General features: G+C 45.4%; 1 protein-coding gene across 3 annotated transcripts; it reads left to right on the forward strand.

Moving 5' to 3' along the window:
- Positions 1-20875: 20875 nt before the first annotated feature.
- LOC142590404 (tyrosine-protein phosphatase non-receptor type 1-like) lies at positions 20876-117391 on the forward strand. Of its 3 annotated transcripts, none has more exons than XM_075702496.1 (9): positions 20876-21135; positions 21652-21748; positions 26631-26731; positions 27982-28080; positions 29032-29169; positions 34084-34293; positions 46553-46711; positions 46778-47103; positions 117211-117391. In XM_075702496.1, exons 1-9 carry the CDS (start codon positions 21070-21072, stop codon positions 117254-117256), a joined length of 1242 nt encoding a protein of 413 aa, XP_075558611.1. In that variant the 5' UTR covers positions 20876-21069; the 3' UTR covers positions 117257-117391. The 3 variants fall into 3 exon arrangements, with proteins under 3 accessions (XP_075558611.1, XP_075558605.1, XP_075558621.1); XM_075702490.1 differs by lacking the exon at positions 117211-117391 and adding an exon at positions 72970-76373 and having other exon boundaries at positions 46781-47103; XM_075702506.1 differs by lacking the exon at positions 117211-117391 and adding an exon at positions 72970-76373 and having other exon boundaries at positions 20878-21135.
- The last annotated feature ends 13948 nt before the right edge of the window (positions 117392-131339 follow it).

The raw sequence follows: 131339 nt of genomic DNA on the forward strand, positions 1-131339 counted from the left end.
ATATATGAAAACAAGAAAAAACAACAGTGAAGGAGAAGAGAAATGCAGCCATAATGAAGCACAGAGCGCTATGGGGATACAATAGGTACGAGGTGCTCCGAGGTATGTGGAAAGGTGTAATGTATCCAGGCCTTACTTTTGGAAATGCGGTTGTTTGCTTTAAATCAGGGGTACAATAAGGACTCGATGTAAACCAAAGGTCAACGGGTCGCCTCGCATTGGGCGCTCACGGGAAGACTACAAATGAAGCTGTGCAGGGGGACATGGGCTGGGCTATTTTTGAAGTGAGGGAAGCTCGCAGTGAAATTCAGTATGAAGAACGACTGAGGAATATGGAAGAAAGTAAATGGGCTGGGAGAGTGTAGAAGTATCTGTAGAGGAAAAACGTTGATTCACAGTGGAGGAAAAGAACTAGGAAGCTTACCAGCAAGTATGCGGCCTGTAGCGTGGGCAACACAGCAACAAAGACCGTCAAGCGGAAAGTCAGAGAGGCCGAAATAATCTCATGGGTGGCGGCCATGGGAAATAAACCTGCCATGAGTTAATACTTGAGAGGAAAAACGAAATCAGGGAAAAAAAACAATTTATGATAACTCAAAGGGAAGCTCATTAATTTTCGAAGCGAGATCGGGATGCCTTAGAGCACGCACCTATAAAGCGAGATATAAGAAGAAAGAAGAAGCACGTGCTTGCTGCGGTAAAGCTAGGGAAACGACGGAGCATGTTTTATTAGAATGTGAAGACGTCTACCCAGCGGTCAATTTAGGCAACACTGGCCTCCTTGAAGCCCTCGGGTTCAGCGAGAACAGTTGAAAAGTAAACAACTCCGCAATAGGGATTAGTACAAAAGCACAGTTCGCAATAGGGGATCAGAAAATTTGGTTGTGGGAGTTCATATTGTTTTTTTTATTGTTTAACCTAGGTAGGACATTAGGCAGCATAATAGCAAGAGCTTGGTGGCGCAACCCACCGCCCCGTGCCAAAGGGGACGCTCATAACATCCATCCATCCATCCACGTCGCCCGGTGCGAGTCGCGCCGGCTCTGCTGCTTCAGTAACGCCACGCGTCCTGAGCTGTGGGAAGTAGCGCTCGTTTCTTTTTCTGCTGCAGCAATTTCAAAGCGTAGAAGAGCGCACGCACAAGCCACTTGCCGGCTGAAAGTCAAGCTGTCACTTTACACTCAAACTATTCAGAAACTGAAGAGACAAAGTGCATAGCTTGAAGAGGGCGTCATCGCAGACCGGTTACAAGCCCTTTCACCGAAGCAAGGACTTTCTTTTATGCAATGCTTTAAAGTCGCTCGCCGCAAATCAACGAAAGGTATGTAGTACAATCCAGACTGGTTGCTTGATTGCGTAATAATGTGAATGAAAAGCCCGAGGCTTTACGAGCATGTCCGGCGGGAAGGCGTAGTCATCCTGCCAAGCAGAAGCTGCTTGAGGTGCACATGTGGAAATACAAGAATAGGTTTGGCTTCAACCCTGCTGTTATCACAGGGATTGAAAGAAAAACAAAATCCATGGAGGAATTCAAATGCCACGGCGGACTAATTGTCGACGAAATGAAGCTGTCAGATTTCTTGAATGTTGCCGCAGGAGGGAAAGTGGAAGGCCTGGAGGACTTGGACAAAATTCACACTGGAAAACGACAAACATCTTCCCTGCGACCATATTCTCGTGATCACGTTTCAGCCTTTCACTGGTTCCTGGCACCAGATACTCGGTGTTTTCGCTTCGAGAGGAAATGTGAAGGCTGCGCTTTTATGCAAGATCTTAATAGAAGCCGTGTTGCTCGCAGAAGACGCTGTGAAGGTGGATTATATCACGGCGGATGGAGCTTCATGGAACCGTTCAATGTGGCGCCTTTTTTAGATTTCTGGCTCCTCGACGTCCATAAAACCATCTGCACCACATCCTATTGGCTCTGGAAGACGCCTCTTCTTTATTTCGGATTTTCTGCACCTTATAAAATGTGTTCGAAATGGCCTTCTTAAAGCAAGGTACAAAATACCTGAAGGTTCTGTTCATACTGAGCACATCAGAGCAGCACACAAAGAGGATAAGTGTCCACTCATCCTTAAAATGATGCCGAAGATCACTCTTGCTCACGTGAGCCCTAACTTTGAAAAGATGAAGATGAACCTGGCATTGCACCGTTTCAGTCCGCAGGTTCTTCGGGGCCTGTTTTTCTACAAGCAAATAAAGAAGCACTGGGGTGACCCCGCATCAACTCGAGCCTTTGTTCTGCTGATGTGGAAGCTAGTAAAAGCAATGACAGCACGGATTCCATCTCAAGGGTTGAAACCTGACTCTGCACATGAAAGGCACATCAAGGATGTATTAGACTACCTAAACCTATGGGAGGCTCACGCGGGGACTTCACTAGCTGGATTTCTTTCATCAAGCACTGCCAAGGGGCTAAAGGTCACCCTTCAGGCCACGCTTGATCTAATGAAATACCTTCGTGAGAAGCTTGGGTATAAGTAGCTGCTGACGTGCCAGCTCGGCCAAGGCTGCCTGGAGAAATTGTTTGGTGTCATTAGACAATTTTCTCGTTGCAACGACCATGGCACTTCTGCCCAATTCTTGCTCATCGTGAACTGTCTCAGTTTTTACTTGGTCAAAGTGGCACCTGAAGGGGGCGATCTGACCTTTCTCCACAGTAGTGAGGATGCAAGCCATATTGGAAGTTAGAAGAAGCTTCTCACATGATGAAGAAGTCCACAATGCTCCCCGACCATGAGTACCCTTAAAAGATGAGCGATTCGCGCCTTTGTCTTCTACATGACATGGTACACGTTGCACGCAAAACAGTGCTGCAGACTGCGTGCAAGGAATGCTTCGACGAGCTCCTTGTTTCCGCCGACGAAGCCATCGAATAGCTGGCGTTGTGTGGCAAAAGGGTGTAATTCTGCTTAAGAGTGTACACTCTAAAAACCGTTGCACCCTTTGGAATGTATATTTGCCACCTAACAATAATCGTCATCTGTCTTGTCCGCATTTCCTTTGTTTAACGCTGCGAGCCCGGTACTTTCCAGTAACGAACCGCAAGCGCGTTATCAGCATGACATAGCATTCCCGACAGGAAAGTAACGAGCGCAGCGTTTTCAAGAAAGGAAATGCGGGCAAGACAGATGACGATTTTATTTATTTATTTATTTATTTATTTATTTATTTATACATACTGCAGCGCAATTTGCGCTATAGCAGGAGTGGGTTAAGAAAAGGTACAGAAAATGCATTGGAGTACGCAGCGGTAAACACAAGTGAACACTCTTAAAGACCACTGATGAAATAAAAATACACAAGAAGTTATACAAATGCTGCCAGGCATGGGTGAGCACGATTATGCATCTGGGATGGCGGTTGCAAAAATTTGGGATGAGCATGAGCGAATGGACCCAGGTAATGAATTCCAGTCTTCGATTGAGCGGGGAAAAAAAGCTGAATTTGAACACGTTAGTACGTGCGTAGTAGGCTATCAAGTTTAGGTCATGATGTCTTTTCGTTGATGATTCCGGCGCGAAGTTAATGTAATTATCATTTGAGAGCCTAACTAAAGAATTGACAATGCAATGCAAGAATTTTAATGATTCGACACGGCGACGAGAAGAGAGCGTGTTTAGGTTCAAGGAAGAAAGTGTTGAAGAGGGCGAAAAGTCGCGATCGTAACGATGACATATAAATCGCACAGCTTTTTTCTGTATAGCCTCCAGTTTATTAATCTCTAACTGCTTGTGCGAGCTCCATACTACAGATGCATAATCAAGAACAGGGCAGATTAGAGATTTATACATTAGTAACTTTGTGTCTTTAGGAGATCGGGTTAGCGTTCGCCTCAAGTAACCTAATTTTTTTAGTGCTTTACTGCATATGTAATCAATGTGTTTGGACCATGACATGTTATGCGTAAAAATGACACCAAGATACTTATACTCAGAAACTTATATACAGTACGGCCATTGAACGAGTAACTGAAAAGGGAGGGGGAAGATTTGTTGCAGAAAGACATCAGAACGGTTTTATTGAAATTAATGTTCATTTGCCAAGTGTTACACCAATCGCAAAACCTATAAAACGACTCTTGAAGGCGATAATGATCATTAGAAGATTTAATCACTTCGCATAGAACGCAGTCATCAGCATAGAGACGGATGTTAGAAGAGCAGTGAAGTGGCAAATTGTTTATGTATAATAAAAAAAGAAGCGGCCCAAGGACGGAGCCTTGGGGCACACCTGATGTCACATCAACAGTAGCGGAGTCAGTCGAACTGTAAGAGACGAACTGGGAGCGAAATGAGAGAAAGCTTAAAATCCAGTTAACCAAATGAGGATTATTCCGTACAGCATTAAGTTTAGCAATAAGTTTAGAATGTAAAACGGTGTCAAATGCCTTCGAGAAGTGAAATTGGTCTGTAGTTCGTCAAACACTGCTTATCGCCAGATTTATAAAGAGGGAGCACTTTGGCTAACTTCCATGAAGAAGGTACAGTAGAGGATGATAAGGACTTTCTGAATATGACTGACAGATATTTTGATGACCACAACGAATAACGAACAAGGAACGCGTTGTGTATCCCGTCCGGACCGGTGCATTTCTTAACATCCAGGTTTTCTTATGTATGTAAACGACATGGTAGAAGGCATCTCTGTCAACATAAAATTATACGCGGACGACTGTGTTCTATATACGGAGGTTAATGATCAATCTGATCAGGCATTGTTAAACAATGATTTTCAGCGTGTTGCTTCTTGGTGTAAGCGGTGGCAGATGTGTATAAACTTCGACAAGACCGTTTTCATGCGGATCACTCGTAAGAAGAGGCCCTTATCGTTTCCGCATAATTTTAACAATGTGCTTTTGTCTGAAGTGTCTGAATAGAAATATCTTGGGCTATGCATTTCAAACAATCTTAGGTGGAACAAACATATTCACTACGTTACAGCGAATGCTTATAGAAAGTTATTCTTTTTAAGAAGAACGTTAACTTTGGCTACCCCTGCTGTAAGAAGATTAGCATACACATCCATTGTCCTCCCAGTCTTAGACTATGCTGCTATAATATGGGACCCCTATACAAAAGGTAATATTCTGAAACTAGAGAATGTCCAAAAAGAAAAGCCGTACAGTTCATTTATAACAACTTTCGACGTAGCTCAATCACTGAACTACAAGCTCGCGCTAACCTAATCCCGTTATCCGATAGAAACCGCTCATCGCGACTAAAATTTTTATATCAATTAGTTAAAGGGCACTATAAAGTCGACGTTAGCGAATGGATTACATTTTCTTCCGGTTATTCGACACGCCAAAGACATGAACTAACAATAACACCTTTTCGTTCTCATAATGACTCTTTCAAGTATTCATTTTTTCCACGAACAGTCAGAGACTGGAATAATCTCAGCAGCTGTATCGTTCAAGCAGACTCTTTGTCAGCTTTCGCATCCCTTCTTCATGGCTGAAACATAATTGGTTATATTATAGTGACTGTCTATATGACTTATGCGTTGAGTGTTCGTCTATTTCATTTGCACATTTGATAAATGTTTTGCTTAATTTTTCTTTTGTTCTTTCTTGACTGTGACCTAGGCATGTATATATATTTCGTTTGCCATTATGTTGTATTTTCTCTCATGTATTGTAACCCACCCTGCTAAAATCCCGGTGGGGATTGCAGTATCAATAAATAAAAATAAAAATAAATATAATGTTGAGGATGCGTTCGCAGTTTATCTCAACGTCACTGATTGCTTCAGAAGAAACTATATTGGTAAGTGTCGGGATAAAGTTATCGGAAACAAACACGGATTGTAAATACTTGTTGAATGCATCGGATATCACCGCCGGGTCGTTGGTGACGTCATTATCTATTCTGAAAGAAGTGGATGAAGCATCGCGAGGTAAAATAGAAGTCCAAAATTTTCGTGGGTTAGTTCTTAACAAATTGTGCAGGCGAACGCGAAAAAAGAAATCCTTGGCATTATCGTTGTGTGGCAAATATACACTCCAAAGGGTGTAAAGTTTTCTTAGAGTGTAGTGTTTTAACGCGATAGAGCGTTATAGAGCCCGTGTTGCAGAAAATCCGGCATCGCCGGCGGCGGCAAAAAGATTTTCGTATCACACATACCTGGGTCGTTCATCTCACGCAAGGAATTCACTGAACTAATTGAATTTCTCAAGCCAAAATGCGAGGAAAAATCATAAACTATATGACTTGCACACAACCTACAGACATGATAGCTCTCGGATTATAATTTGACTGTACGATAAAACATAATTCTGTTATACGCGCGGTTGGCACTCGCCTCCGTCGCATCGCGGCCCACGCAAGAGGCAGCGTTTCTACAACAAAGCCCGCCTCCATGCATAGTGTTCGCGGGCAGAGTTTCCCGATAAACATTACGACTACACGCTCCAGTTGCCGGGAAGCGTGAGAAGCAGTCAGGGATCTTTGAATGCTATCGCGGTCCACTCTTAAAGGCGAAGCTTAAGCGTCCACCAAATTTTGCTTATGGTTGTCCCAAAGAGGTTAAAGAAGAACTGCTGGAGTGGAGGGAGCGCCCGTTGAGTGAAGCCGCCGCGTCGCCATCTTGCAGGGGTCAAAAACTCGCGAGTCGCCGCAGTTTGTGCGTATCGGGTCGTCATATATACCTTGCCGTGCGCGGTGCTGTGCGGACCCGAAAATGTGGTAGCGCGCTAGGGTGTTCTTAGGAAAGTTTACGTACAAGCAATTGACATGTTAGCGTTATCCTTCGCGTTTAAATAAGGTTGCAGGTTGCAATTGCCTGGCTCTGGAATAAAGAAAAATTTTGTATTTCAGGCTAAAATTGGCCGGTGGACTTTAAAAAATTCCTGTCCACAAACTACTCGTCTAATCGAGAGCAAACATCGCTCACAGGGTAGCATGTTGTAGTCTAAGTTGTTTCAGATGTATTTAAACATCGGTACTTCCCTGTATTTTGTAGAATGAAGCAGAAACTGCTTTCGGCTACAAGCACAGATTTTGCAAACAGGAGCCAAGCTGCTGATCTGACAGGTTGCGCCATCTGGCGGACGGTGAGGGAAACAACTTCTCGGCTCGGGAGATACATAGAGGAAAACTTCAAGGGGGAACTTCGCCTGCGAACAACCGTGTCGTCTGAGATTTCGCACCGTCGACTTTCTACCTGACCAACCCAAACGCGGTCACCGTCGCCGGTAGGGCTCATGCATACTTCGACAGCAAGCTGTAAGTTCTACGCCCTTTTCAGATTGTGATCTCAACGCCGCCTTCACTTAAACGTGCTCGGTAAAGTTGGGACTAGCGTTAGGTCTAACGCTAGGCCTAATCTTGGCCTTGGCCGCTCGACGTCAAACCGTCGTCATGGAGCCACCATCGCAAGTCGACGCATCCTTAGAACGCATGGAAATTGACATTCTGAAATGCAAGGCCGCGCAAAGAGAAGATGACCCCAGCGTCTCTAGTGTTGACCAGCCGCAACCTAAGCAAGCGAAACTCGCCCCAGGCGCGGACGTAGCCGAGACGCAGGCAGCCAGCGCCGGAGCAGCGTTGGCCAGAGATACCACGGAGGCACCCGAGACGCAAGTAGCAAATGACAGCGAGACCCCAGACGCAGCCGAGACGCAGGCAGTCAATGCCACCCAATGGCAAACTGTACCAGGCAAGCGGAAGGCTATTAAGGAGCGGAGGCAGAAAACTTCAAGTACCTTAAAGAATTACCATACCATGTAGTAGTCATTAGGCCCACGGAGAGGCGCAACATCTCGTCATTTCCCCGCGCCACACTAGCCACTGCAGTGAACAAACTTGCGGTTGCCGCGCATTTAGCTAGGCTAGCGGTCTACAAAGCTGACAGCAGAAGCAACACGATCACGGCTATTATGAAAGAACAGCAGCATGCTGTGAACGTTTCGAGGCATGTCAAGACGCTATCCGATCCGAAGTGGGGTACTGTCAATGTCACTAGCTACATGACATCTCCAAAGAACACCGTGCGGTTTGTTATACACCAGGTTGAGCCTGGTAGCACCAACCGGGATCTCACGGAAAACATTTTCTCCCCGCATGGCACAGTTCTTGCAGCGAGGATGTTAGGCAAAACCAGCACAGTCCTCGTCATGTTAGAGGCACCTAGCATTCCGCATGCCTTTCTTGTCACAAAAGTGGCCACATGCAAACATTTTGTCCAAACCAACCGGTGTGTTCCCAGTGTGGAGTCGACCATGACCAAGACACCCAGTGCGGAGTGCCTTCTTGTGTCACATGCCAAAAAGAAGGCCATATGGCAACAAGCTCCACGTGTCCGTACAGAGCATCCCAGGCGCCTTCGCCTCCATCAGTATGGTCAAGAAGCCCAACGCGACGATATGAGGACACTAGACGTAATAACAAAAGGTCAGTCACCCCAGCAATGCACAGACAGGAATCGAAGTCACCAGCACCACAACAGGAAGCAAACGGTCAATCCAAGCACCATCCACACAAAATACCAAGTAGGCACCGCAGTCCGTCAAATCAACCGAAGCAACCTCGCCAGTCACTATCCAAGCTTGACCAAGCTATAGCCAAAGCGCAAGCCGATCTAGAGAAGGCACGGTCCTTGATGATTACGACACAACGTGCTTTCAACGAGTTACTAGAAGAAAAGAAAAAAGTCGAAAGCGCAGAGAAGTTTCAGAAGGCATCAGCTAGATTCTGGGCCGACAACCCCCTGACCAGCCCTTCTACTCCTCCAATGCCGGATAAGAGCTCTGCTCCTCCAAACCCATCCCCACAAAAGGTATTCCCGCCGCCCACATCGCAGTCGGCATACGAAAAGCCGGATATGCTTGAGAACGAAAGGATTACGGCAGCATTGGCGGATATCAGGAAAAGACTTGACGCCCGAGAGGAGAAGCAAGCCGAACAGAAAAACGTAACTACCCAACTGGCCACAATCATGACGAAACTGTGTGCACTAGACACGACTAGCAACCAGCTTAGCCAAGTTCATGTAGAACAGCAGAGGCTCCGCCTTGAGCAAGATTACATTTTACAGCGACTGGACGCCCTATAAAACAAGCAGCCACCCCCAACCAAGCACATCTCCGCCGGAAAGCAAAGGTCGGTCCCCTACTAACAGCATAAATATGGCGCCTGTTTCCCCCGAAGATACACCGGACATCCTACAGTGGTATTGTCTAGGTCTTCAAGCCTGTGCATCAGAATTGAATCTTCTATTCGAGCGTATAGGCTACCCCAGCATTCTTCTGCTGCAGGAGACCAAGGGAACATCTCCGGGTCTTCATCACTACAAAGCTCTGTTTTCTCCCAACATCACGCATGCTGATTATGGACAGGAGAAAATACAAGCACAAGCCGCCATTTTTGTACATAAAGACGCACCGCATACGCACCTGGACACCGCCACCTTCTGCACACATCAAGAAACTGTGGCAGCGAGAATACGTTACAACAGCAAGCATATAGTCATCGCTAGCGCAAACTACAGACCATCGGCAAAATCACAGGATACAAATTATGATTGGTTATGGCAGCTGAAACACGCCTACCCAAGGGATGCCATTCTGGTAGGTGGGGACTTCAATGCGCCGCATGAAACATGGGGCTACCGAAACTCAAGCTCAAAAGGAACAAGACTTAATGCAGTCACGGAAAAGGCAGGGCTTTTATTGGCCAATGATATAGACTATCCCACGCGACGCGGTATGCAACCTGGGCAAGGTGGCACGATTCCAGACCTGACCTGGCACTCTGGAAGCATCATTAAGGATTGGCGGTGCGGCCATGAGACAATGGGTAGTCATCATTACCCAATTTGGATTGTGCTGAACTCGACTCTTAGAAAACGAAGACGCACTACTCAAACCGTCAATTGGCAAAAGTTCAGATAGGCACTTGATGAACATCTAGAGGAACTTCCTTTTGAGAACCTCCTGCGCAAGGCCAACGAACAAGCCACCACTACCACACTGGTGACAACAGATGTCCCCACACCAGATACCCACGTCCTCAATCTCTGGGGGAGCAGGAAGCAGGCAGAGCAAGAATACTTATTATCAAGAAAGGATTATAAGAAATTGCTGACTTTGCGCAAAACAACAGCAGAGGCGAGACGATACGCTAAGCAGCTCACCCGGGAGAGATGGCTAGACTTCTGTAGTACTCTGTCACACCGTTCCAGTACAGGGCGCTTGTGGCGCACCTTCCGAGCTATGAATGGTCAAAAGAAGACTAGGAATAACACAGAGAACATCCTGATCCGCACCGGTCAGACCGTCGATGAACTAGAGCATTAGGCAGCATACACATTTTTCCCGCAGCCCGTTCATTTGCCACCATCCGATATTTACACCCCTCTGCCATCTGAGAACTGCGATGGCATCAATGCTCCATTCAGCCTGTTTGAGTTGGAGCTAGCCCTTTCGCAAGTGAAGCGGAACAGTGCCCCAGGAAAAGACGGGATCTCCTGGAGCATGCTCCGCAACGCAGGCACAAATACTAAGCACTTAATTAATTAATTATGAGGTTTTACGTGCCAAAACCACTTTCTGATTATGAGGCACGCCGTAGTGGAGGACTCCGGAAATTTCGACCACCTGGGGTTCTTTAACGTGCACCTAAATCTAAGTACACGGGTGTTTTCGCATTTCGCCCCCATCGAAATGTAGCCGCCCTGGCCGGGATTCGATCCAAATACTAAGCACGAGCTTCTAGAGTTGATAAACAAGCATTGGCAAGACGGCTCCCTTCCTAAGCACTGGAAGCATTCCGTTGTCATACCTATACCGAAACCTGGCAAGCAACCGACGCAACTCGACAATATGCGACCAGTCTCACTTACTCCAACCATTTGTAAGTTAATGGAAAAGATGGTTACTACACGCTTCTCCCACCACCTCGAAGAGTGTGGGTACTTCCACCCCTTCCAGACCGGATTCCGGCCGCAGTTGGGCACACAGGTAAGCCTCTATCTTCTGCATACCACCATCAACCGCGAGAGGAAATTTTGCAGAGGACGACCAGATATTCTAGTAGCAGTTGACTTGAAGAAAGCTTTTGTTACCATTGGCCACCCCTCTATTATCAAAGCAATCGAAAGCACCCGAGCAGGCACCAGAATTGTAAACTTCGTGAAAGCATTCTTAAAAGACAGGACATATGAATTTCAGCTATCTCCAGGTCATTTAGCCAGGCACTTCACCAACTCTGTAGGAGTCCCACAGGGGTAGGTCATCTCCCCTACACTCTTTAATGTCGTCATGGCCAAGATGGCGTGGAAGCTCAACGCAGCTGAAAACCTTTGGTTTACAATGTACGCTGATGACATAACCCTGTAGACGACCTATAGGCTCAGTTCAGCTGAACAAGTAACAACGCTCCAAACTGCACTGGGCATAATTGATCAGGAGCTGAAACCAACAGGCATGAGGCCCTCGCCGGAGAAGACGCACTACAACACGATACATGACAAACATGGAAGGTCCGACGTAACCCTTTACTTCGATGGCCACCAAATTCGCGAACCGGAAGAGGGATACCTCAGAATATTGGGCATCCCAATCAGCAAGGACGTCACGGCAAGCACATGGCTGCAACATTTGAAGCAGCAATGGAAACCAATGGTGCACCTTATCAGGAGGCTAACCCACCTCAGCGGAGGGGCAAGAACAGAGGTTGCACGACGGCTTACGGTAGCTGTTCGCATCGCCAAGATAAGGTACGGAGCCCCACATTACGACCTGACAGCTGCAAACTACAAGCAACTTGACAAGCTACATAACATGACTATGAGGGCATCACCGGCCTACCAATACACGCAAAAATAGAAGACCTGCACAGATATTCCGGCCTCCCGACGGTGGAAGCATTGGTTAAAACCCACAAGGATAACCATGAAACGAGGCTGAAGAACACGTGGAATGGTCAGCGACTGCTATCTGCACTGCATGGCACCAACCTGCACCTGCCAGAGCTGGATCACCTCCTTCCACCCTGGGATGAAATAAGGGTTACGGAACCCAGACCACTACCTACCAACACCAAAGGGGAAGGCAGAGCACACCGACAACAAAGTGTACTAGACGCGCAACAAAAGCATGAAGGAACAAAAATATATACTGATGCTGCGTTACAATACGATGAACATTCAGGAAAAATGTATGCCGCTACCGCTTTTTACAGAGAAAACGGGCAAGCACACGCCGTGAGCCACAGCGGCTATGCTTCCTGGACAGCCACCGATCTTGAACTATTGGCCATCGAAGAAGCCATTCAACTCTGCGAAGCGCGCACCGAAGACACGGTTCACATCTACACCGATAGTCAAGAGGTCGTCAAGCAACTGAACTCCCGATCCTACACGACTACCATAGAGCACCGCATAAAACAAGCCTGCCGCCACCTGCGGGACAATAGACATGCACGCATTTTCGTACACTGGACAGCGGGTCACAACATGAGGGGAGCAGGGAACATGGCGGCCCATGAAGCTGCAGGCGAGAAAATTAGAGAAGACCGCCATCGCAGCCGTGAAGTGAGCCCGTCCCTGCTGGATCATACCTATAGCTCACCGGCATCCGTCGTTGTACCAGATCACCAGATTGCCCGGTTGAAACACGAGAGGAAGGCTCTACTACGGGAGTCCATTCCTAGCATCTTTCCTCCCATTCCCACTCGCCTTCCCAGAACAGCCCAGGTTCTCATCTACAAAGCAAGAGCTAAGGCATCTAGTATTACACCGGGTGTTCTGAGCAAGTGGATAAGAACACAAGTGGAATGCCCCAACTGCCCTGCGATCAACGTCGATCTTAAACATCTGATCTGGTCCTGTCCTGCCACAGCCACCCTCAGGGACAAGCACACCCGACCTCTAAAGGTGGCATCGTACGAAGACTGGGTCGCACCGCAAGCAGATGTCACCAGAAGAATTAACGCTTTGCTGTCCTTTGCGAAGGAGGCAGACATCCTTCCTTTCACCTGATCCCTTACCCCTACTAAGGCCACGCGCCATCCCTTCTAATAAAAGTTTCAATCAATCAATCAGATACATAGAACTCTACGGGAAGATAGGAGAGAAGCGCGCTGGCTTCGAAGATGCAGTTCGTCTACCCGTCGAAATGAAAGCAGATGGCGCAACCTGTCGGATCAGCAGCTTGGCTCCAGTCTGCAAAATCTGTGCTCTCCCCCTCCCCCTCCCCTTTATAGTCGAGATCAGTTTCTGCTTCATTCTACAAAATGCGGGCACGTACCGATGTCTAAATACATTTTAAACAAGCTAGACTACAATATGCTACCCTGTGAGCGATGTGCGCTCTCGATTAGACGAGTTGTTTGTGGACAGGAATTTTTTGAAGTGCACCGGCCAAATACGAAAAACGCAATATTTGGAAACTTTATTTCCCAGGAAGAAACTTTAAGGAGGGGCCGCCACCAAAGTTGCGAGACCCTCCATGCAATGAGGATGTTAAAGTACCGGCAACACCTGATGACAATGAAGATAATGGACACTTATGTTCGTTGCATATACTGCTATTTTTCATGCCACATTTTCAGTTTTTAATTGCTTTTTGTTCTGACAGCTTTCGTGATTGATCAATTTCTACACTGCATTAAAGAACTTGACTAAACGCTAATTATTGCGCGAACATTTTTCTACTTTGTGGCAGCTGCATAATCAAACCGATAAAATGGAAAAAAATGCAAAGAAAGGGGTCAGACAAGGAGACACAATCTCTCCAATGTTATTCTCTGCGTACTTGGAAGGAGTATTCAAGCTATTAAACTGGGAAGGGTTAGGAGTAAGGATCGACGGCGAATACATCGGCAACCTTCGGTTTGCCGATGAGATTGTTCTATTCAGCAACACTGCAGACGACTTACAACAAATGATTGAGGACTTTAACAGAGAGTGTGTAAGAGTGTGCCGGGTTGAAGATTAATATTCAGAAGACAAAAAAGATAATGATGAATAAGTGGGCAACGGAACAAGAGTTCAGGATTGCCAATCAGCCCGTAGAGTCAGTGAAGGAGTACGTTTACCTAGGTCTATTAATCACAGGGAACCCTGATCATGAGAAGGAAATTCATAGAAGAATAAAAATGGGTTGGATCGCATACGGCAGACATTGTCAGCTCCTGACTGGAAGCTTATTATTATCATTGAAAATGAAGGAAGGAAGGAAGGAAGGAAGGAAGGAAGGAAGGAAGGAAGGAAGGAAGGAAGGAAGGAAACTTTATTTCAAAAAGAAAAGTAGGTGAGCGTGGTTGGGCCCTTAGTCCAGGGCTCCACTGGTGCGAGCGGCTCGCTGGGCTTGGTCCAGGAGAGCCAAGTGGCTCTCCTTTCCCTCATCCGCAAGCCATGCCTCCCACTGCCTATTTAACATAAGTGGATGTGCAGTTATGTATGGGCTATTAATATGTGAATGCCTTTCCAGGCACTCCCATGTGATATGTTGTAGTGTGGGTTTATTAGAACACCATGGACAGACGTCCAGAAATATAGTTGGGTTTATTTTACTGAGTTGATGCAGGTTGGGGAAGCTGTTTGTTTGAAAGCGTCGCCAGTCACTACTTTGATGTCTGTTAAGGGCCTTGTGTGGATGACCGTACTCTCTGCGTTCCTCCCGCTGTTGTAGAAGAATGTCACGAGTGCTTGGAAGGAGTCCCGCGCTCGGCTCGGCCGCAGCTCGGTTGTTGAATCCTCGAGCTAAACGGTCTGCCGCACCGTTGCCCTCCAAGCCCTCGTGAGCCGGACACCAAATAATGTCGTGGTGTTCTGTCAGGGTTTGTCCCAGAATTCTACGTACCATTTTGGGTACCGTCCGTCCCTTTGAGAAACAGGCGACACGCTGCCTGCGAGTCTGAGAGTATGACTGCCGATTCGTTTCTGTGTTCCGCGTCTGCAATGGCCACGGCTATTGCAGCCGCTTCAGCCGCACACGTGGATCGAGTTACGACTGTGGCCGTTATGACACGTTGTTTTTGAGTGACTGCTAGCGTGTGAGTCTCTCTACTGGCTCTGCTAGCGTCTGTGTAGTACGCGGTAGAACCTTTCCCAAAACGATTCCGCAAGGTTGCAGCTCGTGCTCGTCTTCTACCTGCATGGTACGTTGAGTGCATATTCTTTGGTATCGGTGCCACCGTGATATGAGATCTCGTGTCCCTGTCCAGTAACACTGTATCCTCGTCGCATTACAGCGGTCGTGGCGTGAAGCCCAGCTTTTCTAGAACTGCACGTCCCTGGTTCGTTGAGGAAAATGAAGGTGTATAATAAGTGCATTTTACCGGTGCTGACATATGGGGCAGCGACTTGGAGACTGACAAAGAAGCTTGAGAACAAGTTAAGGACCGCACAAAGAGCTATGGAACGAAGAATGCTAGGCATAACGTTGACAGATAGAAAGAGAGTAGTTTGGATCGGAGAGCGATATTCTAATTGAAATTAAGAGAAAAAAAATGGTGCTGGGCAGGCCATGTAATGCGCAGGCTAGATAACCGTTGGACCATTATGGTTACAGAATGGGTACCAAAAGAAGGGAAGCGCAGTAGAGGACGGCAGAAGACTAGGTGGTGCAATGAAATTAATAAATTCGCGGGTGCTAGTTGGAATCGGTTGGCGCAGGACAGGGGTAATCGGACATCGCGGGGCGCAGCGAGAGCCCTTCGTCCTGCAGTGGACATAAAATACGGTGCATGCTGCTGCAGACGATGATGACTCGGATATTTGCGATCCGGAGACCTCCAATAGGGCTCGCCTCATAGCCAACAGCGTTGCATTAGAACTTAGAAATCCGTTAAGCAAATAAAAACCGCTGCAACAGCGCTGCGAAGCTCTTAGCAAGCGGCTTCTTGCCCTCCACAAGATGGCCGCCACCTGCTTCATCTGAGCCCATAGGCCCATAGAGTTAGTATAGTAACTCTATGCATAGGCCGGTATAGGCAACTTTTACTTCAGCCAATTGCTCATGACCATGTTCATGCAAAGGCATTGGGCGCGTTAAGTTAGCGCGCTCCGAACTCCAAAGGAGCACGCTCGAGTGCGCTCGAGTGCGACGCCTTCGGAGCTTAACGGCCATTTTCGCAGTTTTTGGGTAGAGTTACTGTATATGCTACCGTATATGTTACTGTATATGCTACCTGTATATGTTACTGTATGTGCTACCTGCGGTAGCACATACAGTAACTCTATTTTTGGGTGCACGATCGCGCCGTCTGGCGAATGTTATGTTGCTGCCGCATCCACTATTGCACGTCGCGCGCTTTTCGAAAATGGCCCTGCCGACCGTACTCCTGCAGTCACGGAGTGCCTGCAGTTCTTGTTAGACGCTGAAGAGGTAGAAGAACTTGACGCGCGGCGACGGAGGCAGCAGCAGCGGCTTACGCCAATGCCCAACACGTTACCGATCTCGCCTGACAGCAGCTTCAGACGCCCGGCTGCGCGGCGGCGAGAGGAACAAGTGGACAAGGAGAACGGACTTGCATCAGTGGAAAGAGTAGGAAACACGTCATTTTTCCGGAAGCCGTAGCAGGCGCGTGCTCTCGCTACAGTGGCTAGAATAGGGAAGTGTGGCGACCAGCACGGAGCGCCTACGAGACGCAGTGAAGCCGCCCACAGGGGAGCCGCGAGGGGGCGCGCGCTGACGTTTACACGTCGCCCGGTGCGAGTTGCGCCGGCTCTGCTGCTTCAGCAACGCCACGCGCCCTGACCTCTGGGAAGTAGTGCTCGTTTCTTTTTCTGTTGCAGCAATTTAAAAACGTAGAAGAGCGCACGCACAAGCCACTTGCCGGCTCAAAGCCTAGCTGTCACTTTACACTCAAACTATTGAGAAACTGAAGAGACAAAAATGCAGAACTTGAAAAGGGCGTCCTCGCAGACCGGTTACACGCCCTTCCACCGAAGCAAAGACTTGCTGTTATGCAATGCTTTCAAGCTGCTCGTCAAAAATCAACGAAAGGTATGTAGTACAATCCGGACTGGTTGCTGGATTGCGTGATAATGCTAATGAAAAACTCTAGGCTCGACGAGCATGTCGGGCGGGAAGGCATACTCATCCTTCCAAGCGGAAGCTGTTTGAAGGTGCACATGCGGAAATACAAGGATGGGTTTGGCCTCAACCCTGCTATTATCACAGGCATTGAAAGAAAAACCAAATCTATGGAGGAATTCAAGTGCCATGGTGGCCTGATTGTGGACGAAATGAAGCTGTCAGAGTTCTTGAATGATGGCGCAGGAGGGAAAGTAGAAGGAGTGGTGGACTTGGGGAAAATTCACATTGGAAAATGACAAACATCTTCCCTGCAATCATGGTCTTGTGATCATGTTTCAACCTTTCACTGGTTCCTAGCTGGCACCAGATATTCGGCGTTTTCGCTTCCAGGGGAGATGTGAAGGCTGCTTTTGTGCAAGATCTTAACAGAAGCCGTGTAGCTCGCAGAAAAGGCTGGGCTGAAGGTAGATTATATCACGGCGGACGGAGCTTCATGGAACCGTTCAATGTGGCGGCTTTTTGTGATTTCTTGCTCCTCGACGTCCATAAAACCATCTGCACCATATCCTGTTGACACTGGAAGACGCCTCTTCATTTCGGATTTTCCGAGCCGGATAACATGCGTTCAAAATGGCCTTCTTAAAGCAAGGTGCAAAAGGCCTGAAGGGTCTGTTTATACTGAGCACATCAGAGCAGCACACATAGAGGATAAGTCTCCACTTCCCCTAAAGTGATGCCGAAGATCACTCTTGCTCACGTGAGACCTAACAACTTTGAAAAGATGAAGGTAAACCTGGCATTGCACCTTTTCATTCCCCAGGTGCTTCGGGGCCTGTTTTTCTACAAGAAGCAATTAAAGGAGCACTGGGGTGACCCCGCACCAAGTCAAGCCTTTGTTCTGCTAATGTGGAAGCTAGTAAAGGCAATGACAGCACGGGTTCCACCTGAGGGATTGAAACCTGACTCTGAACATGAAAGGCACGTCAAGGATGTATGAGACTGCTTAAACCGATGGGAGGCTCACGCGGGAACGTCACCAGCAGGATTTCTTTCAGCAAGCACTGCCAAGGGACTAAGGGTCACCCTTCAGGCCACGCTTGATCTAATGAAGCGCCTTCGTGAGAAACTTCGCTTTAAGTAGCTGCTGACGTGCCGGCTGAGGCAAGACTGTCTAGAGAAATTGTTTGGTATCATTAGACGATTTTCTGGTGGCAACGACCATCCCTCTTCTGCCCAATTCTTGCTCGTTGTGAACTGTTTGAGTTTTTACGAATTGGTCAAAGCGCCCAGGAGTGGCAACTGTGAAGAGGGCGATCTGACCTTTCTCCTCAGTGGTTAGGATGCAAGCCATAGCGGGAAGGTAGAAGAAGCTTCTCACGTGATAAAGTCCGCAATGCTTCCATACCATGAGTACCTTGAAAAGATGAGCGATTCGCGGCTAGTCTTCTACATGGCAGGGCATGTTGTACACGAAACAATCCTGAGGACTGCGTGCAAGGAATGCTTTGACGAGCTCCTTGTTTTCGCCGACGAAGCCAAAGAATAGCTGGCGATGTTCATCAAGTTCTGCGGGGCCTCATATACCCTTCTGAGAAGCTCTTCTCATATGTAGACGCCCTTGAAACTACTTTTTTCGGTGTGGTTCAGTTACAACGAGCTGCACAGTGACTTCTTGGAAAAGCTTGTCTTCTGCCTGCAAAAAAAAAAAAAAAAAAAATGACGCCATGCTAGGCTGTGCACAGCATGGCCCCAAATTCACCAACCAGATTACAAAATTTATTTTGGTCACCCGTTTGCACATTTCTACACGAAGGCACTCAACAAAGAGAGCGCGTTTTCCTGTGAAAAGAAGCACTTGAAGCTCAGGCGCGTCACTTAGCAGAGGCTGACAACGTTCTGTTTGAACTGCTTGTAAACTATTTAAACACAATGTTTTTTTTTGTTGTTGTTGTTCTCGTGAAAAAAGAGCACCAGCTCTGGCGTGTCGCGTATCAAAATATCGTCGATGACTGAGAATGGTTTGCTCTCTACAGATTCTAAGCAATTCTTCAACATATGAGTTGTTTGTGCAAGCAATGTGTTGAAAATAAAATGTTTGCTTCCGAGTTACCACTGGGAATTTTCTTGCTTTGCATTCGATAACCAGATAAAACAAGGTGCATTCTACCATCGATGTGCGCTCAATCGGATTGTTACGTTGGCGCCCTGTGATTCGTAAGGAGCTATGCTACCATATAGCAATTTGTAGCCATGAACGAGCGAGCATATACGTAGTGTGAAGCTCTCTTATTTGTTATTGCATTCCTGACCGCGCGTGGATGATCGCATTCCGCGCAGGGCCCCTGCACTGCGGCTGCTAGCCACCGTCGCTGCCGACGTGTATGCGTGTGGCAGCGCCCCCTGGAAGTTTCCTTCCAAAGCGCCACGCGCGAGCTGGCGCGTTCATCACACTTCCCTATTCTAGCCACTGTACTCTCGCGCACCGTTTCCAGGGTGGGGTGCGTAGAGCGCGCTCCGTAATTACACACCACCAGAAGTCGCTTTTTAGCCGGGTAGATAGATGGATGGATGGATGTTATGAGCGTCCCATTTGGAACGGGGCAGTGGTTTGCGCCACCAAGCTCTTGCTATTAAACTGCTTAATGTCTTACCTAGATTAAACAATAAAAAAAAAAAAAACACTATGAACTATTACGCCCAAATTTTCTGATCCCCTATTACGAACTGTGCTTTTGTACGTCTCCGTCTTTTGTCGTTTCTATACTTTTCTTCCACCAATCCTCCAATCGCCTCTTTAATGCCTTTTGCAGACATCACTCTAAGAACAGTTTACACCCTTTGGCGTGCCCCTTCTGCCACACAACGATAATCGTCATCTGCCTTGATGCGTTTCCTTTCTTTAATGCTGCGAGCCCGGAACTTTCCAGTAACGAACGGCACGCGCGTTATCAGAAGGGGCACTCGATCCAAAGGGTGTAAACTTGTGTGCTGATAACGCGCGTGCCGTTCGTTACTGGAAAGTTCCGGGCTCGCAGCGCTAAAGAAAGGAAACACACCAAGGCAGATGATGATTATCGTTGTGTGGCAGAAGGGGCACGCCAAAGGGTGCTGTTCTTAGAGTGTACTTGCTGGTAAGCTTCCTAGTTCTTTTCCTTCACTGTCAATCAACGTTCTTCCTCTACAGATACTTCAACACTCTCCCAGCCCATTTACTTTCTTTCACATTCCTCAGACATTCTTCAAACTCAATTTAACTGCGAGCTTCCCTCACTTCAAAACTAGCCCAGCCAATGCACCCTGAACAGCTTCATTTGTAGTCTTCCCGTGAGCGCCCAATGCGAGGCGACCCACTGACCTTTGGTTCCCGTCGAGTCCTTATTGTACCCCTGATTTAAAGCAAACAACCGCATTTCTAAAAGTAAGTCCTGGAACCATTACACCTTTCCACATAGCTCGGAGGACCTCGTACCTATTGTATCCCTATAGCGCTCTGTGCTTCATTATGGCTGCATTTCTTTCTCCTTTACTGTTATGGTTTTTTCCTGTGTTTCCATATATCTATTGCCTTCTTTTATCCATATACCAAGGTATTTATATTCTGTTACCCGAGGTATTTCTTGGCCCTGTAGCCGTTAAGTTTAAAAGAGCGCACTCTGCTGGCTAGAGCGCGCTCGAGCGCCTTAACTTAACGCACCCATTGGTTCATGAAATTCGTTGCCTTACTGTTGAGCCGTTGCTCAGATGTGACGTATTATAGATAATATTACTTTTTTTTCCCGAAAACTGCAGACATTGCGACTCCGCCAGTTTGAACTTGCGAGTGGCACTGCACGCACTACGCGGTGAAAAAGGGAAAAAAAAAAAGAACAAGAGAGAGAGAGAGAGAGAGAAAGAAAGAAAGAAGGAACACTAAACAAGAGCGTGCTCTCGTGCGCTGCTTGCATGGCGATGTTCGGTTTCCCTTGTGTGCAGCTAGGCTGAGAGCCTGCTCGTTTGTAGGCCTTATTTTCAGTGATGCTCATTCTGTGCAGAGATGTCTTGATCGCCGTGTGTCGCAGGTAACGTGCCTGAAACTCATGTTCAGCATGGAACAGGAGTTTCAAGAAATAGATTCTAAGAACTCTTGGAATTCAGTCTACCAGGTAAGTTTACCGCCGAGGTAGTAACCCGTTGTCGTAATTTGTTCTTGTCGCCGTTGTGTTGTAGCGCGAGTTCTCCTTTTCGGAAGGACACCGTTCATTTCATAAGTAACAATTTATAGGAGCTGTTTTGCAAATTGGAAAGTCTTTTTCTCAAGCGTTGGATTGAATTTGGAAGAGTCGTTAGGCCTACAGATTAACAATGTAACGCTTGTAACCCACGCACGTAAGAAGCAAGGACTGCTGGTGACGTTAAAAAGTGCTGGCTTACGTCCCTTGCTTGCAGACTTTTTTTTTCTTGTTGGAACCATAACTCTGATTTATGGGCAGCAGGGCAAAAGTTGCACTTGCTTGAGAAAACTGGGAAACCGAGAGTCTGTACGCAACTGGCTCGGGATTGAGTGGTCGCGACGCCAGTCGTGTTTCTGGCTCCGTTGCTTCCCAGTTTGTAGGTCGATGTTTTCAGCGTTTCCGGCTCTGTTTTGCCGCCTGTGCCACATATTTTCTTTGATGTTGCAGAAGATCAGGCACAAGTCCAACAACTATGACTACACGTGTAAAGATGCAAGACGAATGGATAACAAGAGCTTAAATCGGTACCGAGACGTAAATCCATGTGAGTAAGATGGCTCACCACATATAGCCACTTGGAATTTGAAACTTGAAACATTATTTTGATACTGAGCATTGAAACTTGACGGCTGTGGATTCTCGGAGATTGTTAATTTCACCAGTGACTTCTGCTCAAATATTAGAATTGTAAAGAAAAGCGTGTTTCTCGGAAACAAACTAAGCGGCAGACAGACAGACGGAGGGATGAGACTTGGCTTATCAAGCATTCACGCTATGTCCAGAGCGAGAACCATCGTCTAAAGCGCATAATCTGGCGCCAGTGCGTAAATGCAGTATTTTCTGTGTTGCATGTGATACACATGTTTGGGAAATACATCTGCATTAGCTACCTTGCTCGCAGTGCGAAAGCTACAAGGTATCGCATGCTTGGTATACCCAATATGCTTTTGAGGAAGGAACCTTTCATGAACCAAGCAATGACTTGGTGTCAACAAATGACCTCTGGTGGCATGGCCAAACAATGGATAGCGGCATTTGTTTTTTATATTCATTCTTCATGTGAATAGGACTACCAAAGGGTGAAAAGTTTGGGGAAAGTACAAAGTGAAATATAGGGGGTGTGTGTGACGAGATATGCAGTGACAGCATCCTTGCATTTTGCATGTTCTACACGAGATAAGTCATTGCTTTTTTGCGTATAGTTGGAGAAATTGATAGTTTGAGGACATCCTATTTGGTAGCGTAGTAAAGATACCGATCTAAAATGTGATGTTAATATATATTATACGCTTTGGCTTTCGTATGGAAGTTGAAAAATTGAATAGGTAACACCTTGTTGTTCAGCACCCTCTTTCTTTTAAAAGTTTTAACATGATTGCATCACAAACAGCTTCTTGCTAATGAATGGTGACAAGGCACAGTTCGTAACTGAATATACCAAATCAGTCCCGCAGAAGCTTGCAAGAAAAGGAAAATTGGTGAAGGGAAAAATGTTCATAAGTGATGTGACTCGGTACACTTTATAAAAAGAAACACTCACTTTTCATAATAGAGCTCATAACTTAGACAATGCAATGCTTCGTGCATGCATAACATGACTTTTTACACGCTTTAAAAGCTGAGGTGTGTTAATGATATGCAAGAAGGCTAAATATAAATTCTGTGATGTTTTCTAGTTTTTGTACACTGATGTTGCATGGAACTTCTGATCGCATTGTGAAAACTGTAGTGGTAAGTGCCAATTACATCACCACTGGCTATCTGGCTGGCTTTGTTGCCTGTGTTTTCTTGCTTTGGGCCTGTGTACCAGATGAATGTTCTCTTCCTTTATGTCCATGTTACACAGGCATTTTTGAATGTGGTAAAACTGATGCGATGGTAAAACTCAATCCAGATTGAGTGTTCCCGCACCATCAGTTTCACACATGCTTGACTTTAATTCGTCTCATACAAATCTTTTTTTTTTATTTTCAATCATGATATGGATTCTTGAGCATAGTCAAAGGTTGCCATTAGAATACACGAGCCTAGTGAGTTTAGAAGTTGTAGAACACATAATCACAAGAAAAAAAACCATTAAAGGGCCCCTGAAACGGTTCGGACAAATCTTGTAGACGCATAGGGTACAGCTTAAGGAGAGCATTCGCACCGCAATTTAAGTGAAGCGTTACGTATTAATGCAGCTACAAGCGATTACATGTTACCCTCCTCCCTAGCCATGCTTTTCCTCCTCAACTCGTTCGCCGAGCGATCGGGGCTAAGCTCCGCCTTCACTGGTTCCGCGTCACGATGCGACGTCACATCGTCCACTTCCGGTTGTTTTGGAGCCCGCCCCCGCCCGCGAGAAACCTCTCCGCTAGCCGCTTGGCCGTTGACCCCAAGCGAGAGCTATCGAAGCAGCGTGCATTGCGAGCATTCTGTCGTAGCGCCGAACGTGTCTGCTTTTCCGGAAATCACACACTACCAGAAGATTTCACGGTGGAGGCATAAACTAAAGCTGATGAAGTAACTTTAGCGTAGACGTACGTGAGCTGCCTGATTGGTCTCCACGGTCCAGCCACCCATTGGCGCAGAGCTTAACCAGCCAAAGAAAGAGCTAATATTGCTCGAACCAAGTGTAAAACATTTCAAACATTTACAAAAACAGCGTGTTAATGATTACACTCCTGCAAAAAATTTACACCAGCAGCAAAGAAGAATACATTTTGTTACTGCTACTGTGTGTGGTTGAGCTCTATGCCACCAGGTGGCTGCACCGTGCAGACCATTCACATTTGCGCTTCTATTCATCCCCTGAAACGACACGCAAGCGGACATGGCCAGGCCCTGTTCCCTTGCGCTTGCGTTTACCCTAATACCGGACTCGCGAAACGCTATTGCGTTAGTAATCTTCCGGTGTAAAGTGACGGCCGCAATTGCACAAATCTTGGCAACAATCGGATAGTGGCAGTCCGATACGCTGCAGCCAGTCCGCTCGTCTACTGGCTTGCAGAGGGACACGATGTCGTAGCTTGACATATTGCCAGTTGCTACGTTTGCAGACCATAACGCAACAAAGTCGAATCATAGCGCTCGCGAAACGACAAACCAACACTGACAGTTGAGCTCTCGTCAAAGACGGAGCACGTTGTAACACAAGCAGACGACACTTGCTGTGTGCCGGAAGTGCTTAAGAGGAAGCTTTAGCTCGGGCCCAACTCCGACGCGGCCTATTCAAATACATGTAAAACGCAAAAACGTTTTTATGAGATAACCCCTGGACCGATTTTGTTGAAATTTGTTGCATTTTAAAGAGAAAGTTAAATTCTAGTGACTGTTGGAAGCGGAATTTCGATTTAGGGCTTGAATTTTCTTTAAACGATTTTCAAATATTTGACCGTTTGAAAAAAATAGAAGCGCAACGTTTACAAATTCATAGCTCTGCATCAAGAGATGATATCATGGTTCTGTAAACGGCATCCATTAGATCATTCAAAGCGGACAAATTCAATATGTCATTTTACATCTTACGTGAATTTGTTACGTTGGTTACAAGGGTTTTGCAAAAGTTATATTTCCCTATTATTAAATTTTTTTATATTTCAATTGTAACATATTAATTTTGTCCGCTTTAGATCTACTATTAGATACAATTCACAGAAGTGTATTATCATTTTTCTTTCTTGAGTTACAGAGTTGTAAACTTGATAGTTTCGTTTTCTGAAAATTTTCGATTTTCGCCAATTTTTAATAAAAGATTGACGACGTAACTCGAAAATTCGAAACCAACAGTCACTAGATTTTAAGTTTGTCCTTTAAATGCAACAAACCTCGTCAAATTTGGTGCAGTGGTTGCCGAGAAAAACGAATTCTCCTTTTACATGTATTTAGATAGGAGCACCCGAGCTAAAGCTTCCTCTTAAGTGTACGGAAGAATTGTTCATGTGCATTCTCTTTATGTTACTTTCTTTTTATAAAAACAAATTAACTAACATTCCAACTATTACGAACATCATTTCTTTACCATAAAGTTGGAAAAATTATCGATCACGTGCCCTGGTCAGCCAATCCGATAGCTCGCCCCACTGACGTCATATGGGTAATTTCGGTCATATGGGTAGGGGCGGCTTAAAATTCCACTGAGCAGTGTGCTGCGATTGGCAGCGATGTGCATTTTTAAAACCTTATAATAATTTACACGCTTTACATGGAGCACTTAGATGTGTCAATTAATGATCAGAATGACCTTCTCTAACGACTCAGTACGTTTGTAGAAAATCGTCAAAATCGTTTCAGGGTCCCTTTAAGTAATATTTCGCATAAAAATTTTGTACTCTGCTTAATGCATGCATTTGGAAATTCATATTTGTACTTAGTCGCATCAATAGGATTAGCAGAATGAACTCTGTTCTCTGCCAACAATTAATGTATAAAATAGCTTTTCCCTGCTAAAGATGTCCTTCTACATTGATTTGGCTGTATCAGGCAGGTTTAATACCCCTCTCACACGGCAAATCTAATATCATTTCCAACATATGACATTTGTTGCGAATAATGTCATTATCACAGCGCGCTGTCACACGGCAAAAAACTAATGAAATTTGAAAATGATGACAATGACGATAGTAAAAAAAAACACACACAAAAATAGCCTCAAACCCACTTTTGTTCACTGGCCAATGATATGACATACATGATATCAGTGCAGTTATAATTTGTAAAGCCCAGCCACTATCAAAGCCTAGCTTGGTCTACTTTGCGGGGCCACACTGAAAGACATTTACATAATCGATACTTGTGAAATACTTTAGAAATCTAAAGGTTTAAGGGAAGCTTATTATTAGAATTGGTACAGCCTGCTGGGACATATTATGGGGGTGCTGCAGAAGTCTCTCTACTGAGTGTCATTGAGCACTGACGCAAAACAAGCAAGGTAAATCAGAATGGGTACAGCCTGGTCTGGCTAGCCAAAGTTGAGCATTGGGTGCTGCATTACCAAAATTTTCCTGCACATTAGAAACAAAGAATGAAAACTCGGAGGCTGTGAGTGTCGATCCTGGTTGTCTATGCTAGCCAGGCAATATGCCATTAAACATGTTCTTATGGTATGCTGCAAGAGGTGCCCTCCATCATCACTTTGGATGCACCTCTGCGCCTGCCACCTGTGAAGAGAGATCCAGTATTGGCATGCAGAAACTTTAACTTGCATTTAGGCGTACAATATTGCTGTATTTTTTTTCCTATTCATTCTTTTCAGAAACCACTAGGTGACGTTCTTGACATCAAACAAAACTGCTTTGATGAAGGGCTATGGTAGCATTTTACATTTTGTTCTTTTTGTTCTCCCCTTCTCCCTTCTTTGCACCCTTGAATTTTCAAATTACCCGAGATGATCAAGACTGATTCAAAAAGAAATTGGGCTGAATCAATGCTTATGCTTTTTGTAGATGACCACAGCAGAGTCATCTTAAAACGAGGGGACAAGGATTATATTAATGCCAGTCTGGTTAAAGTGAAGGCAGCTAATCGCACCTACATTTTAACTCAGGTGAGTTTATTGTCTTCCCATATGTTGAACGTTTAGAAAACTTATGTGTAGCCGTTCTGAAGAAGTTGGAACAATAATATTTTGCTTTTAAGTGTATTGTGTGTATTGTAGGACTGGCCTATTTACTTCCTGTGCCTTATTTTTTTACTTGTTTTCTAACACAGTGTTCAGAAACAGTGTTGTTGCAGTTGAACAATTAGCCCATGAACAGATACTACTATATAATTCTGAGGCTGTTACAGTACCTTGTGTAAGGCTGTTCAGTATTCAATAAATTTGCCAAGGCTGAATAATATAATTCTTACTTACATTTTGTCACAATATCACTGTTGTCATTTTCATCATGTTTTGTACCAGGCTGAATAAATTCAACATGCTACAGCAACTGTGTAAAAGCTGTCAGAGCCAGCCAGTTGTGTGGAAACATTGTGACACCACTGCACACGCGTTGAAAGAAACTGAAGTCTTTATATTGAAACGTGTCAGAACGATCAAACTTGGGGTATGTTGTCTTTAGGAGTTATTGACATAAAAGGGACGTGGCAACTTTAATTATATATGTCAGTAAAATATTTTTGCTTCACAAAAATTAAGATCTGACTTTGTGGCACGTAGGCATACAGAAATGTATGTAAAACTAAGGCAATGGTTATTTTATAGCTAATATAGCTGAAGGAAGTAGTGCGTTTTGTTTTATTTTATCAGTTTAACTTTGTTTCATATATAACGGGCAATGCTACTCCTTTTGCAGCTCGCATTCGCGATAAAAAAAAATTGTGCGTCACAGGTGGAAGAGAAATGTAGGTATGGTGCGATGTAAGTCAGTGTAATATAGGCCTGTGCTTCTGTATCGCAAACTGTGACATATTTATGACATGGAACTTCATTGCAGATTGGGCATTGGCACCATTTGGTGGTGTAAAATGCCACCACTGTGCCAATACTATGGCCTTCAGGATGGGTGGTGTGGCCAAGGGTTGCACCACATGATCCCAAAGTCAAGTCGATACAAAACATTGACATGAGGATGTGAAGACCATGGTGGGCATAGTATGCCCACCATGCGGTATGAGTGATGAAAAAAAAAAGAAAGGCTTTGAAGGCATGGCAGCTGTGGCATTTGATTACCAATTACTCTTCATAGAAGGTGCAGATTTGTAAAAAGGCACCCTCTTAACATCTTTGATAACAAAAGGTTGGAGGGGCCCATTAAATATTTGGATTGTATCTTGCTTTCTACCTTGTTGCAGGGACCTTTACCGACAACTACTAGCCATTTTTGGCTCATGGTCTGGGAGCAGCAGACCAAGGCCATTTTAATGCTTAATCGTATCATCGAGAAAAACACTGTAAGTAAACTTATTTGTGTGCTCGTCTTTTCCTCTAAGGGGGAAACATGATGTTTAGAATTGGCCATTTGGTCCAAAGTATTTTGTGTATCTAATCCTAAAGCCTTCATTTGTCTTGAGTTGACGTAGTAGGGTGGAATGCATGGTTGATATTTAAAAAGAAATAAAATAAATAAAAAATAAAGGAGTTTTGTATTCGGAAGTGCTGTTTTTGCCTTGAAGTACTACTAGCATGTTCCCCGATGCACTGGTCAAAGGATCGACTACTCTTTTGGATCTTTCACAGTCTGCTAAGAGTGTTATGGAACCCCTACCCGGCCATTTTTCCTGCTGTGTTTCTGGCTTGGGAGTGAACTTGAATTAGAACATTCATACATCCCGTTAACTTGGCAATGTTTTAACGTCCCTGTCGGCGCTTGTACTGCTTTGTGGAGGAAAATGCTTATTTTAAACTTTATCTCTAAAAGCACTGATAATTTGAACTGAAGGCAATCACCGATGGGTACATTATATGTGCAACCTCTCATGGTAAAGGTGCTGACTGACATGCCAAGAATGTATTCTGTCACAAATACAAAGACGTATCACTATGATAAAATGACAAGCAGCAGTTGCAGAGAGCTGAGAAGAGTGCTGTTAGTCGTGGAAGCTGTAAAGTGAGCACATGATATGTGTGCAGTGCAGTTGTAAACAAATGTAAAAAATTGGGTTCTCTTGATGTGGGAAGAATAGAATGTTAGTTTTTGTTGCAAAAATCAGTGTGTACTCTGCATGATAAAAGTTACAAATTGTTCTAATGTGTGACCTACATGAAGCACAATTTTGGGATTTTGGTGTTCTCATTTCAATTTTCCTACTTGGTTTTCTGTTGTACATGGCTCGGGGCACAAACAGAGAGTACTCTTTATTTGATCCTTCTAATTTAACCCATGATAACTTTCATGGCTGCAGGTAAAGTGCCATCAGTACTGGCCAATGAGCCAGGATGAAGAGCTTGTACTCACTGGTGTAGGACTCAAAGTGGCCTTTCTTGGGGAAAAGCCAGCCACCAACTACACTGTCCGAGAACTCATGCTTACTGACCTTGAGGTGAGGATAATCAACCACTTAGCTTTGTATATCTCAGAACTACAGGATCATTGTCCAGCTGGTATTCTCCCTGTACTAACCTTAATGGGCCAAAAGTTACAGAGTTGAAATGTGAAAGGGAGTTTAGGACTACACAATCGGGGATTGAACATAATAGGATTGGCATAACGTTAATAAAAGGCAGAACACTGTGGATTAGCAATAAAGTTGAGTTGGCTGATTTTTTAGTTAGGCAATTTACGCACAACATTAGCCTATTAAAGTAGCCAAATGGTGCCCAGAAAAGTGAAACACTCTTATGGGAGGCAGAAGGTTAGATGGGTGGACTAGGTAAGGAAATCTTCAAGCATAAAATGGGCTAAGTTGATGCAGGGCAGGTGTACATGGACTTTTCAAAGTGAGGCCTTTGTTCTGTAGTGTGATTTATGTAGGTTGCTGTTGATGATGCTTATAGTTTCTGGGTTCCATATTTCAGAGACCCCCCCCCCTTTTTTTTTCTAATGGCAGTAATCTGTTCTGGTTGGATTCTGGCAACATTAAGGAATTGTTATAACATAGTAGCTAAATTGGTTTATTGATTTGAGCTAGGGAATATTTATGTGCAACAGTTCTGTGGTGATACTACGAGAAGCTCAATAAAATTTCAGGTTTTTAGAGTGACACAGAATAAGTGGGTAGCACCACAAATAACCATAAAAATATCAAATGCTTTAAGACAGTGGATGTTGAATCATTTAACTATGTATTTAATACAGTTGCCTTTTGATCACATAATATGTATATGCGAACAAAGCAAGCCTGAAGATTGTTTTAGAAATATCTGGGTAATTTCAATGATTGGAGCCGCATTTCATGGTTAGCATTGTGAATATTTGTTTGGGTTTCTTTAGAGTGTCAGTGACAATTCCCACAGTGATTAAATTGTGCCTTCACGGCATTTGCGGCAAGTCAACCCCAGATAGTCAAAATTGATACTTGCCAGTCCTCCCGAATTATTTCTAAAGTTCACGAATATGCGCTTGTTTTATGACTTTACGAAGGTTGCATCAAGTTTTATGAAAAATAAATTGTCTGAAAAGGATTTGCTTGTTGGTCCCCTAACTTTCAGTTGGAAGTTTTTTGATGGTGAAAGGATGCCAGAGAGGTTCTTACTTCGAGCAAGTTCCTGAAGCAGATGAAATCTACCACAGTAGATTTGCTGGTTGTCACTGTGATCTAAAAACAATAACGACATTTACTGAATGCGACATATATCAACTTTCAAGTTTATCATATCTCATCTGAACGGGGTAATTCGCTAAGAAGGTGTGTGACATTAAGTGCGCCAAAGAGGCATAGTTTGAGGTGGAGAATGCATATTTCGACGCATGTAAACAGAAGCCTATCATATCGGGAATTATGGGAAAGCATTCGCTTCGGGACGTCAACCAGCCGAACAACTGGAGGCAGCTGTTGCTGGACCATGGGACATCAAAACGAAAATGGCAGCTTACAAAGCAGGCCGCATGTGATTTTTTTTCCACTCGTGAATATGTTGTGCATGTTGAAACAGTATCGTCTTTGTCATTAGTAAATTAAATTAACGTCAGTGAGTTACTTGATTTGCATCATTAATGTAGCCAAGTCCGCTTGAGGTAATAGTGGCCGAGATGGCTGTGCTTGGCTACCACTGGATATGGCAACCACCACAGTAGGGACCTTGCAACTGCTGCGGACACGCTGGGGAAAGGTTATTATTTATTTATTTACTTATTTATTTATTTCAAAGTACCTTACAGGCCCCAAGGGGAGTGTTGAGTGATATTCTCATACATTACAGTATGTTACTGCCAAATAACCACTGTGTAAATTTGTCTAATGGACAATTGGAGCAGAAACACTGGGTGTCTCCGGCGAAATGTAAAGAAACCCACTCTCATGAAAAAAAAAAAGGAAAAAAAAAGTGCGGGTCTGGCAAAGCGGCTGCATGGGATGAAAGTGGATGTGGAAAAGTGGCTAGTTTTCTTTTTTGTCAAATTGGCCTTCATCAGGCTATCTGACGAAGGCGTACGTGGGGGGGTGCTTGGCTGGCAAAATGGCTAGCGCCCCCCAATGGTGACAATGCATGCCGGGGCAGAAGTGAGTGTGGCGAAGCGGCTTTTTTTTTCTCCCGATTTCTCATTTTTTACACCCAGTAGCCGTATTTTATATTTATAACCTATAACTTGGTGCAGGAGCATTGTAACAAGTGGTTTATTTTATCATAGAACACATACAAAAGTTCATGGTACATCAGCTGCTCATTGTTATATCTGATATACGTACAGTTGACTCCCGATAATTCGAAGCCGCTTAATTGGAATTTTCGGTTAATTAGAAGTGAAGTGCTGGTCCCATCAGTTTTGCATGTAATCCTATAGAAGAAATCGCTCGATAATTTGAAGTCCTCATCCAGTAATATTGTTTAATTGGAAGTTAATTTTCAGCCGGGATCCTCGAGGTGACCGTCATTCTTTGGTAGAATGTGCAATTTTTCAAGTGTTGCAACAGTTCCGTGCTCCGCGTTGGTGTCATCGCCACCGCAGCCGCCCGCAACGCCATCCTTCTTGGAGCGGCGCGATTATTCATTGCTACGGCTGCCGTGGCCTCCGCGATCAACTCCGGCGGGAGGCGAAGCGGCTCCCGCCGGAGCTGATCACAGAGGCCACGCGGGTGCCATAGGTGCACGCAGCGCTGCATACTGGCAGTGGCGAGATTGTGCGAGATTAGTCTTGCAGCGTGCGCAGCGTATGTCGAGCGCCTTTGTGCGGGAAGCTCGTAGGCTAGGTTGTTCCACGAGTGATTCGGAATTGACTGTACCTAGTCGCGCAGTTTATAGCCATGGCAAACCGTGGCTCTTATCGCACGCTCGACCTGGCAACAAAAGTCGAGGTTTTGAAGGAAGTTGAGAAGGGAGGTGCCGCCAAACAAGACATAGCGCGGAAGTACGGGATCAAGCCGAACACGCTCTATAACTACATCAAGAACAAGCGCACAATAATGGATGCATTTGAGAACGACAAGTTCAAGACTTCTCGGAAGCGAATGCGCACCGGCGCTTACCCAGAGTTGGAGAAGGCTCTGCTGGTTTGGATTAGGGAGGCCAGGAGCAACAAACTTCCTCTCAGCGGAGACATCGTTGCGATGAAAGCCCGAACGCTTGCAGCAATGTTGGGGATCGATGACTTCGTTTCGTCAGATGGATGGCTGACGCGCTTTAAAGATCGCCATGACCTGGTTTTCAAGAGCGTGTGTGGTGAAAAGGCGTCCGTTAACCAGGAAACATGCGCCACGTGGAAGGACGGAAAGCTGCGTGAATATCTCGCCGAATACAGACCGGAAGACATCGTCAATGCAGATGAGACTGCACTCTTCTATCGGCTTCTACCAGAGAAGACCCTGACATTCAAGGACGACGACTGTGCTGGGGGCAAACGCAGCAAGGAGAGAGTGTCGGTGCTGATCGCGGTAAACATGACTGGCACGGAACGATGTCGGTTACTTGTGATCGGGAAAGCCGCGAAGCCGAGATGTTTTAAAGGCGTGAAGACGCTGCCTGTGGACTATGAGGCGAACAAAAAAGCGTGGATGACGGCCGAAATCTTCAAGAGCTGGATAAGCAAATTGGACCGCAAATTTGCTGCTTCGAACCGCAAGGTGTTGTTCCTTGTCGATCACTGCAGTGCTCACGTGAATGTGCCAGCCTTGATTGCAATACGCCTCGCATTTTTGCCTGCAAACACAACGGCTGTTTTGCAGCCAATGGACCAAGGCATCATCAAGAATGTTAGTCCTGTACAGGCGGCACCTCCTCGAGCGCATGATTTTGTGTATGGATAGCTCCACAAAGTACGAAGTGAGCCTGCTTAGTGCCATCCACATGTTGGCACGAGCATGGGATCGTGTGAAGCAAGAAACAATCGCAAACTGCTTCAGGGCTTGCGGTTTTGTGGCAGCTTCTTCGGAGGATGCCTCTGAAATTTCAGCGGAGGAAGCGTCAACAAGCGAGCTTAACGGCACTGATTTTGGTGATGCTCTCGGGGACGTCAATTTTGAAGATTACGTCGCCGTAGACAAGGCGGTCGAAACGTGCGGTGCGCTGACGGATAGCGAAATTGTAGAGATTATTCGACCCCAGGAAGCGACCCAGGAAAGCGACGATGACGTTGAAGGCGAGCCGCAACCTAAGGCTGCCGATGTAGCTGCGGGCCTTGCTCTCGCGGAGCGCTTCTTTGCCGCTGAAGGTAACGCGGAAGAAGCGTTCCGCCACATCTACAGCCTGCAGAACTTGCTTTCAGCAGCACGATTCGTCAAGAAGAAGCAAAGCAAGATGACTGACTATTTTTCTTAGAGAAAATACTTGATTTCGCCACAAATAAAGTGCTGTTTTTTGTGTTTTGTGCTTAATTGGAAGTTCGTTTAATTCGAAGTTTTTTGCGGTCCCCGTGAACTTCGTATTAACGGGAGTCGACTGTATTGTTAAAACTTGTTTCGTTATAAATAGGGTAGACTGTATGTATATGTAAAGTTCCACCATTTCACAACATACCAGAGCCCTTATTTTGGATATAATGGACCTTTTATGGTCTATTGTAACAAGCGTCGTTTGTAAAACGTACTAGTTTCAGTCTTTCTTCTCAGGATAAGCATGTGTCATGACGCCACAATGCAAATGATGATTATGAGGGAGCTGAATACTATTGTGATGTTATAGAACTCTCTCTGGCTTGCTCGGTCATCTGCCATGCTGCTAGACATTGCACTCGGCGTTTAATCAATGAAAAGGTTACTTTACTACACTTGCGACAGCACAATTTCAGTTGCATTATATATTTTAAACCATTTAGAACAGGGAACGGGAATTTGGGAATGAGCATGTTGTTTTTGTCATTCCAGAGTGGGCAGAAGCGTGTGGTACTGCACCTACACTATACGACGTGGCCTGATTTTGGGGTGCCCGAGTCTCCAGCAGCGTTCTTGGCCTTTCTGCAAGCTGTGCGAGAGTCTGGCGCATTGGATGTTGATGTAGGGCCACCTGTGGTGCATTGCAGTGCAGGCATTGGCCGCTCGGGGACCTTTTGCCTAGTGGACTCTTGTCTTGTACTGGTGAGCGCTTAAATAAGTTTTGTGCATCATGTTATAGCGACGCCAGTTAAAAGCTCAAAACTGGGTTTGCTGTGTTTATCCAACTGACTGCCCTACCTCTTACACCATTGTCATCATTATCCACAATGACGTCAACACCCATAGCCCTTGAAATCAGTGCTTTGTACAGTCGCCGACTGATAAATTGGACACCGATAATCCAGACATGCTCGGTAATTCGGACAGCTTCACGGCACCGCCAATGGCCGCATTGACTTAAGGTGTAAAGATGACCGATATTTTGGACAGCCGCCAGCTCAACATTCAATTATCCGGACTCCGTCCGTGGCTGTAGCGCACGCCAACTCTTCCACCGTTATCTTGTCTGGCAGCCTTGAGGATACGTCAACTATGGTCTCGGAGATTAACTCTAGATGGTAATCTCTGAGGCCTTGTCTTGGTCGCTGCTCCACGCCTCTGAGATTTAACCGCAACTTGGCAATCTTGGAGGCTTTCCCTAAATTGTGAGGTCGCATCAATATCGTGATCATCACATCCTTTTCCGGCGCATAGCCCGCTATCGCCATTCTGTGTGTTGAGTTTGCCTTGTGGACAGTGTTCTGCCATGCTGTGCTTCCTTCTTTAGTTTGCGTTCCGGACAGCGCTCTGCTGGCTCTAAGAAGTCTTTCGCATGAAGTTATAGATTGGCCGCATCAAATGGCACCAACAGTGCCCTCGCAGTCCAACTCCAAATCAGTCTTGAGTCGCAGTCCAAATGAGCTAGACTCTGCAACTGAAGAGGCTGAACTGCTGCCTAGCACAACAAGCTCAAATGTGGATATCATTGATGACATGCTAGGCTGTGGTGTGCTGATTCCTGCCGTCGTTAGGTTTGAAGGCTGCAGACATCAACAGTACGGTTTTGTTGTGTGCCGAACTGAACGACGACAAGATAATTGAGCAAGTTCTCTCACTGTCAAACAGCGACTCAGATGATTATGTGCCATGTACTCCGGAGCCTTCCACATGCGGATCTGACTCAAGCCTTTGCAGTCCTCGCATCGGCGTACAGTGAAACTCAAAACTGGCATAAATACAGGCGGACTTGTTTGCACGTAAGCGAAAGTGCGTGCAGCAATGCATCAACCACTTGTTCCGTGCACAGGGTTCTTAAAGGGGGACGCTGCTTTTGCATCGCGAAAAATGGCCAAAAAAATTGAATTTTTGAAGATCACATTTTCAATTTTTATTACTCTTTTTCTATCTGATTCCGAAATATCATCACTGTAAACCACGTAAAAGAGCTTGAAAAAATTTGTTTTATCTGCCAAGGCGGCAAAGAATTTCGCGGAAATAAAGAAAAAACAGCATTTTTCAAGCCTCAGTGTCTCCGGAACGGCACAACCGAGCGCCACCATCTTGGTCTCGTTTGAAAGCGCATTTCTCAGTCTTCAAATTTGCCACTTCAGCTACCTCCTCCATACAGAAACAAGCATACAAAAAGCAAATGATTGAAGGTCGTGCTGGAGTCTGCGATTGGCCGCGCCTGTCACGTGACACCAGGTCATTGGTCTGGCGCACGCGTCGTCTGCTTGGCTCCTTGCACCTTGCGAGTATGGAAGTCTCCACTCGCCGTAATCTCGACGTGTCAAAACGGGCGCTACGCGGACATCGCAGTAGCGTGGCCGATCCCTAAGTTTGTGGACGTCTCAGACCCGTGGCTAAGTATACCGAGCATGGGCGACGCGGACATCGCGACCAAGATTGGCACACGGAATCAGGGTACACGGCTAAGCTTTTCAGCACTTGGTGTTTCAGAATTCGTGATCAAGCACATTGCACACGCAATCCTCGGACCCGCCGCTAAGCATTTCGCACATAGGAGTCTCCAACTCGGCGATCAACCACATAGCACGCAGATATCTTGGACCCTCGCCTAAACATTTTGTGCATTGGCGCCTCCGACTGCACGACTACGTACATCGAGCGTTGACTCCTCGAGCCCGCAACTATGCATTTCGCGCATCGGCACCTCGGACTGTGCGGCTAGGTACTTTGTGGTTCGGCACCTCGGACTGCGTGACTAAGCACATCGAATGTCGACTCCTCCAGCCCGCGGCTAATAATTTCGTGCGTCGGCACCTCGGACTGCACGACTAAGCACATCAAGCGTCGACTTCTCGAGCCCGTGACTTGGCATTTCGCGCATAGGCACCTCGGACTGCGCATCTAGGCAATTTTCGTGTCGGCACCTTAGAGACCCATAGACCATAGACCTTAGACCCCATGGAGTTTCATACAATAATTACTAGAGGGAACTCTGGCGCTAGTGTCTATGGGAGCTACAATGGGAGCAGTTGTGCCAGCATGGTAATTATGGGAACTACATGGATTTGCCTAAACTTCGTCCTTTTGGCTGCAAATGGCTTTGTGATTTTGTCATATCATCATTTTCAACAATGTACTGCGTAATAAATAATTATATAAACATCATTAAAATTGTTCGACGGCAGGATTCGAACACAGGAACTCTAGCACAGAAGCCTGATATTGAAGCCATTAAGCCACGAACGCATGTATCGACAAGCGAATGAAACACCCTTGTGAATTTATTCCGGGCATGCCAGTGCCTTGAGATGCTTGGCGCGTTTCGATTTGGCCACCTGGACAAGCTCAATTGTTGCAATTAATAGCAATTGTGCATGTTCGCAGCGTCTTCTGCACTTCGAAGAGTATAGATTACGCTGAAATTTACAATAAGATTTATATAGCGTAATATACAAAGCCACAAGAACATCTGAATCCACAAGCACGAAGATCAGACAAATCCATGTCCTTCCCGTCATTCCCATGGAGGTACAGCGACTGCAGCGCCAGAGTTCCCCCTAGTAATTATTGTAGGAAACTCTATGGCGGACCCTACACGAGGGCGGGCCTTACATAATTAACAGGGGACATGGCAATGAAAACTTTTTTTTTATTTGTTGGAATAAATTGGTGAAATTTGGCATGCAGGTATGATTTGTTATGCTGATATCATAACTGAAATTAGTTTTGAGCTATCTATTATAGTTTCCGAGTTACAGCAATTGACAGCCTCTAATGATCATCCCCAAATTAATTAATTACACATAAGTTTGCCAAGATTTTCACATCCGCATGTTCACAAAGGCCCATTCTGTGCAATAAAGCTATTGGTTTATTTTTTATACGCCAAAATGAGTGTAAAATATTTTTCTTAGCTCTCCTATACATATTGTCTTACTAATGACTTATAAGGTGCAGTTAAAAATGTACTGTTTTATAGCACTCATCAATGTTTCAGGATCGAAGTGCAAAAGACAGAATGATTTTGTCTTCATTCATTGTGAAATGGCACTGGGATGACTGAAAGCAACTGCACAAAAAATGAAAACTGAGAAAACAAAATTCGAAGTTTCATTTGTTGTAAACATTTAAATCTTTATTTTGAGCACCTAAAACCTGCCTGGAATGTGGTCCTTTGCCTGTGGGGACACATTTTCTTCACATTTTGATGTAGTTTGTTGCGTTCTTTCAGCAGTTTCGTGCACCTTAGTTGCCTTTTTGGGCACTGCGTGCATCTATCTGTCGTGCAGAGGCAGGTGACAGCGCATTCAACACGTCCGCTCTTGTCTCTCGTTGCGCAACCTCTTTATTAGTGGAGTTGGAGCTGGAATTCACAGTTGAATATTTGACACGAAAACTTCTGCTCCGCCGATGTTGCGTTGCTGTCACGACCACGCACGCACATAACATCACCATTGCTCGTGGTTGCCCCTTCACTGTCGCTCGCGGTCGCGCCTTCACCGTCGCTCGCGGACGTGCCTTCACCATCGCTGTCGGTCGCGCCCTCACCATCGCTCGCGGATAGGCCTTCACCATCGCTAGCGGACGTAACATACCATCGCTCACGGACGTGCATTTACCGGCGCTCGCGGTCGCGCCTTCATCATTGCTTGCGGTCATGTAGGTGTTCTGTGATCGCGTTAGCACCGCATGTGGGCGCGCTTTCCCAGTCAACCACGTGCGCCGGTCGTGCCTCGTCAACAAGCTCGGCGGCATCCGCTTCTATGAGTAGTTTTCTCCATCTTTTCCTTGCCTTTCGTGGTCTTCCGTACACGTTGGTCATTCGGAACGTCATTCCTTTGGGGCTCATCACAGAAAAGGTGCGTAAACTGATCGGAACGCGCAGCTCGCTGCTGCGCAAATGCGCGCAAGGGAGGTTTGTCAGCTATTCAAATCTACAACAGCCAATAGGAGTGCACCCTGTACCCCACGCAGCTGCTACGCCCAATCGCAATGTCGGGTTTGCCATTTTTTTGCTTGCGTTTGCTGGTTTATTTTTTAGTGGAGAAAATGCGTCGCTCCGGCTATCTTTAGCTCCGATCTCTCCTCTTTACGATGATACAGTTGAACCTCGCTACAACGAAACTGACGGGGCGCGCGAAAAATTTCGTTAAAGCGAAATTTCGTTGAGGCGAAAACAGGCCAAAAACACTGTCAGGTTGGACCACATAGTCCCAAAACATCATTTATTTCCAAAGAAGTCGGTCAGCTTCTTCTGCTTTTTTTTTGCCACGAGTGCAGTGGCGCGGCTTTCGCACTCGGTGAACAGTTGCATCGCGACGTCGTCATCGTGAGCACCGAAAAATCTGCGGATCACATCAAAAGCATCCATCACTTTTATTGCAGGTGGTGGCGCTAAGTCCTCCGCGTCGCTGTCATCATCCGATGATGCGTCGTTGTGGCGAACGCCCTCAATTATAGCTTCGTCACTCAGCTCCTCGTGAGCTAGCACTTCACTGTCAACAGCGATGTAGTCGCCGATGTGAACATCGGCCGGCACATCTCCGGAGTCCTGAAGGGCTGCCCATGCCGCATTGGCCTCTGTGGAGGGTGGAGCAATTGTACTGCAGCCTTCCTCGTCCGACGTGGAGTTCGCTGCCAGTTGAGCATCGGAGTGAAAGCCGGCGTGCACAAAACAGTTGTAGATGATACTGCCACTGGTTGCCGTCCACGCTGCTGAGACCATCTGTACAGCCATGTACAAATCCACTTCGATTGCCCGACCGGTGTCGATGTTTAACACCAGCCGCTGAATCAGTCGCTGTCGATAAGCGCTTTTAACGCTATTGATGATACCTTGATCCAGCGGCTGGATTAAAGCCGTGCAATTCGGCGGGAAGAATCTTACTTCCACGCTTTGAAGCTGAACGTCTTCAACGTTATGCGCTGAGCAATTGTCGATGAGCAAACAAACCTTACGTTTCTTTGCCGTCATGTCACGGTCGAAAGCGGTTAGCCACTCTTTGAAAACGGCCCGTGTCATCCAAGACTTCTTATTGGCAACATATTTGACGGGCAGGCTCTTGCCACCTTTGAAGCACCGCGGCTTCGCACTTTTGCCTATCACCAGTGGGCAGCGCTTGTCAGACCCGTCCATGTTGCAGCACAGGAGCACAGTCACACGCTTTTTGCTATGCTTCCCTCCGCTGCATGGCTGGCCCTTCATGTGAAGCGTCTTGGAGGGGAGGAGCTCGAAGAAAAGTCCCGTTTCATCGGCATTGTATATGTCTGATGTGGCATATTTCTCCATTAATTCCGGCACAGTAGCTGATGCCCAAGCAGATGCAGCGTCGGCGTCTGATGAGGCCGACTCCCCACACAGCACTTTAGCGACGATTTCATGCCTGGCCTTAAAACGGGTCAGCCACCCTGAGCTGGCTTTGAAATCATTGATGCCCAGCATACAGGCATAGCCAAGTGCCTTTTGCTGCAACATGTTTCCGCTGACCGGCATCTTCTTTGCGCGCACGTCGAGGAACCACGTGTACAGAGCCTTCTCAAGGTCCTCATGAGCCGCTTGCGTCAGCTTTTTCCGCTTCGCGGATGTCCCCGAAGAAAGAGCTTGCGCTATCGCGTCTTTCGACTTCAAGATCGTTGACAGCGTGCTCTGTGAGATGCCGAAGTCCGCTGCAACATCTCCCTTTTTCCTGCCACTGGATGCCGCGCTGATAATCCGTGCCTTCTCTTCAAGCGAGAGGAACTTCCGCTTTCTAGATGAAGTCGCCATGCTCGCATTCATTACAGCGCACTAGCAGCACAAGCACGAGTGAAAAAAACTAGGGCAAACGCGCTGCTGTTGCCAGGCTGCTGCGTCCTTTGGCAACGGATTGGTTGCGGCTCTGAATTGGATTGGAAGAAAACGGGAGCTTGCCCCCGCGCCTTGTCGCAAGGCAGCCAGCCCGATAGTCATCAACACCAAGCTATGGCGGTGATCATGTGCGTTTCAGTGAGTGGATTAGTTTGGTCCAGCGAATGTTTAGCGAAACAAAGCAGCGTGGGCCTATGGAAGTACATAGATGGGCGGCGATATGCTTGTTTTATTGTAAGATATATTTTTAAATCGAGCTTCGCATAGCAAAAATTTCGTTGAAGCGGAAACGCGCCCCAAAAATGGTTCGTTGTGATGAGAAATTTGTTCCATTACTTTGTATAGCGAGCTGACGGGGAATTGGAAATATTTCGTTGAAGCGAAAATTTCGTTGAAGCGACGTTCGTTGTAGCGGGGTTCGACTGTACCAAGATGGCGGTGCTGCGTCAATGGATAGCTAGGCGATCTGCGGTGCGATGGGGCCTTCAGTAGCCGAATTTTTTCGTAATTTTTGATGATAGCACTCTACGAAAGTGCTGTTCTCTTGATTTCTACCACGTATTTTGTTATAATATTTCACCACGAGGTAAATAAAGGTCTGTGGATCGCGAAAAAATAAATAAATCAGAAAATCGAAAATTTTGACAATTTGACCACTTTAATTGCCGCGGCCCCCCTTATATATGGCAAGCCTTGAGGGGTCTCAAACATGTGTCTTGAGACAAAGGAACAACAACATAGTAGCGCAGACAATCACAAGGGCATTTATTGCACCTTTTATACACCGTTCTAGCCAGCCAAATTATTACTGATAGGACATGCCGATTGCTGCGCGACAAAGCAAAGAAATGCGACTCGCCCTGACCAGATAGCGAGCATGTTCGCTCCCATGCTGGGCACCAGTGCCTAGTCGTTCGCATGTACGGTCACACTAATGGTGGCACATTTGAATGATCGTGTTCGTCCATTCTCGTGTCCTGCACCTAAGCTTTTTGCAGGATGGTCCTGCGAATGGCTGGCGAATGCGCGAAATGACCACGCAGCTGGCCGACCCCAAGTCAAAGAGGAACTGGCTATTCCCTTTTGCGCCAGAGTAGCCCCGCCATTAGATGGCATTTGCAGTGCAACACTCATGCCATCTCTCGTACTAGTGTGCAACTACACTGATCGCTGCAGGCCCAGCGCCACGCGGCAAAGCCACACTACAGGAAAACAATATCAGGGGCTGTGTGAAAGTCAGGGTTTTCACAGCCTCAAATATCACATACTTATGTTATGACCAGGAGAGGTCAATCGCTTAAGGGGGGACACTGCTATATAAATCTTCATTTTCCTATATATACTAACCAAACTCGTCGGTCCCATTGATATTTTTGCACTGATTTCGAATATAGACTTAGTTTTGGTGTAGCTCAATTAGTTCTTAAAGTAATTAACATTTAGTTCCCTTTGTTTGTGGCCTCAATTAAAAATAAATGGCACAATAAAAAATTATTTGTGAGGCATGGTTAGATAGCATAAGGAGTAAGGATTGAAGTATAGCAAAGACTTTTTTCATGTCACCATTAATAGATACTTTACAGCCCATTGAATGTAAGCCCACAAAATGTGGCAACCATGTGGCACAGAATGTAGCAAAATAATTAATTTCTGAAATGAAAAGTAAGAAATCTGCTTGCCATCTTTCATAGAGTACACATTAGACTTCATTCTGCAAAAAGAATTTTAGTTCTAACTGTTCTATGTGTTGAGATATCGAGGCCTTAATATTGCATGTAGCCAAAATTTGTGTTTTGAGGAAAATGCAAAAAACAAACGGCACAAAATTTAATGAAAATGAACAAATGTTTTGCACATTTACACATGTACATTCCTAATAACCATCAGGAATGTAGTCTTAATTGCCTGCTGCTGTTTAAATGTCGTCTCTTCAGTGCCCCTTGAACACTGTCAGCCAAGGAATGACTCATTTCTTCATCACTTCTTCGGCTGCACGAATTGCTGCAGTGGTCAATTTTTTTTCACGTAGTTCTGCCACGTCTTGTTGTGGAGACCGTGGTTGGAAATGTTCATCTCCAAAAAAAATATAATTAAGTGCTGTCTACTGGTTCGCAGTGCACTACACAGCATGTGCTGCCAACATATTTACAACGAATGGGTTCACCGTCTGATCGCCACTTACGCGCAGCGAGCTCCACGCGGACGCGATGTGTCCGCAATTGGAACATGAGAGCGTAAGTTGCACAGCGAGGCCGTATTCTCGCTCACCTTTCTTGAACTCAACGTTGCCGCTATCACACGCTGTGCACTCTGCAGACCTCAAAAGCTGGTTTTGCAGATCCAAATTGACGATAGTGTATGCCGTCTCGTCAAGCACACTGTTGACCACGCCGCTGTCTCAGTGAAAACAATCCGATTCCTGCTTCGTCGCTGCCATTGAAGCGAGTTCTCGAAGTTTTTCCTTGGTTCGAATCCTGTTCTGCACCACATAGGAAGGCTGCGGCATCACTGTGTCACGGCGGATGCGGCCGCTGTCGGCTTCGCGAGCTGGTGCTCACGCTGGACCCACGCCGTTGTCGCCAACTTCCACTCGATGTAGCCTCTACATCGCCCTCACCGCATCTTGGGAAAGTGTGGCGACCTTTAACATTACCAACCATTGATTTCTTCCGCTTTTTGCCGAATTTGTTCAGCATATGAAACTTTCTCGCTGACCCGGGCAGTGTTGCGTTTCTCAGTCGCTACACACAGTTTTTCAAAATGGTGTCGCAGCGCGACGGCGGCGCAGGCGGGCTCGCTTAGCAGACGACACCAGCCAGCTCCGCCAATCGGGTGGCGCGGTCTTCTCACGTGGGCTTGTTCAGCCAATAGGAAACAAATAATGTGCTTTTCTTTATTGATTTATTTTGCACCATCCAATAGTCGAAACTGAGCGGCAGTGACGGGAAACTTAAGCAGGAAGGCGGCTCTTTCAAATTTGACCGGACCCCGCGCGATCAGCCGTCGAACTGATAACACAATAGCGACAGCGTCTTCGCTTGTATATATAATTAATCGTGCTCAAAATGAGTCAAGCACGCCTACCAAGTTGAAATGCACAAGCTTTAACCCTCTCAAGCCAGGCCCACGAAGTTTGAGCCAATGTCGATCCTGTTCAGCGAAGGTTAACCTGGCGCTGTTGAGTTCGTGCACTCGCTACTGGCGGACCTCAACTGAAATGTAAGCAGTTAGGTGGAACGAAACTGCTTTTATAGTTCAGTTCTGGCCTTAGCGATTTGAAATCAGTTACACTTCACTTCGCACGACGCGTACACAATAAGTGATAAGCAGCGACACAGCGCTGTTCCAATGTCTGTACGTCACCGTACCTGTAGGCTGTCGGCCGCGTTCGCTATGTATATGGGTGGGCCTGTACGTGCTGCTTTGCCGACACATTTCTCAATTTCAGAGATGCACTGTTTGCCTCTGCGTCAAGTGGCAAACAAGAGACGGTGTATTCGGTATAACGCAGCATAAACAACTGCCTCTCTCATTTACACCAAAGCCGTGTGAGCGATGGCATCCGCGCGTTTTCGTGAGAGAACAACATGGCCTACAAATAAGCACTTAGGCGAGCACAGTTTTTTCTAATAATGCTCTATGGCACGTTAAAACTGTAAGTATGATGGAGTTAAGGAAAAGTGAGAGTGAGTTAACAGCCTGCAATATATGTACCGTATTTACACGATTGTAAGTCGACCCCTTTTTTAAAATTTGAAAGTCTGAAGTTGGGGGGTCGACTTACAATCGAAACCAAAACATGGCCCCGCCAAAAAAAAAAAGCGATACCAACGAGAGCTACAATGTAATTACAATTTTATGTTTGCTCTATGGCCCTGCCCGTATCTTTTCGCTATCCCGTGTGTTTGTTCGCTTTTCGGAAGGGTTTTTCAACATTTTTTAGAGTCTTAAAGTGCATGCAAAACTCATGGGGGGGGGGGGGGTGTCAATAGTTGATGGAAGCGCCGCTGTTTCCATTTGCGGCGGCACCCTCAGAACGGCGGCGCTTGCGGGGAGTATCGGTAGTTCATGGAAGAGCAGACACTGCTTGCGGGTGCATTGGTATTGGTTTAACTTTTTCACGCGCTCCACTTGACTGCCGGCTACGTGCTACTTCTATGCTTCCCCAGTCGTCATGAGTGCTGCAGGCCGACTAATCTTTCGGCACTCGTTCACAGCAGCGTTCAAGAGGGCTGCCATCCTTTACGCCGAAGAAACAAATCACTGCGCAGCGGGCCGCAATTTCGATATTTCTAAACAGATGGTGCGAGAGTGGCGATACTGCAGCGAAGCGAGATTTTCACCCTGTGGCGGCAAGTGAGAAATTTCCCACGTGCTGAAGCCTGGACGCTTTCCGGAGCTGTAGGCTAAGCTTGCGGCGTACGTCGCTGAAATGCGGCTGAAATGCGGCTGAAATGCGTGATCGGTCCCTGCCATTGAAGTGCGACGTGGTCATGAAACAAGCCCGGACCTTCGCCTTAATTTTAAGGTTCTGCTCCGCCGTGAGTGCAACGAGTGGCTGGCGGCAGAAGACTGCGAAATTACGCCAACCGGACCTGTCAACAGAGCCTCCCTGACAGCTGCGTGTGGTTGGGTGCATTTGGCGTGGGCTGCTGTTCTGCAAGATGTCCTCGTGCGGTCGTTTGCCAAATTTGAAATTTCGCTGGACCACGACGCGCTGTGGGACCGCAGCAACGATGACGATGGCAGCACTAGTGAACACGAGTCCAGTGACTATGTCAGCTACTAATAAATTTTCGTTATCGAATGCGCCCTCGGTTTTTTTTTTTTTTTCGGTCATGCGATATGGGGGGGTCGACTTACATTCGAGTCGACTTACAATCTTGTAAATACGGTATCTATATCACACTTGCCATCGTTTAAGTGGTTCGGCCGCTCGTATTGACTCGTCTCAGGGTGTAACGACATGGCACATATGCGCAGATATGCATGTTTTGCTACATTTTGACACTATTTCATATCAGCGATGGACCTTTTCCACAATATTGGACGATAACGACCTGCGGCTGTAGATGTCGATGCAAACGAGTGCACTGCTCTAATAAATCCGACGCAGAAGGCTGCGCTCGAATAATTTTTGAATATGCAAAACGTCTAAATAATGTGTAAATAGAATACAAAAAGTGGTGTCCAAGTGCAGAAATCGGTGACAAATTGCAAGGCAGCCGTGCTGCCAAACGGAACTCAGCGTGCCTTTATCAGCTGCACTGTTTGCAGAACAGCGCACTCGGGCCTGCTCACCCAGCAGTCACTGAGTGCTACATGGCTTCAGGAACGACATGCTGTCCCGAAGAAGCCATTAATAATGATTCGCGATCCACGAAACGCACAACCGACGCACACTCAACGTGGGCGCCAGGTACACAAATGAACCGGCGAAAGCCCAGGGACCCTTCCAAAACGTTTTCAGCGTCGTGCGGCAGAGGGCAGCACAGGAAAATAAAAGAGGCGGATTACTGTAGAAGAGAAAGAATTGTATTATATGGGGCCCTGCTTACTATTGTAAGCGAACTGGAATTGTTCCATGTATGCGCTATAGGCTGCTGTAATCCCACTATCAGGTGGTGCAATTTCTTACTTCTTTGAAATTGAACTTCATTTAATTAAATGTTTTGGTTTATCCCACGAAATGTGAATTAAGTTTTTAGAGTATTGCATTGTGTCCGTTCCAGGGTTAAGCACTTGCAAATGCTTTTTTATGAAAACAGATGCTGCAAGGAGCAGCTGTATGTATTAGTGAACAGGCTAGTCTAACTGTATGATGGCAGAATGAAGAAAAAAGCCGCTGGCGTTGTGCATAATAAAGCTTCCGTGTTGTGAAAAACGATAGAAAAGAAAGTAAAAAATGCATGTAATATGCACTGTTGAAATAAAGGTGCTGGTAGTAATAGAGGCTTATTGGCTATGTGGGTGCTCAAGGGAAAGTGCTTTAGAAGGCCAGGACATTGTAGTAAATGACTAACTTTCTTGGCCAGTAGCCTGTAGAGAGATCAGTGAAGCAAGGTGCAGCAATGGCACCTGACAGAAAAAAAAATTGTTTTTCAGATTGAAGCCAATGGGGGCCGCCTTGACCGGGTGGACGTGCAGGAAGTGCTGCTGGAGATGCGCAAGTACCGCATGGGTCTGATCCAGACGCCAGACCAGCTGCGCTTCTCCTACCTGGCCATCCTGGAGGGCGCTCGGGCCTTGTCCTGCTGCCAGCAGGTAGGCGCCACCTTGTATATCTTGCCACGGCATCAGAGACCAATTGGATGGATTTTTCTCTTCCAGAAGGATGCCCACCCCACAGCTGATGAGCGGGTGCTAAGTCGAAGCCCTGAGCGCAATGGGATAACTGAGGAGAGCTCGGAATCTGAAGCAACCGACTCTTCAGATGACGAGGATGAAGGTGATGATGAGGACACTATGGGTGGTGGGAAAGATGCCAGTGAGAATGGTGAAGGCAGCAGCCGGCTCCCAATGGGAGCTGGTGACTCTCCACCGCCGCTGCCACCTCGGCTCAAACGTTCCTCTGAGGAGAATTCCAACAGTTCGAGTGAAGCCAAGGATCTTCTGGCAGGTGAACCGGGTGCAAAGGAGACATCTCCAAGGAAAAGGTGCGCATCATCTACACATTTCACATCTGGCACTTTTGAATGGTTTCTAAGTGACAAAGGAGACAGACTCAGGTAGCAACTGTGTTTATTTTGAATCGGAGCGTGGTTGCTATACGCTGCTTAAGCATTTGTGCTGCAAGAAATTTATTACCTATTCTATAGTGAACAATCTAGTTAGAGGAATAGCCCTTCACCTCGGCAGCTCCCCTGTGTTTGAGGGATAGTCTACTTGTTCATATTTTATGTAGACAGATTTACAGTAGAGTCTATACTTCTGTTCTTGCACTGGAGTACATTGAACGAATTTGGACTCTTCAGTTTTGCAGGTTCTATTTTTAATAATACTATTCATGATGCTTAACTTATGCATTTTCATCTTTGCAATTTTCTGATCCTTTCAATGAGACTTGCAAGACGAGTACCCCCCATTCAGTAGTAAATTGCCATGTATTTGTTGATTATTCTTGCAGACTTCGTAGAAAGGATTCATCCCTAGAGAATTATGCATTATGTCATGGTTTGAACATCCTCGGCAATGTTGAGCCATGTCTGAAAAAATGCATGAAAATGCATTTATTTGGATAGTAGCGTTTTTCAAGTAGTTTAAGTGTTGCTTTGCATTATGAAACACGTTGGTAGAACTATATTAAAGGAACAGCATGCATTCATAAATGTGATGCACACATCCATCTCTGTCTAATCCATCTTGGGCAAGGGGAGAAATAGGAGAAATATGTAGTGTGAATAAAATGCAGTCATATAGTGTGTTTTTGTGTAAGCCTGTAAGGGATTCATGTGTGGTTTTTTTGGAGTACAACTTGTGGTTATTGAAGTACGCCTCCTCAGACATGATTGTGCCACTGCAATAGTGGGATAGTCCGTGACATGTTGTGATCTGTGTTATATTTGTGCTCTCTTGGCATGGCATAGGATGTACGTGAGGGTTTGTAACCCAGTAATTAGCCAAGTGTTCTTTTGCAATGGCTCTGAATTCCTTAATGCCACAAAGCCCATGTATCAATTCTGATATGCTGAATCAGATGCCTAAAGGCTCTAATTTAGGTGCTGGAAACGCAATGTAGAGCCCGTACTAGCGTTTTTGACATGCTGGAGGGAATTTTCATTTGAGGTTAATTCAGTAAATCAATTACCAATGGATTAATTACTTATTAATTTTTGCTGAATTACCATGACTTTTTTCATACCAGTATAATCATGGCCAGAAATAAAATGTGAACAAGTTGTTCAAAGGGGCCCAAAACACTTTTTATGGAAGTCGAGAAATGCATTTGAAGGGAAAATAGACTACTTCAGAAATACCTTGCAGCCAAAAGTGCTTCCATGCGTTCAGCAGAAGCGAACTTATTGGCAATTGAAGATCGCCTTGAATCCCCTTTGCATGCTCCCACTCCTCCTTCAGTGCCTTGCACTGTGAAGGTTATGGTGCAGCAGGGTGGGCCTACAATGGTCCGCCTACTGAAGGTCACATGGTCACATGTGCTGTTCATATTTGATTTTGGATGTTCACATAGATGCCACTACTTCCGATTTTAGCATCTACGATGCCTTTACTGTGCTACAGTACTAGATAGCTACATGCGGCTGTATTCTCGCATCGAGTGGCATGAGGAGTGCATTTCCTTTTGCGCTTATCTGTAAGGCAATCACACAATTTTTGAGGGTTAAACAAAGCTTCTCTTATGTGCGCTCTTGCAAGTATATTGACTATGTGCACATCAGCTGAGAAGTAGCCACATCCAAATTGTGCATTTGAAGCTCACTATGAAGTGATGTCTGCCAAGGTGTCCAGCTAGAAGTTGCCAAGAGTGAGCACACGCTGACAAGCATACGTGTGGTCTGACCTTAAGTTTTGTGTGGTTCAAGGCTAGTTGAGCATTCAAAACTACTCTAAATTAGCGAGGCCTGATGGCTACGACACTGATAAGCAGCGTGGCCAAAATTTCATTCCTACACGGGTGGGCACAGCTGAGCAGGAGCAGACAATATTCAGCTGCTTCCGAAAGTAATCAATTCTTCTCGAAACGCAGGCTTTTGCTTGCTTCAGCCCATTTAGCAAGCTGCGTCAATAAACAAACATAGTAACAGTAGGCAGAAGCACACTGATCCATACATCCTTCTTACTTGATATCAGCTGCCAGCCAATAGCAGCCGTCTATTGGCCGACACTCACATTCATACCCATGTCCACTCACACTCACCAGCACATGCTGAAGTTTACACTCGCATTTACTCACCCTCACAGGTACTCACTCACATTCATACTCACATCCACTCACATTCACCAGCACTTGCTAATGTTTACACTTGCGCCTGCTCACCCTCACAGGTACTCACTCATGTTCATAAATGCATCCACTCATGCTCCCCGGCACTCGTTCAGACTTGCAGGTACTCACTCATGTTTATACTTGCATTTACTCACTTTCACTGGCACTCGCTAACGTTTTCACTTGTGCCTACGGACCCTCACAGGTAGTCGCTCGCATATATCGTGTCCACTCACACTCAACAGCACATGCTAATGCTTACACTCGTGTCTACTCACCCTCACAGGTACTCGTGTTCATACTCGCATCCACTCGTGCTGATCGGCACTCGTTCAGACTTGCAGGTACTCACGCGTGTTCATGCTTTAGTCCACTCACTTTCACCGGCACTCGCTAACGTTTTTTGTACCTGCGTGAGTACGGGAGTGACTACCCTCACAGAACTAGCCACCTGCCTTACACCCTCTTCACACCCACCCGCCTTACACCCTGTCCTCTTTAGAAGAACCCCACCTATGTATACTGTGGCGAGGAAAGCATACGTCGCCTTGAAGAAGACAAGTCCACTTGTCGAAACGTTGGCTCCTGCTTGCACCTTGTTCTCGTTTTGCTCATCGTCTTGAATTTCCATCTCCCGCATTCCCCGTGTTTACCCTCACAGGTAGTCACTCACATACACACTCACGTCCGCTCAAACTTGTCCCAGTACTCAGTCACGTTCACACTCACGTCTACCCACTGTCACAGGTACTCGCTCACGTTCACACTCGCGTCAGCTCATGCTCACTAGCACTTGCTCACTCACATTCACAATGTGTGCATGAGTGTACTCATGAGTGAGTGTGCTGACCTGTGGGCCTCACTCTTATCTTCATCGTAAACACTGCTGGTACATTTTCTTGCCTAATGTGCAGTACTAATGGTTCTAAAAAAATATAGCTCGGGCAAACAATAAATTTTTGCCGCCAAATTTGTTCTTTTGCGAGGAAACATATCTCTGCTGTCCTCAACAAAACAACCCATAACTGCATACTGTACTATACAGTCGAATGCCTCTACAACGAATGCCTCTACAACAAAATGACTGGTATAACGAAGTATTTCGCATGTCCTGGCGGAATTCCTATCTTTCATATGTATTCTGAATGCCTTTAGAGCGAAGACCACTACAACGAATTTGCCTGTACAACGAAGGAATTTAGGTGTCCCCGACGGCTGATTTGCTCCTTTACAATGAACGCATGTAGCGGCTCCGTATTTGCCGTTAGCGTTAGCCACCATTGAGCTGCAGAGAGCATAGGGAGTGCCAGTCGGCACCGCAGCAAAGACTGCATGGGAGAATCCGAGCTCTGCAGTTTCCATGGCAACCGCCCGACATGCAGGAAAAAAAATGTGCGCAGGGGGCCGAACGACCAAATATTTTCGCGAGCGGCAGTAGAGTTGCCTGCCGGCAGAAAGAAAAACTATTAGGGGCGAGGACTTACGGAGTCGCCATCTGTCGGAAGCACTCCCCCTTGCATAGTACGAGGGATAATGCGGCGCGCTCCTCATAGGTTTGGTTTATGGCGCTCAATGAAAACACCACATGGCAGCCCACCTGGAGATTTCTGTAAGTACTCTCAAAACGAGGGAAGTTCTTTACTGTCAAAATAATAATCTTGGGTAAGCTGAAAGCACAGAATTGTTTACAGACACTATATCTTTACCGAATATGTACAGTGAATGCCACTGCTCGCGGTCGCCGTGATGGAGTCTCCCAAACCGGCTTCTTGCGTGAAAAGTAGGCAAACGGTGAGAGCAAACGACCATATTTACTCGCATAATGATTGCACTCGCGTAATGATTGCACCGCTGAATTTTGTCGTCAAAATTTGATTTTTTTTCTTTCTCGTGTAATGATCACACCCTGAACTTGTCGCAGCGATATGTCGTGTGCCAAGTCTAGCAAATGATGATCGTGCTTACCATCTGTCGAATGCTACGTGAACGACTCTTGAAGACATATCAAGTGGTCTGCACGTGCAGCACCCAACATTCTTAAGTAGATGCCCCATTTCATTCCCTTCATCACTTTCCGCACTTCCATGAAAAAAAAGCTACAACCAAGCTTGCCTCGGCTTTATTATTTGTAGGCTTCATAATGGCTTTTGGTCAACGACAACAGCAGAAAGGGCGCCTTTCAATTCTTCTCGACTGCACTCTAGGGCATGCAACAAATCGTGAGCGGCAACGATAGTGGCCACGTTTACGCCAATATGTTAGAAGTGTACCCTATTCATACGCCGACGCTTGTAACGCAGCTAAGATATTCGCCGACCCTTAGCGGAAACGTGCCGTATTAGGCTAGCAGTGAAGACAAATGCCGCAGTTTCCGCAGCATGCCCGCCATGTGTTTCTATGTCACTGGTAGTTAAGCTCGCCCATCTCTTTTTCTGTCCCCTCAAAGTGGACATGGCTATGTTATTGTCGCAAACTTGCCGATATTAACAATATTATTCATTACTGATACGGAAGAAACTGTTTCAATACACGTAATGTACTTGCGAGAAGAAAAATAATTGCGTTCGGTGCGTTCGGCTTGCTCCGCCGGCCGCCATTTTTGTTTTGGTGTCCTGCACTGACAGCGGCAGCTGCCTGCTTGTCATCCCGCAGCAAATGCGGGATGAAAAAAAGAAAATGTTTCTTTTCGTGGGAAATTTAACCCGCATAATGATCGCACCCCTGAATTTGCGTCATATTTCTTGACAAAAAAGTGCGATCATTATGCGAGTAAATACGGTATGTGAAATATGTTCTTATAGTGGGCTATCTGTATAACCAAATGGAACATAACAGAATGAAGCCTCAATTGATAGCACAGGTTCTCAGCGACTGACTGCGCGCGTCTGCATGCATGTCCGTGCACAATGTTTTGCTTTTGCTGCAAGCGCGTTTTTGCACCATGCTGTGAGCTTTAGGCCACAGAATATGAGCATTTGACAGTACACAAGCAACCATTGTTGCGTGGCTGCTATCAGAGCTGTTCAAAAATCATTTCAATATAGAGACTTCAATGCCTACGGCGATTGTGATGTGCCATCGGGACAATTCAATCTTTTTTTTTCTAAATTCTTGGACGTTTCAATGTTATTTCTCAAGTTGCGTCGCACTTTATATTTATTGGTCTTCTCAGCGTGCGATTTTCCGCTGCTTCCTTTTCGTAATCCAATACATTGATTCATAACATGACCTTGTGCCATGCCTTTTTTTAAAGCACTTCTTACCGCTCCCTTTCCATTCCAGTGAACTTGCCAGAATCTAGCATTAACAAGTTCCTAGATCAAATAAAGTGTCATGACATTAGCCAGGGAGCGGGCGTGGGTGAGCGTCCCAGTGCGCGTTTTCGGCTACTCACCGAACATCGCAGTCCCGACGACATAGCAGAAATCTTCCTCGTGTCGGTGCTTGCTGCATACCCGAGTTGTAGCCGATGGCTGTTTGCTGGTTCTAAGTTTCGCGAGCCAAGCTTCACTCAGCTTCTCGTCCTGCGGCTGCGTGTGAATAAGGCCGACACCAGGCTCCGTTGCGTAGGTCTGGCAGTGCGGCACCGAGCAGTAGCCTACCTGCTGCACGCCTCCAAAGGCAGCCACTACCTATTATAATAGGGCTTTCAAATGCTGTCAAGCAGATACCCAAGGCAGGAAAACTTCACCACTTAACCAGAATCGCAGCGCAGGTGGGACTTCAAACTTTCGTTTTCAGCTCGCTTCGGCGCTTTAGAAGCAGCCGACGTAGCCGCTGTGTCCACATGATCCCTCGTGCCACATCACGGCGACGGTGGTGCCAGCTTCTTCAGTGGTGGAGCTCGCCCCCCCAATAGGCACATTGATCTCTGCGCTCCTGCTCGGTGGCATAGTGAGCTGTTGGCTGTGGGAAACTGTAGACTGTAGTGAGCTGTAGATGTGGAAACTAATACTGGCGATCTCTGTGAACAACACACACAAACACGCCGACAAAGCCGGCGGCTGAGGCGCGCCATTTTGCACTTATCTATTTGGGAGCTGACCAAATGACAAAACTTCAATGAGTGCTTGCCGGCACTTCCCTTTTCCCTGCATTGAGTAGGATTATGCGCTGTTTCTGCTCATGCATTTACGTGCTGGCTAACTGAGTTGAGCACACATGGTTTTAGCCATCTTCTCTTTGTTCCTTGGTGCATTTGGAGCAGCGTTTGGTGCAACGTTTCAGGATCGCCATGGTGAATGTAAGCAGTGCGTTAATATCGAAGCACCGACAGTTCTCCCTTGACGAAAAGTTTCAAATTGTCGGTGACAGAAGGTGAGATGGACCCGTCGCGCAAGAAGATTCGAGCCGTCGCTATCAATGATGTTGATGCCGCCGTCTACATTGGGTTTGCAGACATGTGCGCGAGAATGGTTCAGGGAGTTTGCTTGTGCGTTCAGTGTTGGAGACATTCAAGGCAACCAGCGGATTGCTGAGGAGTTTCAAACAACGCCATGGCATAGTTTTTAAAACCGTAGTGGGAGAAGAAGCCGATGCGTTGAGCGATCTTGCTGACAGCTGGTGCGAGTCGGAGCTGCTCAAGGTGCGGCAGGAGTACAGACCAGCAGACATCTTTAATGCTGACGAAACAGCCCTTTATGAGCTGCTCCCTAAAGAAAACACTTTGCAAGAAGACAGATCGTTGCAAAGGTGGCAAGAAGTCAAAGCAACGCTTGACAGTGCTGTTTTGTAACGCTGCGGGTACAGAGAAGCTAAAGCCACTTATGGTCGGACGGTCTGCGAAACCGCGGTGCTTCAAAGGCATGTGTAGCCTTCCGGATGACTATGGCCAACAAGAAAGCCTGGATGACGGCGGACTTGTTTCTAGCCTAGCTTTTGCAAGTGGAGAAAATGATGCAGCTGCAGAACCGCAAGATTGCCCTTGTTGACAACTGTGCCGCACACAACAAGCTCCCGGTGCTAGAGCATGTGAATGTAATTTTTTGGCACTGAATTGCACTTCCCTGTTGCAGCTGTTAGATCAAGGCATACAACAAGTACTTCCAATCGGTATTTACTGCAGATAACGGGTTTGTCCCCCCAATAATTCCTACAGGTTTCACCATCGACTAACTAAACATAACTGACTCAGGAATCTTTAACCTCCTACTCGGATTAGACACGAAAAAATCTAGTGGCCCTGACGACGTCCCGAACGAATTCTTAAAGCGATACGCAGAATGGTGCAGCAGGTATCTTGGCATTGTCTATCGCATATCACTTTCAACCGGACGTGTGCCAGATGACTGGAAAAAAGCAAAGATAATACCAATCCATAAATCAGGTGACACAGCCTCTCCTTCCAACTACAGACCGATATCACTAACTAGTACGTCGTGCAAGATACTAGAGCATATAATTTTAAAACACCTAACAACATATTTTGAAGAGAATGGCATACTAACAGCCAATCAGCATGGATTTCGGCACGGGATGTCAACAGTAACACAATTGACTGAAGTTATACATGACCTAGCACAGACTATTGACAACCGCGGTCAAACAGATTATTTCTAGATTTTAGCAAAGCATTCGACTGTGTGTGTCACAACAAGCTAATTGCAAAATTGGAGTCAATTATTGGAAATGGAAGCATTACAGCCTGGACTAGGGATTTTTTATCACAGCGTTCACAGTTCGTTTTCCATGATGGAGCATCATCTGATACAGTTCCTATCACATCTGGCGTTCCCCAGGGCTCGGTCTTGGGGCCCTTACTATTTTTAATTTACATCAATGATATCGTCAATAACATAACATGCAGCATAAAGCTCTTTGCAGATGATTGCATTATATATAAAGAAATAAGAAGTTGCGAAGATCACCTTACTTTGAACAGATGCCTTAATGAGATAAATGCCTGGTGTGAACAATGGCAAATGTCTATCAACATCAAGAAATCAGTGACAATGGTAGTAACAACAAAGAAGATTAAATCAGGATTCACCTACCTTCTCAATGGTACACCCCTAACTAATGTTCAGCAACACAAGTATCTAGGACTGACTCTAGCATCAGACTTGAAGTGGAATAAGTACATTGCCAACATCACTTCAGCAGCCACCCGTAAGCTTTTCTTCCTTAAAAGGTCCCTGAAATCTGCTCCCAGTCATATCAAACTGCTATGCTATAAAGCCTTTTTGCGGCCAGTACTAGAATACGCCAACACGGTTTGGTTTCCTCACACAAAGACAAACACAGCCGAAGTGGAAAAAGTTCAAAGGAAAGCAATACGGTTTATTCACAACAAGTACAAAACCACTGACTCGCCCACAAAACTCCTGACTTCATCCGGAATGGACACACTGGCAAACAGAGCACAGCAAGCTCGACTAAAATTCATACGCAACCTGTTGCACAACCGCTTTAACATAAATTCTTCAAAATACATCACTTTCTCTACATCCCGTATTTCACGCCATAAGCATAATAAAATGTTAGTTGAGTACCCTTGTAAAACGGGCACATTTAGGTACTCTTTTTTTCCCTACTGCTGTTAGGGAGTGGAACCACCTCGACCCAGCAATAGCTGATATAGACTCTCCTTCAATGTTTAGTAATATGATAGAAAAGAATAAGGAATGACTGCTAGAAATATTTTAGTCTTATGCAAATTTGTTTTTTACATTGTTTAGATCTATCTCTTATGTTATGTTATGTTAGATTGTATTAAGTTATGCACTGTTAGGTTGTAAATTGTTGTTGCATTTATATTTCACGAGATTGTATTGAATGACAATTTATTGTATTTATAACATCTGTTTCATTGTTATAGCTTACTTCACTAATTATATGCATGAAACGATGTCTTTCTTTTTTTGCATTTTGTATTTTTCCAGACTTTACTGTGTACCTACATGTAGCGTATCTAGTTCATTGTACTTTGTATTCACATGTTCTATGAATAATGTTGTATCAACGCTTACATAGTAACAATATGCCCACCTGCTATGGTCTCGATAAAGAGACTGGCAGTATTGAAAATAAATAATAATAAATAAATAATAAAGTCTGCCAAGGCACACTACTGCACGATGTGGGATCTCTCACACCCGTACTCTTGGGACAAAGGAACGACAACACAGTAGTGCAAACAATCACAAGGGCATTTATTGCACCTTTCATAGATCAATGCCTGCTAGCAGAGTTGCTATCCACAAAACATGCCGATGGGCGCGTGACAAATCTAGAAGTCCGACTCACCGCGACCAGAAAACGAGCGAATATGTTCGCCCCATGCTATATCCCAACGCCTGGTCGTTCGCGCGTACTGTCACGCGAACGGTGTCCAAGGCGGCCACGCGAGACGGTCTCGCAGAAGCATGGGTCGGCGGCGCGCGGCACGTTCGTCCCGCTTGCCTCCCGAACCCAAAGAGAGCGAGCGCCTTGTCTCCCGGCGCCCGAGTAACCCCGCAGCGGCGCGACACTCGCGCCATCTTTCGCACTGCGCCCCAACCACATCGACCGCCGCGGGCATCACGCAGGCCACGCGGCGAAGCTGCACTACAGGAGGCGTGCTATGCGGGAAAAACATCAGGGGACGCGCGAGAGTCGCGCATCCCCACAACGAGAATGCTGCAGAGAATTCTGCTAAACTTTGAACACAAGGTTGAGCTGCCAACAAAGATAAACGTTCGCGAAGCCATTGAAATGATAACGATTGCTTGGTGGAGTGTGCCGCCTGATGTCGTGCGTAATTGCTGGCAGAAGGCTGGATTTGCTACAGCTGAAGACAGCGCTAGCGATGCACCTGACGACCGCACCAATGATGGCAACTGTTCCAGTCTTGCTACAGACCTTCACAAATCTCTCAACTCGTATGCTGCCTCTTGCAACGCAGCAGCGGGAGTGACGGCTGACGAATATGTCGCGGTTGACGAAGACGTGATGATCTGCTCGGAACTGACGACTGCCGACATCGTCAAAGCCATTAAGGACGCGAAGGAGGCAAAGGCTGAGAAAGCTAGCAGTGATGAAGAGCCTGCAGGCAAAATGAGAATATTGACGACAAATGAGGAAGTAGCGGCATTCGTGCTCTGTAGATGTACCTTGTGTCGCTCCTGGGTTTCGCAGTGGAGCATGCTGTGAACCTTGATGTAATAAGGCCGGCTGCAGTTGCACATTGCATCGAACGAAGTGTCCAGAAGAAAATTACCGACTTCTTTCATTAAGTATCTTTAATTCATGTTAAATAAATGTTTTTTTTTTCTGAATGTGCTCAGCTTGCTCTATTGCGTGCGATACAGTGCATGACCTTTACAATGAAATGACCTTTATAGCGAAGGTTTTTGGAGGCCCCGAGCTCTTTCTTTTAAGGCCGTTTGACTGTATATTATACAGCAATTGATGCTTGTCTCGCAGAACCACCTGAATGAATTTCTCTATGGAAACATCACAATAGGCTAATGAAGGGTAAACAAACACCCCAATATTCTTGTGCACTGATTTCAAGTTTATAAATTTTAGAAATAACCTGTTTATTTGCAAACTTATTGCACTTTGTGCGACTAGTTGCCGCCATACGTTTATTTTTCATGTACTATTGCTTTTGCTACAGAAGTAGAGATGTGCATTACTTTTAACTATTGCAACATGTCAACAGCAAGGAATGCTTTTTATGTATATTTACATAGAAGCGAGATGTGTAATCACTCTGTGGCTGTTTTTTTTTTAGTGTGTTTAGCATTCTTTGGGAACTAACTGCGATCTCATGTGACTGTCTAACCGTTTTTGTGGGACGTTCCCAAGAATAGTTCAATCTAACCTAGTGGGAAAAACTGCACGGTGGAATGGGAGAGTGTTCTCACAGTCTTCCCTCGTGACATCTAACGTTTTGCGACGCTGTGCCTCTGGTTGAGCATGCAGATGATGTTTGAAACGCTTTAACTGGACCAGACAAAAGTAGTAGTCAATGTACGCACAGAATGCCTATGGCATCCATCTGGCATCTGCTCCAGTGCCCTTCTATCTGCACCAGCGCCACAGTGTGTGCACTGTGGGTGCTACGAGATACACCCGTAATTATTCCCGTAATTACTCCCGAAATTATTTGACTAGAATTACTATTTACTTTGAATTTATTTTGGACCAGAAATCTGCTGTTCGCCCCTCTCCAGCTAGAATGGTGGTAGCAAATATGGTTTCATGCACTGTTTCTGCTCATTGTCATCAATCATTGAACACATAATATTGAGGAACACTGGACACGTAAATATTCAGGCTAGGACTAGATTCTGTCATCCTCCAGGACCGTGATTTTGCCCTATTTTGGTTCCTGTATTCATAAATGATATTGTAAAAGGTATGGTAAAAATAAGGTTGCATGTGCAGACAGAAGAACTTGAATTTGGCCTAGTTGGTGTTTACTGCATATCAAATTGGCCGCTAATAATGAAGAGGACCGGGGAAGGACAGGGTCCTTGTCTTTATTAGCAGTCAATATTATATGCTGTATATATGGACGACAGCGCAATATATTCTGAGGTCATGCTGCTATCTGATATCATTAAGATTTCTATAGGTATTTTTTGATAAGCCATAGCAATTGTCTGTCCATTTCGAGTAAAACAAAAATCTGCCACTACAAAAGAAAAAAAAAAAACTACTTGCCTATGTGCTTCACGTGCAAAAGTGGTCATTTGAAATTTCTTTATGGTACTATTAACATACCTATCATTGCAGTAACCCAATACTATAAATTTATAGGTCTTTTGAGAACTAATGATCTTGGCTGAACTGAACACACAAACAGACTGCAAATGCCAATTGTAAAGGATTTTTTTCTTCAAAGAGTGCTGAAACATTCAGTTTCATTTTCATAGAAATACATACCTAACTCCCTTTATATACTCCATTCAATGATCTGTCAAAGATTGAAATTGCATAAGAGTCAAGTTTTACAACATGCTGTCACATCATTTATATCTACTTTAGTGTAATGATTCTTTTTCCCTCTCTGTTGTCACTCTGCAATGCATTATATTTTGTTTATTGTATTGTATTATATTGTAGTATATGCAGTATTTTCTTCTTTAACCTATCTTGATCCTGTTAAAATTCAGATGTAGAAATTTCAGTTTTTAAGAAATAATCACTAGACATTTAATAGATGCTCATGATATAACAGAAACAATTAATTTGAGCTGCAGTGCTAGTGTGTAGATGTGGAAGGCCTTACACTTATGATAGTTTCCTATTTTAGACACTTCAAACCCTCCTTTGCAGGAAACCTTTATTTTCGGTGCCCCTTGTAACACATAGGGCTGTTCCAGCATTTTTGTTCTTTGTATAGTTAATAGCTTGTTGGGAGAAAAGTTCACAAATTTACAGCATTGGCATTTTCACATGACTCGTATCCTGGCACTGTGCGACTGCTCGCGTTGCATTTTCCTCCTGTGTGTAATGCGTGCTGAAGTAATTGTGTGGCATGCCAACATTTCATAACAAGTGGTGCTTTCTTAGTGGCAAACAGCAGGCACACTCGTCTGTTTAGCACTCTGGCTTTGTATTTGCTTTGTATTTTGTACATGACACCTTCCATCGTACTGATTTGGAGCTTGTGCACATATGTTTGTTGTTAGTGTACTTGCTGTCCCATTGACTCGCTGTGCAAGCTGGTTTCCTTGCGTGAAATTTGTGTAGCTGTTGACACATTTTCGTTCTTTCTTTAAATTTTAAGCTTCTTTAATTGGGCAGAGAACTTTTGTGCTGCTGAGCGAGCCATTCTTTTTCTTCTGTTTGCATTGATGCATACTTTGTGCATGATACTGAGTCCGAGCTTATGTCCATGAACAACCTTATTTTGAGAAGCACGCTAATACGGAATCTGGCTTCAGGCCTTGCAAGAGGACACTGCCAGCGTCTATATGCAGTGAGTTTCACCTATAGGGGGCCTCCTAGTGGTGGATTTTGGAAATCGAGAAGGGAGGAGTGGCGTGGCTGTCCAGCAATAGCAGCAAGGTTGACAGTGGTACGGGGGCGTCGATTTTCTGTTTGTGCCCTTAAAATATAATTATTCATGTGGTGACAGTGCCCAGAAAGGAAAGGCACTATATGACGGCGGACATGTTTCTGATGTCGCTGCGATATTGGATGATCCACTCGCACTGTTCTTGGGGCAAGCACTTTGCCTTGCAATTATATAGACACTCCAAGGGAATTTTCACCGCCGCGTTGCCATGGTGCTCCCTATGAAGTCCAAGTGCGATAATATCCTGTCACGCCTTATGTGTCATAAGCTGCAAGTGTGAGGGGAAGTGTGTAAGGAGTGAGCTGAGAAAGATGTTGGCTCGATGCGCACTGTCTTCTTGCGTGCGCAAGGAAGGGGGAGAGGTTGGGGGCAAGTGAGTGTCTCCTCCTCTACCCCAGCCGTGCGTCGCCACGCCATGCCTTGGAGCTACCATATTTTCCCAGTATCAGTCGCATCTTTGTATAAGCCACACTCCCACTTTTTGTGAGTTTCTAAAAAAAAAAATTGGTATATAACTTTATAAGACATACTTATATTAACAAACACAAAATTGAAGTGCAGTAGTAATAAAATCATGTCCGTTTAAAAAAGAATGCGAACACTTGTGTAGCGTGGTTGGAATAATGAAACGATGTGCACATGTAGAGCGCTCAGTGAACTTTTTGCACCACCAGTGAGGGCTGGGTGAACAGCACTGGGCCGCATGCAGTCGCAATACATCACAATGGCTTTCACTTTCTTATACAAAAATGCATCAGCTTGGTGTCCCCAACGCCCTCCAGTGGCGCAATAACTGCCAACAGCCACACGCTCAGAGTATCGCGTCTCAATGGCTGATCACTGTACACTCATCATGAAATGCTGACTTTATCTATTTCAGGGCACTAAATTTCCATAAACCAAATTCATATGAGCTGGAAATCCTAGTAGGAAATAACTTCAACAAAGTTTGGTACAGTAACCCAATATTTATCGCTCTTCACTCAAAGCCATTGAGCAACTTCAACCACTTGAGCTGACAGCATCGATGGGTAATTAAAACTTTCTGCTGGGCTAGTTAGTACATAGTTGAAGCTAAAGAATGGCATGACACAGAATACACGGTCCTTCGTGTCGGTGTATTTTGTGTAGTGCTATTCTTTGGGCCTCTGACTAACTTGTACAGGACATTGTAGGCATGTTGCTGGCATTCATGCTTGGTATAAACAGGCAAAAGATCGCAACACGCCTGAACCAGCCTGAACACCCTTGTAAGAAAATGAAATAGTGACCACAAAGCGGAAGCACCGACTTCTCGCGCAGTCAACTGATGATGGTGATAACCAATGGTGCTTGTGCCTCTTGTAATGTGGCAAAAATTGTGGCACCCTTTATGTAGTTATCTATTGCATCAATTATGTGGGTTTAATCTTTTCTTCAACAAAGGCTAAACTATAACAGCAAACTATAGTCTGACCTTCAATCACGGAGGCACTTACATCATGGAGACCATGCTGACTGCCTTTACTGCTGCTGCTGCCTTGTAAGCAGCATGGCGAGCCCTACGAGCTAACATCTGTACCAATGGTTCAGATGTTAGTGTTAATACAGTAATGTTAATGTATCTGTTACTGTTAATACACCTGTTACTGTTAATACACCTGTTACTGTTAATAGGTTAGTACAGTAACATCCCGCTGTTAATACAAGATTCAGTTTATCCAGAATGCTGCTCTGCATGGTTTACTCCTCTCGCAAGAACTAAAACAATGACAAAAAAAAAATGCATATTTATCGTGCCAGCAGCATGGTTTTATGCACATATAAGTCGCACCGCACCGTTGTATAAGATGCACTGGGGAAAATTGGGGAAGAAATCGTGACTTGTACATAAGAAAAATCACCGGGAAATACGGCAATCTTCGGAAAGGTCAAATGCTAGGCCAGCCGAGATGACTGGTGGCTGCATGTGCACTATCTTTGTGTGTGCCTAGTGCTGGAGATTGCGTAATATTGCAAGTTTCGGAGACGCGTTGAAGGGACAGAGCAGAAGCGTTCGCTCCCTTCAGTTTGCGCTCATCACGCCAGCATTGTGGCAGTGTGTGTTTGTGGTCATCAAGTGAGGTTGGTTCATGTTTGCCTGTGTGGGTGACACTATGCTTGCTAATTCAATTGTGAGTGAGTGTTTACAGCATTTATTAGGCTGATAAAACTATGAACCTTTCTTTGTGCATTTGTGTAATACTTTTCTATTGCAGTCAATGCTTTGCCTTTCGGGTAGTACTGTGACTTTTTTCTAATAATAAACACTCTGAATTGTAGAAAGTATATCCATGATTGCGTACCTTCCTACTTCCCCAAATGATATAGCACATATGGAGAACAAACCTCCTGATAATTTTTCAGTGGTAAATTTTGTCGATGACTATAGTCATCTACACATTGTAAGAGTTATAACTCTTTGGAATGATGAGCTACAGAAATATTTAGCATGGCACCTTATATCATTGTCATAATAATTGTGGCCAATTTTCATTGAAATGATACCAGGGGGTCGAAAGTAGAGTATCTTGACTTATGCCCATCCCTAAAAAAAAGTATGGGAATCTGATTTGAATTTGTTAAACCATAAAGCTTTGCAGCTATGTCATCACTAGTTTTATTGTCTCCTGTAATCATATTCTTTGTCAAAGTTGCTGAGCTAGTAATATTTGGGTATGTTGGTAATATGCAATGTAATCTGTGCTCTGCTCATTGTGGTCATATATTGTATGTGTATATATTTTTCAATATCTTTAAAAGGGTTATACAGCACTTTGTAGCAGCACACTGTTCTATTTGCCAGACTTATCATTGCAATTGTGGTCAATTTAGTGTGTTGTACCACATGTAAAGACACTGACTTAAAGGGATAGTGAAGAGAAAAATTATTTGAGCTGTGTTACTAAATTACCCTTTTACAATAAAAAAAAAGCCACTCTTGCTATAGGCTTGGTAAGCCAGAAAAGAAAAAGAAAAAAAGAGAACATGAAAAAAAAAGAACATGAAATAAGTGTGGTGACGCCGTCTATAAGTTTATGCACCTGGTCACCATGACGTCATGGATGTTGATGTTGTCTGCTAGGGCCAAATTCTCTATCAGTAAGAATGGACTATTGTATTTTCAGAAAACAAATGACTGAACTTGGCAATTTTCGAGAACTTTTATAGAGTTCATGTGGTAAAAAAGAAGCAATGTACGCTTTTTTTATCCTGAATGATGCTAAAGTGATATTGGCTGTGCAACTCACTACACCGTTGTAAACAAACTGGTGATGCTGAGCCATGACAATGATACACATTCACATGTTGTGCTATGTGATCGCGGCTGCTAGCAGTAGGTCTGATCTACATTGCTCTTAATGCTGTCTCAAGTGCACACATCAGTGCTTTTGATCCCTTAGTTCTTTTGTGACCATCTTGCAGGGTTCTGTTCATAAATGCTTACCAAATAATATGGCATCCACAAGGACTGTTCTAGGAACTTATGGAGTGATTACTTGCTGCTGAAACATAGAAATCTTATATTAATGAAATTAAGGTAATAAAGTTTTACACTACAGTACAACTTTCTTATATCAAGGTGCGGTTGTGTTTCAATTTAGGACATATGAATGCAGACTCCTGTGTGTGTCCCTCGACTTAGAATCTAGTCAAATAGTTTCAAATTCACTTCATGGCATGGAGTTCAGGTACAAGGGTGTAACTGCCATGGTGTTTGGGCCATTCTGCACCATTGGATTATTCTTGCACTGTGCTTGACCATACTCAGCGTATTGTGCCAGAAGCAATAGCTGGCACCATCCTCTGCCATAAGGCAAGCTTTACTCCAAGAAAATATGTTCTTGTTTCACTGTAACTGCAAATGTAGGCACCAAGAACAAAGACATAGGCAAAATAGAAAGTGGATACATCCACCTAGATGCAAAGACGAGTCTATTGAATGTGTTGTGAAGCTTTGCAATGCTACGGATGCTCTGCTGATGCAGCAAAATTAAATATAGCTGAGGCTTTGCAAATCGCACAAGAATTAGTATGTAGAATTGTATTTAACCTATTCTAATGCACACCCATGTAACAAAACAGTGTGCACTTAAACCTAACACGTATCAGATCTTATTTAGAATGCCAAAAAGGGATCATGCTTTCAATTCCTTAGTCAGAAAAGTGTGAAAGCTGCAGAGGATGGAAAATTGTTCACATTTATTGTCCATCATAGTCATTGTCAAACAGCCCTGACTACAACATCCTGAACTAGGTTACACCTTGACCTACTTGCTCCAAAAATTTAAGTTCACTTTAGAGTGTTTTCAGAAAAAGGAGTTAAACATTGTTCAGATCTGACTTTAATAGCTTTTATAATGTGAAGCTTTCCTTATCTTGTACGAGGCACTTCGTGCGTTTGGTAGGTTCCTGTCTCACCTTGTTTCAGGCCTTCTAGAAGAAAAAAAATTGTGTCCAGTTGGAACGAAGTCTCCCAGCAAAAAAGATTGACGCTGTACCTATTAGGCCATACGTCCATGCATACTTCTTTCGTGCCAATGCCAACTACTGCTTTGAGACAATTGCTGCATGTATTTGTCTCATAGCAACGTTTTGCTTTAAAGGGCCCCTCACCAGGCCACATAGCAAATTTTGGTTGTACGCTGGAAGTTGTTACCTGCCCTCTGTGTTCTACCGCCAGAATTTTTACAATTGGTTCATTAATAGCCAAGATAGAATTATTTCAGTGCGTCAAACCCATGATTTCAGGAGGCGTGTGTGATTGCCAACATACTCTCTCTCCACTTTCTCCCATAATAGAGCTGGAGGATCGCGTGATGTATACATCATGGGCCCCGCCTTCTTTTCTTTCTTCTTTTCACTGAGCATGTGCTGGTGGGCGAGTTGGTTATACATGATTACAATGAAGGCGCCGAATAAAACAACGGACTAAGGAAGGCAACACGAAACAACCACGTAGGCGCTAGTCAGTCATAGTCAGACGTAGGTGCATAGTCAGTGGAAGCATGCTGTGCAGCACACTTCCACAGACTGTCTTGTGCGCAAGCTGTTGTGTTTGCCTAGTTTTGTGCAGCGCATGATTTTGCACGCTGTGCATGAGAACATCTGACTAGCAGTATAAGTCAGTGCTACACGAACACTGAGGCAGATGCAAACGGATCACAGAGCATGATTGCGCGCTGGAACACTGTACTGTAGAAACTGACAGTTTTGCTCCTTGTGTGCGACTGCATGACATGGGAACAAGCAGACGAAACGGAAGTATGTCTCTCTTGCTGCAGTACAAAGGAAAACAGACATGCAGACATTTGGTTTGTAGGTTTTATTATTTATCTGAACTTTAATTCGTCTATTGAAGCAACAGATCAGTCAAATAACTGTTGTTGCCTTGAATAATTCTCAGTCGTGTGCGACTGCGAGTGACGTCGTAGCACGGCGAACTACGTAGGCACACTTGCACGATTGATGTCGACTTTCTGCCTGGGAGCGTGGCACCTGCAAGGAGAAGGGCACAGGGCATTTGGTTTGAAACTTCAGCTCTTTTCGTGTCGCATAGCGGTATTGCAGGCACGATTGTTAGCGTTCATTGTGTGCACTGTGCTTGTCAGTTCGAAATGGCCAAACGCGGTGAGGGGCCCTTTAAAAAAAACAAGATCACGAGTGTCAACTGTCCTTAGGTCACAGATGCAGGAAGCAAATGCATGAATAACTGTTATCGTTATCACTGTGATTTACTTGTGTTATATTGCATAGTAACAAGTAGCTTATAAATGTGACAGTGTACCAGTATTCACCATGCTTGTGGCAGTTAGTCCTTTGAGATGTGACATGGCACCACCTACCTTTCGGATCAGCCCTGGGCATAATGGAACTTGTAATGTTTCTTTGCCCAAATACTATAAATCTGATAGCATGCCATCGCCATCATACCATCGTCGTCAACACCTTGCTACTGTCATCACAGACAATTGCTCACTCTATATGAACATGTTGGTGCATCTGGTAATGCTTGCAGAACACCTAGCGATGCTGAATGGCCTTCTGCCTACAAAATGCTTTGCATAACATTGATTGCCACAGTGTGCATAATCTTCTTCCTTCGTGAAATGTGTGCTTCGTCACTTCCTTGCAACTTTGAAAGGCACAGATTAAGTGTATAGTGGTGGCTTATTGTTAGAGCTAACAGGCAACTCAATTGCCCACTGTGGCAAATCTTGAAGTATGCAGAAGTCGTGGTGGAAATGCTCTTTTCTTTCTGCTTGCATGTGCTGCTCATCAACACTATATGATTGGAAGTTTGTAATAAGCATCAGCAAACATTTTCCTTAAATATTTTAACTCAGACAAATAGAACAGAGTGTCATGGTTTTTCAATCTCTACGCGTCTGCTGCCTTGTCTGGCTGGGCACACATATTTAAAAAGCAGTTGTCCTGTTGCTGGTTATAGATTGCATTTTGGTTACACGGATTGTTGACTGCCCAACTATATCTTGCCTTCATTGGAGCACCCACCGTGCCGGCTTAGTGGCTCTGGCATTCTGTTGAGCTTGGGGTTGCCTGTTCAATCACCATGGTGGCTTTAGCGGCTATAGTGTTGTGCTGCTAAGCATGGAGACGCGGGATGAAATCTTGGCCGCAGCGCTAATATTTCGATGGGGCCAAAATGCGAAGACGCCTGTGTCCCATGCATTGAGGACACGTTAAAGATCCCCAGGTGGCCAAAATTCATCCGGAGTCCCCCACTACGGCGTGCGTCCTAATCAAATAGTGTTTTTGGCACATCAAACTCCAAAATGCAATTCAATGAGGGTTGCTTGTTCGATATCTGTTTGTGGCAGCTCTATTCTGTGGGGGGCAGAATGCAATAAAACACTCTTGTAGATATATTCAGGTGCTCATGAAGGATCCTATGTGGTCATAATTAATCCTGAGCTTGCCACTACAGTGTGTCTCAAAGCCCCAGTGTTGCCTTAGTACAGTACCCTATAAATCATACTTTTGGAAGTGGCATACATCTTTGCTAAATGAAAGTAGGTGGAACACAAATCTTGAAAAACTTTTTGAGGTGTTGTGTTAATCAGACTCCCAAGACATAGGTTGACTTTAGATAATGGTTATTTTGAAGTTTATGCTAGTTCTTTCATTTAATGCGTGCATTTCTTATAGTGTGAAGAGAATTTGTAGTGTGAAGAGAAGCGCTGTCTCTGTGTATCTGTTTCTACGTCTTCGTTCAGTCGTGCTTACACACTCTATCATGGATTCTAACCAACTAGCCCGCCAACGTGTTTTAACCAACATCTTTTATTTTATAGACATCTGTATTGAATAAAAGGTTATGGTATAAAAAAAACTGTATTTCAAAGAGAAAAAGAATTGAAAATTGTATGCAAATATTTGCAGCTTGTTTATTTGTGTGTATGCTGTCTGTTAGAGTCTTAGGGGGAGTAGTGCTTCTTGCAATAATATTGTTTTGCAGTTTGAGAATTTTCTTGCAAACTGTCCACCACTGTCGTCAGTGACAAGTCGAGAATGCAAAACATGATCCAGGGCTCCTCCCACGAAAGCTCACTGCACTTCCTATTCATCTACAGTCGCCGGCCGTTCATTCGGACCTCACAGGGACTGCGGAAATGTCCGAATAAACAGGTGTCCGAAAAAGCAGATTAAGAAAAAAAAAATGAAATCCTTTATTTCCACGCGCTTATTCGGGCTCGGCAGTAGGCTTGAAGAAATCGTGAATGCGCCGTTGCACGCTGTTCAGTTTACGCGCAGTCAGATAAACCTGAATCTCGGAGAGGGTTGTACGGTCACTGTTTGTGCACGCTCCGCATGCGACGGCAGCGTAGCACGTTGTGCGTCATCTTCCGACTCGGAGTCATCGTCCGGCGGTGCAGCAGAAACCTGACGAATGATCTTGCCGTCGTTGAGTTCTGCGCATGTCAGTACTGCAGTGTCAGCACCTGTGAAACTGTCAAATGAGACAGTGTCCGGAATCTCAATGCAACCACTGCGCAGGTCTCGGCAGAACATTTTCCGCGTCAGTAGGGAGCACATCGGAAGGCGACAAATCTTAGGCCTCCCGGCACCCGCTTGCCGGCATTCCCCAGCGAAGTCTGCGCGGGCACTGTCGGCGCCATTAGACACTTGACGCGATGTTTCCGTACGCCGCGTTGGATCACCGAAACCTCGACACAGCACACAAAGCAAACACCACCGTGCCGACACCAGTCGCACAAACGAAAAACGTAGCCTGCTCGCAGCGTCGTGCGTGAAGAAACAAATCAGCTGCTGGATTGTCTTGACATGGCTTACTAAGCTGAAACTGGAACTGCTGTAGAGTCTCTCTATAGAACCAGGCAGAAACGATGATGATGAGCGGGGATTTCCAGTAGCGCCACTTCGTGGGGCAGCAAGGAGGCTCTGTTCAAAACAAAAATCGCGTTCAGCAAGTCGAACTATGCGCCGGTCATAGTCGGTGCATGATGCTCTCGATCGAGTTGGCTCAAGGAGTGTTAGAAAAATCAGACGAGAGGTTGCAACGTGTCCGAACTTTCGGCAGTTGTTATACATTATGGTCTATGGGGGGAATGGCGGTGCCGTGAAGCTGACCGAATAATCGGGCATGTCCGAATTTTTGGAGTAAAATCGGTCGGCGACTGTATTTCTCCAACTTCTGAAAAATAGTTCTCTTACGAAGCATATAGGCACCAAAGGGATGTGCCCTATTTCTCAGTGATGACGATGCCACAGTCATCTGCCATGCTCACTAGCAGCCATTACCAGCGATGTGTGGATGAAGAGAGCGCAAAGCAAAGCACAAACACGTGCAGAGGACACTGGGGATTTAGGATTAGGAAAGGGATGATTCTGACATCTGGTACAAACAACCTGCTTGCTGACTCCCTGAGAGTGCGAGCAGATGTGTGCCACAGCGTAGACACTCCACCAAAATTGATCCCTTTGCAGATATAGGTGTTGCTTGCATCTAAGCAAAAACCTCTCCCCTTGGGGTTAAGATGTGGATACAACGGAGAAGGAAATGTCAAGTGATTTGTTGGTGCATGTGTAATGTTCTCTTGGAGGGGCATTAGTTTCTGTATTCTTGACCTGATCCACTGACTATAATAGTGTTGCTTGAGTTGGTTTTAAGTAGGTGCTCACTTTATATCACGGGACATAAATTATACCACTTTTGAAAGTGCAGAAGCCTGTTCACAATGTACTGCAGAAATTTTTTCTTCCTTTGGAAGTATCCTGGCTATATCTACAATATTTTGCAAGAAGTTGATAGTGCTCTTTGGTGCAGCAAACTTGGTGGAACAATGTCTCACTAGTGCTGTGTTTACTTCAGTATACTTGTCAGATAGTGAACCTGGCATAGCGTGATAAAGGTGTCTGCCAGGAGGGATCTTGCTGTGAAGGCTTACTTCCTGCAGGCAGCTGTACTACATTGCATCAAATTTTTGCCTTGAGAAAGAATTGTGTTGCTATGATGGAGTTTCTGTTATGTAGGTTGTCGGGGAAGTTTTTCAAAGAGTCCACTGGATATCGCACATGCTTCTAAAATGAAATTGCGTTCTTTAGGAATTTGTTTAGCCTGTATATCGCTGTATGTCTGGCTCCTGTGTGTGTGTGGAGTGGAAACTTTTTTTTTCTTTAATTATAAAATTGAACGTCTGCAAGGGGTGACTGTCTGCACAGGGTAAGCACATATTGTCCTTTTCGAAAATGGCAGTAAGTGTTGCATTATGTCCGGCCACTTGCAGCCTACAGCAGCATTTAACTGATATGTGAAATGACGGGGACGTTTGTATATCATTGATAGAGTATATTCATCATGGTTATGAACCCACTGTCGGTTGTCTGTTTATTGTTGTGTGTTCAACACCAACTGGACCCACAGCAAGTAGCTACGGGACAGAATGGCGAGTAGTTCTTTTCTTTATAGCATGGGCTAGCCTGTTTGCATCCTTTATTAAATGGCAGCCTTTCTTACTGGAACAACATTGTAATTTCTCATTTTGGTATATGTTCCATTTTACATGGTGATACTTTGTTTGAGCAGTTTGCAGCAGCTTAATGTGCAACTGCGTGCACTTGCTCATATTAGCTATTGGCCAAGCATGATGTACAAAATTGTATAATCAGGTATTGCTTGTTCCTGCTGTGCCTAACAGTTGATGCTGTGGCATGTTATCATTGCAGTGCTTGTTTACTTCAGCTGCATATTGCAAATAGTGTGTGGGCAGGTTCCAATAAAGGTACCGGCAACCAATCCTAACGTGCAGCGAGATTAAGGTGCAGAGCAAAAGTGTGCATCATGTTGATGGAATCGAGCATGATTTTGTCTCGTAAACAGTGAATTACAATTTAAATTGGCACAGAAAGTCATCAAAAATGGCATGGATCACATGGTGGGGAACCAGTGCTTGGAAATATGTTTGGGCTGTACAAGTTCACAAAATATATTTTATTTAGTCATTGTCATGCATGCTTTGCTTTTCATATAATTTTGCCCTTTGCTACCATAAGGTCTTTCGAACCTCCAGATATATTAAAAAAATGCATACTATAGTTAGTTTTTGTTGTGGGGTGGTGCTGAGTATGCCCCAGTTAATGTCATTGAAGCTATTACGCTCGTCCCAGTGCCAATATATTTGCCACCTGGCATGTAGCTTGCATGTCTGTGCACTTTTCTTTCTTAAATTCCCCCTTTCAACTTTTCTTCGGTGATATCTTTTCAAGTGGCATGTATACTTTGTTTTCTGAAAATACCTGTTGGTGTATTGCAATTTCCTGCTGCCTTCTCGTAATGGAGTACTGGCATTCATAAGAATAACAAAAAAAGGAGACACTTGTGCACATTAGCAGATAACTTGCTGCAAGAGCTGGTTAGATTTGGCAGACATTTGCAAAGGTCATATCTGCTTACAGTAAACTAAGAACTGTTTGCAAATGGAAATTCTGTTTGCCTTTCTTTCTTTTCACATTCTGGTGAAATTGCTACAGGCCTTGGTAATTTTGATAACCCACTTTCCATTACACCAAAGGAAGATGGTTCCTCAAAATTGGTTGTAGGTCCCTTTAAGTTGACCATCATTGCACTCCTGCTGCAGTATCTTAAATGCAATTGTAGCTCTAACTTAAATGTCTATGCTTGGAATCTGAAAGTTATTTAAGGTACAGAAAAAAATTACGATATAACATGTATTGAAAAGAAAAATCAATTTTAGAAAAATTAGCCTGATATAAACTGCTATTGTGAAAAAAAAATATAGTTGAGTGAACTGTGTGACCATTGACAATCACCACCAGTAATTACTTGGATGTCAGCCTTCTTGCTCTTCTGACATAATGCGTATAAATGATTTTAGAACCGCAGGTGGGTTGAAATTGATGTGGGGTCACTCGGATGAATTACAGTACATATCTAATTGTCTTAATGTGCATACTGTACATCTTAAAAATAAGTAGACATAGTGGACACATTTGATGCAGTGGTAAGGTTTGTGCCAGACAGCTACATCACACACTAATGCTTTTTAACCATAGCAACACATTATAGAGAAGTGTTCATGTTTCCTACAGTGGTATTGGGAGTTTACTGACCTGTGTTTATCCTTAACAAACTTTACCAGAGCAGGTCGCACCCCTTGTACCCATGTAGTTATTCCAGCAAAAAGATGAAAGACATGTTTTATCGGCTTTTGAACTAGTTGCGTTGTGTGTGCAGCTTGGCTAGTTTTGGTTTAACAAAAATACAGCACATTGCATACTGAAATGTGGGTGCGTATTGTCTGTGGCATCACAGGGAATTTAAAGTGAAATTGTACTTGCCTTAACGATTTCATGAGCTTTTCCTCCTCCCCCCCCGCCCTCATATTAGGTTGGTTGATGCCTAATTTTTAATAGCATAAGTACTGTGAAAAATTTCTTTCTTTTATTTATTACAAATATTTGTGTGGGGGGGGGGGGTACATACTGTGAGGGCCAGTTAAATTGTATTGTTGTGGAAATGTAGCATTAAGTGCTCTTGCGGTGTGAAAAATGAGTTGGTTCATTTTTGAGGTGTTACATGGTGTTGTGCCTGTTGGCTTCATTACTGCTTGTAGATATGGATTTCTTTTCTTTATATGTTAAATGCCCATTCTAATAAGAGTGAGTACAGCTACTGCATACTGCTGTTTAAAAAAGTAGACATCATTGTACTGGTTGATTAAATGTAGCAGTACAAAATTGTGTTAGCATGCTTATTGCTAGTGCCTGTTCACATGATCTAAGCTACATGACCCATTTGCTGCCTTTCATTCTTTCTTTTCTTGAGTTGCATGAAAATGTGGCATGAGTAATGATGACTATGGGCATAGTAAAGAAGTAGTTATACTTCTGGAGGCTCCCCAATTCGTTTTGCATGGCTGGAAAGTAAACAATTTCTGCAAGCTTTAGGCAGTGAGGGTGTGAGCCTGGTTAGGCATGGCCTGGTTGCTTAGCTCATGCTGGCTTGAGAGGAAGGTGCTCTTGATGATGGCCGTGTATTATGTGCAGCACTGGAGAGGAGGCAGAGTTGCGCAGGCGGCAACGACGGGAGAGGGTGGAGCGCACGTCACAGATGCTGCAGCGCATGCGGCAGAAGCAGCGCTCTTCAGAAGCCTGGGGCCAGCGGCGGCGTCTGCTGAAGCGCGTCTCTCTTGGCCTTGTTCTCCTGCTGGGCACGGGTGTACTGGTCTACAAGTACTATGATTCTGGCAAATAGCTTAGCACTTAGCAATTTTGCAAGATAAGTCTCACATAGTAGATATGCAGGGGAGGTGGTGGTGGAACATCTGGGATACCAACCACAATGCTGTTTTGGCCAGTGTCCATGCAACATGTGAACATAAGTTGCTAGTAAGACCAAATGGAGTGTGACTGAGTGGATATTTGCCTGTTAAAAAAGGGCAGCATCACTGGAAGTACATCTACATTTTCGTCCACGGCTCATCGACCATCTTGTTGTCTGTTAGGACTTTTGAGGGCGCAATTTAGGCAATTCAAAGGAAAGTTCACATGTCTTCACATTTCTGCTTTTCGGATCTCATCAAAATAACACATTATTTTGCAGTACATAGCAGTTGTCATACCATCATCAGTTGCAAGCATGCATACATTCTTAGTTGTCACGCTTGCAGGTGGTGCTCATTTGATTTAAACATCATCCTAGTTTTTGAAGCTTTGTGGGCAAATTTTTCTGAATAAAGTTTTTGATAAAGCTAAAGAAGTTAGACGAGTCTGTCTTAATAACTCACCATATTTTGAAGATTTTGGCCTTAGTGCGCTTTAACTCAGGGCATTTATTAGGATCTATGCTTCTTTTGTGACCTACTGTATTTGGTGTTCTTGGTAGTTAATGCATACATTTTTTTAATGTGTGGCCGGTTGTTGCTGCATGTAAACTCTGCAAAGGTCAAGGCCATATATGACGGTGACGTCTGGTGATACTGAGTATTCACACATTCTCTGAACAGCCAAGCACCAGTAGTCAGTCAGTTGATTTATTCTTAGCCCTGTAGTGAATAATTGGTGTTACAAGTATTTGCTTTGTTTTGCTTTTGCAGACAAGGCTAGCTTTGTACTTGCTGCAGTTCAATGTGCTGAGCTGCTGTTTAAAAGCTTAAATTCATTCAATTTCTTTTTGTAATCCTTCTCTCTTGCTTCTTCCTTCTAATATTGTAGAGTCTATGTTGGCCTTCTCTGTTGAGGTGCTTTGTATGAAAATAAGGAAATATTCAAGTTTACTCTAAGGCACAGGGATATTTATTGTGCACCAAAATCTGTCAAATATTTTTAATGCTATGTGTACCATATCATAATTTTTTGCTTGTATATTTTGTTTTCTCTGCTGTGTGTATTTCCAAGTTGGCTTCCTATAAAAACATTCAACATTTCCTCTAGCCCTTGAAAAGCAAAATGCAATACCAGGGTTTTATGGCCACTTGTGCTTTTGTATTGCATATGTACTTCCACTCTGGCAGCAAGGTGCTTTGCTTTTGGCATTTTACATGCTGGATGTTCTCATGCACTGTGCCTCCTGTGGAGGTAGATGACACATCTATGTAGAACAAGTTTCTTCCTATTTTTGTGACTTTTGTGGATTGGTCTATCTAGCGATATACAGGTGACAGGTGCTTTGCTGTACACTGCATTACAGCACTTAGTAATAAGCATGACAGCTATTCTCTTGCAATATTTTGGGAAGCAACAATTTGTTCTACAGTGGTGACACAAAACAAGAGTGTTCAGGTAATCTTCTGAAGCATTCTGAAACATTTTTTTGTGGCTTCTTCTGTAGTCTGCTGTCTACACGATGTCAGCCAGTAGCATTATAATCTTGAAACAGCAGGTGCTGGAAGGCAGCTGAGCCATTTTTCAGGCTGCTATATTGTTTGCTACTGTTTTCTGTTGACGCTGGTTCGTTACTTAATGCTAAGCCACCCTACCTCCTTTCACTTCAGTGGTTGCTTTGAAAGGCAGCATAGATTATTTTTCTGTACCACTGCTTGAGCTCCTTTTCACTTTGCATCTGCATACGTGCTGCACACCCTTTTAATAAAATGTCATTGTTCTCAGATTTTTAATGTCACATTGCTGGGTGATGTGCGCATTTAATGTCTATTTTCATGCCTTATAGCTGCAAGCTATTTGTCAGAAAATAAGAAATACACTGCAGTGCCTACAACAGTTATGTATTTTTAGATGTTTGTCCAGAAAGTAGAAAGCCTTGACGGGGGTTTGTAAAGCCATTGTAAAAAATGTTGTGTTGTCACATTCATTTTGGCGAATGTTTGCTTGTCTACATGGTCATTTGAAAGTCTTGTGGGTTGTAGTTTTTTTTAGTGACTTCGTGTTTTGCTGTTTCATATAAAGCCAGTTGTGTGCTCTTCCTCCTTCCGAACATGGCAGAAACATGCACGATGTGTCAGACTCTGCTTAAAACTGTACTATGAGTCTACAGTTGTTGTCATAGGCTTAATGCCATTCTAAGACCACATTTGTAGTGAGACTGAGTTGCTCTGTCATAGAGGGATTGAGTTTGTGGCACAATATATGCTTGTCGTGAAGAAACTATAGTCTATGACCTTGACAGAGAAGTCATACTACATATGTATGCAAATTGATATTGTTCAAAAAGGTGAAACAGGCTACAATTGGCTTGCATCAGTGTTAACATGAAGCTGCACATTTGTGTTGTTGCTGCTTATTTTACGTACTCTCGGATAAAAAAAAAAAAAAAACCAGCCTTGTAAGTATTGTTTGGAAACATGGGCTGGAACAATTTTGAATTTGACAAACTGACAGTGGTTCAATTGCAAGGCAGTAAGCTAGATTAATATTAAGAACTTAAGCACATAAAGTGAGAGCTTACATTCCAACTGGCAAATCGTAAGCAATAGTTGCTGGTCTATTAAACTTGCTACAGCTGTATTTGCTGATAAGGTCATTACATTTTGCTTTGTGTTTTTGGTATGTTGAATTAAGGTATTGTCGCCTCAAACAATGGCTGAGGCTTGTTTAGCTGTGTTGCTTAAATATAGCATGATTGAATGAATGGTGGACTTGAAGTGTCACATGTTACTCTAGTTCATGGCTTTAAGTTGTTCAATTTTGTCATGTGCTGGACTGTTTGTACTCGGGGAATTCTTGTAGGTTGTTTTGCTATGCTATTCTTTGCTGTGTCAGTAGTCCGAAAATAAGCTGTTTGAAGAGCCAAGTCATGGGTGGAGAACTGCAGAGAGTACAAAGTAAATGTGTGTGATTCTTCCTGTGGTTAGGGAACTTGCTGGGCTATGTGCTTTTTCTAGTTTGCTTTATTTATTGCTGGCTGTGTGAACTGTTTTCGTCCAGATGCTGCCGAACGTCAAGCAGACACTGCCTGTTGTCAAACTGCTAGAATAAACATGCTTCTTTGCTAAGCTTCGTTTTAAGTGCACTTTTGTGATAGTTGCAGCAGTTATTGTAAAGTTGGATACTAGAGGTGGTGACTGTACTTTTACATAATGCTGCTGCTGGATGACTCGCTTGGAAAAAAGAAATATTGCAACTGACCAGAGCAGCGATATAGCAGCATGTAGTGCTGCAGGCCACAAGTATCCAAATAGCAAGATTGTTGTAGGCTGGTTTGGCAGACAGTTTACCTGCCTTCTTCGGGAACTGTTTTTCTTGCAAGAGAAGAAAATTCTTTATGATAACTGCCTACTGAATCACCCCTCATAATGAGCATTAGGAATGATCTTCTGGCAGTCTAGTTATCACTGTGCTAACTTGCAATGTTGCATGTTGCACTACAATTGCTCGAGCCACTGGTTACTTCTGCAGATAATTTTTACAGACTTTGTACAGTGTGACTCTACATGCAGAATAATAAAACAGCTGGGAAACTTTTATTCTTTTCTGTACACGCTTAGAGCCCAAGGTTACCCCGATCGTGTCAGACCTTAAGAGAAAATATGTAGAAACGCACAGCTAGTTGTAGATGTAGGAACATAGTGTGGCTTGGTTTAATGCTCATGGCTGCTGTATCACCTTGGCCTGGGCATCATTTTAGCTTGTTTAATGAAACTGATCTTTCGGTATTGGACGGTGGTGCTCTTGAGAAGCAGTGAACCGGGCAACTATTTTTTTTACATTACTTTGAGCTGAACCAGAATTAACCAGCCAAGACCTAAAGAATAACTAAGGATTTTACGTGAATGGATCTTACTGCATGTTGGTGGATGGTATTCATTCTAGTCTTAAATCTTTAATTTATTCTGCACAAATAATTACTGAAGTTAAATTATCTAACTTCTATGTAACTTACTAAATCAGGGGTCAGGGAACATGTTGTGGAGAATGTCAGGATATGACTGATAACTTAGTTTAAAGGGGTGCAGCTCTTGTGCGGTCCTTTTTTCCAATGAAAAAAAAATTTGTTTCTTGCTCGGCACAAAACAAGTGTGGAGAATAACAAATGTAACACTTAGTTTGCACAATGCTATCCCCAATGCATCCGCAGCTTCAAGTGCGTACTCATTACTTATCAAGCCTTGGCTTTGAGTGTGCGCAAGATGCACAGTGTACTAGGTGACGAGGTTTATGGCTGAAGACACTGCTATGGCTGATGGAGACTCATTGTCACTGGGTAATTTATGTTTAGCAGGTTTTGTTTGCCGAGAAAAAAGGGCCATACAAGACCTAGGTTGCTTTAAGTGCTGTTGTTAGTCGCACCTTGACATTTTCCAGAAATTTTGCAGAGACATTTCAGCGGCCAAAGAGGTTAATCCTCTTGTTCATGAATAAATAGTGACGGGTGAAATGCTTTTTTTTCTGATATTTATCTACACGCTGGAAAATATAAAGCAAACTTCATATTTTTAAAGGCCAAAATTTAGGCTAATAATATGTGTCCTCAGATGCATCAAAGGAATAAACATTCCTAACATATACACGTCAGCGAATTGTGAAAAACACATTTATTAAAGTACAAACTTTTAATGTGCTGTTCATAGTAGAGCTACTCACACTTGTCATAGCAATTGTCATGGGACCATCACGTGGTGACATGCATCTTGTGCTCTCCTTCTCCTCAGAGCTGTTCGATGCCTTTAACCCTTTGAGTATCAATGACGTAAATATATGGCGCCGCGAAAAAGTCCAAAATGGTCGGTGCCGTATATTTACGGCACCGTCTACGTATAAAACGTGCACCAATTTCCTAACTTTCTCATTTCTGTCATGTGCTGCCACTATGTGGGAATACAGGGAATTTTTTTCTCGTGCCTCCCTTCCTCTGTTTTCGTTGCACGGTTTGTTTTAGTGCTAGTTTGCTCCGGCGTGTCTATATACTACCAGTCGTGCATTGGCACGCGTGTGGGCGGGCGGCGGTTTGGGTTTTGTTCTGCAGGTGGTTTCGGCTTTTTGCCCTTGCAAATGTGATGGCTATCTCGTTACTAATCGCTCAAGGCGCGACCGCCTGTTTCTCGCTCGTTTAGTGCCCACAGGGGTGCGCATAGGAAGGATGCCGCCATGCATGCGTTTCCTTTTTTTTTGAGACTCGCGAAAACTAATTGCCTCTGGTTGGCGATAAGATGAAGATTAGCGGAAGTTTGTCACACGTTTTGCTTTTTTGACGGGCACACAACCACAGTTTTCTTGAGTGCGCTCACCTACACAGTTCGATTGTGCTATACACGTAAATATTAGTGTAAGAGTAGGAACATTTGACACTTGCGAAATATTCTCGTGTGCGCATTTTATAATCTAAGCCTTATGTGTAAACAATGCATCAAAATTTTAATTCTTATACGTTCATTTCCTTTTTTATTGTTGTTATTCATGAATAAACAGTACATATATACCAATGCAAAATATTTTTTTCTCACTTTACGGTTACCCTAGAAAAATTACGTTAGTTTCTGTTTTAAAATAGGTCCCTCAGAAGAATTGGAATCTGCAACAAAAAAAAATCTACCCTGGGTGGTCGCATATGGCGAAAAAAATTGACTTTCAAAGGGTTAAGTCCGTGATCAGCTCATCAGTCATCTGTATCACTCCATCTTGGGAGTCGGATTGAATAGCACATCAATTTCTCCTTTCAAAGTTCATTTTTATGGTGAGCTCATGCTGAAACTAGTCACACCTCGATATATCTAACATGGATATATAGAATTATTGCATATATCGAACACTTTCTATATGGCCTGGAAATTCGCATGCATTTTATATTTTTATTTTGAACAGGGTTGGATATAAAATGCATTTATCGGAACTCCGCCACCCTAGACCATGAGCGCTCTGTTGACAGGCAGGGAACTGTCCTTCGCGCCTGTTGACGGGCACGATGGGCGTTCCCAACCGCTGCACACTATAGCTGCATACATCGATCGCGCCGAGTGTGCCATTTGAATGTAGCGCTGTACACACGAGGCGGCTTGGCTAGTTGGACAATGACAACGACGCATGGCATTTGCCGCACTCACTCCTCAGTGCTGCACTTTGCGCCTGCCGTGCCTCGCCAGAACTGGCAGTTTGCATCTGCAAGGACGTGCGACTGCGCGCGCTCGCTGAGCTCACTCACAGACGCCTTGGCAGACGCCACTTAATACTTCGTTACTGGCAGTGTTTCAAAATGCTTCAACTGACGGACATGGAGATCGCAGCAGAAGTAGCGCCCAAACGAAGACGCTGCCGAGGTTGATCCGGCAAGCGCTGATGCTGCCCCGCTCCTGACTATAACTGAAGCTGTAGCTGCTTTGGCCCTTTTACGCCATCGGCCTATCACTTGTGGATCTTTTAGACTTGTGTTGAGGACTCCGTGTTTAAGTACGCAGCTGCCAATAAGAAGCAGGCTACACTGCTGCAGTACTTTCAGCCAAATAAATAAATACTTTGTGTGAAGCTTCAAGTGAATATTTACTGCACCACGATTGAGACGTGATTGGGGATCATTGTTCGGAGCGCACGTTCGGTTGCACCACGTGTGATTGGCCTAGACCGTGCCGACTTCGCGCGGCTGATGAAATGGCGCGGCTTACGCGGCGCAATTGACCACGTGCTCCCGGCAGATGAAGTCGGCTCGGCCTAGGCCAATTGCGCGCGGCGAAACCGAACGCGTGCTCCGAACAGCGATCCTCAATCGGGCCCTTAGTTCATTGATTGATTCACAGAAGCTTTTGACGCTTTCTTAAGTGATCATATATATTAAATTCTGGCTGTATCGAACTATTTTTCGATCCGTGCTGTTTGATATATCAAGGTTTGGCTGTATTTGTCTATTTCGTCGCAAGAAACAAGGGAGCAGGGTGCGAACTGAATTTTTTTTGAGGTTCGAGTTCAGGCTTGCGATTCAGCTCCAAAGTGAAAACTATAATGTTTTGGAGCGATTCGGTGCTTTCTGAATTGGAATTCGTACATTCAGGGATCATTGTGGGGCCTTCTGCAGCTATCCATTGTGTTACTCTGCCACCCTTTCCCTGAATTTTCTTATTTACTGGGTCCCTAAAGGAGTACTGACACAAAATGGTTGTGCCCCCCCCCTTTTTTTTTCTGTGTTAGCTGCTGGCTCCTGAAGCACATTGAGTTGTCAGTTCTTAAATGTGCAACAAATGACTTATAGTGCCAAATGGAGTGTGACTTCTTGGCATAGGGTTTGTTTGCTTGCGTTCCTCTAGATGTCATGAAGATAGTAGCGTGGTGGTCACGTGGTATCACTGATTTGCAGGTCGGTACAATAGTCAAAGCTGCATTATGATGTCTTGTCAAAAGCTTTAGACGACAGGATAATGGGGCAGAAATATCATTTCATTTATTCATTTCATTTATTAATACTGTTAGCCCATTTTTGGGCCGTTACAGGGTGGAAAATATTTGTTGCAAATGCAGTAAATGCATTGGCAATCACAGCCTTGCAGACATGCAAATACAAAATAAATTTAGTGCGCACAACCTGCGGTTCACAACAAAATACAAATGCGGTAGTAGAAGCACACACAGCAACAATCATATTTCCAAATAGGTGAGATTCGCTACAAACGAGCTGTCGTGGTTAATTTGGTAGGTCAAGGTAAAGGTGTATTGATTTTTCAAACAAACTGACAGAGTCCGTTTGTGTTATGTGCTGTGGCAACGAGTTCCATTCTTCAATTGTTCGTGGGAAGAATGAATATTTGAATTGTTGATCCGAGCTTGGAGAGTTGTAAGTTGTTCGTTGTGGCTGTTTCTTAATGTTCGGGCTGAGCGCTTCGTTATGTACAGTCCGGTGTTTATGTTAAAGAAGTTACCCCGCAAAAGATAGAGGAACTTAAGTCTAGCAACTCTTCGCCGCTCTAGCAGTTGGGGTAATTTAAGTTCTGACAACATCCCCGAGACTGAATCCGTGGACTTATATCTAGACAGAATAAATCTAGCTGCCCTTCTTTGTACTTTTTCAATCCTTGCTATCTGGTTTTTTATGTAGGGGTCCCACATGATACAGCCATATTCCAAAGTTGGTCTTACAAGTGTCAAATAGGCGGTTAGTTTTGCTGTCGTGGTTGCCTTCCCTAGTTTGCGGCGTAAAGTCCACATTTTTCTCTCGGCTGCACTACATAAGTTATGAATGTGCCTATCCCAATTTAAATTTTTGCTTATCGTTATGCCTAGATACTTGAAGTAGCTTACTTTCTGTAATTTGTGTCCTTCAATTTCGTATTCAAATGGAAGAATATCTTTTATTTTGTTTGTTATTCTTATAAATGACGTTTTGCTGTGATTTATTTTCATTTTCCATTTTGAGCACCAGTCATGGATACTACTTAATGCCGAGCTTAAGGTAATTTGATCTTCTTTGGATGTTATATGTGAGTAAAGCAGGCAGTCGTCTGCGAATAACCGAACCTTAACACCTGAGGAAACTGTCTCTGCAATATCGTTGATATAACACAGAAATAAGACTGGACCGAAAACGGAGCCCTGGGGAACACCTGATGAAACACTCAGAATGCCGGATTTCGCATTGTTGATTTCCACATACTGCGTTCTATATTTTAATCCAAGCGACAATAGTACTATTAATTCCAAAATTCTTTAGTTTCCTTATAAGTTCTATGTGTGGGACCCAATCGAATGCTTTCGACATATCAAGACAAATTGCATCTACCTGATGTTTATCGTTGATTGCTTTTGCTAACTCGTGGACTGTTTCTACGAGCTGGGTGATCGTTGACAATTTTCGTCTAAAGCCGTGTTGATTAGGATTAAGCAGATTTTGGCCCTCAAGGTAACCAAATAAACTTGCTGATATTATGTGTTCTAGTATTTTGCAGCATGCGGACGTGATTGAAATTGGCCTCTAGTTTTCAATACAATGTTTGTTTCCGGTTTTGTGGACAGGTATAACTTTCGCTCTTAACCAGTCGGAGGGCAATTTCCGCTTATCCAGGGACAAGCTGAAAATAATGTTTAAGTATTTAGACACCCATTCTGCATAACGTTTTAAAAACTCATTCGGGATGTTGTCAGGGCCAACAGACTTTTTTGTGTCAATGTTTAGCAAAAGCGATAATATTCCTTGCTCAGATATAGTGATATCCGGCATGCCTTCCTGTTCGTGGATGGTTTCTGCGCAGAAGTCTGCGCTTAGAACTTCAGGAGGCACGAATACAGAGTGGAAGAACTCGTTACATTTTTCAGCAATTTCAGCAATTTTCAGAATATGAGAAGGGCACTGCACATTCTTGGAGAACTGATTGCAGAGGACCAATCTTATTATTCTGTGTCGAACGGGAAGTGAACTGTGAAAAAAAGAAAGAATGGCCTGTGCATCCGTATTTCGGTGACACAGTCATTGTGTGGTTTGCAACCACTACACGAGGCTGACCGACACTTGCATCAGAGGTTTGTGCTGCCACGTGGCCACTACCTATGATTTTTGTGACTTGTAGAGGAGCCTTTGTAAACAGACCCTGTGCCAAGAAGCTGCGCTTCATTTAGAATGAGTTTTGAACTGTCACATTAAAAATTACCGACGATTACGTTACTTCCTAATGCGAAATTTGAGCGCAGCAAATAAGCTGTTTCACCTTTTCGATAGATTGAGGCAAAGAAATCGAGCAACACAAGTATGCGCTATCACAGAATTTTTTTTTATTTTTCACACGTATTCCTTTAACAAAGGCTCCACTAGGTAAGCTTCTGCTTCGGCGGCACACACCTCTGGATTCTGACGGCGACGGCGCTGGGCCTCTGCTCTGGCAGCTCGTTTAGCAGCAGCAGCAGCAGCAGCAGACGGAGGACTTCCATCGGTCGTCTCGCTCATGGCTCAGAAAGAACTGGCAGATAATTTCGCAGTGGCGAACGGCAGCGGCAATTTCGGCTCGGGCGGTGCACATATACAGATCCGCCGCCACCGATCTGGCTCTCTGATTGCCACCGCACAGGGCGAACGGCAGCGGCAATTTCGGCTCGGGCGGTGCACATATACAGATCCGCCGCCACCGATCTGGCTCTCTGATTGCCACCGCACAGCAGGGGTTGCATTGGAGGAGGAGCGAAGAAAGGAATTGAGTTCGAGCCGGCGCTTTGACAACCGGAGACTCGCAGGAAGAGGGGGGAGGGGGCCGCGTGTACACCCAGCGGCAAACGATGGGGGCAGAAGCGCGCGCAGCAAGCGGACAACACGATAAAGGGAGGAGGGAAGAGATAGCAGCGACTGACTGATGCCGCTGACGCCGATAGTGAGTCGACCCCAGCTGCGGAGTTGGTTTCAGGGACAACGCCGCCGATGCCGACACAAACAATATGATACCCTCGCTTCCGCAGCGCTAAGAACCAGGTCTAGCCGTGGGAAGGTGGTCACGTATTCGTCGACGTGCCGGGGCCTACGTGAAATAACCGGCGCGTCTGCAACTGAAGAGCACCCTATCCGCCACACAAGAACAGGGGGGGGGGGGGACCCTTTCCTCCTCTTTCTGCATGGCGGCGACGGTGTTCTATGCAGTCACGTTATCTTGACTCTCTAGCGGCGTCAGCGGCATCCAGCGGTATCAGTCGGTCGCTGCTAGCGCTGGGGGGATGAAAGGGGGGCGGAGCTGGTTACGAGGCCGACGACAACGCCGACGACGACGCGAAACCCAGGAACGGACGCCAAAGAGCTGCGCTCTAAAAATATATAATTACTGGTTCCTCGCATGTTGGAGAAATTCTGACATCATACTGTAGTTGTAGTTGCAGTGTAATAAAGCAAAATAAGCGAGATAATTATTGTGGCAGTACTTCTTTATAAAGTTGTTTGTTTTTGTTCATACGGTAGAAAATGAAGCAAAATATCCCAGCTAATGTTTAACTACCCTTGTGTTGCGTATTCATTTTTTGTAAAAGTGAAGACGACGCCTAGTTAGATGACAACAGATCAAAAATAACGTACAGCGCGAAGGACAAGGACAGCGATTGACGACATACACAGCGCTGTTTTTTCTAGGACTTGCTGAGGAACAGGGGAAAGACGAAGGGAAAGGGCCCATTGTACTAGAAATGAAGTGAACTAGGGTGGTTGCTTGGGCTAGTTGGTAATTCATGATCAAAAATAACGTACAGCGCGAAGGACAAGAACAGCGATTGACGACATACACAGTGCTGTGTATGTCGTCAATCGCTGTCCTTGTCCTTTGCGCTGTACGTTATTTTTGATCATGACTTAACAACTAGCCCAAGCAACCACCCTAGATGACAACAAGTGTTAGTATGATTTTGCTTGAGTGAGCAGCTGCAGTTAACACAACTTTGTGCATGCTTGCTGCATCTTCATGGTGAATTCATGAATTACAGCTGAAATAGAGGGGACAAATAAGTAACTTGGTGAAAGCACTGAACGGATATTTTAAATAGGGGTGGGCGAATATTTGAAGTTTCGAATCCGAGTTGAGCATTACGCACTATTTGTATTCGCAAAGGAACTATATTATTATATATATTGTTAAAATGGACCTATATTAGTATTCTTGAACATTCGAAACACCCAGTATTTCACAACTGACTCTTAAGTGTGGTTACTTTTCTCCATCTGCTAAATAAAGTATAGCAAATTATCACAAGTTAACCAATGACAAATGTCCTCACAGCAATGCCCAAACAAAATGAGTAATGCAAGCTTTGCTTTCAGTTTCGTAGTGAAACCTCGTGACAATCTGATATTTTTTCTAGTCGTCTGTGAGTGTGTTTGACTGTCTAGTCATACAGCAGTTCCAGGTTTTATGCTGCAGCCATTGATTTCCCTGCAGCGCATTGCAGTTAAATGTGTGTATGGCACACAAGTACTTCAGCTTTTTTTTTTTTTCTTGTTTTGGCAACTGTGTGCATTTTTCAAAAGCTAATCGTATAGCATTCATTCATTCTTGGAAAACTTGTTTGTAACCCAGGCTTGGCTAAAGTTCCTGAAAGGCTTTTAAATGAAAATGAGTGACCTTGTGTTTGAAACTGATACTTGGTCCCTTGTAGTTGGCTGTCTTTCTTGCACTAGTCAGTACAGGCGAAGTACTTAAATATATCGAAATAAATACTTTTGCTGTAAATATATGCATCTGGATTGGACCATTCATATTTTAATTCTTACTATTCTCATTACAATTCATGTTAGTGAAGTTGATATTTGCCCACCTCTAATTTTAACCAATGTGTGTGGTCGTTGCAGAAATGAAAAAAATAGTAATAATTTGTGCAAAAAATTATTCATAGTTCTTAATGTGACTGAAAATGGATAAACATATAATGCAAACACTCCAAGCAGAACTGTTCATATCGAGCAGCATTTTTAGCGGAATGAATGTAGATCTCTGATGAATAAAACTTTTCTGGCATTCCATAATGATGCATGTTCCATTCCGGCTTCTTCTAGCGCACATGTGCAGGCGTCCTCGCAAGCAGAAAGGAATACCACATAAAACACTTAGAGCGCGCCTGCAATTACATACCGTGTATCCCAGCTAACGCGAGCCAAGCTGTTTTTAAAGAAAGGGCTACGACATGGGACAAGGAACCAATGGTGTTATATTAGCAGTTGCCTTGCGCACACTACTAAATTTTTCTCTTATGATTTATTAGCAAATTCGTCAAAATTAATTGCCTAAAGTTATAATTGCTTGCATTATTGTGCAAGTTCAAATGTGAAATTGTGAGAACATTCAAAAGTGTCCAGCTCGCTGCATTTCCCCCAGTTATCCACGTTTCAAAGCAGTAGTGTAAAATTGCAAAAATGAATACAAAGGGAAGGAGGGCCCACTCGTTTCATGCGTGTGACAGTTTCGTGCGTGCGACAGCAGCTACTCAAAAGGGGTTTCAAAGAATCAACACTTCTCAGTGGCCGACTTAATTGAACGTGAAGTGGAAAGGCGATGGTGTAACTGTTGGCGGCTGCTATGAGCAAGCAGCTGTAGCTTGCTTTTTCATTTTTTTTTTTTCTGCTTCAGTCGGATTTCTCTTCACCACCCTAAGCTGGTGCAGAATGCTGTATCAAACAGTCAACAACTATGCCGTCGCTTCGTCAGTTTTTCGCGGTCAGCAAGTCGACCATTGAGTAGTGTTGATTCTTTAAAACCACCTTTAAGGGTGGTGCTCTTACTTGCGCGAAAGGCATGGTACCACCTTCACTGCACCTTTCTTTTCGCGTTTTGTGCCATAATGTTGAAATGTGGAAAAAGAAAACTGAAAAATGTAGCAGGCTAGAAACTGTTGAATATAATGTCTTCGAATGAGATGCATGATTTGATATGTAAGCTTACAAAATTATGCAAATTATAATATACTTGGGCAATTAATTTTGTAAGGTTAGCTAATCAATGATAACAGAAAAAGTGAACAGTGTGCGCAAGCCAACTGCTAACAAAACACCATTGGTCCCATCGTCTTATCTTGCAGTCCTTCTTTTTAAACAGTTTGGCCCGTGTTACTTGGGACACGCAGTACATTCTAGATATCATTTATTAAGAGCAGACCTCCCTGTAATGAAATCTGCTTTCACTCTTATATTACTTAGTTGTTGCCGTCTGTGCTTGCTGTGGAAAATTTCCATGAAGCCCTAATTGCGCTGCAGAAGCAACAGCATTCACTGAAGGTACAGTGAAAACTGCAAAATGTATATGTGTGACAGTGCAACCAGTATGCTGCTGCGCCTGAGCACAGGGGCCTCGGCACAAGCGGCATGCTTCAGGACAATGCAATGCCAGCGACAGTCTAAGACATTGCTGACTGACTATGCACATAGTGTACAGTTGAGCCTACCACGTGTAAAGTTGAGTGAGCCACATGTTTCCCAAGGCAATACTTCATGCTGCACCGAATTGAAGAAAAAGGCATTGTCTGCTCATAGAACTTCAGCAACAATGACCCCATGCTAAACTTGTGGTTGAACTGGTTTGGAACGGTTCCTCCAAAAGTTGGAATTCGGTATCAAGATGAAAAAAAAAAAAAAAAAATATTGGTTTGGTTTCGGTTCAGTTCCGGCTTGGTTCAACGCCCTGTATTAGGAGTGCAACTCTCACTGTGGTTGGTACCAAGTAGAAAAAGTTTCAAACAGTGCGTGCAAGGAATTTCAGCAGCCCAATTACGTAACAGAACCTGTGCATTTTATTTCATTTGTTTACATGGTGGCAGCACTGAAGAGCTTACTGTGTAGTGTTCTTAAAAAGAGGACAGCTGTATTTCAGCTTATTTCTGCCATCAGATTTGAAAAGTGCCAAAAAGCCATTAATACTTTAAAATAAACAGTGAAATCTCTCAATAAAAATACATTTGTGCGAGAACAGTCTGCTTGCCTGTGAGACTGTCTTTCTAACGAGAATTGCCACTCGAATGACTTCCACCATTTGTCACGAGCAGGCAAATGGCCTGGGGGCCCCTCCTCCCTGCCCACACCACCACTCACACATTCCTAAAGCGCCGCCTAATCAAACTTGAGACTTGAAAGCTATTTGACAGTCGACATTTTGCTGCTTTTATCACTCGTTTTGGATGGCTGTAGTTATCGGCATCTTCTGGGGTGTGAAGGCTAGTTTTCTCATAGATTCGATGCCCGCACGATTAACTCGAGATTCGTTCAGTTGTTGCCATCTATTCAACGGTCATACACATTGCTGTTGCTTTGTTAGTTCAACCTTCTTTGTTTAGACTGATACAGGGACCAGGAAAGGGATTCAGTTCGTAGTCAGCAGGTCTGTATGCTTGTGGAACGAGTTGCGGCAGGAGAAAACGCCAGTTGCGTTTAACTTTTCTTTTCGCTTCATTATTTCCTCGAGTGACTGCTCGCCACGACACTGACAGATCCTCGGAACCATATACCCGTGATATGGCTTACATAAGGTGAAAAATAATGCGAAACAGCGTATACCATCAAACCCTGCAATAACTGTTAAACCCATCAGCAATATGACTGTCACCCGTTACCTTGTTTGGCTTTTCCCTAATTGTACAGCACTTTACTTGCAAAATTGGCAACTTGAAACAAGAGTCTCAAGGAGTTGAGAAATTAAGCAATCTACTAAGGGAGAGAGCCAAGGCAACAGCCAAACAGGAAGGAAAAGCAAAAATTAACAAATTTATCCCTCGTTCGTGAAAATATTTATGGATCAACATCTTATTTAACAAGGAAGTAGAGCAAACGCCGCCTGAAGTGGAGGATAATTCCGTGTGTTTTGAATGACGCTTCTACAGTTATCAGTTGAGCCACCTGACGTAGCCACGTATCTGCTGTGCTTATGTGAGTGTTTTTCTAACCTTCCATGGTGGGCGCAGTACTTCTAGAATCGCAGCATCCTCCATTTCGCGTGGTTGTACGGGACTGATGGCCACGCATCGTTATGCAACTTCCAAATTACGAGTCGGTTTTGGCACTTGGTAGAGCAGGAAACGAGAGATAAAAAAAAAATTGTGATTGTTCTGCAAATATATGTTTCTCTATAATTCTTCCAGAGCTAATTAAATAATGCTACTAGAAATCTTTGTTTTACACTTTCGCTTGTTTATTTGTTCTTGGCAGTGTTCTTCCTGCACTTCTTTCATGCGTGAGTCCATTTGATGTGGTTCCTTGTTTGCCAAGTGAAGGAGAGGTGTATCGCACAGGTGTACCTGTGAGATACACCTTACTTCATTTCTCTATTGCGGATTTACACGTCTTTGTGACAAATGGTGGATATTCACATTTGTACCCCCCTCATTTGCATAAATAAGTTACCTCGGGTTGCCCCCCCCCCCCCCCCTCCAAAAAAAAATCCTGGGTACATGCCTGGTCACAAGAAATCCAGTTCAGATTGTCGCTTGGATGCATATTGCGATTTACACAATTTTTTGAGAAAGCTGCCTCTGTCCTTACACAATGAGAAGATGTGGAATTGAATGGCAGAAAAGGAGCAGAATGCACCTTTTTATTTTGTTATTTAGCTGTCCTAGTATGAGGCCACTATGCTTGAGAGGTTTAAATGTTAATGTAGCTCAATTATTTGTGCACAATGAAAACACTGATAACTAGCATGAGCACCGCCCATGAACATGTAGTGAGTGCTGTTAGTGTAAAGCCCTCCATTATTTTTAAATTCTTGGTGACGCTTATTTTGGGACAGCTGGTATGTCAGTTGGCCATCTGGTTCAAGGCGCAGAACGGCAGTGCATGTCTGCAAAAGTAGCCTATTGCTGCTGTACTTGAACCATGCTTAGTTGTACAGGCGTTGTGTGAAAAGTAAGGCTATTTTCTTGTCATCAACTTTCCACTGAAAGTATTCGATACCTGAGCTTTCTCCTGATTGATGCTTGTCTTGTACAATGGGTTATATGTAAACTTTATGAGCTTAAATCCACTTGCGTGCATAAGAAATGGCGTGCAACTCTTTGTACCAAGATGGCTTTACATGTAACTATGTCCTCCATTGCACATGACACAATCAGCGTCTTCAAACCTTGTTTTCATTATACACAACAAAAGAGGAAAATTTATGTTGGTGGGTAACTGAGCGGAAGCCAGGAAATTTCCTCTAGGGCTTCATTATGAAACTTACAAGAGTAGGTATTCATGTGCTGAATGAAATTGTTTTGGACCCCTTGAGCAGCTTATTGAATTGTATGTGATGTTTTTGTGTGTGTGGCCTCGTACTTGAGTGTGTTATACTGATAGTTACATATGTATTTCTGCCTGATATACAGTGTTCATTGCTATTAAGAATTTATTTTGAAATATTTGTCACTGACTGCGGTACTGAAAAGATAAATTCATTTACCTGAGTGTGGATATGTGCATCAATCAAATATAAAGCTTCCATGCTGTAGCCGATAATTATTTAGGAATATTTTGGCGGTTCCCTTCATTGAACAAGGTACTGGTTTGGTCTAGTTGTTATGGTAGCATTTCATAATGACAGGCTTTTATGTACATACCAGGGGACGGCGACGCATGACGACAGATATGCTTGTGTCTGTCATGTGTCTTGTCACCGTCCCCTAGTTTGCACGCAAAAGCTTGCTGTCATGGAATTCCTTCGTTGGCCCTATTTAACACTGTAGGGACTCACTACCTGTGTTGTACGACATGGATAGTTGCCAGTTCCTTCAGACTATTGCAGTTATAATACTTTGTGAAGACTACCACTGCTCCGCACCTTGCGACTGCTAAAGGAGCAGGAACGTCAAAGTTTTAATCTTCGCATTACTTTTTTCAGTGTAGAAAAAGAGAAGTACTTGCTATTGATAGGTGGCATGATTAATGAGCCCCAATTTTAGTTTTATTAAGTATGGATTCACTGATTAGTTTATTTCTAAGGTACATCTTCTGAACATAAGCTGGATATTATCTGCATGAAAGTGGTGGTAGCTGTGCAGTGTTGTGTGGTGAGGGGGCTATTGTACAAGTTGCAGGAAAGGCATGAGGGACCGAAATTAGTACTATGTTAGCTATTACGTGCTAGTAGCAGCTCTGTCTGCAGTGTCGTGTCGGCCACAGTTTAGCATGCGCAAGAATTCATTGGGTCATTTTGTTGTGTCCTCTCCTGAAGAAAAAAAAATACAGCCCTGGGTTGTTTCCGGCATGGCCACGGATGTATTGCTTCACTTATTGCGGCGAACAGCAGTGGGAGGACATAACATAACAAGGGTGAAAGCAGCACCTTTGCCTGTAGCTATACTGTCGCCATTTTGCCGGGCCAACAAGATGACGGATGGCACGTAGTGACAAATGGATAGATGGTGCTGGACATTGCGTGTATCCACCCGTTACAAAGGGGCTAACTGCCACTATATCATCATCATCATTATTGTCACTCGCATATGGGCTGGACAAGTTTAGAAGTGAAGGTAGCTCAGAGTACAATTGATTTTAAAGAGTGACTGAGGAATATGGAAGAAAGTAAATGGGTTACAAAAGTGGATGAAAAGAACTAGGAAGCTTACCAGCAAGTATGCGACCGATAGGGTCAGCAACATGGCAACAAAAAACGCCAAATGCAAATTGAGAAGCTGAGACCATTCATTCTTCCAGGGGGGGGGGGGAGGCGGCCTGACCAACTGTTCCGAACATTACAAACACACGCATGCACACTCTCTTTAATAGTTGCACTTGAAGAAACTTAGTGTGACCTCGAAGAATTGTTCACTTGGAAGAATTGTCTTATACTCTGCTATTACTAATACTGCTTCGCTTTTCCAGCGAAACTGCACCTTCTTTTTTTAACGAAGTCCGAGTATAAGCGCTGCTACGCATGACTGCTATTGATTCTGATTTCGAAAAAATCTGGCTTCGTCTTATTTCAGGTACTAAGTGAATTATATATATTTATGACCTCTGTATGCAATTGGCGATGTTACCATTCCTAATAAATGTTGTAAATTAGTGTACGAGTTGTTTTTTTTCATGAGTCATTAGCATTGCCTACTGGAAAGAGACAATATTGAGACACAAATCATTCATGTGCATTTCACACGCCGTTGACAAGATTCTGACAAGGGATCACTGAAGTCTGCAGGGTTTTTTTTTTTGAGCGAGGTGCGCATACAGCAACATATTCATTCTCTAGGCATAGGCTGTCCATACCATTAAAAATAATTATTTGTAGGCTACCTCCGTCTCGTTAAAAAATATAAGCTTTGTCCTTTGTGTATATTTAAATATATTGTGTCTGTGCATGTTCACAGTGGAAATTGAAACAACAGAATTGTTGAAATGAAAAAAAATACGGCTGAGGTAGCTGCTGCTGGTACTTTTAATGTGCTTTGCCACCGATTGACAGGATTTGTAGAAATGTAAAGAAAGTATGAATTAAAAGCTGTGCATGCCCGTGCCAAGAATAATGCAGTAAGCCTTTAGCCACAATTAAATTTTAACTGAGAACGTAGAGACACCTCAAAAGAAACTTCAAATGATGTGCTTGACAAAACTCTGGCAATGACACCTTGGGTGAAGGGGGGGAGGCTTCGGCATCGCTGCTCTGCCCCCCCCCCCCCCAGGAAATTTTGGAGGGTGCTTCGGTCACGAAGACGCCCGCATATGGTTGAGACAATCTCATAGGTGGCGGCAATTTAAAAAAAAAAAGGAAGCCTGTTTTCAGTAACTACCTCAAAGGAGAAATACGATGTAAGGGAGAAGAAGAGGAGGAAAGGTGGGGGAGGAGAGGAAGGAGTGAGAATAAACAAAAATGATTACCTTGTCATAGTGACGTATCTCAGTTTTATTACAAATTTGGCGCTGTCGAGGACAGGATTCGAACCTGTGTTATGCACCTCATCCGCTTTGTTTCACCGTGGACCATTTGCTTGGACGTTATGGAAATCTGCGCGGACGGCGACATACACACGAACATGGCAAGCCTTTTCCACGGAGTACGGTTTGCTGTTGCGAGTGAGCTCTGATCCCTTGTTCAGAACGCTCATGAACGACCTTTTGCTATCGGCGGTACAACGTAACACCAGCATGAGTGAATAACAAGGCCGAATATATGAGAGAGCGCAAGACATTTTTCATCATGTAATGTAACTTGAGCAGAGGAACAGTGAACACCAGCAACAAATGCTAGAGCTCGTGATGAAAAATGTCCTCCAGCATTCTCGGAGTCTGTCGTTGGAACCGGTAAATCCCTATGTTTACGACGGTTTGTCACCTGCAAATGCACAAGCTTGGCTGAGTTTTTATGAGTACGCGTGTGATCAAAATAGTTGGCGACATGACCTTGACAAGGTTATGAATATACGCTTGTACATAGGAGGCATAGCAAAAACCTGGCATGACTTGAGAATCACCCAAAGAGTGCACCGGCCGTGGGCTGAGTGGAGAGACAGCTTTTTGACGTCTTTCTCTAAGAATGAGCTCCAGAGCTGGGACAGCGCTATAGCCTTCAAATATAATTCCAGCACTCTGGTAGAATACTTTTTTGAGAAGGCTGCTACATATTGCTGACTCCACGTTATCGAACTCGTCGCTCGTACCTCTGATCATATTAGGATTGCCGAAGAGCATGCAGCACGAGGTACAATTGAGAACTCCACATACTGTTGATGACTTGCTTACAAATACGAAATATTTATGCACTTTGCAGCATCAAGACAGTGCTTCTAATAGCTACAGTACCTCATCCAATGAAGGCCAAACACTGTGGTGTAAAAAGAGGACCAAGCTGATATGGGGAGGTCACCCTCTCTCATTTAAAGAGACCATCTTTCTTACCGATCGTGCCAAGCTTGTGTACATTTCTGTGCAAGCAAATGGGAGGGACGTCAAGGCTTTAGTAGATAGTGGAGCTTCGATAATAGTTGTAAACAAGAGCAAAATTCCGGACCTAAGCATCGTGGAAGATTATCCTGTGACAGTGTATGGTTACGACGGCAAGAAACAGACTTATAATGAGTGGGCGGAAGTGTTGATCACATATAAAGGAAAAAGCACCTTAACTAAGGCTCTCGTACTCAATGGAGTAAAATATCAGCTGCTCTTGTCTCGCCCTGTCATGCAACAGCTACGACTTAATCTCTACTGGGATGGGGACGTCAATACTCGAAATGACCACCAAATGTCTTCGGTTTCACTTGCTGAACATCAGCGGAAGCCCACTACAGTGGCGGACGTTGTCAAGCTGTATCCAGAGCTAATATGCATCGGGGGCTATCCAAAGGCCACATCAAAGTTCGAAGTACCATTTGAACTTCGTGACAAAACTAGTGAAATGCAAGGCTTACAAAATGTCACGAGAGAAGAAGCATTGGTTGAGGGAAGAAATACAGAAGATGCTCGACACCGGTGTAATCCGCCCATCAACCTCTGCCTTCGGTTCTTCGATCACTATTGCTCCTAAAGGAGATGGCACATTTCGTCTCTGTACTGATTACAGGCAGGTCAACAAACAGACTGACTTATTTCCCTTTCCAATGCCACTTATTGACGAAATCATCTATGAAACCGGGAGCTGTAACATGTTTTCTCGCTTGGACCTGTGCAAGGGCTTCTGGCAAGTGCCACTGTCAGAGGAGACTAAAAAGTTTTTCGCCTTCGTGACACCATTCGACATATACGAATTTAACAGGCTACCTTGTGGCTGGAAGAACTCACCTGCATGGTTCCAGAAGATGAACAATGTTCTAAAGCCATATATCAGAATTTTTTGCAATGTTTGCATTGATGACATCATTGTGTATTCTAGGTCTCAGCAGGAGCACACCGAACACCTGGTGAAGGTCTTACAAGCACTCGGCAATGCCGATCTGAAGATAAATGAAAAAGAGTGATTTCTTTCAGCCCAAGGTCCTTTTTCTTGGTACAGTGTTCGATGGTGCTAGCAAAAGTACCAAGCAAGAGTCTGTACATCGGATTTCCACACTTGAGAAGCCACATGACCTTCATTCGCTGCCAGTTTTCCTTGGACTAGCAGGCCACTTCAGGGCTTTCATCAAGGATTTTGCAAAGATGACAAAGTGCCTGACCGAGTTGACAAAAAAGAATGTTACTTTTATTTGGTCCGATGATTGTGAAGTAGCCTATGAAGAACTAGTGCAGCGCATCTCGTCTGACCCAGTACTAACTCTACCTGACTTCAGCCTTACGTTCGAAATGAACACAGATGCATCACATTACGGTAGAGGGGCAGTGCTGTATCAGAGGGACTGCAGTTCTCCACCAAATCGACAACTTCGTACCGTAGGGTACTATTCCTACACCTTTAAGACTTCTCAGCTCAACTACTCTATGACGGAGAAGGAGGCCCTTGCCGTCCTCATGGCAGTGCGATACTTTACATTGTACATAGACGGCAGAAAATTTAAACTGTATACGGAACATCAGGCTCTGACTTATCTCCTCAGTCAGTCGGAGCCAAGAGGAAAACTGGCACGCTGGATAAACGAACTGCAGCAGTATGATTTTGAGGTCATCTACCGGGCAGGCAGCGGGTTGACGGATGCGGATGCGTTATCTAGACTGGCAGTCGAAGTTACATATGAAGTGTTAAACGTGACGAAACTATGGGATGGATCCGAAAGTCTACAGTTTGCCAATGGAAGGTTCGTGGTGCCGGAGACTCTCGCTCCAAAAGTGCTCCAGGTGTACCATGACACTCCCGACTCTGGCGGTTATGATAGTTTCTGGCGAACCTGTAATAAACTTCTACAAAGGTTCACGTGGAAGAATATGAAGAGAGACATAGACAAATATGTTCGGTCGTGTCACTTGTGCTAGGTCAATAAGGCAAAGTACCGGTCACGGCCGGACGAGCTCGTGTTACCGCGTCACTCACACACCTTTCGAAGTAGTGCATGTGGATTTTGCCTAGTTGAAAAAGAAGAGCGAAGGTGTGTGCCAAACAGTCATTTCTAGTGGCAATCGACCAATGCACAAGAATAGTAGCTGCACGCCCTGGAAAAGAACATACAAATAGTGTTATTGCGCTTCTTAACCGAGTGATGTTTTCGAATTTGAAAGTTGTAGTCTCTGACAACGGACGCGCATTCATGAGCAAGAAGTTTCAGCAGTGGGCAGATAGTCGCGGGGTTGTGCTGCGGCGCTGCTCTCCGTATCACTCCCAAGCCAATAGATTGGTGGAGAGAGTTATCCGTGATATAAAGCAGTTTATGTTCATGTACCCAAATTTCCGAGAGGGATAGAAGTGTTGCATAGAAGCAGCCGCTGCACACCATAACCGGACACATACCACAAGCCTTGGATGTAGCCCCCATTTTGCCGCATATGGTGAAGTGCCGAAACTGTCCGCCGACCTGGAGCTTGGAATTTCTGACAAACTTCAGCTAACTGAACGAATCAAAACCACCGAGGAGCGCAGCAGGTATCGCGAAGCGATGAAACACCAGTTCGACAAGAGGCATTGGGGATATATACCTGATATCATGTTAAACGACTTTGTTCTTGTCCGAAAGGGACTCCCAGGAACCGACTTAAAGATTATTGGAACGTTCCAGGTGGTGAAAGCATGTGTGCAGCAAGGCGTACTCAAGACTGTTGGGTATACGGACAGTGGACAATTAGAGGTTGCAGCTGTAAGCAGCGTCCTTCCGTATCACCCCAGGATGGGTGAGGCTTAAAAGAGGGGGAGTGTAAGGGAGTAGAGGAGGAGAGGAAGAAGTGAGAATAAACAAGGATGGCTACCTTGTCATATTGACTTATCTCAGTTTTATTTCATATGAAATCGGGAAATAAACAATTTGGAATAACCCAGAGGGAAGCTCCTCACTTTTCGAAGCGAAATCGGTGCTTTTGAACGCGTAGTTTTAAAGCAAGGTACACCAAGGACGAGGACGCATATGCTTGCTGCGGTAAAGCTAGGGAAACGATCGAACGTGTTTCATTAGAATGTGAAGATATCTACCGATTTGTCAGTTAGGCTTATCTGGCTTTCTTGAACCCTTTGGGTTCGGGGATAGCAGGGGGAAAGTAAACATATTAGTAAGCAGCGATTGGCAGTTTGGTGGCAGAAAAGTAGGGAGACCACAAACAACGCAGGCATACAGAAACTGACGTCCCAGTACTGGTTTAAAAAGCCTGTTGCTGGCAATTCTAGGTGATTGTGTGTTTTCTCAAAAATACAAGCAGGGCATTAGGCAAAATAAGAGCTTGGTGGTGCAACTCTCCACCCCGTTTCAAAGTGGACGCCCATAGCATCCATCCATCCATCCATCCATCCATCCATCACTGCGGCGTGATGGATGGATGGATAATCGGATCCGGGTCTTGGCACATGAAACCCCAGAACTTAATTTATTCGAAATTGCTTTTGTAAAGAAAAAAAAACACCAGAAACGTTTTTCTGCATTTATAAGTATGCCATTTGAACGCCAGCGCTAATTGATTTTGCACAGCATGTCAGTTATTAATGTCTTGAACAGAGTGAACAGTTCTGATATCGTCAGCATAATGTAGTAACTTGGCATTTGTAATGGAAGAAGCGAGATAATTTATAAACACATTCAAAAGAAGACGCCAACGCATTGAACCCTAGGATACACCATGGCTCACAATTTGTTTCTGGTAAATTTCCTGATGCACGAACTGGCACAGTACATATCTTAAGAAGCCAACAAACAAAGACGCCAAGGACAGCATAGGGGATGTTACATGTACATGTACATGAAATGATAAATTAATGAAAATGAAAGTGGATGAAAAACAACTGTTCGCAGGTGGGGCACGGACCTACTGGCGTTTTTCACTGGTCGATTCGGAGCAGGATTTCTTGCTCCGCGGCAAGGAATCCGAATTTCACTCGTCGATCTGGAGCGGGTTCGCGCGTTCCACTGGTCGTTTCGGATCAACTCGCTCCGCGCCGGATCGCTCTCCCTTACTCCGCCGCCGAGGCGCGGATTCGGGCGGAAATAGCTCGCGTCACTTCCGTCTTCAAGCGAAATCGGTACCCGGTTGGCATAGAGTTTCCTACAAAATTGTAGGAAACTCTATGCCGGTTGGTACGCACAACATTGTGTTGCTTCGGTGCTGCTGCAGAGCTGGCTTTTAGCGATTAGAGCTCGGAAGACAGCGATTACGAGGTGACGCAGGTGCTGTACGAAGCCTTATATGCCCGTTGCCCATGCACAATCCTTGCGGGCACGACATGGAAATGACGGACTCTGCGACTGCCGCGGTCAAATTACGCACGGGAGACGGCGAGTTTGGTTGCCCTGGAAACGTACAGAGCGGAAGTCTTGCATGGTTTCCGGAACCGGTTTGTGCGACGTGTACGCAGACTTCCTGGTTAATCCCCCGCGGAGCGTTTTTGCGCTCCGCTGGCCGATTCGGATTTGTGAAACCCGAGCGCTCGCTCGAGGATTTCGGCGGCCGCTCCAGATCGACCAGTGAAAAACGCCATACGTCTGCGCATTATGCGTGCGATGCTGTTGCCAGTTGAGCTACCGTGGTGCCATTGTCTCATCCACTTTCTGGGGTATTTATGTTTATCTACTAGAACTAAACCTGAGAGTGTTAGCCAGCGCCACACCCCGAGGCCTTGATGACGGATGTTGAACATCCTTTACTGTTGCAGGCGTCACGTGTACGTGATCTTTTTCGGTGAAGGCAACTGCCTATTGAACCCACACATGCTACCTGAAGGCATCAATGTGGCTGGATTCGAGGCCCTCGGGATGTAATGAACAAGATGTTATTTCCCAGACTCGGGAAATTATATCTACAGGTCATAGTCAATTTGTATCATTTTTCTATAACGTATGTAGGATGGGATGGGAATAAACTTTATTTGTCCAACGGTTATTGCTGTTGGTGTCCGGGGCTTGGCTGCCAGGGGTCTATCGTCCGAGGAAAATCTTCCGAGATCCTCGGCAATGGCCCTGACCCGCTTGACGGCCCAGTGCTGGTCTTCGGGTGCCTCACTTAGGAGGGCGGCTTGCCATCTCTCAGCGAGGCGCCCATGTATTTCTGTAATTCGTGCTACTAATCTGTGCCAGTTTTATTTGAATGATAAGTTTATCTCCGTACTGCACAAGTAACAATGATTTGATATGATGTCGCCAATGTATCTGATATTATGTACCACAGTGCTGAATGCCAATAGGAGCGGGAGCCATTTGTCAGGCCTTTGTAGCCTTTTGCTCCTGCTCCCGTTTCTTTAATAGATGCAAATAAACGTTCAGCTTCACATAAAAATGAACCGAGGGGCCCGATTTTTATCGTATACGAAGGCGACAAAGACACCAAGGGCAACATAGTGGAAATGTTTTGTGCTTACTAAGTGAATCGAAGAAATGGTAAATCAATGGAAATGAAAGTGGATGAAAAAACAACTGGCTGCAGGTGGTATACTAAGCCACGTCGTCGCATTACGCGTGCGATGTTCTTACCAACTGAACTACCATGGCGCCGTTTTCCTTTCAGTTTTATGGGGTGTTTATGTTAATCTACTAGAACTAAACCTGGGAGTGTTAAAGGAAAAAAAAAACAGTAACAAGCTACAAGGGACAAGAAGAGATGGTCACACCACAACGACTGGGCTATCAACTAAGCTTTATTAGAAGCCAGGGTGTCTACCAACCGGGAATTCTCAGGGAATTTTAATAGTCTGGAAATACTCAGGAAAAACTCAGGGAATTTGTTCTTCTATCAGGGAAAATTAGCTGTAACTTTATTGAAAGGGAACGAAAGTCGTGTTAATGCTGGCTCCAGTAGCAGAGGAATAGCAACGAATCGTCATTGACGCCGTGTCATCGGCACGAGGTGTTGCCAGAATCGTTAACGACCGATTTTCGAGACGCCCGATTTTTTCGGACATGCCGGATAATTCGCACGGCTCTGCTGCACCACCACGTACTCCATATAGTCACTGTATATTGCTCTGACTGCAGGTCTGAAATGGCATCAATCAAAGCCACCACCGCCGCCATCTTGATTATCTCGCCACCTCGAACCGGCACTTTTGCACGCAGATCCTCTGGCAGCCGTAGCCACCACCGCGGCAACGTTAGGCCTAGCTGCTTCTACGTTCGCTATTAAGCTTCTTGCCGTGCGGTGCCGTGTTTTTCATTGAAACAATTCGCCGCTGTCAGTAATAGCACCGACTGCGTCTTTGTAATCCTCGCGATTGGCTTCGAAGCCCGCAGAGCACAGCGCGTTGTGTAATGCCAGTCTCCGAAAGCTACCTTCGCCTCAGCACAGAGTGTTACGCGGTGTAGCATAACAAGCGTGAAAAGGAGCAATTGTCACGGGACACAGTATGTAGTCCTTAATTATACACGCGTGCACCCCCGTCTCCTGTCACAGTACGAGCACCGATATGCCTAGTAAGGGCACTGGCAGGCCTTAAGAGCTTTTTCGGACGTGCAGGTGGCCATTTTAGCCCTTAAGGGTAGTTAAAGGCATGCATTCATATTTTTTCGGACTGCCGATTTTTCGGATGTTCTTGCGGCCCTAGGGATTCCGAAAAATTGTACGTTGAGTACAACTGACCAAGAGGATGCTTCAAATGATCCATGGTGTGAACGCGTGGCAGAAGGAGGATGAGAACAGAAAGGACCGACGCACTGAGAAATTAATGGAAAGGAAGCGTGCCGTCGCCTCTTTGAAGGACCTTGAGCTCAAAAAACAAAGTGTTGGCTGACGCCGAGATGCAGGTCTCCCTCATCCAAACCAAAATAAACTCTTTAAAGCAGCGAAACTCAACACTAAGATGTTGTGTACGGGCTGAGAGTATATACTGTCAGGACAGTTGAGGTTGACTTCCCAGCTGCCGAAAGAGAATCTTAGTTGTGACAAAGTTCAGGCCTCATACCGATGAGCTTGCTGTCAGTTGATAGAAATAGCTTGTATTCAAGAATATTTACTTATGTATGCATCTCCTTTTGATTCGTATTTGAAAATGTTTGGCTCAATTTGGAATGGCTTTGATCATTTTTTTCGCTGTGCATTTTACTGACATCTTCCTTCTGTTTTCTTTTCAAATAAAATAGATATTACTCCTTATTATTCAAACTGGATTAAGTCATTTTTTGTTTCAACATGCTTACTAGAGAGTGACAGCATCGGGCAACATGGTGTAAGCCTGTCTTGACATAAAACAAATTTCTGGCTCATTCAGGGAATTTTTGCAAAGGTGCTCAGGGAAAACCTGGAAAACTCAGGGAATTTGGAAATGTTAACTTGGTAGACACCCTGAGAAACTGCATAGAGAAACGGCAAGGCCAGCAGAGCATGCACAACAGCAGCATCACTAATCACAGAGAATTGAAAAGACAAGATATCACATCTATCGTGACCGACCTAAAAAAGCAAATTCTTTTTCAAGTAAGCGCACCGAGGTTGTACTAGTGTAGTCGTCACCTAATAACCTGATGTCAACGCATGCTCTGCTGGCCTTGCTTGGACTATGCCATTTCTGATAAAGCTCAGTTGATAGTCCAGTTGTTGTGGTGTGAACATCTCGTCCCCTGTCGCTCGTGGCTGGTTTTTTCCGTCAGCTATGTACCAACTGGGGGCCCGGATGTCAACCCTTCTGGGAGTGTTAGCCAGCGCCACACCTCACGTCGTTGACGTCGGATGTGGAACATCCTTTTCTGTTTGTTTTCTGTGATTTGTTGGTTAGCTTCTTATGATATGACTAATAAAAATCGGGCCCTCGGTTTCCCGTTCTTATAGACACTATGCATGTTACTTATCTACTAAAATTTTATGAATCACCAAATGAATTGTTTTTGAAAGTAGACACAGTCTATGGGCCTCCGTCGTCAACCAAGGTTAAAGGGCCCCTCACCAGGCCCCATTGCAAATTTTGCCTATACGCTGGAAGTTGTTACGTGTACTCTAGGGAGCATTCTGCCGCAAAATTTTTTTCGAAGCGGCTCATTAATAGCAGAGATAGATATACTTCAGTGCCGCGAACCCTTGATTTCAGCAGGCGGGATCCACTGTCAAGCGAGACACTCTCTCCACTCGCCCCGTCTAGCCTCCGCAAGCGAAATTCCTTCCCTGCGTTCTCCCAACCGGACCTCCAGGATCGCGTGGCGCATACGTCACGGGCGCCGGCTTCATTTCTTTTCTCCTCGCTTTTTCTTTTGCTTTCTTGCGGTGCTGCGCACTTTAGTGACGGCGTTGCGCGCGAGCTGTTATCGTTTCGCGCAGCGCACGATTTTGCGCGCTGTGCACAAGGACACATGACTAGCGGTATAGTGCAGTGCTACACGAATACTGAGGCAGAACAAGCGGATCGCAGAGCATGATCAGGTGCTGGAACACGGTAGCAAATGTCATAGTTTCGGTACCTGCGCACATGACTGCACGACCGTGGGAACAAGCAGACGAAGCGGAAGTACATCTCTCTTGCTTCGGTGCGAAGTAAATCGAAAAAGCACGCAGACATTCCCTTTGTGTGTTTTATTATTTCTCTAAACTTCAATTCGTCAATTCAAGCAACAAATCACACAAATAACAGACGTTGCCTTGAATAATTCTCGGAAGTCACGTGTCACCACGAGCGATGTCACACTGCGGACACTAATACGTAGGCGCAGGGACACGAGTAAGTCACCGTCCGGCTTGTAGCGCGGTCGCTACGAGGGAAAGGGAAAACGGCGTTCGGATTGAAATTTCAGACCTTTCCACGACGCGTAGCAATGTATCTTGCAAACACGATTGTTAGTACTCATTGTATGTTCTGCGCTTGTCAGCTCAAAATGGCCAGACCTGGTGAGGGGCCTTTAAGCTAATATAGCAACGTTGTCCTCAACAACCGTTATAGCGTTATTTAGAAAAGACACGAGGGTGGTTTCTGCAGATCGCCAACGGGCATAAATCCATGTTGCAATGAGCTTTTGCGGAATGCTTGCTTAAAACAACTTCAGAAACTGACGAACGGAAAAAGCAATGACACCGTTTTGTGTAGTTCTCTATAATTTCCCACTGTCACTAGACTTTTGCATCGGAGCGAAAACCGTAATTTCCCACAGTTCTGAAAACAGTTTTGGCTCTAAAGAGTCCAAAGATAAGTTTAAAATTTCTGCAAGTCTCCAAAAACAAATATGCACACGCCTTTACGACGAAAGCTGGGACACTATCAAAAGGTAAAGTTTTCGGCTTCAGTGACTGGCCCATCATAGCCTAAGTAGATTTTTCGCCATAAAATGTTAAATAACTGCATCACTAGCTGACAGTGCAGCAGCGATCACATACGATGACGCCACCGTATTGGCGACTAAGTTTTCGCCTATAGAGGTATAATCGCACGTCACCGTCAAACCTCGTATTGATAATGATCAGAAGAAAAATAGTCGGCGAACATGATAGCAAAGAGCAATAGCATGAGAAGAGACAGACACACCACCTGAGCTCATAACGTCACCAATACGTGCATGGACAGATTTATAATCCTTCGCATACCAGAATTATTCTGGTCGCCTTGACAAGTTGCAGTCCACGTTTTCGAAATACTTATCTTTAACCCGATGGTTGATATTTTCACGGCGCTCTAAGTTCATTGAACTGCTTATATATACAATTCCTGGTCACGCCATGCCTTGTAACGACAGTGGAACTTCAGCTTATTCAAAGCATGTGCCATCGTGATTCAAAGAAAAACAGAAAGGATATCGCTGGCTTTTCTTCGCCGATTTAGCAATAACTATATCAATGACATTCTTTACCGCACAAATGAAAAATTCCCTAGCGATGTTTACATCTGTCGCATGCTAAATTGAAGACGAGTCATAACCTTTGATACTTTTAAACATACCAAAGCAGCCACCATTGTAAACAAATATAACATGGCGTCACACGTACAACTCTGATGGCGGTGCACGTCGTGATGGGCCGCCGTGTAGCGCATGCCAGGCGTGCTCCCCAGACGAAGTCCAAACCCCGTGTCGCCGTGCGGTGGCAGAAGACCCCACAGAGAGGGTGTTTGCGATGCTGTCATCGGCTCAGTTTGTTCACGAGCATCATGTGCACAAACTTTGCACTGTTTCACGAAGTGTGCTACCTTGGCACTCAAACCTGACCACCAAACCGAGCCCTTGGCAATACTTCTGCAGCCTGAGATACCTTGGTGACCGTCGTGCAGTTTATACAAGACTTCTTTTGCGAGGAACTGCGGAATTACCTGTCTCGTTCCTTTTATCAGCAGACCATCTAGCAGCGTAAGACGCTCTCGATCTTGCTGATACGGGGCAAGATTGCAGGGAACGTTGTTTCTTTGGCCAACCTATCTTGCACTGAGCTTTGCAGACCACGTCACTGACTTGACCTGCATTCCCTCTCGTCAGTAGGTTGTCTCCCGTTTTTAACATTGTCATCAGTGTCAAAGTTAACAAGAATTAGGTCTAAAATGCTGCCGGCAGGAATAGCAAGTTTGATTTTGTGCGCTTAGGACAATAAAGAAACAAATGAAACTAGGGAATCTGCCTTTGAATCAACGTGTGCCTACCAGAGATAGCGAATTCGCTACACCAATTAACATTGGGTACATTACAATCACTAATACATAGCAGTTGATGTTTTAAAGCATTAAGAGCCGTTGCGAGTGACTTAACATGATCAGTAGGGTTTAAAGTCTCATTTCAATGAAGGGGGGGGGGAGGGTTATACGGTGCCAACCAGTATAGCGCGCGCACTCACACACGCCTTATATATATATATATATATATATATATATATATATATATATATATATATATATATATATATATATATATATAATATGGGGCCCTCGGTTTCCCTTCTTCTTGACGCTATGCATGTTATGAATCGCCAAATGAATTGTTTTTAAATGCAGGCACAGTCTACTGGGCCCCCGTCGTCAACCAACGTTAAAGGGACACTAAAGGTTACCAGAAAGTCAAGTTAAAGTGATAAAGCAATGCTCTAGAACGTCTAAGGCGTCAATATAATCGCGAACAGAGCTTTAGTAACCGAGAAATTGAGGTAAATGCATGACACGATTTGAGACCCCCCAGTGACATTCCGGTACTAGCCCGATGACGAAAGCGCTCCTCATCATAATTTATGTCACTAGTACTCAACTACTCGTATTAAAAAGATCATTTCATTAGATTATAAGACGGAACAAAATGCTACCTGTCTACTTCTATTCGATTGTAAGAAAAAATTACATTTTGACGTTACCCTTGAGTAGTATGGGTGATCGAAAGGTTTCGTTTTCGCTCGACTCTGCTCGCTCGACTTCGCGCCGCGCGCGCTTTGGAGTTTCAGTTGTTTCTTTATATCGTGTCGTGCTGCAGTTGTCCTGCTGGCTCGCGAAACTTGCATTTGGAACAAGCATCGAGAATGCCACGTCCATGTGATGTCGTGGGATACGCAAACGGTCCGCGGAACTTGGCCAAGGGCAGTTGCAGCGGCGAATCCAACGTTACTTATCACTGTGTGCCAACGAGTGAACCTCTCCGTTCGAAGTGTCGTAACCCTGCCACAGTGCGCTGGCAAAGAGCCGAAAAATCACCTAGTGTGCTCGCTGCACTTTCGTCCAGAGGATTACGAGTTCAACGCCGACTTACTGAAGTCGCGTGAAGTGCCTTTCAAAGCAGGCCGTAGTCGTAGTAGTACGCAACGACAGCACAAGCACTGATGAACGCAACAGCAGGTCACGTTCATCAGTGCTTAAATTGCTGAACTCGAGCCCAGCATCGCGAGCTAATGTGTCGTTGTCAGGGTCATCCATTGCAACGAGCGTCGAAGTTGGCGTCATAAAATAAAGAAACAGCTTATCGTCGTGCGCTTTCCCTTCCGCTAGCCACCGTAGTTCCGCCTTCGCGCTGCTGTCGGCTCTGTCTTGGCTCTTTCTGGCGGCGCGTTTGCGTTTTGTGCAGACAAGCCGTAGCGTCGTCTGCGGGAGCCGTTTTACTCACCGACGGCGCAACGTCACTATGAGACCATGACGTCAATACTCCTCGATCGGAGGGCGGGGGATTTGAACTACGCTAGAGGTACGCGGACGCTTCAGAACGCATTTTCTCTTAAAATAAGTATCTTCTTCGCACGAAACAAGCGTTTCGAGGTTTCTGGGATGGTATTTCAACAGTCCACGTTGACTTAATATTAACCTTTAGTGTCCCTTTAAAGGGGTGGAGACATGAAAATTTTCGTTCATGCGTTCTTCAATTTAAGCGTTGCGTACTGCTTCAGGAAACACGATACACACCGCGGGATTCATATATACCCGATGAATAATTTAATGATAGCATTATTATACCGAGCGATTTCGGTTTCTGGGCTCCGGGTAATGCTATGACGTCATAGGAGAGGAAACGCAACACGGCTTGGTCACGTGGGTCACAAAAATAGTGACGTAAAACTATGCTGCGTCGTCTGCTCGCGCATACGCGTGCTCTGCCAGCAGAGGTCAACCACTGGCGATTCGAAGTGCATGTCGCGATTATTATAATTATTGCGAAGAGCGACAACAACGGTAAGAAAATATTGCGGCTTGTGAGAGTCGGTGATTCATTCCGAAGCGCCGTAAGCTTTAGCTTTGAAGTGGACCGGAAAAGGCCTAGCGACGATATCGGCGGCGCCGAAGGATCAGAGGCGGTGAGGCTGCCGTCGGTGCCAGAGTGACCACTCCTCGGTCGCTGATTGGCCGCTTTGCCGTACGGCGGCCGCACAAATCGGTCCCGAATCCGTCCTCTCTTCGGTAAGGAAATCTCGCCTTTCGCGAGCAAAACCGCCGTCGCACGGGGGCCCGCGAACGGCAAACGGCGTGCCGCGAGTTTTCATGCCGGTAACGTGGACGGGCCTTCTCATTCAGAAAGGCCAAGCGAACGGGAGACCGCTCCGAGCTGCCGAACTATGCGACTATGCGAGGAGAGAAGCGGGCAACACGAACGCCGCATATCCTGGTCCCTTTCGGAGTCGGCCGGCTAGTGTTACACTCAAACGTGTAAAGGCCCGTCCGCACGGCAACTCGCCGCGCGCAGTTTGCTGTTCGCGGGCCGCCGTGCGGCGTTCGTGTTGTCCACTTCTCTCCTCCCGTGTCCGTGTCTGCACGCCTTACCCCTTCTTTGCATTAAGAAAGGATTTCTATATGCCTGTAGCTCGGTCATAGTGGAGGCTACACTCGGTCGCTCGGCTCAGCAGCCTCCGTAATGGGCATTCCATCGCTTCTCATACGTCACGTTTTTGTGTTAGTGTGCTATGACGTCAATATTTTCTTTCCTCCGCTGGGACGTCATAACTGCCGCTCTAGCGATGGGTCTCGACCACGAGAAGGAGCTTTTAATGACTTTTTGGAGCTGAATTAAAATTATTTTGAAATGTTTGCAGCGTCCAATATCTCGTTGTGGGTGTCCTTGCATACGGAAGCAGCCTACAACATACTTTTTATAGCCTCAAAATTTGGTGTCCCAACCCCTATAAGTTAATGTAGTAACGTTGTGATATATATATATATATATATATATATATATATATATATATATATATATATATATATATATATATATATATGTGATGTGTGTGTGTGTGTGTGTGTGTCGCAAATAGAAGCATGTAATAAAAAAAAATAATGCTCCGCACAAGGCACTGCTTGTACTAAAATCACCTTCAGCGCTTGTCGAATGGGTGCCGCAATGCTGCAGTTGACCTGCCGAGGGTGGGTTGGGCCTTTCCTTAAAGAATGAAGGGGGGGGGGAGCTGAGCCCCTCCCCCTCATCTGGCAGTGTCTGACTTTAAGCACTGATGGTCAGTGAAAAATCCAAGAAGGTACGCGAGAAGCGAAATAACAGCCTCCAACCACAGCATTGTTTTTTTTTTTCTTGACTGACTTTCAACCCACACGCTTTCAGTACACATCAGTATCGGAGCGGTACACCACTACCACTACCAAAGCTACACTCGAAGCAGAGCAGGCTTGATCTGTACGAAAAATGACATAGTTTCGTGGAAATTATTCGCTTCTACTGAAACGTTCATTAAGCCAAGTTTTAGTAACACAAATGACGCCATTATCGTCAGAGTTCATGCGCTTTTTCGAAGACCACGCACATTTTGGGATAAACTCTACAAATCATTTGCCCGAGTCAGGCGGCCTGCAGCGCTCAAAAAAAAAAAAAAAAAGAAGAAGAAGAAGAACCGAGAGATTGATCTTCGGGCCCCCTATACATTGACATCATTGAAATTCTCTAAACCCGCTTCCAAAACTGATGCATAAAAAGAGTTGTAACTGTCGTGTTTTGTCGGCAGCTATGTGCATTGCAGACTAATTTGGGACAAGATAATTTAATCCTGTCGTAATGTCCTCTGGAGTTGTTCTAGGACTTAACCGGGACGCAAGAAACTCCTTACGCTTGCGGGGCTGTCGTCCGAGGCCGTCAGTTTGCTGCTTAAGCTTGCACTGTTAGCACAAGTATGCGTCTCTTTCTTTGATAAACAATGAAACCGTCATCCAGAAAGGCTGCACTGTCACGCAAGGTATCACTTGCCTCCGGCACGTGAAGGCGTCGCGGTTCACCGATGTTTGGAGAAACAGGCTCGGACGACACCTCACGTGCTCTCTCCATACGACAGCACCAGTTCCACGATAGACGACGATTTGGTTTGCAGAGGCGCAGAAATCATATCCGCATAGGAACCATTCGACGTCGCCGATGAAGATGCCTTTGTGTAGTTTTTCCGCGTTAAAAAAGTGCGCAGCAACTTAATGCAGTGATCGAGATGCCTTTGCAGCACTTGATTATCACTCTTAACCTCACGATGAACCTTCTTCTACTTAAGATGCATATTCCCCGCAGGGGCGTCTGCGTAAGCAGGCGTTTGGTGTGTTGCGACACCACGTACCCGAGCACACGAGGGTCGGACCCTCCCGCGTGTAGCCGTGCGCGGCTTAGCCGTGTCTGGGGAAAAGGGGATCCTGGGGGTTGAGCCGATGCCGGGTGTTTGGACCTTTAAGGCCCCCCGGCGGAGGCAACACACCTCTTCGGCCTCGGCTTCACATAGACGGCACCTCCAGACTGACCCACCTGGAGGAAATCGGCAGTCGCCTTTTCCTGTCCTCCTCGCCAATCTTCGTCTTTCTCTCCCACTTTTACATCTTTCCTGTCTTCTCTTCACTTCTTATTACTTCCGTATTTCCTGGCGGCAAGGGTTAACCGTGTGTAATATATCCTGCCTTGGGTATATATATATTAGGTTATAGCGGCGATGCATGGCTGGCGTCTGCAGGTAATCTTCCAACCTTGTAGCGTCCCCTTGTTGGGCTCGGTGGTGGGTGGCCACCATCGCCGCCGAATTTCCCAGCTCTATATGGCAAATAACTTTCCTCCGCTACCTGATCGCTCCCTGAAGAGGGGACGCACCGATGAAACATTCACTTTCTTCATGCAGCCAAAACAATCTTTTCCAAAGTACCACGTTGTACATAGTCAGCACGATAAGAAAACCGTCAGAATGATCTCACCTTTTGTTGTAGCGAAATCTCTCACTGAAGCAATTGGCCCAGGCTATAAAGTAACGAAGATGGGAAGTGGCGATCTTCTTCTCGAACTCCGCGACAAAGTGCAGTATGACAAACTGTCGAAAGTTGTAGCATTTGGGGAAATTCCCGTCTCAGTGGGCCCACACAGATCAATGAACACAGTGCGCGGGGTCGTCTCAGAAGATGACCTCCTCGAACTGAGCGAAAGCGAACTGCTTGAAGGATGGCAAGACCAAAACGTAGTCAAAGTTCAAAGAATAACATTGAGGCGAGATGACAAGCAAATACCTACCAAACACATAATCATTACTTTCGGAACCTGCAACCTACCTGAAACAATAGAAACCGGTTACTGTAAGCTTCGCGTGAGACCGTATATCCCAAATCCACGTCGATGTTTCAAGTGTCAGCGCTTTGGGCATGGGTCACAGAACTGCAGAGGACGTGCTACTTGTGCCAAGTGTAGTTCTTCTGAACACGCTTCGGACATCTGTACATCAACAAACCACTGTGCCAACTGTGAAGGAGACCACCCTGCCTACTCTCGATCATGCCCTACATGGAAAAAAGAGAAACAAATCATAGAACTGAAAGTAAAACTGAACCTATCATTTCCAGAAGCACGTAAGCGTTTCGCACTCCAAAATCAGTCCAGTCCTTCCTACACCGATGTGGCGCGCCGGGGGACAGCGCTACATCTTCAGGCGGCCGCGCAAGTCACACGGAGTGTGACGGCGGTTACGCCATCAGCCCCCCTGGCGGGAGCAGCCACGGCTCTTCCGCCCCCTACGACGAAGGGCCAGCAGACCTCCGAGCCTGCCGGTCCCAGGGCCACTGCTCGCGCAGACAGGCCCGAAAAACCCCCGCGCGTGCCCGCTGAGCGGGCGTCATCCAGCGCCTCTGACGAGGCGATGGATGTAACAAAAACTTCTCCGGCGTCTCAGACGCCGAAGGCACGGAGTTGCTCACTGGAGCGCGCCAACAAAAAAGAAATACCCCGCATCAAGGGGCCTGGAAAGGTCCCTTGAACCAACCTAAGTGATATCTCTTGACACACAGCACATAAACACAAACAAGATGGATACACAAATATTACACTGGAACGTGAGAGGCCTGATCCACAACCTCGATGATATCAAAGAACTCTTACACAAATACAATCCAAAGGTGCTGTGTGTTCAGGAGACACATCTTAAATCGACACAAACAATATTTCTTAGGCAATACGTTATTTTCCGGAAAGACCGAGATGATGCTGTTGCATCGTCCGGTGGTGTCGCAATAATAGTCGACAGAGGCGTTGCTTGTCGGCAACTGCAACTCCAAACTCCTCTTGAGGCAGTGGCTATCGAAGCAGTTCTATTCAATAAACTAGTTACCATCACGTCTGTATATATCCCCCCAAGTTATCAACTCTCTAGCGCAACATTTCAAAGCTTTATTGATGAGCTTCGTCACCCTTACATTGTCGTCGGTGATCTAAACGCGCATAGCACACTGTGGGGGGATTCGCGCTGTGATGCGAGAGGACGGCTTATAGAAAACATCCTATTCACTTCAAGTTCCTGCTTGCTTAACAAGAAAAAGCCAACATTTTGCAGCCCTACACATAAAACATTTTCTTCGATAGACCTAAGCATAGCGTCTAGTACAATTGTGCCATATCTCCAGTGGGATGTCATTAATAACCCTTATGGCAGTGATCACTTCCCCATCGTACTAAACCTTAAAAAACAAAGTGATTGTCATGCACATCTTCCTCGATGGAAAGTCGACTCAGCCGACTGGACAAAATTTCGCGAACTAACGCAGCTGCCCTGGAATGAAATCTCTGAACTTACCTTAGACGACGCAGTAGCGTACATAACAGCGTTCATTATTGAGGCTGCATCGGTATGCATTCCCCAAACAAATGGTTCGCCCTCGAAACGACGTATCCCATGGTGGAATGAGGAGTGTAGGGAAGCCAGGAAAAAGCAAAACAAGGCTTGGAACCTCCTCCGTAACTCACCAACTACAGAGAATCTGATTAATTTCAAGGCGATCAAGTCGCAAGGTAGAAGAACGCGCCGCCGCGCTAAACGCGAAAGTTGGAAAAACTACATAAACAGCATTAACTCGTATACAGACGAACGAAAAGCCTGGAGCAGGGTTAACAAAATAAAAGGCCGCGAAACTCACCCCTTACCTTTATTGAATACACAAGGAGACACTCTGGAGGATCAGGCAGATTGTCTAGGAGCACATTTCGAGCACATTTCTAGTGCAGCCCATTACACAGAAACATTCCTAAAATACCAGCGACTAGCAGAACAGCTGCATTTGGGTCGGAAAAGCACATCAAATGAACCATACAATCGTCCATTTAGTATGGCTGAGTTCCAGGCCTCACTGAACTGTTGCAACAAGTCCGCTCCGGGAAGTGACAGAATAGTGTATGAGATGATCAGACACTTACACCCTGAAACCCAAGAAACACTACTGTCACTCTTCAATTCCATGTTCTCTGCCGGCTACATTCCTTCTGCCTGGAAAGAAGCAATCGTGATTCCTATCCTCAAAGAGGGCAAGGACCCTTCCTCACGCAACAGTTACAGGCCCATAGCTCTGACTTGTTGTCTATGCAAACTGTTTGAGAAAATAATTAACCGTCGCCTCATCCATTTTCTTGAAAGCAACAAGATACTCGATCCATTTCAGTGCGGTTTTCGGGAGGGTAGATCCACAACAGATCACCTTGTCCGCATCGAGACAAATATCCGAGATGCCTTTGTCCACAAACAATTTTTTCTATCAGTATTTTTAGATATGGAAAAGGCATACGACACAACCTGGCGCTATGGAATCCTCCGTGACCTGTCTGAAATGGGAGTTCGAGGCAACTTGCTGAACGTGATTCAGAGTTACCTCTCCAATCGCACGTTCCGTGTTAGAGTTGGTAACGTCTTGTCTCGTCCATTTACGCAAGAGGCTGGTGTTCCACAAGGTGGTGTGCTGAGCTGCACTCTTTTTATTGTCAAAATGAACGCTATCCAGACTGCCATACCACATACTATATTTTATTCCGTATATGTGGATGACATCCAGATAGGTTTCAAATCATGTAACTTAAGTATCTGCGAGCGACAAGTACAGCTTTGCATAAATAAATTATCTAAGTGGGCGGACCAGAACGGTTTCAAACTAAACCCACAAAAAAGTACATGCGTCCTATTTTGTAACAAGAGAGGCATAATGGCGGACCCCGCAATAGATCTAAATGGAGAACGGCTATCTGTGAGCCATGAACACAAATTTCTAGGAATCCTTTTAGACAGTAAGCTAACTTTTGTGCCACACTTGAAGTATCTGAAATCAAAGTGCCTCAAGTCTATGAACTTGCTGAAGCTCTTGTCACGTACATCTTGGGGAAGCGACAGGCGGTGCCTTTTAAAGCTCTACAAAAGTCTAATATTAACTCGCCTTGACTACGGAGCAATAGTCTACAATTCTGCCGGACCTAGTGCTCTGAAAATGCTTGATCCTATTCACCACTTAGGTATCCGCCTTGCTACAGGCGCCTTTAGGACTAGCCCTGTGCAAAGCCTCTACGTCGAGTCAAACGAATGGTCGTTGCACTACCGAAGGACATATTTAACTTTCTCCTACGCCCTTAAAGTTAGGTCAGATGTTAAACATCCTTGTCATTTCACTATATGTGACTTGTCCACTGCTAGGCTGTTTCGTAACCGCTCAGCCACTAGGCCTCCTGTGTCCTTCCGATTGGAAGCACTATCAGAAAAAACAGGGGTCCCTCTTTTACACAATGACCTAATGGCTCCTACACGGCTTCCACCGCCTTGGGAGTGGCAGACTATCCAATGCGACATCTCTTTCTTAGAAATATCGAAACGAGCCCCGGAGGCACACATATATTCGCATTTTATAGAACTCAAGGAAAAGTACTCATGTGATGAATTTTACACAGATGCTTCGAAGTCTCCAACTGGTGTTGCTTACGCAGCTCTGGGACCCTCACTTTCAACATCTGGATCACTAAACCCATACACCAATATCTTTACAGCGGAAGCATACGCCATTCTTAAGGCTATTCAACACATACGGCTAAAAAATATCGCTAAGGCTGTTGTATTTACTGACTCATTAAGTGTAGTGAGAGCCCTAATTAGCTTACGAAAGCATAAGAACTCGGTTTTTAATGAGCTGTATAGCTTGTTATGTTCCGCATATATGTGCAATCAATCGATTATAATATGCTGGGTACCTGGTCACAAAGGTATAAAAGGCAACGGAGCTGCTGACGAAAGTGCTAGGTCAGTAATTTTTAGCGATGCAGATTCAAATATCCCCATCCCTGCCACAGACCTAAAGCCCTTTCTACGCAGTAAATTGAGGAATCACTGGCAGGGCGAATGGGATACACAAAAAATGAATAAGCTTCATATAATAAAACCAAAACTGGGGAACTGGATAAATGGGAAAATAGCAAGGTACAAGGAAGTACTTCTTTGCCGATTAAGGATAGGCCACACATACGGCACCCACTCTCATCTCTTGACTGGAGGCGATCCTCCAACTTGTGCTAAGTGCAGCTATAATCTCACTGTCCTCCATGCTCTTATTGAGTGCCCTGCAATAGAAACAGAGAGGAAAAAGTATTTCCCTGCTGCATATCGCGAAAATTTACCCCTTCACCCTGCATTTTTTCTTAGCGATGAACCTCTTTTTAACCTGCAAACAGTCTTAGAGTTTTTAGCCGAAACGGACACCCTGAAAATCATCTGGCCAGGTAACTTTTAAGCACACGACTAACAGCCCTGCATTCAAGGGCTCTCTTGAAACTCTGGAGTCAGTGTTATGGTTTTATTGCATCATCTTTTTACGAAAGCCCATTCCCATAGCCCACATCAATTCCTCGTCACCGTCATTATTTTACCACCTATATATTCCACTCCACTTACAGCGTAAGTTTTTTTTAGGCCCTTTTACAGCCATATCACATCTACCATGATGAGTTCATTGTGCATGTCATCCACAGTACATCGTCAACATTACCACATGTCATGGCGCTCTTTGGTCAAACCTGGCCCTTGCGCCATAAAACACCACACATCATCAAGATGCATATTCGCCTGTAACTTCACGAGACGCTCGTTAGAAAGGCGCCCGTAGATGTGCAGTTCTTGCAAGATCCACATCACGCAACTGTCAATGCGGCCGGAGTATTTTCAAGGAGCGATGTAAACACCTCTGCATTTTGCCTCTTTCGCCGCAAGTAACCCTGACGCTTGAATGTGATGGTACCAGATTAAACATAAAAGTCATAGTCGCGCTCCCACCATATTCACACACTTGCAATGATAACTTCGTGCACAAGGGCTGCAACAGCTCAGGAATCGCTGCCTGCCGACGATAGGCTCGAAGCAGCTCGGACGCACGTATTGCGCGCGCGCCATCCTGCGCTGCAGTACGTGTTCAATGAGCCGTCGCGACGACGGTATTATACACCGATCTATTAAGGTCATGCCACAGTATAGTAGAAGCAAACTTCTTTCACGGCTTTGTTACGCTGGCTACGCTGAGGGCGTGCTTGTCGAAGTCGCCGTAGAATTGCTAGAGAACACTGGATGCCAAAAGGACTTCTTCTTGGGCAAGTGGTGCTTAGATTTCCTGGGTATACTTTGTGGTATAGGTATACTTTGTGAAGCGTCAAATTGGCGCTTCACTGTCTTCCTTTCTTCTGTCCCTTTTCAAGAAATGTATTTTGCGCCACAAAGTATACCTAGGAAACACTGGATGCCGTAGCAGCGAAGCCCAACAACGGGGGAAATAGGACATCAGGAGAAAAGTTGCCCTTGTATTTACAGTCGAGCGCCTCTACGAAGAAATGACCTGTATAATGAAGGAATATTCTGTCTCGGTCCTATTGTGAGCTGTGTGGCGCGCGACCTTTACCAAGAAGTGACCTGTAGAACTAATGATTTCGGAGGCCCCAAGCACTCCATTATAAAGGCGTTTGACTGTACACGGCCTTATCCACAAGCTAAAGAAGATAGCAGGCAAGGCGTCGCGGTGGTTTGCTCAGCATCAAACAAGACTTATTCAATGTGCGGAGGGGTCAATAATGCCCAGAAAAGTGACCAGTGTGTAATAAATAAATAAAAGAACCACAAAAAGGAATACACTATACCTGCCATAAAGGGGTGATCTACTATATACCTTGAATAAAGGGAAAATCAGACATCCACCCGTTCGTAGCAATTGCTACAAAGGAAACCCATACGGGTTCCTCGAAAGAAAAGGCTCATAGTTGAAGAAAATATGCTTTGTAGCAATTGCTACGAACGGGTGGATGTCTGATTTTCCCTTTATTCATTACTTCTCTCCACCTTGCAGGTTTCCGCAGAACTACTACGTCAAACTCTTGCCTTTGCTTCGTGTTGTCGACAAATTCGACTTCGCCCTGCCATCTGCTAGCCGCCTGGTTAGCTCAGATGGTAGAGCGGCTGCCCCGGAAAGGCGGGGGTCCCGGGTTCGAGTCCCGGACCAGGACGAATTTTTCTTCAACTACGAGGCTTTTCTTTCGAGGAACCCGTATGGGTTTCCTTTGTAGCAATGGCTACGAACGGGTGGATGTCTGATTTTCCCTTTATTCATTACTTCTCTCCACCTTGCGGGTTTCCGCAGAACTACTACGTCATACTATATGCCTTTATCATGCGGCCAACGATAAATTGGACAAACAGGCAGGGGTCTAGACTGCATGCAGCATCTTTAGAAGGCAACCTCGCCGGGCATCTCGCTTCACCAGAGCTATTGCCATTGCACCGTACAATTACACATCAAGGTTTTAGAAAAAGTCAAGCTGACGCGCGAAATGTCAGCAGACATGACCGTAGACGGAATGCTATAAACGAGAGGAATTGATGGTGCATCACCGCGTCATCGATTGTGCTAACGGAAAAAAGAAAAACCAGTCTGCGCAAAACCAGTCTGTCAACTTAAGAAACGATCTACGGGCGTGTCACAAAGAAATGACACTGCAGTGGTTTCTTTGTGCTATTTTATGTCTCGAAGCGAATTTTTGACGTTGATTAGCTGTCCAGCGGTGTGTCGTGTGTCTTTGCCTGATTTCCATGTCAGTTTTTTTTTCTGCTAGAAACCTTATTTGCAGTGTGCATCTAACGAGTTCAGACAAAGACCATTCTCAATATCACTAATTGGTGATAAACGCAGAGCACCTGTATACGTGTGATAAATTTCAAACAGAAATGACGAGCCGTTTCGCTTACCGCAATAGCTTTAAACTTTAATTTACTGGTCGATTGAGCGTTTTGAAAGGCTCCGACGGCCGCTGTAAAATTTTCTACCGCGTCCTGACGACCCCTACAACTTGGAAGGCATGTTTCTCCTGACGCAGATGTACGAATATCTCAGAGCTGACGTTACAGTCTTAGGATTACTACTTAAGTGGACATGTGCTGAGCACTGAACGGCTTCATTTCTCCAATTGCACCATGTGACATATACAGTAGTCAAATAGGTTAATTTGTGAATTTTCATTGAATAGGTTACGTCGTGCAACATTGCCCCCAGTACATATGATGTGTCGCCTTCTGAACAAGACTTATCAACAAGGACTGCGAGCAAGGCACCCGCTCGGGAGCCGTGACGTCCTTTGTTGTTTAACCTTCTAGTTTTCTTATTTGGTCGGTGTCTGTATTTTCACATAACTATGCTATGAGGATTACCGACCAGATCAGGTTTCGAGAAACCCTTGATTTTAGAATTGCCTCGCAGAAACACCTGGCAGAACGAGGTGGGCATGTAAGCAGGCTATTTCCGAAGCGGCTCAGCGATATGGCTGTCGAACTGCTTGGTAATTTTTATTTTTCATTTTTATTTTTTTCAGGTTACGGATCGCACCTCACCGTCTGTCGGAGAAGGACTTACCATGAGGTCTTGCAACAACACAAAGCAGCCCAAGTTGGTGAAGAATCAAAGTTTGAAAAGCAGGCGTAGGAAACACCGACAAGGGAAGGGACAACACAAACGGGGACTGTCAACATAAAGGTCGTGGAATAGCGGATCAATGTACGCCACTCCGAGGAATTCATTCATCAAAACGGTGAAGCTCTAAAAGCGAGTTCCCCGCTCTTCAGAAGTCCTATAGAAATCTGTTTTGCCGATGCCCGGGGTCTACCCAAGACTTTGCAAACGGTTCACTATATACGGTGCGATATTCATTCGCTGTATACCTGAGCCTTTTCAAATGCTTGCACTACATCCAAGCTCATAGTACTTCTATGTCCTCTGTTATATCCGACACATGTTACTGCATAACTGCATACTGTACTCGCTCTACCGACGGCTTGGTAGGGCTACGTTGCTAACATTTAAGGCAAATAGTTTTCTTAGACTCTCGCCCGTTTTCGTGGTCAGTGGCTGGCGGTCGATGGTCGGTTATTGGCGGTTAGACACTTCACCGCCGACTCAAGGAGCACGTGCTCTCGCGCAACCAAGTTGCGGGGCTCATCCGTTGCCAACAGTAGATAGATTAAAATGCCTTCGATGCGAGCGTAGTTCTCACGGACTTTTGAGTTCTACATGTGGCGTTCGCAATGGTAAAATACCTGTTTTGGGAAGTTTCGTTAAACAACCAGGGTTATTCCAGAGGGTGGGAAGATAGACAATGCGTGACATTGCGAAGGTGGAACTTGGCTCCGTTGGAGACATGCCTTCGTAACATCGCCGTAGCGAATAGCTGGGCCTCTCAGCACGCCTTGCGGCGTCCCAAGGTTTAGATGGCTGCGGTGAAGGGCTCGGAAAGCATTGCCCTCCTCTTCTCCTGCCGCCCTCTCCCGGTGTGGCGGCTGCAGTAGAGGGCTCCAGCACCGCAACAGATAAGCTGATTATTGTTTCTGTTCTCTATACGGAATTACGAAGTGAAACAACAAACGCTACCTAAATGCCCTCACTGCAATATACGCCTTCAAGCGTATCATTATTTTTATAAAGTGATTAGCTTTCTAAAAGCGTTCGGCTATTCTCTTACATTGACTGTCCTCGTCGATGATTTCTGCGCTTAATTTTAACGCGATATCTTTAAAAGCCTCGTGTCGCAGAAAATCCGGTGCCGACGTCGGCGGCGGCGGTGATGTGCGTATGAGAAAAGTAATCTCGAACCACGCATCCCGATCCACGCAGGCCCGCCCGCGTGGCGCAGAGGCGTTACTGAACTAATTGAATTTCTCAAAGTAAAATGCGTCAGAAAATTCGTAAAGTACGACTTACACACAAGCTACAGAAATCATAGCCTCTGCTTGTAACTTACGAGGAAATAATTCTGTTACGCGAAATTTCAAACACAAGCCCCTTTTCCAGCTGTCGTTTGAGGTCTGTCTAATAGGAGCGGCGCCCCCAGCTCGGTTCTTAGCAACACCATCCAGATGGGGTCGCAATGGTGTTACAAGGAAAAAAAAGATCCAGAAAGCTCGCATTCGTGCATATCGTTCGCCGCCAGCGTTTCCAGCAAAACGTTACGGTTACATAAGCTGCAGTTGCCGGCAAGCGTGAGAAGCAGTCAGGGATCTTTGAGTGCTATCGCTTTTAAGAGTCCTCTAATTTTTTTTCTTTGTGATAACTCATCACCGACGCCGGCGTCCGCGACTTTACAGTTGCTAGTAAGTACAGAGGGGCACTTGGGAGGCTTGCGAGGGGCACTTGGGAGGCTTGAGAGGGGCACTTGGGAGGGACACTTGCGGAGGCGCCGGACGTGTGCGCGCATGCGCGAGTAAGAGCGGGTGCGAGAGAGGAAATGTGGGGGCTTTTTCTCTTTGTATGTATGACTCTGCCTAGGCACTTCGCAGGAGTTTCTTAGCGCCTGTTCTGTGCGTTTGTCCCTAGGCGTGCCGGCATTGTTGAGTGGGGTCGAGTTTGTTTTCGCTCCGACGCTGGCTGCCGGCGCGGTGAAAGAGGTGATAACATCGCATATGTTTCCGTGGGAATAGTAGGGACCGTGGAAGAGGCCGGTCCGCATATATTGAAAATCTAAAAGGCAGAGCGCCTTAATTGGCAACCGCGGTTGAACACGAGTGGGTCAAGGGGCGCCGGTGATGCTTCACGCCCCTGCCACCGCTATGAGAATACGCAGCGCCCCTCTAACGCGTTTTACGCTAACCTAACCTAACGTTAACCTAACCTAATGAGGCCGAGAAAAAGACAATAATGCTCACGACATAACTGTTGTGAGAATACGCCGCGCCACCCTGACGGCTTTTACGGTAACCTAGCGTAACGTAAGGTTAACCTAACCTAACCTAACCCAACCTAAGCTGACGTTAACCTAACCTAACGAAACATAACGTTGCCTAGACTCAAAGACGATAAACCGCACGGCGTAACTGCTGTGAGAGTACGTCGCGCCACCCTAACGCCTTTTACGTTAACCTAACGTAACCTAAGCTAACGTAATCTAACCTAAACCTAAGCCAACCTAGCCTAACGTGGACGAGACGCAAAGCCAATAATCCTCACGGCGCGACATCAGACAGTCGCGTCCAAGCGGGGTTGCTAAGACGCTGTGCGTTCATTTCACTAAAAGGGGATTACTCAAAAATGCTCCTGAAAAGTCCTGGAGAGCAGGCCAGGCCTCTACTACGGCCCCTATTGCTCCCCCCGAAAAATCAGTGTTTTGTTTTATTTTTTGATGGTGAAATGCCGTAAGGCGCGACAAAGTTATAATCTGGCATGACTGACTCAGCACCAGCACCACACGCGCGAGAAAGTCTGTCCAACCCACCTTTAGACACGGCGATGATCAAATGGGGCGTCAGTGCGCGCTGGTTTACCTGTTTCACCGCGCAGGCAGCCGGCGCCCGAGCGTAAACAAACTCTACCCTCCACCGCAATGCCGGCACGCCTAGGCACAAACGCATACAACATGCGCAAAGAAACTTCTCCACCGTAGTGCCTAGGCAGAGTCGGATATGCAAAGGAGCAGAGGCCCCCACATTTCCTTTCTCGCACCCGCTCTTACTCGCGCCTGCGCAGAAACGTCGAGCGCTTCGAGAAAGGTCCCGCCCCGCTGTACCTACTAGCAATTGTAGAAATGCTGTCCGGCTGCGCGTTCTCGCTCATGCCCTGGTCGGAATGTACCCTGGTCATATGGCCGCTTCGGGATTCCGACGAAGGTTGCCTCGCTGGCTGTTCTTTGATTGACATTCACCCTGCCGCTTCGGGGTTACGACGCAGGTTGCGTCGCTGGCTATTCTTTGATTGAACACCTTTTGTCGTGCTAGCATGCCAGGTGTTGCATGAAGGCAGAGGGCGACGGGTCGCTTTCGCACTTGTAAGCGTGTGTTACCCGCGCATTCCTTGTCCGTGCAAGTTCTTCCCTCCAGTCTAACCATGTCTCGGTAAGGCCAAATCAAAACTCACTCGCTTGCCCGCGAGGTGACATCCACGCTGCTGCGCGCCACTTCGGGACTCTGACGCAGGTTGCGTCGCTGGCTGTTCTTTGATTGACATCCATACTGCTGCACGCCACTTAGGTACTTTGACGCATGTTGCGTCGCTGGCAGTTCTTTGATTGACATTTACGCTGCCGGACGCCGCTTCGGGCTGACGCAGGTTGCATTGCTGGCAGTTATTTGATTGACATCCACGCTGCCGGAAGCCGCTGCAGGACTCTAATGCAGGTTGCGTCGCTGGCTGTTCTTTGATTGACATCCACTTTCTCGCACACCACTTCGGGGCTCTCACGCAGGTTGCGTCGCTGGCTGTTCTTTGACTTCCACGCTGCCGCACGCCGCCTCGGGACTCTGACGCAGGTTGCATCGGTGGCTGTTCTTTGACTGACATCCAAGCTGCCGGTTCGGGGTTACGACGCAGGTTGCGTCGCTGGCTGTTCTTTAATTGACATCCACGCTGCCGCTTCAGGACTCTGACACAGGTTGCATCGCTGGCTGTTCTTTGATTGACATCCACGCTGCCGGACGCCGCTGCGGGACTCTGACGCGGGTTGCATTGCTGGCTGTTGTTTGATTGAACTCCACTTTCTCGCAACCACTTCGGGACTGTGACGTAGGTGACGTCGCAGGCTGTTCTTTGACATCCACTCTCTCGCACGCCGCTTCACGACTCTGACGCAGGTTGCGCCGCTGGCTCTTTGATTGAAATCCACGCTGCTGCACACCACTTCGTGACTGAAGGAGGTTGCGTCGCTGGCTGTTCTTTGATTGACATCCAGGCTGCCGCACGCCGTTTCGTGACTGTGACGCAGGTTTCATCGCTGGCTGTTTGACATCCACGCTGCCACACGCCGCCTCGGGACTGTGACGCAGGTTGCGTCGCTGGCTGTTCTTTGATTGACATCCATGCTGCCGCAGGTTGACTGTGACGGGACTGTGATGGGACTGTGACGGCTCAACCTCGGGACTGTGACGCAGGTTGAGCCGCTGGCTGTTCTTTGATTGACATCTACGGTGCTGCATGCCACTTCGTGATTCTGACGCAGGTTGCGTCGCTGGCTGTTCTTTGATTGACATCCAGGCTGCCGCATGCCGCCTTGGGACTGTGTCGCAGGTGGCGTCACTGGTTGTTCTTCGATTGACATCCACGCTGCCGCACGCCGCTTCGGGACTGTGTCGTAGGTGTGGTCGCTGGCTGTTCTTTGATTGATATCCACGCTGCCGCACGCCGCTTCGGGATTCTGACGCAGGTTGCGCCGCTGGCTGTTCTTTAATTGACATCTACGGTGCTGCACGCCACTTCGTGACTCTGACGCAGGTTGCGTCACTGGCTGTTCTTTGATTGACATCCAGGCTGCGGCACACCACATCGGGACTCTGACGCAGGTTGCGCCGCTGGCTGTTCTTTGATTGACATCCACGGTGCTGCACGCCGCTTCGGGACTCTGATGCAGGTTGCGCCGCTGGCTGTTCTTTGATTGACATCCATGCTGCCGGACGCCGCTTCGGGACTCTGACGCAGGTTGCATTGCTGGCAGTTCTTTGATTGACATCCACGTGGCCGGACGCCGCTTCGGGACTTTGACGCAGGTTGCGTCGCTGGCGGTTCTTCGACTGACATCACGCCGCCGCTCGCCGCCGCCTCCGCGCGAGAACCATTGTGGAACTCCCCTTGACAGAATCGCTTAAAAAGCTATCTGCGCTTGCAGTAGGCAGCGCCGCGCAAACCCGTCACTCATAGACACACTTGACAGATGACAGTTTGGGTATGACAGTTCTTGACACGAAAACACGACCCCCTACAGTCCGGCGGCATCTGGCGCCGACGCGGCCGGCGGCATTCGGCGCGCTCGGACGTCGTCCGGCGCCGAATGCAACCGACTGCATTTCGCGCCGAGCAAGTTAGCGCCTAGCGCCCTCTCTCGTCGAGGTAGAGACTCGCTACTCGGCAGGCTGAGCCAGAACGAGATGGCCTCTTCGCAAGAAAGCGTGCCCGACCCATGCGGCTCCGAAATCGAAAGGTTTCTGGAGGCCGTCCAGCAACATCCTTGTGTCTACGACACCAAAAGAATGGACTACTGGGATGCGGAGCGGGAAAACAACGCGTGGAAGCAGATACGCATATACTCCGGCCTCTCAACACGAGCGTCAATGCTACTACGCACGTGTGTGTATACGTCTCCGGACATGCTATGCACTCAGCGCCTGTTTGTTTGTCTTGCTTTCCCTGTCTCAGTCGAAGAGTGCCTGAAACTAGAAGCGACTGAGGGACCGCTATACTCTTGAATTGAAAGCTATTGAAGCGACGAAAAGGACTGGCAGCGGCTACGTGTCTGTGTTATGTAGAAAGAGAGACCTGTTAAAGCGGGAGACACACGGTCCGATTCGGTGTCCGATCCGGCGTCCGACGAGCCGGAACGGCAGCCGGAATCGAGGTGTTTTGCCGTGCCGAAGCGCCGGATCGGGCGTGCGGAAAACCGGGCAGATTTTCATCGTCCGACGCGACCGGCGACCGCACCGTCGTCTGGCCACAGCCAATGACAGCGCGGCTGGCATGTGACGTTCTCCGACGTTCCCTCCACGGAGGCGGCGCTGGCTGGCCGGTTTTTCGCAGTGTTTTTTTTTTCCTTGTCTGCTGCAGTTTGTTTCCGACAAGAAATAGTTACCAGTCCAGTGAAATTATCTCGAACGTGTGCCTGTTATGCAAAGCAGCGCCTAGTACACTAGCACTAAGCTACTGGCGAGATCGGGGGCCGCGACGCGAGAGCATTTCGCCGGCAGACATCCCACACCGACCGTCTGAGCGACGCTGTTCGCTTCGCTTGCACGTTTGCCCTTCGCAACGACTGCGTCGAGGAAACGAAATGTATTTAATTACGCGCTACCTAAGTGTACAGTGTTAACTGTTTTGGCAAACATAAGCGCTCTTCGACGAGCTTGGGTTGGATCGTAAGCGCCGTCTGCCTAGCTAGGCCTACCGGCCCTATCGCTGGCTGTTAGCGGAGTCGTCAGTGGACAACGCGCCGTCGTGAAGTGTTCTGTCACTTGAAGGGGCATGATTTTATTGACAGTGTTCGTGTAAAGCGAAGCAGTGTTGTGCAGAGTTGTTTATATTGCGTTTCTCGACGTGGCTATGAAGTCGAGCTGGGGGGCTGGATCTGGGCGGAGCTTACGCGCCGCTCAATCTTTCGGATGCACGCACCGTGTGCCCCGAATCGTCGTATGCCGCACGTCGGATCGGACGCCGAATCGTACCGTGTGTCTCCTGCTTAATGTTTCGTCTTGAAGAATGTGCCTGCGTCCGTGCCACCGCCGAGCAACAGTCCGGTCCGCGGAGGCAACCGCTACCGACAGAGAAAGCGCGCGAAAAGATTTGTTTCGATGTTCCACGACAGGCGGCACGGAGCGGCGTGGTGTTCTGCGCATGCGCTACTCCAGCTGCGGCAGGTGCGCGGCGTTGTAGTGTAGGGGGACGGATTTGCGCCTGACGCGGCGTAGCCGACCTGGCGTGACGTAGCGCAACCACCGCGCGCGCGCGCGCCGGGTCACGTCGAAGTGTATTGGCGCCTTAAACGCCAGCGCAACAACCTAAGTTCCCAACGGAAGCGCCATTTTGCGATCGGAGATGGTTGTTCGGCGCGTTCGTTCGGTTACCGGCGCTCGCGATTGACCTATACTCCGCTCCGACGTCGCCAGCCGTGGTGCGCGGCCACGGTTTTGGTGACGTCAAAATGACGACACGCTCCTGTCAATCATCCTCCCACCGAGCATTTCGTCTGCTAGGCGCCGAACCCGACGGGAGCTGGGAAGTTTGGAGCGATCATACGGCTTCGAATGGCGCGTCTGGTGGATTGGATTGGATCCAACCGGCGGCTGCGGCATGGCACATTTGGATCCAATCTGTAGTTTAATTCGAGAAAATGGCGCTTCCGTTGGGAATTTAGGTTGTTGCGCTGGCGTTTCTAGAGAAAGGAGGAGAGCGGGTGGCGGTGCGAAACGCGTTTGAAGAAATGGCAGAAAATGAATTCCGGCGTCGTTTTTGTTTCTCAAAAACACTTCGTTGGTTGTACAGCGAAATCGACCCCATCATCGGTGCCAGCGAGCCACTGGAATGTCGCTGCCTCTTGAAAAGTGTGCCACTCTTCCCGTCGTTTCTTTTTCTTTTTTCTTCTTGCTGTGCGCGACACCACCTAGGGACGACACAAAGAAACTAATAGTTACAAATTGCAGTAGTCACACGTAGTACTATTTAAAAACGTGTTTGGGCTTGAGAAGAAAAAATAATTTTTTTTAGATAAAGATTTCATTCATTTGGAAGACGAGAAACATTTCGTTTTGTAGTATACTGTCTGCAAGCAGACGACAAACGACGGAAGTAAACTTCCAGGGAGGTCACCGCTTCCGCTTCCTGATTGGCTGCTCTCTCCGCCCCGCTGTCACAAATTTTGCATACTGCAACTTTGTGACGTTGCAGCAACCGAACAGAACGCGTATCGAACAAAATATCTCCGGTCGTGCCCCTGCACTCCCCGCTGGGACACATGGCGCTGGGACCCGATGAGGAACGCATAAAGACCGGGAGACACCTCACAGGAGCCATAGTGCTCAACGGCACAGTTGGCATTCAGTCTAACCCGTTTATTTACTGGTTAAAGATGTCTGGCATCCTGCTGCTGATACTTGCGGAGTATGAAGCGCCTAATCTGCCAGGCGCGAACAGCTTTACGCATCCGCCCAGCGAATCGGGACTTCCCGCACCTGGGGCCCTATAACGTAAAAAATATTCTAATCTCTTTTTATTCCAATCTCCTGACGTCAAAACCACTAACGCAAGCATCGGGTGTGACCCACACGTTGTCTGAACAGCCCATTCAAGCCTTCTCCTTTATAGGAGGTCACTTTTGTTTGCTTTCAAAACGAATAACATTGCCTACATTGAGCGCCTTTTCTCATATAATTGGCTGAGAAGAAGCGAGGAGCCCACTCAAGTGGAGAGGGATTCCATGGGGCCGTGCCAGCGCAATGAAAATCGATAACCAGACCATTTCCTTTCTATAACCATTTCCTTTCTTTAAGGCGGCGAGCCCGGTTCTTCCAAGTCATGAACGGCATGCACGTTATCAGCACGACAGAGCATTCTCGACAGTAAAGTAGCGAGCGCAGCGTTTTCAAGGAAGGAAACGCAAGCAAGACAAATGACGATTATTGTTGTGGGGCAAATATACACCTCAAAGGGTGTACATTTGCTTAAGAGTGTACACGGCACTCTTAAGACGGTTGCACCCTTTGGGGTGTAAATTTGTCCCACAACGATAATCGTCATCTGCCTTGCTTGCGTTTCCTGAAAACTCGGCGCTCGCTACTTTCCTGTCGAGAATGCTGCGTCACACTGATAACGCGGCGCCGTTCGTGACTGGGAAGTACCGGGCTCGCCGCGTTAGAGAAAGGAAACGCGGGCTAGACGGATGACGATTATTGTTGTGGGACAAGATAAACCCCAAAGGGTGTACGTTTTCTAAGAGTGTGTAAAACTGTTTGCACCCTTTGGGGTGTATATTTGTCCCACAACAATAATCGTCATCAGCCTTGCTTGCGTTTCCTTTCTTGAAAACTCGGCGCCCGCTACTTTCCTGTCGGGAATGCTATGTCATGCTGATAACGCGCATGCCGTTCGTTACTGGGAAGTACCGGGCTCGCCGCGTTAGAGAAAGGAAACGCGGGCTAGACGGATGACGATTATTGTTGTGGGACAAGATAAACCCCAAAGGGTGTACAGTTTTCTAAGAGTGTGTAAAACTGTTTGCACCCTTTGGGGTGTAAATTTGTCCCACAACAATAATCGTCATCTGCCTTGCTTGCGTTTCCTTTCCTGAAAACTCGGCGCTCGCTACTTTCCTGTCGAGAATGCTGCGTCACACTGATAACGCGGCGCCGTTCGTGACTGGGAAGTACCGGGCTCGCCGCGTTAGAGAAAGGAAACGCGGGCTAGACGGATGACGATTATTGTTGTGGGACAAGATAAACCCCAAAGGGTGTACAGTTTTCTAAGAGTGTGTAAAACTGTTTGCACCCTTTGGGGTGTATATTTGTCCCACAACGATAATCGTCATCTGCCTTGCTTGCGTTTCCTTTCTTGAAAACTCGGCGCCCGCTACTTTCCTGTCGGGAATGCTATGTCATGCTGATAACGCGCATGCCGTTCGTTACTGGGAAGTACCGGGCTCGCCGCGTTAAAGAAAGGAAATGCGGACAAAGATGACGATTATTGTTGGGTGGCAAAAGGGTGTAATTTTGCTTAAGAGTGTATCCAGTGCCTGAGCGAGCGGCAGCAGCCACCTTTTATTCCGTTCCGAACGGGCAGTCTGCGGCGGTTCAGAAAAAAAATCGGTTTTGTTCGGCAAATTAATGCATCTTTAACGCGTACACGGCCGCTATTTTGTAGCGATGCCTTATGCCTTATTCTATGCTATTCTTATCATCTACCACACACAGCCGCCTGATCGCGTTGATAATGTGGGCAGACCGTCGCTCTGACCAGTGGCCAAGCGCGAAGAGCGTGAAGAAGCATAGAATCGGAAAAGGCTTCGCTATAAAATACCGGCCCACGTCACTTTGATGCGATGAGTTTTCGCGGTAACGGAGCCTTGTGAAACACCGGACTGAACATCGCTATGAGGTGAGTCATGACCATTAACTGTTACGAACTGGGAACGGCTGACGAGAAATGGCTTCATCCATTTTAGAACGTTATGATCGAGGTTTAATTTGCGTAGTTTATAAAGTAAAAGTTTATGACACACTTTCTCAAAGGCTTTTCAAAAATCTAAAGAGATGCAATCGGCAAGAGAAGAACGGTCAAGCATTTGGTGTAGTTTGTGAGTAAATGATAATAATCGTTATTTACATGAGTATGATTTTCGAAAACCGCGCTGTGATGGCGAGGAAAATGAATTCGACTCAAGAAAATCCGCAAGGTTAGTAAAAGTAATATGTTCTAGTAGTTTGCAGCAGGTACGGGTTAATGATATCGGGCGATAAATTGTAGGCGATGTTTTGCTGCTAGATTTATGCATAGGAATAATTTTTCATATTTTCCATTCTGACGAAACAGTAGGTGTTTTCAGTGATTGGTGAAATATTTTAGTTAATGGAACTAAAAGAGCAGGTATTTTTCACAAATTTATCACTGATTTTATCAAAGCCAGGTGACGAATGTATGTTCAATGAATCTATTAGCCGAATAACTCCGGGGACTTCAACAGTCACTGGAGGCATAGTTAAAAAGTAATAGTCATTCAAGACAGGTAGTTCAATTTCAGCAGTGCAGGATAAATTTTTAACAAAGGTATTATTCAGGAGAGTTGCGCATAAGTTTTTGGGAACAGGGTTACGAGAGCAATTGTTAAGAGCGATAGAATCATCGGAAAGTGGATGTACGACGCGCCAAATTTTTTTTACGTTAGTTATCAGCATAGATAGCAATGTGGTTGATAAGAATATTTTTTTAGCGCAGTTGAGTGCGGCTACATAGGCGTTAGATGCTAATGTGTAGGCTTTCCAACGTCAGTCAGCGGGTGATTGCTTCGTGGAACGATACAGTCGTCTTTTTTTGTTGAATAGTCGCTTTAAATTATTGTTGTACCAAGGCGCGCGCGGGTTGCATGTTATAATACGCGTTGGGATGTGTTTATTGATTAAGCGATTTACCTCTGCCGAAAAAATATGCCAGTTTGACTACACTCTGCGATTTTCAAAATCACTCAAAAATATGTTAAGAAATAGACTCAGCTCATTATTTATTTCTTAAAAGTTATCTCTCTTGTATTATGTTTTAATCTTCGAAAGTTTCAGAAACTTAGTAATTAAGTGAATATTTAGCAATAAGTGGTCACTAATATCGGGTAAGTAGTGGATGGCAGAGGCATAACCGCGACGATTGGTTAGGATCAAATCGAGAATGTTTGCGGAATTAGGTGTTATTCTTGTGGCTTGTGTGACTAACTGAGTTAACGAAAATGTAGTACAAATACCCAAGAAATCTGTTGAATCAGAAGAGGATGATAAGTTGGGTACATCATTGTTCCAAACTATATTAGGAAAATTGAAGTCACCAAATAAGATAGAAGAAAACATTGTCGTAATGGAACTAATTATATCATGCAATTCATTGGTAAATGCGGGTGACGAGGACGGTGGACGATAGCAGACGCCTAAAATTACCTTTTGATGGTTCAGAGTTACTGTAGCCCACACTGATTCCAGCTTGGTGCTGATTTAAATGGATGACGACGGGATGTGCTTCAAATGGCAAGAAGTACGCCGCCACCACGACGCTTTGTTCGGTCACAGCGATATATCGTGAATTGTTTGCTATCATCAAAAAGTTGTGAGTCAAGAATGTCATTCGAGAGCCACGTTTCAGTGAGAGCTATTATATTGGCTGAACACGTGCCAATTACAGATGATAATGAGTCACAATTTTTGAGAACATTGCTGATGTTAGTATAAATGATGCTGATTTGATTACTTTGCACATTCCCACCGCTCCTCACTCGTCCCTAAGTAGGAACTTGTTGCGAGGCAGCCACAACATGATTGAGGCCGACGTTGCGTCCTGGCGTCTCCTGAATATACTATTTGAGTTAGAAGGGTACATGTAGGACTTATTGTTTATTAGCAGTTTCTTGTAGGTGAGTTTCAACTGTGGCGAGTCTGGTTGTGATTTAGCAAACTCAATTAGCTTTTTACGGGCAAGTCGAGTGGCGGGTGAAAAGTCCTTATTAACTGTGATGTTGCTAGGTCTTAACTGCGCGCGTGATGAAAGTACTGTTTCTTTGGCTTTGTATTTAGTAAATTTAGCAATTATCGGACGGCATTTGTTAGTTTGGTAAGTGCCGAGCCGGTGGGCTCGCTGAATTGAATTGCTGGGAAAAGAGCTAAAAGCGGCGTTAAGTGCTGAGGTTAGTTTTTCTTCTGTCTGTTGGCAGGTTTATTTGGAGTCAGGTAGGCCATGAAATACTAAATTATCGCGACGAGCTGACGAGAGCCAAGCAAGGGCAAGTGATAATACCGCCTGCATTGCAAAAACGTGCCGATTAAGCACAACGCTGCCCAACGCTAGTTCCGTGGCCACTCAGTTCTTCCACCGTACTCGAGCCTTACCACATACCTGGCAAAAGGTTTGTAAACGGGGATGAGGTGCCTCAGAAAGGCTGGCCATCGGTTCGATAGGAGGACCTATTCAAGACATCTAAGCGACCTAAAAACATAACTGCTTCGGAGAGTCATATCATTTCAAATCTTAGTTGCCGGAATGACATTGTTATTAAGGACGCAGGTAAGGGTGGAAGTATATTTATTTGGCCAGTAGAAAAATACAAGCACGAGGCTTACAGACAACTAAACAACCCAGAACATTACCGTAAGCTAGATAACGATCAGACATTATCCTACATAGTGACAATTACCAACAGGCTGAAATCACTTTTGACTGATGAATTGATAACACCGTCAGAATACAAATTTCTTAAACCATTTTTCTTCTGCGCAACATGGTTTCCGTCAAATATACTCCTGCGAAACGCAGTTACTCTCATTCACTGATAAATTGCATTGCATTCTTGACCAGCCATCTTGCGCCGATTGCATCTTTTTAGATTTCGCGAAAGCTTTTGATAAAGTGTGCCATCAATTGTTGCTTCATAAATTAAGTCATCTTAATCTTGATCCACATGTTTTTAGATGGATTCAATCTTTCCTTCTCAACCGCTGGCAGTTTGTTTTTGCTAATGGCACAATCTCACCGCTTACTAACGTGCTATCTGGTGTACCACAAGGATGTGTCCTCGGACCACTTCTATTTTTAATTTATATTAATAACCTTCCGTCCACCCTATCTTATGCCAGCCACCTTCTTGCTGACGACTGTGTGATTTTCTGAGAAATACATAACCTCAACGACATTAATACTCTCCAGACCGATCTTAATTTGGTCTCTAACTGGTGAAAAACTTGTGAAATGGAATTAAATATTAACAAATTCAAGTCCATGCGTGTTTCTCGCTGCTCTACCCTTCTTATTGTCTTAATGGCATTCCTCTTGATTCCGTCGCATCATACGTTACCGATAACGCTAATCGCATGTTAGGGTATTTACGTCGCAACTTCTCTGCTGCTCCATCGTCCTTAAAATTCCTACTTTATAAATCACTAATACGACCTAAACTTGAATGCGCGTCATGTATATGGGACCTTGGGCAGGAAAATCTTATCTTCTCTCGAACTTATATACAAAATAACTCCGTTCGCTTCATCTTTTAAAATTACAACCGTACTGCAATATCATAAGAAGCCAACAAGCACTGATACCAAGGAGAACATCGGGGAAATTACTTGTGCTTAATAAATGAAGTAAAGAAACGATAAATTAGTGGAAATTTATGTGGATGAAAAAACAACTTGCCGCACGTGCGAACCGAACCCACAACCTTCGCATAGGGTTCGGTTCCCACCTGCGGCAAGTTTTTTCATTCACTTAAATTTCCATTAATTTATCGTTTCTTTATTTCAT

This window comes from Dermacentor variabilis, chromosome 1 (assembly GCF_050947875.1).
Source record: "Dermacentor variabilis isolate Ectoservices chromosome 1, ASM5094787v1, whole genome shotgun sequence".
Lineage (NCBI taxonomy): Eukaryota > Metazoa > Arthropoda > Arachnida > Ixodida > Ixodidae > Dermacentor > Dermacentor variabilis.

Bases quoted from the DNA above. Each gene is read 5' to 3' on its own strand.
- LOC142590404 (XM_075702506.1), top strand. From the start codon at position 21,070: ATGTTCAGCATGGAACAGGAGTTTCAAGAAATAGATTCTAAGAACTCT. The intron at 26,732-27,981 runs GTGAGTTTATTG...ACCTTGTTGCAG, and splicing joins GCACCTACATTTTAACTCAG to GGACCTTTACCGACAACTAC. The intron at 28,081-29,031 runs GTAAGTAAACTT...TCATGGCTGCAG, and splicing joins GTATCATCGAGAAAAACACT to GTAAAGTGCCATCAGTACTG.